Source organism: Numenius arquata, chromosome 7 (genome assembly GCF_964106895.1).
Source record: "Numenius arquata chromosome 7, bNumArq3.hap1.1, whole genome shotgun sequence".
Classification (NCBI taxonomy): Eukaryota; Metazoa; Chordata; class Aves; order Charadriiformes; family Scolopacidae; genus Numenius; species Numenius arquata.
In genome coordinates, this window is record NC_133582.1 from 22,846,797 (window position 1) to 22,990,975 (window position 144,179).

The following is a 144,179-nucleotide window of genomic DNA, read 5'->3' on the forward strand; positions in this document are numbered from 1 at the left end:
GAGCTTTTCTTGAGCAAGAACAGGAGCAGATCCTGGGGTAACGCACTGCGCTTGCAGGAAAACACCCTCTAACCAGGGCGGAGTTAAAAGAGGATAAATAGATTTAAGAGAGTTTCAGTTGGTTGGTTGGTTGGTTGAGTTTTTTACTCACCAGCAGTGCACACAAGTAAAGCAAGCAGTTCTCCAACATTAGGAGGGAAATCAATTGAAACGTTAGGAAAAACTTTTCAGTCTTTCGACAGCATAGCGGGTGAGGACAATGACAGAAATCACACTAATTTTAGTGGAGAAAAGGAACGTGTCCACCAACACGGCCCCTAAGAAGGAACACCCAAGCCACTCGGTTTTAATGCCAGACTCCTTACGTATTGCCTCGTAAATGACTTCCCGGTTCCAGGCGCGACCCGCGGGCGGCAAAACGCGGGAAACACACCTTTCTCCATCCCCCGCCCCCGCCCCCGCCCCCGCCCCGCAAAATTGTGATGGGCGGGGCTGGCCCCACGTGGGGCGCGCGCGTGCGCCCCCGCCCCGTGACGCCGGTTGCTATAGCGACGGGCGGGCGCGCCAACCGTCCCTGCCGCAGCAGCCCCGGCGATGGCGGCGGAGGAGGAGGAGGGCGACGTGGAGTGGGTGGTGGACACCATCGCCGGGTTCCTGCGGGGGCCCGCCTGGTCCATCCCCATCCTGGAGTTCATGGAGCAGAAATGCGAGGGTGAGCGGCAGGGCCGGGCCGCGCCGGGCTCTCTCAGGCCGCGTCGGGGGCTTCCCCGCCTCAGCCCACTGCCAGCCGGCCGTGGGGGGGGCCGGGCCGGGGATGCGGGGACACGCGAGGGGCCGGGGTGACACGCCAGGCTCCGCCAGCTCTGCGGGCCTGGCCCCGGGCTCCCTGCGCGGCGGCGGCACCGCCAGCGCCGTGCGGGCCTTCGGCACGTCGGGCCGGCGTTCGCGGCGGTCGCCGCTGAGGGCTCGGCAGGCCCTGCGCTGCCACAGTCTGGGAGGGGGCGCCTCGCCCTCGGAAAGCCGGTGTACCCTGAGCAAGGCATTTCCCAGGATGTGGCAATTTGCGCTCATTAGCCCGTACAGGGGATTATGGCACGAGCTTACAGTATGACACCCGAGTGAGTTCCTCGTTCTGCTGCACGTAATACCCAGAGGTGGCTAGAAATCAGTTGAAGGCCTTTAATACTGTTCGATAGCTAGGTGTTTTTCCTCAGGAAGCTGGACAGTATAATTGAAATTGCAATCTGGCCAGCAGAACAGAAGAGTAGAAGGCCCAAAATTAAATTCCTGCAACTTTGTGAACCTCAGCAGTTAAGAGATCAGAAACCCTAAGTTAGTACCTCTCAAAAAATGATAGCATGAAAAAGTCAATGGTTATCAGATATGTTTTGTAGTCAGCTCTGTGCATGAGCTTAGCTCGGAAGCAACTCTAGTTAAACTTCCTTTCTTTTTCCTCAGGAAAGACCTTAGGGAGTCATGCAATAATTTGGGGAATGGCCTGGGTAAACTGGAAGTACAACCAGTGATGGTGCGGGGACGTGCCTGGGATAGACCTGTAGCTGTGTGTAAAGGTGCCTGAGGAGACCCAGATAAGTGTACGTATGTAGTGAGGGAAGAAGGAAATAGACTTTCTGCAGTAGAGGTTTGGCTAAATTAGTTCTGCTGCTTACAGAACAAATTTTCTGCTGCCAAATAATACCTGGGTCCTTATGGTAGCAAAATAATTACAATTTGGGCAAGTCTGAGAGCATCGCCTAAGTCCTTTAGAAAAAGGAAGCTTTCTTTTGTGATTGGGGAAAAAAAAAGTGTGTTTGAGAACATGATGGCCTGTGATCCTGCCTAGCCTGCAGACATTCACACATGAGAAGTGTTAAGGCATATTGAAGCATATTGCCATGGACTAATTTAGGATAACTTTCTGTGGCTATTATGAATAAGCTCTGTTCCTTTAGTATCACCTGACAGGATGTAGGATGCAGTAATAATTTTAACTTTAAAATCCTGAAGTAATGAGACTAACGGTTCCAAATACATTTTATTTCTAGGGACTTAGTAACATCAAGCTTGAAGTAGAATGGTTCTTACTATTATTCTACCTGCTTGCACTTACTCCTTCCTCCCCTCAATCCTGCTGTGGGCTCCGGGGCAGCTTCTGTAATGGTTGGCCTCAGTGGGCCCGGCCGTGGCTTTTGTTGTGCAGTTATTCTTCTTAGGGTCCGTTAAGAATTTTTATTTCATAGTTGGTGAAACAGATGCACCTCTGATTCAGATCACAGCTTCTAAACAAGCTGCTTCTCAGTTATCCTGAATCGTTTCTACCCTTCCCAAGCTTTGCATGAGGCAAGACCAGTGTGAGTACGTACACCTTTTCCCCGGTATACTGGAAAACGAGAAAGGTAAAGCTGCTAGGCTCTTTACAGCTAGAAAGCAATAGAGAAATCTAGGCTAGAAGTTTTCTCTCCAGAAGTCTGCCTAAACTTGAGGTTGGTCAAGCATTTTGATTATCATGCAAAGGGTCTAGGTTTAGGGATCGGGGGAATTGATTGTCGTTCTCTGGAGCAATGATCTCTCTTTAGAAGGTTGAGGGGAATTTACTGGCAGTAAGAAGATTTATGGAACCTCTGTAAATTTCCATGTAGTGCAAGGCAAGCTTATATAATGGTCACTTCCTGCTGGTTTGTTTCTACGTAGGAAATTGGAGGAACAAAGTAGAGAAATCCCTTACGGTAAATGATATTCCAAGGTGTTGTTTGTGCTACAGAGTGCTGTTGGACAACTCAGGAGCTACTGAGAAAAAAGAAAAGACTAAAGCGTTACTGCAGTGCTAGGGTTGCTAAGAAGCACAGCTAAAGAAATCTGAAGTTTTAGTTGCTGATATCTGCGCTGTTTGCTTTTCATTTCTATAAATGTACTTCACTGATCCCTGGGTTTTTTTGGTTTGGTTTTTTTTCTGAGATATTTTGTCAGGACAGAATTCTTTAATTCTTAAAACACTTAGTCTTTGGTCAGAACAAGCAAATTAGCAACATTTAGATTAACTGTCAATAATTTGTGATTCCTCAAAAATAGAGTTTGAGTTTTCATAATTGGTATGTAAGGATTTTATTTTGGAACTGTAGCCCAAGTCCTTGCACTTCAACTTATAAATGATCCTAATGGTATTCTATCTGTTGATAACTGTTTGCTTTCTCTCTCTCTCCCTCTTTCTGGGGACTTGATTAATTTCTCATGGCTTGACTAATTCCCTTTTATGTGGCTGTGAAACCGAAGTTAAATCCCTGGGTATGTATTTAAGGTGAGAGGGCTTTTCAGTTTCATTCAGATGTTCCCAGCTATTAATTAAAACATAATTTGGACATAGATAACCTTGATAATGGTTCTGAGCACCAGAAGATAAAGACAAGGTACAAGAGAAATAAACAGATATTGCTGCCTGTGACTCCCTTCCCTCCCGGCACAGAGCTGCCTCACCAGGCAGTGGGGATTGGGGAGAGAAAGAGGAGTTCCCTCAGGTTTGCTTACTGGCTTTTGCCCGAGAGGTGAAATAAGTCAGTGGCTCAGTCTAGCAGGGAGAACTCAAACTTGACTGAACTCTCATCTCACTTGAGGGGTCCTAGCAAAGATTTTCCGTTTTAACAGGAAAATTATGAGTTTGTCTCCCAGGATATCTGGGTCTCCTGACTTATCTTGATAAGGTGGTTCTTCAGATCTTTGTTCCTGTTGGGAACCAAAAAGTCTGTGCCAAAATCTTAAGGAAAATAATGACTACATTATTTAGGAGTCCTGACTCAAGAAAATCCAAGGTCTCCATTCAAAGTACACTCTAATGCCACTTAACTCAGAGGAGATGCTGACTTCAGCTTGCTTTACTTGGCACTTAACTTCATCCCCTTTTTGTTCAGAGCCTGAGAACAGAGGGCAGTTTGCACAGGCTTTCCACTCTGCTTTCCATGTTGTCCTGCAGCTGTGGGAGGAAGAGGAGGAGGACTTGGAAGCATCCCTTTGGCAGCGTGAGGCTAGCTGTTGGCACGGTCACTTCCTGAGGAGTGACATCCCTGTGTCACCCCTCCTTCTGGTGCCCAGGACAGAAGGAACAGTAGGAGGTAGAAGTGAACAGATAAGACAAAGGTTGGGGTCTGCAAGAGATGATTGCAGGACAATCCCCCTGGAGATGCAGAAGACAATAGAGGCAGTTAAGTGTCTTCACCCTCTTGGGTTGGGTAATATGGTAGTTGCCACAGGAGCTGAATTTTTTAGAGTACGATTTATAGTACTTTTTCTACCATTTGAATTTATTCCTAGATATTTTTAAAGCTTTTATTTTTTTTTCCAATCCCTTCATTAAAAATATTTCCCCTGTGCAAAAATGAAACAAAAGCAAATGTTGTTTTTCCAGATTATGTCACTTAAAAGTTTCCCTTGCTTATTTCGAGGGCCTGAACTGTTTGATTAGATTTCTATCATTGCATTGCTTTAAGTTGTTAGAAAGTGGTGGAAGTACTTTCTGTTTTAGGAACAGCATCTTGCATCACACCTTGTGAAGGTTCAGTGTGACATTGCCTCGGGGCTGTCACAGCTGGGAAATGATGCTTTCTGAAGTCACTCTAAGTTTCTGTCAAAGATACACTAATTCTATGTGCATCAGAGATATCTTATACGTATGAAGAATAAATCACACTCATTCACCAATTTAAAAATGTCACATGGAAAGTGACTTGTCCAAAATGCAGTGGCTAATCTTGAAGGACATTGACGAAGTCTTATTTCTAAGTCTCTGCTTTAATTGTTAGGTTTTACATTACCTCTGATCATTGTTGACATGATAAAAATGTAAATTAAACCCCCCAAACTCTAAGTTTCTCTTATTTTCTGCTTCTTCTCTCTGTTCTGTAGTGTAGAGATCATTAGCCTGGTGCTTCCAGTCAAGAGTTGTTAATACAAACTTGTATGAATATGATTAATATGGCCTATACTATACAGATGCCTGTTTTGTCTGAATCAGGCTACATATTATTAAAAAAATAATTTACCTGCACCAGATTTTCTCTTTGGGATTATCTGTCTTTATGCAGGCAAGGACTCATTTTCCTGAATCACTGTGGCTTCTTGCTAAATGAATGGCATAAAAAAATTGGTTTAAGTCTTTAATAAATTCTCCATGTAAGTACATAGAGAGTGAGAGAAATTTTGTGCTTTATGTGTGTCATCTGCCATCTTAGAAGAACCTTACACAAGTTCATATGGTAGTTCTTATATTAAATCTTACTTTTTAGTGTATATATCTGCTGGGTCCTCAACTTGCTTAGAAATCTGCTTCTGTTATGAAGATACGTTTTCCCAATATTAAATTATGAAATTTAATTGCATTAAATTACCAAAAGTACATGCTTAGCCTGAATGTGTGGAAAAATGCATTATTATTATCTATCAAGGCCTATATTTTCATATGATTAAATATATTACCTTGTAAAGGTTAATCTTTCTCTATTAAGACATAAGTGTATTTAATGTGTTAGTCCTTAAATACTAAGTCCAAAATGTGTGTGTGTTTTGGTTTTTTTTTTTTTTTTTTACAGTTTTTGATGATGAAGAAGAAAGCAAACTGTCTTATACAGAAATTTATCAGGAATACCAAGCTCTGGTGAGCATTATTCACTATTTGTGGTAGATTTCAAAGAAATATAATTGGAAATGTTAGAGCAGTATTTAGATGAACTTAGATTGTGTTTAGAATTTTCTAATATTGCCTGTTAAAAGTGTTATTTAGAGATTCTTTGAGTCATAGTTATCATATGCATTTTTATGCTTAAACACCAGATAAGTAGAAAAGAAACTTTTAACATACAGTCATATCTCTTATGCTGTGTTACGTATTTTTTCATTAAAATTAATATATCCATACTTATAAGCTTGATATTGTTCATATTTTCTGTCAAGTTAAAATGACAAACAGCGTGATATCTGAGAATGTGTATAACTTGTATTTTGTTCACTAACGAGTCTGGTAAATTTTCTGAGTTATCTTGCAGTTATCAGAAAAAACTACAGGAGATTTTCTGGGCATGCTTAAAGTACCTATAAACCAGTGCATACAGATTTCTAAAATATTTTTTTGTAACAAGGCTTGGTAATGCTTGATGTTAAAAAGCATCAATTGAATAAATGCAGACCAATGTCTATTTTCGCTCTGAGCCTGAAGGGTTGCAGGCGCACAGACCGGTATAAAGCCTTTTACCTAAAGGGCAAAAAATGATGATGAATACTAGCCAGGAGTGTGGGGGAAAAGGTAGAGAAGTGAGATTCTTGGAAATTGGAGAAGGTAAATTAAGTAGTGATCAAATTTGTTCAAAATAAGCATTTTTATTGCTAGTTCATGAAAGTAAATAAAGCCTGACGTATCATAAAAAACAGTATACTATTGCAATGATTTTCCTTTTGAGTTCAAAAAATACATCAGCAGAAAAGAATATACAATTATGAAAAAATTCATATGATTCTTAATGATAAATCTCTTAAAAAGTAAGGTTTATACTTTCTTACAGGTTGAAAAATTATTAGAAGACTATCTTAAAGAAGTTGGAATTAATGAAGAGAAATTTCAAGAAGCTTTTTCATCTCCTCTTGCAAAGACACACACTTCACAGGTAAATTTTCCTTTGTTTAGGAACATATAGATTTAATTTTTAGCTTTACATTTTCATTAATATAGCAGAGTGGAGATGAAACTTTGAAAAGTTTGCTGTTAAAACGGTAATTGTCTAAAACATAGTGTGTTTGTTTATATTATGAACTTTAACCAGAAAAATGTGCATCTTGAAAATAATGACAGGTGTTTATGTGGTGTCAGACACCTTTTGAGATTCATCTTCTATGCTTTGTATTTTCTAAGCTCTCTTTGTCAGCTTTATGTTAGTCTTCAGTCTGTTTACAGTAGCAGACAAACATGAAGATCAAAACAATAGACATAATCCGTAAAATAAAAGATGTTTTTCTCTGATTTTATAATAAAACAGTCAAATTTGTAATAAAATCACTGGTCTTGAGAACACAAGGCATGGCTAGGCAGCCCTTCACCTGCTCAAAGATATCTTTCAGAATTGTCTCAGGAATACTGGGCAGAGGAGTGGGAGCTTCTGCTGCCAGTTTAAATTGGGCTTTGTTGGTATCTCCTCCTAGATGTGTAACAACCTTCTTCAGAGCTCACATTCCTCAGTCAAGCTCACACATTTGTTCAGGAAGTCAAGTCGATTGCAGTTGTAAACTTACACTGTGAAACCCTCCAGTTTTTGTGATAATATTATTGTAGACATGTTGATCTAAAGACAGAAACCATCAAATTCTTTTCTTTGCTATTAGCCTAACTTGTATGTTTGGAAAAACAGACAGGAGAATTAAACATAATTATTAAAAACATGCTCCATAGAATTTAAATCTTAATATAATTTCAAGCAGAATGAGATGGTTATGATTTCTCCCAGATTTTTAATGTTGTTCATATCTTCCCTCCCACAGGCCATTTTGCAAACAGTGTTGGCAGCAGAAGATTTTAGACTATTTAAAAAGATGATGGTACAGAAAAATATTGAAATGCAATTGCAAGCTATTAGAATCATTAAAGAAAGAAATGGTAAGAAGTGGTAAATGTGTGTTCCACTTCTCTTCATCTTTTTAGTGTTCTTTTGATGGCTATGTAATCCGTTCATAAACGAGTGTAGCATATGGTTCAGTTCCAATTCAAGTTAATGGAAAACATTCAGTTATTTTCCTGGGACTAGGATTTCAGTACTTAGTCCTTGGTTTGTATTCTCCGTGACAGCTGCCTATGTTCCTTTTTAAATTAACAGATTTGTTCAGTTCTGTGTGTCTAAATCTTTCTGTGAAACTTGACTTAATTTTTTTTTAAAGAATGTTGGAGGTAATTTTGAGTGTTAAAGCAATTATATCAGTTCACCAACAATGTCCACGCTGATAGTTTGAATTATGCTACTTGCATAGCAATGATGATGTACTGTCTGCCGTGCTTACTTCGCAATTCACACTGTAGGGTCCCTTATGAAAAATCCATATAGAAAGCAGAAGTTATGGCTTTCATCATGCTAATACATGCATGCTTTTAAAGAAGAGAGAATTAATTTATACCCAACTTTCATATAACCACTGAATTTGAAAATGGTTCAAATTAGCCATGGCTGAATTGCAGAGTATAGGAAACGCCATATAATGGTCAATGCAGAGTATGGCTTATGCTTTACCCTTAGATGTCAAAACTTTCATACTTCAGAAACCTTTGCCTTTTTGCTACTAGCAACTTGATGCCAAGGATCTAGAATCTCTTTGGAAACAGTTACAGAGAGGAATAATTAGATGTTTTGTGCTTTCTTTTTTTGCCTTTTTTTTTTTTTCCTCTCTACCTGAAGAATGATGCCAAATGGAGTACAAAGTAATTTTCTTTAGAGTAATGCATAACTTTTGGCATGTTTTTTTTTATAGGTGTGTTGCCCGACTGTTTGACAGAGGGTTCTGATGTATTCAGTGAAATTGAAGAAGAAGAAATGAAAATACTGAGGGAGGTTCTAAGGTAAAAAATGAATGGGCCCTACTCCCATACTTTATTTTAAAATAAAAAATAAATGCATATAGGACCAAGCTCTTCTAGCCTTTTCCAGAAAACTGCCTTCATCTTAGAGATGACCTGAATGTTCTTTTCAAAATCCTACCTAAGAGAAAATGAATGGTGCTAGACAGTGTGTGTGATGTGCAACTTTAAGAGCCCCATCATTTCCGTTCTCCCCTGAATCTCCATGTAGACCTGAACTTAGATCTGGGTTAGATGTCTCTGGACACTAGGAGGATACTAGCTGTAATCCATTCGGGGAACACTCTAAACATTATGGCCTCGGAAAGGCGAATTCTGCTTTTGCAGTAGGCTTTATTCCTTTCTACAGCTTCCTTCTTAGTTGTGTCCAATGACTGTTGCTGTGGTCTAAGAAGACGTGTGATACAATGTCTATAGATTCTCCTCCACTCCCAGTTCACATATATAAGCATAATCTTAAACAAATAATAGCAGATGAATCCATACATGTTGTATTAAGTTATGCCAGCTTCCCTCTGTGTTCTGGAAATACTTCCCTTCCTGTCTTTAAATGCGCAAATGAAACAAGGGATAGATAAGCCCTGGAAATTCTTACACAATTACCTTTGCACAGGGAAAGATAGAGTGAGGACGGTGGGTTCTGTGTGTTTATTTATTTCTCTTAGGAGTGCATTTTCATTTAAGTCATGGAAGTATTTTGGATACTAACAAATTCATATTGTAATTGCTTTGATAGTCCTTAAATATTTAAGTAGTGCTAAATTTGCCTAAAATGACTACTACTAAAGAAGTTTTGAGTATTTACTGGTATTTTGTGTTACAGAAAATCTAAGGAAGAATATGAAATAGAGCAAGAAAGAAAGAGGACTGAACAAGTGAGTATCTTGCCTTTCCAGCAGAGCTGTGTTGATGATTAAGAAATACTCTGATAATCCTGTCCTGGGTGTCACTTTAAGGCAATGTGTACCATCCTAAGCAAATAAAAGGTCTGTCAGAAAGTGTCCTACTGACACTTCTTTTTGAAAGGTCTGTTCTGTTGTTTACATTTTTTCTTGATGGCATCATTGACGCTAGTGCTATATGTGATACCATTAACCACCAGTCATTTGGTGGAGCTCATATGATAAGCATATTCCCTCTTCAGTATCTGAATTCTAAAATCCTGGTAACGGATGTCAACCTTTCAGATCCAGAGAATATTTGAACTACTAATATTGTCAAGATCAAAGAGACTTCAAAGTATAAGCTGCTTAGAGATTACAGCATTCATAATCCTTTAGGAATTTTAAGGATCACTTCATAGACAGTATAGCTGTTCATTAAGTCTGCACAATACTGCCAGAACCTAATCACAAGGAACCAGAAATCCTCTCCATGTTAGACCATCACTTGGTCTCCATCAGAGGAAACTATGTAGTAAGGGAACTGAATGTAAACATGGATTGGCTAAATTGCTATTCATTCAGCAACTGAGAAACAAATTGAAATTGAAATCAACTGCAGTAGAAATTAAACCTCCTCTTTGCTGGGAAAACATAAAAATTGCTGGAATTGTAGGCTGTTTCAAAAGGGAGCAGAATTGCTCTTCTATTTTTTTTTTTTTCTGTCATTATGAAATTTGGAAAAAAAAAAAAAAGGCACTGTTTCTTCAGCCTGAACTGACAAAGGAGACAAGGAACAGCCTGGAGACCAAATGTAGCTACTACAAGAGGTCAACGCACTATTTCCAATCCTACTTCTCAATTCAAACCCATGATAGGTGCAGATGATAGCTATGCTACTTAGTGCAAGTCCTGAACAGAGGGGATATTCTGCCAAATTAAACCTTTCTCCCAGTGTCTGACACTGCAGAAAAATGGTGACAAAACTCTTCTTTCCCATATTACAATGACAGATTCCAGGAAACGAGTCACCTGTTCTACTGGGTTTCTTACAGAACAACTGGGAAACTCAAGCTTTGGCTCATTATAAGAGTTCAAGTTGTATTGAGATGCAGGTTTATCCAAATTTTGTAGGCCAGTCAAGAATATCAACATTGTTGATTAAAAAAGCCAGATTACAGAGGTTCCAGTCAAGTTCACATAGACAGAGAAGGTGATAGTTATTGTTCAATAATATGTTTTTGTTAGAGAATGTTTTAATACAAAATAATTTAATATTTTGATGAATGCTGGGGGGGGGCTCTGACATGAATTAGATGGTTGATGGACAGTGTAGATGTTTTCTGGGCAAATCCCAGCTGGCTTTACTATTTTGAGAGGTGGGTTGCGTTGTCAAGATTTCCCATACAAGTGTGGCAGTGAAACAATAGTGTCAGAGATGATCCAGACCTGTTGTTTCCATTCAGCTGATTATTCCTCAATTTCTGTGGTAACTTCGGTATACATTCCTGGTTCTCGTATTGTATTTTTCCGGTAGACGGGTCTGCTTAAAAGTCACAGGCAAAGTGTGGCAAAAAAACCCAACCCTACATTATCTATTTGTAGCTGGGAAACTAAAGCCCAATTTACCTAATATTCTAAATTCTGATTGTCGATTAGGGAACAGGTTTTGAACTAAAAAAAAAAAAGCTGTCTTATGACTTTAAGCCAGAAAGAACCTTTCTATTAGTAAAACAGAACAAGTAGTTTGCTTTTGTTGACTTTGACTGTGCAGTATGTAGTGTAAACAACACAATTTTAACTGAAAGTTCTTGTGGGAGATTTCTTTGTATTGACAGTTTAATGCCTGAAGTACAGTGCCAGGAAATGTAATGCTTGGTTTTGTTTGTTTGCTTCTGAAATTAAGGCACGTGATAAACTTACATCACCAGATGTTACCAGTCTTCCAGGAGATTCAAAAGAAGCTGTGAAAATTAAGGAATCCACTGAGGAAGCTGATGATTCTGAAAAAACTACAAAATTTCCATTAGGTAATTTTGTGGGAAAGCGCAATGCTGAGTGTACAGTATGGTACTACTTTCAAAGTATTGAAGAGTCCACTTGCATCAAGCTCTTAAGAACTTGCCTGGATAAGCTGCGTGTGAACCATCCTAGCTTTGAAGTGAGCCCTGCGTTGAGCAGGGTATTTGCACTAAGTGGCTGCAGAAGTGCCTTCCAACCTGAGTTGTTTTATTATTCAGTGATGTTATAAGTCATCTCCAGCAGGAGGAGAAATACAGGAGGCTAACAGTTTTCATCTTTCAATTTACTGTGCATATGCTGCCATTAGTGTTAAGAGCAATATGTTCCCTGTAAGTAACTGAATCATTGACTTAAATTATGATTTCTCTCCCTGTGTGTGGCCATTCTAGATTTAATTTGTAATTATACAACATTTCTTGATAGCAGTCAAATATTTCTGAAGTAACTGCTAAGATTCATTCAAACTGAATTGTTAGACCACCAAACTGAACCTTTTTGCCTTTGGTTCAGATTTTTGTTACTCATTTTAATCTTTTCAATCTTATATTTTTGGTTTTAAGTGGGATTGTGACACTTAACCAACTTACAATACCAAGGAGAGCTGTTTTAAGTAGTCTTGAACTTTACCCGAGTTATGTAGGGAAAATTGCCTGTTTTGTAGATGATTATTTACTGGAGAGCTTGACCAAGCCAGTGCTTTTACAGGGAGGAGGAAAAAAAGGGAAACACTGGTTGTGATGGAGGCGCTCTTGGTATTTTTGTGTTGCAGGTAAAGCACAAGGGTGCTGACCTTTTCAGGAAAACACTGGAAAATTCTTAGGTGAAAAGAAGCATATATATGTGTGTATGTAGATGTGTGTACACATATGCACACACATAAAGGCAGGTACATATATACACACATGTATGTATATAGGTATACATAGGTGATCTTCAAAAACAGATTACATCTCAGTGGGATTTGCTGTCTTATGAATTTGTGAAAAAATTGTAACTTAATATTCTAAGGTCGCTTCCAAGAATATAATTAGAACTTTGGGAAATAATAGTCTGCGCTGTCTTTAGTTACATTTTTCCTGTGTCTTGTGCTTGTCTTTGTATGCATTCACACTGGAAATTTTCATATCACAGACACTTGAGCTGGATACTTCTAGCCTTGGTAGTACCTTTGGGGCATACTTACTCCTTGCTTTTTCATTTGATGGCCGTTAACAGATGAAGTGGTTGTAGGACCCTCTGTTCTTTTAAACTGAGTGTCTTTTACATTAGGAAACTTAAAGAATAAATTGTGTTACTGACTTTTAAAGTTCCCCCCCTTTTATCCTTCTGTCCTTCTGCTGAGGTTTTGTCACATTTATTTGAACCGTTTTTCTCTCCTCTTCCACCCTCAGAAGTATGCAGAAGGCCTGCAGGTATACTTGCATTCTTCTCTTCTCCCAGCCTGCTTTTACTCCTCTTACTTTTGCATAGTTGTGCCACCTTGCAGTGGTGCCACTAAGCCACGTCTATGCTGTTGTCTTCCTGTTTCAGGAGGAAGGCATATTCCTAGCAAATATTCTGTCTGCAGAACTTAATCCTCTGCTTGGGAGACAGGAGATCTTTGAGCTCAGGAGTCGAGACTTCTCAGCACTGAGTGCAGCCCTTCTTCTGTGCTCTTCAAACACCTGCTTAGCTGGTGCTGAGCGTTCCCATGATCTTGAAATGCCAAAGGAGAGACAGGCCTACAAAAGGTTTCAGCTGCTTGGAAACCATCTTCATCCTTGTAGAACTGGCATCTTGTAGCAGCATAGCAGTCTAAAGAGGCTACTGAAAAAGTTTGTCACAGCTTATCCTCCAGTATCACCTTTTGGAAAAGTGGTTTTGGGTAGTGGTGGCAAAAATCAAGAAGAATCTGTACCGGCAATCTTCTTCCAGACCCCTTTCTCACACAGAACTGAGGACCAGCCTCCAGACCAGTCTGTTATTGCCTGCTTCCAATACACGGGCTCCCAGCTACAGGTTCGTCTCGGATAATGGGATCATAATCTCTGCTTGACTTGCTTCCTCTTGCTATCAGATACAACCCTGGGAATGCAAACAGCAAGAACCTTTTACTAAGTTTGTGCCTTTCTAGGGTGGCAGAAAAGCTGCTCTCCTGTCACCTGGGTCCGTCCCAGACCCTCATAGCCCACCAGACCTGTGCTCGCGTCCTGTCTCCATCTTTTCGCTTGTAGGGTCGCGTTACCGAGGAACAGGACAGCTCGTCTTTCTTGACCTGAGCACGGGAAGGAATCCCGTACCTAGGGAGTATCGGCTGCCTTGGCAGCCCTTGCATGAACCAGTTCTTGTAGTCAGGAAAAGGAAGAACTTTTTTTTCCTTTTTCGTTTTTTATTCCCTCCAGTCTGCCATACATTTTGTTCAGATACACAGTTTTTTTATTATCTTTTGCTGTTTCCCCTTCACCTCGAGACCCAAGATTGTAGTTCGTGGGCGCCTTAAAGTTTTCCACTGTATAATGAATTAAAATTTTAATGGTAGTTGCCTTAATCATCTTAATTTCATTTTGATGAGCTCCTTACAAGTAGTTTACAGATTAGAGCTTGCAAAACCATTCGTCCTGTACTTTTGACCACCCAACTTGTTGCACTACAGAGAGATCGGAAGGGTGAATTTCATGGTCAAGGTCATGCTCAATACTTTGGAGTGCAGGTGACCTTTCCAGCGTTCTTGGACAACGCTTCCCATTCCGGGTACCTGCAGGGCAGCTGCTTCAAAAGCTGCACTCATGTTGGCACTGAGCTGCCTGTGTCACACAGATAAGAAGGATACAGCATCTGCTGCAGTGGTCCTGGGTGCTTGTATTTTGAGAAGATTCTGAATCGTCCACATGGAAAAGGGTGCTGCTGAGTCACCCATAGTGTGAATGTACATATAGACAAGTTCTCAAAGGAAAACGATGTTACGTACCAGTAACTGTAACTCTTTGAGATGCGCTGTCTATTTGTACGTTCACTATCCACCCTCCTTCCCTTCTCAGTGTCTTTTCAGGTTCGTGTGTTAAGTGACACTGAGGGTCCTGTGATCACATCCTACAGGTACTGCTAAGACACAAACATCTCCAGCTCGAGTGTTTGCGATACGGACAGCAGCAGTGTACGTTTACATACACACAACACATTTCAAAGAATTGCTTTCTGGTAAGTAGCTTCCCTTAATCGTAATGTTGGTGAGGGAGTAGGAAATCGGCATGCAGCGTGTGGATTTTTTGTTGGTTTTTTTGTTTTTTTTCCCTCTGTTTTTTAATCACACAGCTATAGTCTGAGGACTTTTTCTAGCAATTTTATCTCTGAACTCTCACAGTGCCTCTAAGAGCTTGTGTCCGTCATTTTTGTCCTGGTTTGTTTTCTGTACTTTGAATAACAACTTGGATATTATGGATAGACTCAAACTGACTGAACACAGGAAAACTTGTATTTCACTACCTGTACTCTTGCATCTATATGGATATTTTCAGGCATATTTTAAAGCAGTCAAAAGCCTCTTCATTTTTAATAGAAGTATAGTAGGAGCAGCGACTTACCTCTCTTGGGAGTAGCCATAGGTCAGGTCAAGAGAAGTCATAGTAAAGTTGTGAAAACCTACCCTGCTCTGCAGTCTGGTGACTGGAGAGGCTTTGACTCGGAGGTCAGTAACCATGATGCCATGTTGGACACCATGCGGTTCAGTGGGATGCGAGGCAAACCCATCTGGTACCTGCAGAGATATGAAGGGCATGGCTGGAATCAGCACAGGGTTACTTCTCTTTGTCAGCAGGGGCTGCATTTGTCCAAGAAAAAAGCAAGAGGCGACCAGGGTATTGTGCAGGACTGCTCTCTTGCACAAGGTGAGGAACTTGATAGGGGGTTGAAGACACCAGAAGTTGCCTGAGCCTTGTTTGTGCTGTGGCTGCCCAGAGCTCCCCTGGCACCCATCGGCCACCCCCTCTGGGGCTCTAAACCCACCCAGTGTGGGAAACAGGGTGGGTTCCCACTGTATCCTCAGGCTGGGGCAGGGTTAGCTCTGAAGAGGAGTAGCTGAGCTGAGTCGGTGCAATGCTTTAGACCTCTTGAGCTACACTTCCCCCGGCTCCCGTACAAGTTCACTTAAATATGTTCTTTTCTGATTCCTTTCTCTGAACCTGAAAGCTGAACCAGTATGCTTTTACGGTTGGCTAAAGCGAACCAGTACACTCGTACTTAGAGTTGGTTAAAGTGAACCTTATAAGCTGCTGACTGCTGGGCTTGCCAAGACAGAAATTGAAGGTACAATCTCAATATGAACTGACTATTGGAACGCTGAATATGAAATTACATTCCAAGCATTTGACTAATTTATAATTCATTGCAGTAGGGGTACTTACGATGTAAAGCACTATTTAATTGCTTTCATAGTGCAAATACAATATCTGTTGGTTTTGAAAGAGAGTTTTATTAATAAAAAGTGGAAGAATGTGGGGTTTTTTTAAGTTTCCTGTTTCATCAGAAGAGACATCTGGATATTGGAAGAAAAACCAATTTATTTTTTATTTGATATATTTCTATTCTTTCTAATTGTTTTCTGTGTAAAATTGCCGTTTAGAGGAATCTCAGAAACCTGCAAAGGAAGATTTAAAGCCAGTACGCCCATTACAAAAAGGACCTCAGCCCTCTTGTACCAAAGGGAAAGAAGACATTAAGAAAAAGTCAGCTGGAAAATGTTCAGAAAATGCAGCACAAAAAGCTGGGATGAAAGGACCTGTAAGTTTAAAACAAACAAACAAGAAAAAAACCCAAATGTAGAACTAGAATGCAAAAAGACAGGATTACATTTAGAATACACATTTAAGACAGTATTACATTTAAATATATATTTTCTGTTATTGTAATCAGGTGGGTTTTTTTTAGGTTGGGTTGTTTTTTTTTTTTTTAACCCAGCATGCAAACACTGTTATGGTATTTACCAGTTTAATTTGCATAAAGTTCAGATCATGATTCTAGATTTAGAATAGAACTCGGCGCTCAGCCTTTGACCCACAATAATTTCTTAGTGGACAGCTCTGGCTTGAAACTTAAGCTTGGATTTTTTTCAGCTAGTAATCTTGGAGACAAATAAGATATAAATGCTTTTATCTCACAAATACATAACATTCATACCAAAAATTAATTTCAAAATGTGTTCTAAAAAACCTCAATAATTTCAGGATTTATCAGAACTGGAAGAACAGCAGCTGAAGCAACGAGAGGACTACCTAAAGAAAAAACGAGATTTGCTGATGGCTACAAAGAAGGAGTCGAGAAATAACGTACTGTTACCAGCAAACACTGACCAGAAGGAGGAGGAATCGCCTCCTAAAGAGGTGAGGGATTCACATGTTTTAATCATCCTGACCGCTTTATAAAAAAACACAGATGATTTCAGTGAAGATGTAAATATTGTTGCTGAATAACGCAGCAGGATTAAAAAAAACCCAAACAAGTGGTAGAAGTAGAGAGGAATTATTTTCAAGTTACTGTTTTTGGAGACGCTTATAGGCTAAAAAGTTTTAGTGATTAAGTTAGCATTCTTTTGCTTTAGTACCACCAAGTCCTTATTATTAGTTTATGTGTTTGAATGGCTAAAATGCTGGTTTTCTCCTAATTTGTGAGCTACTCTTTGGGCTGCCTTAAATCCCTGGTTTTTGGGGTCTTTTTTCCAGCTGAAATGGGAAAAGCATTTTTCTTTTGCAAAGTCTTATTTTACAGAGGTAATGGATTTCCTCTGTTTTATCTCTTTTGGGAGTTTTGTGCCTATTTCAAATGAAGAAATGCTTGATTTCTGTCCCTCAGCTGCTGGGATAGAAGGGACGTGGTGAGGATGCAGGGTAGGAAGCCAAGGTTCTCTGAGGGGTGGGCAGCTGTTGGTGGGAGGGCTGTAGTCTCGGGACAGGAGGAGAGTGTGCTACAGGCAGAGGCACAGCTGGCAGTTTGCCCTGCTCTTCAGGGTGCTTTTTTGGTCCGAAGGCTGTTCTCTGTTCAGAGATGGGCATGAAGTTACTTAGTGAATTAACTGCTGCCTTCCCCGACTTAAAACAAGTGCTAAATTGCAAAAATCCTTGCACCGTGGGGATGACAGAAAATGTTGTTTGGGGAAAAAGGTAGTAGTTTCTTTCCCTGTTGGGAAAGAGTACAGCCATAAAAAACTCCGAATCCTATGACAGGATAAAGCTCTACCAAACGGAGGTCTTCATCAGACAAAAAAAAAAAACAACCAAAAAAAAACCCAACCAAACAAACCAAAAGCCCAAACTTTTTTTGTTAATCATTGTTATGGCTAATATGACTTGCGCGTTTGCTACAAATAGGTCTAATCCACATTTATGTGAGAAGAAATGCTTGAAAACTTGCAATATAAATGAGGAAACTTGTAGAAGACCTTAAAACCCCCCACAAAACAATGTGGGTAACAGTTATATTTAAAAAAAAAAAAACCTGAAAAAATCACTACTCTTCTTTACAGAGCATCTACTTAAGCCCAGAGATCTTGTATTGCCTCAGGTATTTTTCAGAGTTGCTCAGCTTTTTATTATGCTCAGAACACGCCTAAAGTATTGTTGATTGGGGAACTGCCAAAACAGCTAAGCAGCACCATAGTCCTTTCAAAAAGATTGGTACCGTGCAGTGGGGAAGAAAGGCAGATTGATGTAAAGAGCCAGTCGTCCACATCCTAGGATCCACTTCTCAAGAAATGGAATAATAATTTTTTTTTTTTTTTTTAAGTCATTCTGGAGAGCACGCGAGCTTGAAGGGCTGCGGCTGCAGCCCTGGGTGTGCAAGTGACGTTACGTGGCTGGCGCTGGCAGAGCAAGCGTGTGGCAGGAGCCGGCCCGGCTCGCCTTGGGCAGCCGTTGGCGCCAGAAGTCGGGGTTCTGACGAGGAAAGCCACGCGCTTTGTTGCAGTGTTTTTTTCATTTTTATTTTGGTTTGTTTTTTTTTTTTTTTCCCTTAGGAAATGTCAGAAGAGAAGCAAAGACTACTACAGAAGAGGAAAATGCTTGCAGAAAAACTCAAAGAAGAAGTTATTAATAAGCGGTAATTTTAAGTAGCTCATTGCAGAACCCAAGTACATATAAGGATGTTTTTAGAATAAATTATGTAACTAATTGAATGGATTTGTTTTCCAGTATTACACTTAGTTTTATAGGACTTTCAGGCAAGCAACTTGGTACTTACATATAAATATTTAAAATTACACTGAAATACACTAAAAACACTTATTTTCCAGAATGCTGGAAACTCAGTGACTTTGACTGGAAAGTGCTCAACAGTGAGGCCATTTAACACCAACCGCAGCGCCCAGATTGTCTGAAGCACTGGCCTCAGCCACTTGCTGTTGTATAGAACAAAAGCAGAGATTGAGAGCTGTCAAAGTAACTCCGCTGTGAACAGTTGAGTCAGAAATTTAAGCTTTTTTATTTTTAAATTTATAGAACTTTGGTTCCTCTTATTAGAATATTACAAGCAAATTACTATTTTTCAGCTGTGCAATGTAATAAAGTCTAATTTCACAAGGAAATGCAACTATGACGGTATTATTTTTCAGAAAGATAATGCAGCTTGGAGTCCAGACATTTACATACTCATTTTGCATACTTTTGGGGCAATTTACCAGTCCTCAGCTCCACTATCTCTAGAAATGCAACTTTAAGTAAAAAATAATTGCTTTAGTTACAAAGTAAAAGCTCGGGATGTCAGGAGCAATTCTGTTTCAAAGCAGAAATATTATAAGATCTCGTTTACTGTTTTGGCTGTGACAGAGTTAAAAGGAAGCGGGGAAGAGTTTGCTCAGTGTCCTTACACAGCTGCCTGCGACAGTAACCCGCGTTCAAAGAAAACAACCCAACCGATTCCAGTTTCATGTAACTTTTTATTAAAATAGCATTTATAACTGATACATGTTGGCAGATGTTCTTTTCTTTTGCAAAAAAAGTGGTAGCGGAAGGACCCCAGACAGGGGAACAGGCAGAACCCACCAGGTCAGACGGGGAAACGGGGCAACAACCCCAGACAAAAGCCAGTTAAAAAGAATACTGTGTGTCACCTTCTACAGGGATATTATTTTTTATTTTTTTTTTTAAACGGGACATCTAATGCCACTTTACACAGTCTTTTTCTAGTAACTATAAAAATCCATGACATTCTTGGTTTTGCTGAAAAAAAAAAAAAAAAAAACCAACACAAAAAAAACCCAAAAAACCCAACAAAACAACCCTCATGTTGGTCTGAACGTATTTTTTTTTTTTTTTTTTTTTTTTTTTTTAAAGCTCCTGACAGTACTTCAGGGAAGAGCTGGGGCGGTAGGGAACAGTCAGGACTAATACGCTTCGGTCGGAGACTCTCAGAGAACTTCTTTCAGGTGGCTGATAAAGAGAATCAGGACAACTCAGGTCCACAGACCAGGTGACACAATTTTTCAGCCTCAGGTTAGTAAAGGCATATACTGCGTGACTGTTGCTGGAGTAGCACGTGTAGTGCTGGAGGAAGCTAATCATCGTTACCAGTGGAGAGAAAAGACCCATCACACAGAAAACCAGATGATGGTCAGCAGGAGAGCAAGCACAGGGCCATGACGCTGCATCTGTGCTTTACCAGCAAACGCTTCCTCGGATCCTGTGTTGGGAGCTGATGGGGCGTTCCATGGCACAGGTGGAAGATGAGGAGTCCCGTTCTTGGTCGTCTGGAGCCCGCAAGGGGCAATGCCATTGTCCCAAGGTCCACACGCAGGAACTGCCGTCCATCAGAGTGCTGTGTCCGACACGTCGGTAAGAACTCACGCCTTCCCTTTGGGATTTCATCTAGTGGTATAGAGTTACTTTCAAAACTGCATGGATAACTAATCTAAAAAATACTCTAAAATGGCCACATTTAAAATTCTGAGTTAACTTACCATTTACAACAAACCAAACAAAAGCAATAGTTATGGAATTACAGGGTCACATTTTAATTCCTGAATTTTACAGTTCAGCATTAATATCACCACATGTATACAAATGGTGTAAAACAAGTACAGTGGTATTTTTAATACAAAATAAACTTCTGTTTTATGGAAAAAAACTATACTTCATATCTACACAGACAGCCCATCTTTTTCCAAACAATAGCTAAAATTAAAATTAACTACAAAAATCTCCAAAACAGAGAAACTGCTTCAGTTTAAACTATTCCAGGAGAAATGGACCCATAACACATATTACAAGAGTGATCTCTCTGGTGGATTGCAGCTGGTTTCATATTTTAACATTTCTGACACATTAATTGTTGTCGGGAAATTTCTTCTCACGTCGTCATGATCTCAGATCACATACGGGCAAACTAACATTAAAATATTTACAGTTCACTTGCTGCTCTTGAAAATAAAACCTGGACTGTTTGCCTCTACCACCTCACCATCAACTCGCCGACTTTTGTTGCGGTTTGCTCACCTACTCCGTGGAATGTGCTTTTATTTTTTTAAAAAAGCAGCTTTCATATTAACACCCAGACTCAGGTGCCGCTTGTTGATTCTGCCTCAAAGACGGGTGTTCTCCTGGTGATCGTTCCAGCTTGGTCCAAAGTGACCGGTGTTAAAACGCTGCTAAATTAATCGCTATGAAAAACCCGTTAGTGTTTCTCATTACCACCTCAGTTACGCAATTGAAACTTGCGAACAGGAGAAGGGCTCGCTGCTCTGAGAAGAGACAGCTCATTTAACCACACAGAAAGCCACTCAAATTCGGGATCTTCCGCAAGGGGAAGCCGACAGCTCCTCAGGTGGGCCGGGTACAGCACCACTTTGACACAAGCAGCTCCTGGAGGTATTTTGGAAGCGATCATTCCTTGGCATAAATATTACTGGATGTCTAATCGAAAAAATAAGGAAAACCATCCATTTTGAATCCAGCCTCCATTTTCTCCTCTTGAAAAATAAAAATTAAAACTTTAACTGTTTTAAACAACTCAACATGCACTGTAACGGCAGCGTCCCTCCCTCCAACCATGAGAAATGAGATTTAATTGGTAATAAATGGTCCCCAAATCTGGATTGTTCTTATGCAAACAGAGTTAGTTTTCCCTTAAAATTTTTTCTAAAAGAGGCATTGCTAAAAGAACACAACTGACAGCACCATTACAAAATTAAGATTACTGGGTTCAAAATTTAAGCTTGAATTTTTTTTTCCTAGTTCTGTTAAACACTGGGGAAACCCTGCAATATTTTAAAAAAAGTTTTACCGTATCTTTCCCTCCCCCTGCCCTCCCAACACCTGAGACTTTCCTTGCTGAGAAGCCATCATCCAGGTTCTGTGAATACTAACCCACTTTTTTTTTTTAATTTTTCATTTTTTTGACAGCCTGAATGGCAGACTCCTTACTTACTAGAAAGATATTAAGTTCCTGGGAAGCTTTGTGTTTACAGAACTAACCCTTTCTAGCTGATACACTGAGTTTCTTTTGCTACTCCTTGTATTATCTTATATACTCATGGGAGAAAGCTTTCTGAATCAGATTCTTTTTAGCTCTTAGAACAGTTGCAGCATTTGAAACCCCATAATAAAAGTTCTTATTCCAAAGTTTTGGTTTCATTTATGAACCCAGACGAGGTCTTTTCCTTGGAGACGTCTCCTCCTCTTCATCATCATCTTCATCATCAGGATAATCCACTAGGCCAACTAGACTTCCCTGCCAATTAAAAAAGGAAAAAAAAAAGAAAAAATAAAAAAGAAAGTCTCACATTGAAAAAAATACCCAGAAATGCGCAACTTTGCTACACAACCCCCAGCCAACCTGCCCGGGACACATGAGGCTGCAGAAGGTTTTTGGTGATGCCTTTTCCATTCAAAGACCTATTTGTCTTAAGAATGTTTTTGAACCTCAAAGTTACAAAAGTACTGGAACTTCCTTACATCTCTGGATCTGGTCTCAGAATTACTTAAAAATCACTTTTCAAGCTCCCAACCAGAGAGTCAGAGAATCTAACGTGTGTAACTGCACATCCATTTTGCTGGTAAGTCTTAGGTGCGTGCGATAAAATTTTTGCCACACTTTCCTGTAGCCTCTCAGGAACTTGCAGACTAAAGATTAAAATAATGCACGACTGGGTAAGACAAAACGGAGTATCACTTACGGTATTTCCTCTGCTTAAAAACACTTACTAATCCCCCAACAGGGGGCCCACTAACACAATTGAGAAAAAAAACCGATCTCATGTGTGTCACACACACAGCAGCAACTGGACAGTTAAAAAAGCTGAGGAGTGGGAAGAGTTAAATTATGCAGAAGATGTGAGATCAAACTGTGCCCACCCGGTTACCAACAGACTCCTGTCCCACCTAGTACTTTCTTAAACCTTCCCCCAAACTAGTAAGGGCTTAACTAGACAGGGCTTTGGATGAGTTTATACGTAAATAAGATGCCCTGCCCAGAGGCTAACGCTGACCATGCCACGTTACAACCGACAAAGTCTCATGACACTGCTCCGCTGTCCTCAGTGAGGAACAGCAGCTTTTGTACAAGTTCACCCACCTTCGAGGCTGTCACCGCTGTGGTCAGGGTTGCGTTCTTTGAAGAGGAGCCGTTGGAGCTTGCTGGTGACGTCTGAGCTGCCACGGATTTACTGTTTGCACCGTTTGCACCATTGGCTGCGCTGGCTGAGTGGGAAAAAGTGAATTTGAATCCCCCAGCTGAAGTCCTTTTTGGAAGATTCTCTTTGTCCTCGCTCTCCTTAGCTGAGGGACAAACATTTTCATACTTAAGTATCGGCTGTACACCATGGAGCACAATCCACATCACAGCATAATCACAGGGCAAAAGCCACCCTACTGCTTTTTTTTAAATTCAGTTTAAATTCACAGCTCACCTCCTGACCTCACCCAGGCATGCGCCAGCATGCAAATGGAGAACGGTCAGGTGCTGGGGACGTGGGGACATTGCTCTCTCAGCGCACACAAGTACATGTAAAATTTTGCTACTGAATGGCATTTTAATCTAGATGCACGCTTAGAGCAATTTAACTCATTATTTTAATCCTAAACTATCTTGCAAAGACATGTAAGGAATTCATTAGTTAATTACATGGAATACCCTGACTCCTGATGACACAGAGCACAAGCAACTGGTTTGTTTACATGATACTCCAGGTATCTGCCACAGAGCACTTCTAGTGCTGACAAGCTGAAATTGAGTAAATACCTTTTTTAGTTTCCATAAATTTTTCATAGCTATCTGGAAAATCGTCCTCCTGTTTTGACTTCTCAACTGGAGGTACAACAGCTTCACCTTCTTCGTCTTCGTCTTCATTGAACCACATTTCTTCATCCTCCTCTAAGGCTCTTGCATCTCTGCGAAATCTATTGCTACGCAATATAGATGGAACACTGTAAGAGACACATGACAAGTGATTCAAATTTTGCCCGCTGGTTCAGACTCAGCCAGGATCCGAAACGGCTTCTGAGGCTGGAGTGTGAATTCCGTGCATTTGGGAAGGCAGCCCAGCTCCGTCTCCGATTCTGCAGTCAACATGAGCTTCAGCAAAAGTCCAGGTGACAGCAAGGCAGATTGAATCCTAACTCTGAATGACAGAAGAAGATTCTGCTCTTCATAAGCTGAGAGCTTTCCGAATATAACATTTCATATCCTGACAAACATGAGCGGTAACTACAGTAGGCCACAAGGAAAGCCAGATGGAGGTTTACTCTAACTGAAGAAGTTTTCGTCAAGAATGAAAAAAAAACCCCAGCCTTCTGCTTTTTCTGCCTTCTAGGAAAGGAAAAAACCAACCAGCAGGAAGAAGATAACACACAAGGGCATTCAGTAAGAGTCTCAGAATACATAAACTGTGTTGTACCTGTTCAGTTTCTGGTTTTGTCGGTCTTTTTCTTGCTCATATTTTGTCTTCAATCCCTTGAATGTCTGAACATATTCGATAGATTCAAGTGCATTATAAAAGTTTTCAACTATATGTGCAATAAGGGACTTAATATCTTCCTGCATAAGAACAAAACAGGGTTTCAGTCTCAAGTATTAACATGCAGAAGTTCTGAAAGCTTTAGAGTTTAGTTTTAAAAGTAACTGATTCATTGTCCAGAGTAAAAATATTAAAGAGTAAGTGTGAAGTCATCAGAATTTTTTTTTTTTTTTTAATAAAAAGCTGAAATCTGGAAATAATTATTGCATTTCCCATATAAATGGACAATATAGTCAGTACTGTCCCAGTTCTATTTGTGATAGCTTGATTACACGGACACATTGTTCCCACAAACGCTGCCGGTGGAAAATCTACTGATTCAAAGCTGACACTGGCTAAGAAAGCATGTGTGTAGGATTTTAAAAGACAACGATAATCCAAATTTGTAGCCAAATTAGTCTCATTTAGACTGAATAATACCCAGATTTACTCACATATAACATATTTCACTTAATTCCTCACTTCAAAGCTCGGTCTAGAAACAACACATTCACTCACTTAGATGAATTTCATCTGCGGGACACTTTTACACAGACTTATATGTAAATAGGAGCGACACATACTCTGTGATGGGACAATCAAGTAAAACAAGCACGAAGCAGCTCGCTGCCTCCTTTCCATTGCAGTATTTATCTATGGGGTTTTTAGCTTGTCATTTTAAGTAGTAACACACTATTTCAAGAGAAAGATTTCGCGCTTTGTATTTCTACCCGAGATGCCACATACACGTAAGAGCTGAAGAAGCTGCTGAACTTACCACTCTGATGAATTCAAACAGCTCAATCACAGCAGAGTTGAGTAGATTGTACCTAGTTCCATTATCCAACAGAGCATTTATAACCGGTTCAAACAGGTTTCCCTTGGTGATATAACGGTTATAAAATTCATCTTTCAGGCCAATTATCCTCCTCATAAAGCGCAGGGCACCTACGTGAAGAAAGAGATTCCAGAATTTAGTAACTACATGCCAGGGTTCCAACCTGCTGTTCTTGAAAAGAACTGAAAAAACATGGTATTTACTGAGAGGAAGATGCCCCCCTCCCCGCCCCAACCCAGAGCCTTAAAAAGCACTTTCTGGAAGTTCAGAAGAAACATTTGCTGAGAGGTAACCTTTCTTTCATTCTTTGACTTTCCCGGGTATTTGAGTGTGAACAGGGTCCATTATTTTTGAAATCCAGCAGCAATAAACTTTAGCACACGTGAAGTTAAAGTATTAGCTCATTCCTGTGCTTCTCTGTGTTCACCTCCCAGAACCAGCCCCTATTCTTTAAATACCACAGTCACCAAATTTCATTTGCTCTCCACAAGGAGCACTAGATTTATGATGTTGTTAAGAAATGACAGTTTCTCCATTTAAATGAACTAAGACAGCTGATCACAAATCCTCCTTTCTGTCCTAAAGACCTGAAAGGATCATTGTGGGCTTCAAAAGATCCAATTCCCCTTCCACCACAAACTGCACTGGTCCACATGAACAGGCATCTGCTACCTTTTTTTCAAAATTACTTAACAGCTAGGCAGTAACAAATAGGAAATTAACAAGAATTTTGAATTTAAGTAAACACTTTTACTCCTATACATTCCCCACAGTAGATGCAAAGCCTTGAAGAAGGAAATCACAACAGCTCCATACTCACACAAGGCCAGAAACGTGTGTTTTGAATTCATCAAGACCAGTACTCTTCTTAGCAAATCTTTGTTCATAATGTAATTTTTGATGTGATACGTGTGGTGTTCCACACAAAAAGTAAGCAGCTCCAAAATTAAGGCAAGTAGTTGTGCCGTTTGATAATTATCTACAAGAAAAAGTAATGCCTTAAGTTATACTAAAAAACCACAAAGTACTGTCATGCACCAAATTGTCACCAAGCTCAGCTGCAATTACAGTTCCTGACACATTTCTAGTGACAAACTGCATTGCTTTGGGAAGCGGGACTTTGGGTCAGAACAAACCAACACGTACAAATTTGGGTTGTGTTTTTTTTTTAAGTCACAAAAACCATGCTGAATTGGCAGTGGGATTTCTTCCAGCCAGTTACTGGTTAAGGCAATCCAGACTAATGGTATGGAGTTAAAAAAAAAGCCAGTCCGATCTCTATTCACGTGAACCGAATTAGCAATGCCTTTTCATAGTGGTCAAAAAAGAAGCCCACAGAGATAAAAATCCAAACTGTAAAAGCTCAGCTCTGTCTCTTTAGTACATATTTTACTAACATTGATTTAAACTTTCAGTAGCAAAGTAGACTAGGAAAAAAAAAAGTGAAACCCAGTAACTCAAAAGCAGATGAAAATGTTCTTTCAGCTTCCTGTTGTCTCAAATGAAGCAAAGCACCTACATCTATTTAAAGAAAAAGTATTTAAAAAAAATAAAGTATGGACATATCTAACTTTTTTTTTTTTTTTTAAATAAAAACACCATACCCAGCACACAAGACAACTTTCAAAACTCAAGGTCAATTAAAACTTACCAGGACAAATTGTGTTACTCTTAGTGGACCCAACTACTGCATCAGATAAACAGAAAACAGAAACAAAAATCAGGAAGTTTTTCAAAGCACTGTAAATATTTAAACGATGGGGATAAACAATCAATTCTAGCAGCTGTTCAAACTTTTTGTCAAATCTGAAGTTCCTGTAAGCTATAGAGAAATAGACATACAGCAAGAATGCATGCCAGCTCAGATTATATATTCAAATTACATTACAAAGTTTCAAATTCAACTAGGTGAAAATATGTAATCTAATACTTAGGAATAGTATACCTAGAATAAAAGCAAGTGCCTGTTGCAAATTTTTCAAATAATATTATAAAATTAGTATTACTAGTTGTATTTTTGTATAAAATGCATAAAACATTTATTTTTTTAACACTTAATATGAGAAGATGGGTCAGATGAAACCAAATACGTGTTGGTTTGATTTAATCTCTTGAAAGAGTACTCAGAAAAAAAGTCTGACTCAAGAGGCTGTAATGATGTTAAATTTCTGTTTGTGAAGCGCTAATGGCAAACTAGCGAGTGTTATTTGTGTGTGCCAAACAGAGATTTCCAATCCCTTTACTGTTACTAGGAAAAATTAAAAAATAAACAAGATAAAGGAGTTCCAAGTTGTATTTCTTTGAATAGATTTCTTTCAGCATTTCTATACTACAGCCAAGTGAAAACCAGTCTTTGCAGGTAATCATCTGAGCACACCTGTAACCACTGATGGATGTCACATTTTTGTAAACTTTTAGAAAAAAGTACTTGTGAACTAAAAACACTCTCTGCTTTACAGTAAATATTCTTTAAAGTTATACTAGTGAGATGTATACAACTAATAATACACATCAAGCAGATACAGAGTATACAAGGCACAGCATAAAGATACGTTATCATTCAAAGCTGGGATAAAGGGCTATTAAAACTTCTGCCTACAGAACCCCCGTCACTGGGGAAACAACAGTTCTCAGCAAGTGTATTCCCAGCTTGGACCACAGGCGTATCGCTGTTCCCAGGATTGCAAGTCACTGGAAAACATTACAAGGGGGTGGTGGTGGTGGGCAAGTAACATTACCTTTTTCACATTTATCTTCTGATGTATTAGCCAGAAGCGGTGCGGTAAGAACATGCATACAATGGTTGTAGAAGAAATTGAGAAATTCACTTTTTTCCGTTTTCTAAAACAAATATAACTTTATTAAATACTCGCATTTGTGTACTTCCTTTTAAATAAGAAAGAGTAGAAACATAAAAGACACCTTACAAATAATTCTGTCAACTCCCTCAGGTCTGCCTGTATCTTTTTGGTTGGTCCAGCAACATTACCTTCACTCAAATAAGATACATTTCTTTATTTTAGGGGAAGATCTGAGACACACCAAACCAACCCAGCTATCACCAGGAAAGCCCCACCATGGATGCAAATATGCTATTTCACTGAAGCACGGGACTGCTTAGTTTATTAAACACTTGTACAATACCACAGACAGATTCCTTTTATCAAAAGTTAATGGCAATTTTAGCTTATTTTTCAGCTTGTTTAAATTCCGTACCAGACCATACATAACACTGTCAAAAAAGAATAAAAACCTCTTTTTATTTTTATCCTCCACCAAACTAACAGCAATAAACATCAGGCTTTTCGTTGTGCTGAGACAGTAAAGGTCTTTACCCCTTTGTGTTTTCTTACATTAGCTGTGGCCAACATGTTCTCTGGGTCTATCAGGGTGCGCAAGAGCCCCATCAGCTGAACAGCTCCCCCAAGCTCAGGGTCAGTATCGCAGATCATCTGCTCAATGACCACATTGATGAGCAGGATGTCCTGCAAAAAAAAAACAAAACCCAAAAACAAACCAACCACAAAATAATCAGACACAGTTTCAATAGTGGAATGATTTCCCCAGTAAAACCTAAGTGAAACTGAAAAACTAGAAGAGTTGCATTCAGACACTGCAGTTCCGTGAAGCACAACCCTCCTCACCTAAACTCACTGTCTGGCAGAGCTACAATTTTATTCCCGTAAACACACAACACCAACATGCTCAGAAATTTCTGCATCTTCAATCTACTTTTTCCTGCATTTCCACTGTCTAGGTTTTTGGGCTAACTGTATTCCAAACGCTGGAAAGGTTTGTTTTGCTGTTTTTCTTCCTGTTTGCCCTAAATCTAGTATGTTCAGCAAACACCAGAACGCTTTTACTTACATCATCACTCTGCTGGGCCTCTTGCATTACAAACTCTCGCACCATGGATGGACTAAATTCTACTAGATAAGAAAATATATCTGTAGCAGCAGATCTAACTTGCAGATCATCCATTCCCTAGTAAAAAAAGAGATCAATTCATTTGAGTAAATCAAGTTTGGTGTTTATTATGAAGTAAAGCTTCAAAGAATAGAGAGTTGAAAGTTTTGAGAACATTTTATTACAAAAGTTTCTGAGAGACACAGAAATAGCTACAGGAGAAGAAAACCCCAAACCAGCAAACCGTTTTCCCCACTATTTCACTCCTCTAGAAAGCATGCAAGGATTTCTGTGAATTTGATAGCCCTGACTTAGGCAGGAAACATTTATACTGTGCTACTTGCTAGAGTATCTAAAATTCTCATGTTCTGTACCTGTCATCCACAGTTTACTGATTTCGTACAGAAGGAACAACTATACAAATCAGTCTGTAGAAAAGTTTCTGTACTCATTTACAGGCAACAAGAATTAATAATTTTCCTTAAGGTAAGCTATTTTCTCTGATAACTGTACTATTTCTAAGCCTAAAATATTAATGTAACAGGAAACACTTGGGCTGGTCTAGCCCTGGAAAAGAATAACAAGATTAGGGTTCATCTAATCACTGAACATCTACATGACTTTTCTGTTGTCATAACAGTCAATGTCCTTCGGTAACTTCACAGGCTGTCACTCTAGAATACAAAAACCACTGAATTGATAGTTTCTGAGTAACAACAGCACCGACGTATGAATTGCAATGGTCAGGCAGCAATAGCTGCTTCAACCAAAGGAGGGGAAAAAAAAAATAATAATGTTTTCACATTGCTGATTAAGATAGATTAATCCGCTTCGTACTTCTGAAAAGACAGGATTACAAGATCTTTGGGATAGCAACAAGCCAACAGTTCAAGATTATCTAAAAATACTTCTTTGGCGCTGTTCCAACAACAAGAGAAGAAAACCCCAAGCTGCCCCATGAATAAGAGTATCTTTCATTTTTTACACTCCGTTGTCAAAAGGGCTGCATCTACCACAGACTTCTCCATCGTGCAAAAGTAAAAATGATCATAGTGACAAAGTCAGGCTACTTCAGAACACTGAGGACATCTTTTGGACTCTGAACGTTATGATAAACTTCAACTTTCAGCAGGGCAATCAAACTTACACAAAGGTGCTTCGCAGATCTGAAAAACTACTTAAATGTCTGTGGGTTTTTAAAATTTTATTAAAATCAGCTTTAAGTTTTCACTTACCATTACAATTTCAAGCGCTGGAAGAATTCCCAGCTTTGCCAATGTTTTGAAAAATGCATCTCTGTTCTGAGGTTGTAATGTCTGAGAAAATGCGCAGAATTCCTTGAAAAAGTTGACCTATTGAATAGGAAAAAATAATTTAAAGTGTGTTTGATTCAGAAAACTCTCTGAAAATAAGAAACTGTTACAATTTGTCTCAAGAGTTTGTGTACTCGCCGGTATGTGCCTTCCTAGCAAATGGTATTATTCTAGTCCTTTCTCCTCAAACTTTCAACAACATCAACAAAGGAAAGGGAAAGACAGTAAAAACAAACAGATATTTCAGAGGTTGAAATTTACCTCGGAAAGAGATACAGTCACTTTGTAGCTATTTTATCACACCTGTGTATGAAGGATTTATACTTCTGTCTGATGTGGCTTTTGTTTGAAAAAAATAGATGCTTCCCTCACTTAAAGGAAGATTTTAATGAGGCGATTTCAGCTGATAAACATATTCAAGGCTAAACAGTGTTTGTAATATATCTATATATTAAGGGACTACTGGTAATCCTTGGTCATAGGACATAAAAGATCTTTTTGAATGAGTACAGTACAGTGAAAAAAGCAGTGTTTAAATGACAAACAGAAGTGATACGGTATGTTAAAGAGTACTTAGAAGAAAGTATACCTTTAGGTCTAGGATGTCAGCTTAATGCTAGTACTTTCTCAACAATAATTATTTAGAACAAATAAACCAGAGCTTACCTCACAAGAAATATTTTTCTAGTGAATCCAAAAATGAAGGTTCAGCTACATTAGAAATTATTCTAGGGTTACAGAAATACCTCAATGATTGCAGAACCAGAAGAACAGTTTCAATATTTCTACTTAGTATCTGTGGTTTAAGCATTCAAAGAGCTACCAAGACCACTGACTTACCAATTCACATCGTTTGTCATCATCTGTAGCTTCATCTGTTAATTGTGCAAAAACTTCAGACAAAAATTTCTCATCTTCCTGCGTAACACAAGAAGAATATGACTTACATGATGCCTCTTCAAAGTTAAAACATTAATCTTTATTGGATCCCACACTGTAGGAAGTCGAATTTAGTTTAAGCTTAACTATGATGCCTAATTACAAACAAAAAAAAGCATGCAGTAGTAGATTTGGTAGATAATGGGTTTTTTCCTTTTTTTCTCCACACCTACATTTTACCACAAAATAGGGAAATCCAAGAGTACCCGTTTGGAAGGATCATTTCCAGGGCATTGTTTCGGTGCTGGTTCTGTGCAGCGGGAGCAGGTCCAGGAGACCAGAACCACAGGTGACACTAAGCACAGGTAATAATTACTAAAACTGCCTTCTAAATGACCAAAGAACGTGTCATTTCCTTTCCTCCTCTGCCATGCACCCCCCCCCCCCCATTTTACAGCTCTGCCCTAACCCCACACACTCCCATTCATCAAAATTACAGAAAATGACAGTCTTTGTTCCAGGCCCTCTCCCTGCTCCTTGCGTGTCACCTTCCAGGGAGGAACACTTCTACACTGGAAACTGCCACCCAAGACAATTTTTACCATGTTGCATCTATGCCGTTGACGCTATGGGGCTAACATCACACGCGTATCAGTTAACCTATTTCGGATCTGCAGCGTTCCAAACCTTTTTTCAGACCACCCATGCAAGGGTGAGTAGATCAATACATTATGAGTTTGCTGCAGCCATGCCCCCGTTAACCTTGTTCTCAAAATAAGCTCTCTGCTTGAAGGAAGTTCAGCTTTTTCAATCTGGAAAACTTTTTTGAGAATTATTTGCTTTTCACATGCAGATCCTCTACTAAGAGATATTTATTTTTAAGTATATATAGGACAACACTTCTTGTTAAGCGTTTCAGTTACACCATTGCTTAAAACTCAAGAGGTACAAGAAAACCAGCGCGATCATCATCATCTCTCAACTGTTTGGGCACTTCCTGTCCTCTCTGTACATCGATTTCTCTACACTCCTTCACATGGAAAGTAGTGTTGGCATTCTCTCAAATCAAATGACACTTTTACCTTTAAATATAATACAGATTTTAAAGCAAACAGTAATATTATGCTACAGCATTACAAAATTATGCATCACTGATTCAACTCTATAAAATTACTTATCCATTGAACAAACATGAAGGGAACAGCAGCATTCCAATAAATATATATAAACATCACATTGCATAATGTAAAGGGCGCTTACTTCTCTGTTTTTCTGTGTGCTGTGACTAAAATCTGTGTGCTTTATTAGGCTAATATAATACAGAATTTTGACAGTTACAGGAATGCCAGCCAAAGGGTTACAATTTTTTCCTGAAAATTTTAAGATGTGGAAAAAGAAGTGCTTTACAAACAAACGATACCTGGAATCAACACCAGAAAGAGTGCAACGTACAGAGACTTAGTAGCTTATTCTAAGCTTTGCTGGCTTTAACAGCTTAATTAAGCCTATTGAAAAAAATAACCGTACCACAATCAGCAACAGATAGGCTAGAAAATCCCTACGACAGAACACTTGGCACCAGAAAGAACCCTTGCTTGTCTAAGGCTGCCGCACAGTGTACCGCTGATGTTCTAGAGCACAGGAGGGACGTAGGTTTGTTTTCCACGCTCGGTCAGTTTCCCAGGTGGCTGCCCTTCATCGACAGCAGCACTGGGATCTACAGCTTCGCAGCACGTACAAAGGAGCTTTACTGCCGTAGCAAACACAATCTGTTACTCCTATAAACTGCATTCTCCTAGGGAGCTTTGCTGGTGTATTTAGGGTAACGAGACTTCTAATGTGTTCACCAAACCCAAAGGAGCTTTAGAGTTCTTGTGCCACAACAAAAAGCTGATTTACACCAGGGGACTGTGAAAACAGTCGTTAACCTGAGGTCCATACAACTCTGTAATTTTCCTCAAGCGTACTATCAATAACATCTCTTCCGTGTGTGCTTTCTTCTTTGTTTGTAATTCATAAGGCAGCTCAAATGATGTACAGCATCAACATTATTTGTAAATCAACATGCATGTCTCAATTACGGTCAACCCTGTAGGTGCCATGCACTTTCTCTACTGAGGCAAAGACAGCAGTGACTGAGAGCAGCAAAAAAGCAAGTAACAGGAAATCGTATTTTTCTGTTAAGGCACAATTAAACGTTCAGTATAGTAAAACTTACATGAAAAATAAGTAAGTTTACAGAGTTAAAAATCTCTAAATGGAAGTGGGACTGTGGCCCCGCTTCAGAAGCATGATATTGAATTTATTTTAGTTTTAGAAAACTAATATATGGAATGGAATAAAAAGGGGAAGATTTATTTAATACAAACCCATTAACTTTGCAAATGGGATTTACTTTTTAGCTTCTTAACCGGGACATTCTGCTATCAAACCAAAGTAGAGAGAGAAGTCCAAAAGCTTATTCATGAAATTCTGTAGTTTTGATTTTTTTTCAGTTCTCTATTGCATTCTTTAGAAATATTCCTTATGGCAATGTTATCTCTCCAGTGCCTCTCTCCTTCCACAACTTTACTGCTCTCTTCTTCTCCTGGATACATCTTCATATTTCACAGAGACTATCCACGCTCAAAACAAAACTGACAGGTTTGTGATGTTCTGTTTTACACAAACATATAATTATTTCTAAGGACATGGATCAGAAACAGAATAAAACCACTTTGGTACCCATTAGTTTGCACAACAAAATACGAACTGAAAATACCCTAAATGTCATGAAGTTCAAATGCAGCTCTTTACCTAGGCTCCTTCCACAGTCCAGCTTAGTTGTCACACCCAAATACTTTTAAGCCTGCTTCTGACTACAAAGTATTCAGTAAGTTTTTTGATATAGTAACATATTGGTTAATTATCACTTTTGTATATCAGTATGAAGAGAAAAAAAAAGTAATTAATTACTTTACACTACAACATGAACATCTGAAATTAGTACCATAAAATAATAGCAGTATAACAGGAATGGTTCTGAACATGCTCTTTTGAACCACAGATTCAGAATTCGTTATAAAGATGTCACAGATGTCACTGATATATATTGTTCCCTCAATTACATAAACAAAACCAGCTCAAAATGTGTATGTTTACAACCCATTAAAAAATACTAATATATACACCTGAAATCTATAATTTTAAAAATAAAAGGTATCAGAAATAAGGGCAAGCATTCAAAACATCATGCAAATGAAAGCATGTATGATTAACTTACATAGTGATAAAGAGCTGTAATCAATTTCGAAACTACAGCTAGAGGTATCTATACACAATCCGTCTATATAGTATTAAAAATCACTTACCTGCAACATACTGACAATCTCAACTTTGTTGAAGAAAATAAAGGAAGTGAGTGTAGAAAGAAAATTCTCTTCAAAAACAGATGGTGTCGGCAAGATGATGTCCTGAATATACTGTACCCTGTAAGTCTGGTGGATTTTTTGCCTGAGTTCAGAGTCTGTTATAGGAATAACCTCCTTAAATTTTGCTGTTTTGGTCAAGAACTCCCTGTGCCGTTTTGGCTGAGCCAAAGAAGGATCATACTCAAGGCATCCAACAACATCCATAATACACTCATCAGAAAACATCACCTCAAACAGAGTTGCTTTGTTGAGGAACAAAATTCCTCTAATAATTTCATACAAATGATGTAAGCCTTCGGTGTTCTCTAAATTCTCACAGACTTGGAAAAGCTGTAATAGTTTTTTAATATAGCCTTCATTCTCCAAGGCCAGCGCTAGCTTTTCTCTACGGATGGGTGAGGAGAGGACAGAGGTAACTAGGTCAGCAATCTCTTCAAGTTTGTTGAGTTCACAAGTAGGAAGGTCGATCAAAGGACTAGTTTCGGGCATTTCTTCTATGTGTTCCTCTTCTGACTCAATGAGGTCCTGTGTGACTTCCACTGAAGGATCCTTACCTTGAACCTAAGAAGAGAGTGTACACAATTATTGTCTCATCCCAAAACATACATCAAAATAATCAAGACAGTAACTGCAATAACATGTACTGTAGTAAGCACTTTTATACCTTCAGTTGCCTGGAAAACTTCTAGCCATGCAGAGATCTACGTTTGCTGCCTCTAAGCTCTACATTCACTACCATTACCCCCAACAGTACACTTGTCAAAAAAATCAAATCAAACCAAACCCTAAGAGCATCACAAAGGATCACACGTTACACAGGAGTCTCAAAGGACGAAGCGGGAAGAGTTTTGGGATTTGATGACAGAGCTTAAGGCTAACGGTTTACATGGTCTGATCACATGAAGGCCTCCCTTTCAGACTGGTCATCAGCTCAACCCCGATTCAGAACCAATTTAAAACCTGGTCTAATTATTAGACGCATATACTTGCAGTTACTAGCATTGGTTCCTTTCAACAACAGTACTTCAGAACTGGCTGAGAAGACATTATACCGCAACACATGCTAAGATTAAGAACGCATCTAAATTGCCTAGTTTGTTCAAAGAGAACTGCTAGGAAACCTGACTTCTATGTTTCTTTAGTTAATAGCTTTATATTGCATCATTTCAAAATCTGAGAAAGTTATGATAAATTCCAAATATGAAACCCCAGGTTTCTTCTTGTAAGTACACATAGGTGCAACTCCATTGATTTATTACTTCCAGAGTTTAAAGTATAAAATCTAAACTGTTCTGTAATAAAACAATGAAGATTAAAATATCCGTAAGACACAGCCAATAACATTTTTTTCATCAAGACCAAAATCTATCACTGACATTTTTGAGCTTATACAGCAATGCCACCTCTTTGTCTCTCACAGTGAAATATCTCGCTCCTTATGCATTACAACATGTTTTCAGTTCCACCACACTCGAACAAGCCAGCTTCCTAAGGCCACCTGGGAGGACAATTAAAACGTGGTACTCCGCTATTGCCCTTTTTAATACAAACTCACTCCTAAAATGCTTATTCACCTGAGTTTCATCATTACATTCATTTTTCAAAAGCATGGGATTCAATTATGAAAACAACAACTAGCATTCTAAACAGTGGCAACTTAAGATATTACACAGAAAAGCCACAGAAAACAATGACCAACATGTGCTTATTTTACAAGTAGGTTTAAAAATTACAGCACAAAGGCAGGAAGTCACAGAAGACACAAAAACATCTGGAAGAAACAGAGTATTTAAAGTTAACTGTACCTGGCAGATTTTTTCCCAAATTTCATCACAGCCAGCTTTTTCTTGAAAACTCAGTGCTAAGTCATAGTTTTCTGCTTCTGACCAAACAATCAGGGTGTCCTGTTTAAGACAAAACCAGAAAAATATTGTTTCTGAAACAGGTCTGCACTGCATATTAATTTGTATTCCATTAAGTCATGTCTAAAGAAAAAATAATTTTTATTAAAATTACACTTGTCACAAAAGAACATAAGACCCTAAAATATTAGATCACCTGTTCTGCCATAAGAGATATCACCTTTTTTTTTTTGCTATTTTATGACCATTACCTTACATATTATATATTTAAATATACTGGTTTTCGTATCCAAAACACTTAGAATGGTATTTTTCTGCAACATACTTCTGAACCAACAGTCTTGAAAAGGGAATGCACACATTATAGGAGATTAAGAAAACCTGCAGTATAACAATTTAAGTCTTTTCCTATTTAATGAAGTAGAAACAAAACCCCCAAGATTACAGTGATTCCTCCTCAGAAAGAGTTTAATACAGCCTTATCACTGTGAGAAATAATGCCTAACTAAAGTTAAAATACTCTTTTCTGAATTAAAAGACATACAGCCTGAATAAAACTCCTAAGTTCTTACTAAAGTTACAAACATCTTGCCAAAAGGTACTTTCATTTGAGCAGATTTTTTTTCTCTGTCATATTGCCTCTACCAATCCAATTTGTGCACTTGCACATTATAACTGGAAGATTCGCTGGAATTTCTGGACAGACTGAACAGGTGTTTTTACGAGGTTTTATTAGGAGACTTGAGGCAGTACTGTAAGGAATGTAAGCCTCTGCTTCCACATTCAAATACATAGTTCAGCATCCTACAGTAACCTCATCTTCATGTTAAAATGAACAGTTCTCTGCTAACTTTGCAGTACGTTTGATGAGCTCCAGCAAAACAGTTCAACATTCTGCCAAGTTTGTTGACCTCCTGAACTATTACTGCACATTTTACTTTTTTTTTTTAAACCACCAACAAGCCCTTGCTTAATGGTCAATAAGGTAATTTACTTCCTGCATTTACAAAGGTCAATATTCACTGCACAGATTATCAAGGTTTGTAAGTCTTCATCTTATGCATCACTTTTATGGTAAACAAAACATTCAAAGTGACATCTTTAAGCTTAGCAACCAAACCCAAACAAACATCTGACTGGCTTACAGATGCCCAACATACTTGAGGAAACTTCAGGGGCAGCAGGAACCAGACACTGCCATTACCCAACATCTTTACCCCCAAAGTAGTTCTTGGTTCCCTTTGTGCACCAAGCAACAGGAAATGATGAGGCTGATTGATTACTATCTGTACGGCATTCACTATGCTAAAAGGCCAAAACATGGCATGGTATCATACAACTATCCATACACCATCCCTCATGTATCCACTAAAGACAGAGGGACAAAACCATAATTAATACCAAGTGATCATTGCTATTCTTGAACCTACCGTCAGTCAGCATTCGTTAATCGTTTTTGATCAAAATCAGGTTAGTTGAGATGATTTAAACAGACCTTTGTTAATGCAGTTATCTGGGATTACATAGGTCAGGGAGCACTCGTAAATATTTCCACTGGCAGATGTGAAGGGACTAACATTTAGGACAGGACTGCTGACAAGCAGCTGGCATGGGACAGTAGGTAAACTCTTCCATCAGCACAGCTACCTGAAAAGCACACACCCCTCTCAACAAACACAACTTACCAGCTGCTACAATTATTACTCTGGAACATGAATGAAAATCAGCATCGCTGATATGGCATTAATTCTTCAGTTAATTTCTACGGCCATCTTAATCTCTCAATATCCATACATAGTTGTGTGTTTTGAGGGTTTTGCCTTTTTTCTTCTTTTTTTCAAAAAGCCTAGCTTAACATCCTTTTCTTACAGCAACACTATTGACAAATACCTACCAATAGATCAGCTTCCTTCTCCCAAAACATCATCACAGGCCACACTAAAAACAACAGCATTTGCACAAGCTCAGGCTTTTTTTCTTTCTCATTTTTACACATTCCTTAAAAAAACAAAATTTCCTCATTCCGAAAAGAACTAAGCTCACTGCACTATGGTTTTAATGCTGTTCATGAGAGTTGTTTGTTTATACTACGGTGCCCTATATTACACTTGCACTTTTGTCCTGCAGTCACAAATATTAATAGGTAGTCTCCCTGCTTTCGGGCTCCGATTCATGTGCACAAGCAGTACAGCTTCCTACAGCTGACAGGGTCTTTGTTTACAGCTGCCCACCCTCAGCTCCAGCTCACAGACAGCTGAATCTCTGTGTTTACAGCATGCCATTTGAGAGTGAGCAGTTGAACTGGGCTTCAAGGAAAAAATAATAATTGTCAGCTGCAGGCACTGAAAAGCCTGATCAGCTCCCTGATCTGGTTCTCTTTTAGAGATTAATAAAAAAATAAGAATTCTTGTACAATGTTATGGGCGTTACAGAACTGAAAATCTGAAATGTTTAGCTTGAGATGTTGAGAGGTTGGTCTCTTCTCCCAAGTAACAGGCGATAGGACAAGAGGAAATGGCCTCAAGTTGCGCCAGGGGAGGTTTAGATTGGATATTAGGAAAAATTTCTTCACCAAAAGGGTTATCAAACATTGGAACAGGCTGCCCAAGGAAGTGGTGGAATCGCTATCCCTGGAGGGATTTAAAAGCCGCGCAGACGTCGTGCTGAGGAACATGTTTAGCGTTCCTGTAAGCAAACTGTAAGCAAAACATGGTTTAGTGGTGGTTTTGTCAGTGTTAGGTTGATGGATGGACTCAATGATCTGAAAGGTCCCTTCCAACCCAGGCAATTCTATGATTCATGTTCTGTTAACTTAAAGATTCCTGACACTCAAAATCAACACACTTACAGGTGATCTGAGATTCAGAGGTGCTCAATGAATAAAGAAGGACACATTCATGAAAAGGTTCTACTCATAGTCCAGAATGATTCAAATAAGATATACTGTGCAGTGACTTCGATGACTGCAAAAGACTGCACTCAAAAATTCTGTGAGAATTCTTGAGTTACTGAACAGTACTCATTTCAATCTCTACCGCCCACACAAAGAAGTTATGTAAGTTTCTCCAAAAATATTGCTGAAAGACTAAAACATAGTTTCATCAGAACATAATTGTCCAATACCAATATAAAATCTACTCATCTGGTGTACACTTCCCACTTCCTGCATGACCTAAGACAACCCCTGAAGAGCACACACAGACATCTTCCAGGCCTAGCTGCTGCGAGACTACCACTCCCACCCACAATGCTGCTCCTTCGACAAGCAACAGCAATGTTCCTTCATTCACTTAAGCACAACATAAAGACAAAACCAAGACAGTAGTTCTAACCACTCTTCAGTGCTGGTACTGGTTTGTACAATGTATGCTACTCCACCTCTCCTTGTTCCTACACTGGCCCCTCACACCCCCCACACGCCAGCAGAAGTGTGATGTACAGTGAACCAGGCAGGGGAACACATGCTGATAAAAATTAATCCAGTGAAAAGGGGTATTTCAACTAAATCAGTTCCTACATCTAACCTGTCACACAGCAACACAAATACTCATGGTGGCGTGGAAGAGGAGTGAAGAAGCCCCCTGGCAACCGCTCAGGTTGGCTTTAACAGCACCCCTGGAAGTGTGTTAAATCCCAACCTCAGCCAACTCCCATCCTGCCTGAAGCAAATTGCTCTGTTCTCACGAGCGACGGCAACTCTGTGCAAAAGACAGTATTTGCACACATTTTTCAGGTCAGATCTGAAAATGGGTAGAGCACACCTAAAGGAGAGTTAAAATCAGAAGGCAGTGCTCACAGTGAGGATTTCTGTAGCAGTTTAAAGTTGTACAGCCACGCAAATGAAAATTACCGCCTTCGTAACAGAGCTGGAGCGAAAAAGCACAGGAACAGATCCATCTGATTTCTCACTGAAGACATGCTCTTCCGCCAGTTTTGCCAGGGAACAGTAACCTCAAGCAGACAGTGGAACAGCACATGGGTGTGGTAACAACTTTTTAAACTGCTCCTGCTAGAGCCTCCACAACACATCTGACCCTGCCCTTTGGCCAATATGGGCTTTCCAGTAGAGGTATGTAACTCTCAAAGCCTATGCCCCAAAATCCAGGAGCATCTAAAGCTCTTCAGGCTCTCGTGGTCTTTGCATACATGGAATTAGAGATTCTTTCATGTTGTATGCTGAGCAGCCTGGCCCCTATGTCCAATCCAAGTTCTCTTTCTTTTGAGAAAGAGGTCATGATTATAGTATGCTTAAGACCTTCACAGAATTCAGTTCTGCCCGAAAGCTTGTGACCACAAACACAGTTTAGAGAAGGCAGATAACAGGCCTGCCCTGTTTACAGTTAGTCAATAGTTATAGTACTACTTAGCACAAACAGTGTAATATTGGGAATCACAGACTGATGCACAGCAACTAAATATCAGAGTGGGTTTTTTTCTGCAGAATGATGCTATGCAAGCCACAACTTAAGTGACTGCTGTTCTGTAAGTCCATTCAAGTAACTTCTATGAAGACAGATGTGTAAGCAGGGCATGTTTCCTTTCCATCAAGCTACACCATCTCGCGGCTTTCTCCAAACCCAAGGTGATCAACACCTTAATGAAAATCTGCAACTGAACTCTGGCAAGTGGAAAAGAGTGCTCTCCTCTGTGCTGCCATCCACCTACAAGCACCTGCCCTGAGCAGATCAGCATGGTCTCACAGTCTTCAGGCTACCTACGTAACAGACTTCAACACTCAAGCAGGGACACTGAGGAAAGCCCACCTCCCTTCATCTCTGGTTAACCAAAGAATATGTTGCCTAAATCTTTCCATCATTTTAAAAAATGATCTGCTCCTGAGATGCTCGGGTTTGAATACAACAATCTTTTTGAGGTGAGACTGAAATCTCACAAACTGAGAAGCATGGGAATGCTATGTTGAAGCCTGCTTTTTGCTACTCAGAAAGATACATGTAAAACTTGAGGACAAAACTCTCTCAACTAAAAGCTGCATGATTTCAGAGGTTAGACAAACCTAGAACCTATCTCTGGAAATCATCAATCTTTATTCCTCTTCAAAAACAAAAAGAACAACTCAAACCCAAACTTCTTTGAAAGAGTGAACAACTTAACACTTCCAGCCACAAGGACACAAAAGCATTAGAATCAGTAATAAAAGTCAACCAAAATAAACCCCATCATGAGTTTTTCAGAACTACAACCTACAAAGACTCCCACAAGAAAAATGGCAACAAAGGCTACTTAAGTCACTTGAAATTTTGCTACCAATTAAGTAAAGAAGGCTTTCAAATAATCAGTTGTTTGAAGTTTCAGAAAACAGGCTGCAAAAGGAAGCAATTTAAAACTTTGCAGCAACATAATCTGCATTTGTATTTCATTATGTATTAATTTCCTCTGCTAAACAGGAAGCAGTTCAAGGCTCTTAACTTTCAGAACCCTGCAGAGCTCCATAAAGACTGTCCCCCTTCCTCAGTATGGCCCGCCCAAGGAAAGCCTACCACCATCACCCACCTAACTAAACCCACCAATATTTAATAAGCCTTCTGAAAATGAAAAGCTAGGTCCAACATTGACTCGCTCCTAAGCTCAAGTCAGCCACCCTGTGCTCAAAAGTATCTTTCCTCAAATTCTCATAACATAACTTGTCACCTTTCCATTGGAAAAAAAAAAAAAAAAATCAAACCCACAAAATCCTTAAAGATTTGTCTCCATGATTTAGGTAGAATTACTGAAATACTTCTGGATACCATAATGATGAAGAACAGTATAAAACACTGAACAAAAAGGAACAGAGAATCTACTGCAGAACAAAGTAACAGACAGAAAAAAAACAGTAATAACCATTAGAACAATGTAGGCAGAGACACCAAAAATTAATGCAGAAAAAGAGAAAAGCAATAAAAGCAATAAAAGCAAAAGAGATTTAGTAAGCTAATTTTTTTAGTAGATTAAACAAAAATGACCTATTAACATAGCTCCCAACTGTTTTACTTCTTTGTTTTGCAGAAGGCTTACTCCCAGGAAATGCAACTGTGCAAATAAGTCTCACCATGGCTAGTCCCTTTACTTAGGAGAGAAGTTTTCAAGGCTTAAAACAAAAACTAAACAGCAACAATGAAAGAAGTCCCACAAAGACAAATTCTTTCGTGTTATTTTCAGAGAAAGAACTCAAGAAGTAAATAAGCTGTAACAGAGCTGGCCAAAGTTCTGCCTTCCTAATTCAGTAATTATTTCATGCAGCCTGGCATGGGAGACAAAAGTTACACATATATGTTTTTTTAACTATTTGTCCTGTACCGAGTTCAATATTTACCCCAATTGTGTATATTCTCTTCAAAACCTGAAGTCCAAAAGGGTTTTTTAGGAGACCCATGTTTTAATTTCTAGATGTGAAGTACTATAGCACCTATTGGCTTCTAAGCAAGTTTTTTCCCCTCTATGAAAAACACCACTGACAATTCCATGTCATGCTGCTTTGCTTTTTTTTCTGAAAAACGCAGTTTGAGCATAAAACAATTCCTCAGTAATCAGAAAAAAATAAAGCCTAGCAATAATACTTGCCTGCTGTTTTTGATATGCAGTATTTGGATTTATCTTCGATTCTAACAGCAGTGAACCTGAAAAAGGTACGAACATATATTTACTGAGTTTAACAAAACAAACATCTCCACACATCTTACAACAACCACCCATGTACCAGCCACCATATATCCTCAACTTACTCCACATCTTACAGAAAGACCAGAACCATCTTCTTTAAACATAATTCCCTAAAATAAGCCAGCTAAGACAAAATTTAACAGAAATGTCCACATTAAAATATATTTTTCTTTTCCAATTTAGAAATTCTCTGTAACACTGTTTTTTCCCCTGAAACCTGGTGTGACAATTAGCTTGTTTAAAGGCCGTTTAGGAAACCTATACAAATTTGCATCAGGTAACTGTGCTGCCCAGTGTAAAAATGTTTTTCCCCACAGAAGCCACGTGGGCCATTTGCTTTTATTTCCTTCAACTGTCCTTCAGAAGTGAGTCATCTAGATACTATAAACCCAGGGACTTTATCTTGTGTATGCAAGTAGTGTATGTATCCTGGCAACAGCTCAGAGTCATTTATACCAGACTTAGGTGGTTTATTTAGCACATTAGCACCTGTCGACTGACAAAGTGGTGAGCGTGTACCCTCCCCCCTCCAAAAGAGACCCTTAAGGTGACTTTAAAGTGCAGTAAAACACGAGGAACACCACGCAACGCGATCACTTCAGAATACGACCAGAGAATTTCTAAGGGAAAAAACCTCAAAGTCAAAGAAAAACCCAATCAACTTCTTATAGTAACGCGAAGGGGGGGGGGGCGAGGGGGAGCACTTCAAAAGCGAACAAAATTATTCTGAAAGCGAACAAGATGTCGTCTAACATGACAACTTCATCTCTATTCAGTCAAACGAGACGCAGCCGGCCAGGGTGACTGGCAGGGGGAAAGCCTAGGACCAGGGCGGTAAACACTGCTGCGGCTTATCGGGGGAAGGAAATTTTGAACGGGGCCGCGAGCTAAAGGAAAGGCAGGGGAAAACATAATCACAACAATTCTCCGGGGTCTTCCCTGATAAAGGCGGGGGGGTGGGGAGGGGGACGAGCCCAGCAGCCAGGCCCGGCGGCGGCGGGTGTCAGCGCTGGCCGGCGCGGCGGGGAGCGAGGGGAGGAGGCCCGGGCCCGGGCGGCGGCGGGCGGCCTAGGCCTCCGCGCAGCCCCGGCCACGCTCTCACCGTCCGACTCGGCGCGCACCAGCAGCGACATCCCCTTCAGCCGCTCCACGTAGGTGCAGGAGACGTGCCCGGTGCCCCTGTCGTCCCATTGCCGATCCTCGTTGAGGGTGTAGACCTTCACCCGCCGACGGGTGTCCGACATGGTGCAGCTCCGGTCTCGGGCCTCCGCGCCGGCCCCGGGCCCAGGCCCGGGCCCGCTCCGCCTCCTGGGGGCGATGGAGCGAGGGCGGGGGGGGGGGAGGAAGCGGGGCCGCCGGGCCGCTCAGGGGCACGGCGGGGCCGTTAAGGCGCCGGTTCTCATGGCTCCCCAACGGCGAGAGAGCGACGCCGCGCCCCGGCTCGTGCCCTCGCTGGCGCCGCTCCGCCGCCTCAGCAGCTACCGCAGCGCCGCCGCCATCTTGTAACCCGACTCTCGCCGCCTTTCTCTTCCTCCCAGCCCGGCCACGGGCTCCCCTCGCAGGGGCTACGGCGGCCGGCAGCTGCCGCGGGGCCGCCGAAGGGACGGCGGCGGGCGGGGCGGGCCGGGCCCGGACGAAGCGAGGCGAGGGGCGGGCAGGGCCGGCCCGCACCCCCACACCGCCCGCGGGGGCGTTCCGGCGGGAAGAGGAGGAAGAGAAGAGTGGCTTCTGTCAGGCAGACGTGCGTCCCCCGTGTAAGGCCGGCAGCTTCAGGTCCACGTGAGAACAAGTTCACTTTACAGAAAAAGCTTAAAAAAAAAATACATATCTTGAAGTCTATGGTAACAGCCGGTACCGGCACATACAAAGTATGCCCAAGAAGGCCGCCGCTATGACACAAATGATGGGCGAGATCCCCAGCCCAGCCCCTGCTCTAACAACAGAGCCTGGAGCACACACACAGCCCAGGGCTGAAGTTTTGGAAGAGAAGGTTCCCTTTGCATCGCAAAATAGCAGTGAGACCATTCCCTGGCATCGCTCGTAGCCACTCGCAGCCTTTCCCACAGCAGGGCCTGTACCATAACGTGCCTTGTACAGCTGTAGAGAAAGCTCAAGAAGCTAAACTCAAGTTGAAGCTGTTCTGTGAAGCTTCTCAATGAGAGAAACATGCTTAACTAGTCCTTGCTGTACAATTCAGAACAGGCCACTCGCCAGGCATTGTGGAGTCTGGAGATCTCAGTTTTCCATACTAAAAACTAGCTACACATTTCCTCTGTAGTACTACTGCTACTAAAAAATAATTATATTTCACCGTTTGCATGGGAATAGGACAAAAAGCGTGCAAGAAGTCAAGCTGTGTGAAACAGCGGGGACTTTGGGGAGGAGGGAAAGCTTCAAAGTGTCTCAGAACAAAACCTTTCAGGCTGGGAAGGGGAAGGGAGATGGGAGGGCAAGTGCTCCCCAGGCCAGGGTGTGTCTCATTCCCAGACACAGCAAGACTTTTCTAGCTCTTGCCTAATGGCGAAAGCAGTTACACCGGTATAGCTCTTAGTTACAAGACAGGCATTTCTCTGGTGTAAGTTCAATCTCGTTCCAGACGAAGGGAAAGAAAAAGCTTACTACAGAATACACCACTATAAATAACTATGTGCAGCTTTTCCATATGTTAGAGAAACATTCTCTAGGCAGATTTAGGAAATTTACATCTATGTAACACTTAAGGCTCAGCTTTTGCTCTGACATTGACTGCAACAGGCCTCCTTAAGATTTGCTGCCATTCAGCACACCGAGTATGTGACAGCCACTGGTCATTGCTTGGTGCAGCTTCTGATCAGCTGCAGGTGTAGCTGAAGAGCTGAAAAGCCTTCTACATTCCTTAGGAGGCAGCCCCATGCGCCTGAGGACCAGTCAGTCTGCTTATTTAACATCTGCAAAACAACTCACCTCTAAGAAAGATTAAGAGAAGCACCCTTAATGGGGTTCTGCAGAACTAGGGTTCAACCCCAATCGAGCCCTTATTTTAAACATGGGCCACTGAAGACACAATCATGAGTTTTCTTTGCAGAAGATGACAACTGTAAGATACACCTCTGAGAACTATCATATACACTTATCTTTAGCTGTATACAGTATAAGAACATACTTCAGGACATGTGCATCATATCGTTAAGGATAAGTAAGTCAGTAACTGTACAAAAGGCCATGTTAACGTTACTGGTTTCACCAACTATGGTTTGAGCCACATTAAGCAGTTTACAATTGGGTTCCACGTACGCCTTCCTGGCTACATGTTGGTGGCCTTTTCTGCATTACACGGCCAGATCCCCTCAAGGTTTTACACACTGGGCATATTTCTGCCTCAGTGAAAGCTCAGTAAAAACGCATGAAAAGAAACATGAAAACCAATGGCCGCAGCATATTGCTGCTTCAGGACACCTGCTACTCACAAACTCTCCCCTGTGACAGACTTCTATGCATGCTCTTTAGCTCTTCAAACCAAGTGCATGATACTAATTATGACCTCTCCTACTCAAGAGTAAATGGAGTACTTCTCCAGATGTGCAGAATAGCAAGAAACCACAGCAGAATATTCTAGAACAAATTCTTATCTATCATGGTGAACAGCTACAGAAGGAATAGGAGATACACAAGCCAGAATTGCCATGAAAAAAATATTTCTCTCCTTAACCTGTGAAATAAATCCGTGACCTCTCCAGGCATGAAATCAGTGACCTCTGTGGAAAAATGCCACCCCAGAACACAATGGGACTGCATTCCCTTTGCGCAGAACAGTGTCCAGGACTCCGCAGCCTGGGCTCTTAGAAACAGCAGCATGATCTTGTCATCGATACCAATAAAAAGCAAATCAATTCTGGGAGGCTTTGCCTGAAGACGTGCAAGACTTGCCCCAACAGCTCTTACATACCAGATTTAAAACTAGGGTAAATACAAGACCAGGAGAGAAATACACCTGAATCCCTGCATTGTAAGATTGAGAGAAAGCAAACTTTTTCATTGTAGCATTGCACCTGCCAGTAGCTCATCTCTCCCCATTATCACAAGGTGACAAGCTATAGCTGTTCAGAGTTCTCTGTTCTTCCACAAAACAAAGAATTTTGGTAGGGTAGGCTGCAGACGGAGCAAGTCAAGTGTCACAACATGGAGCAGCAGGGAGCTCTAATTTTTTTGTGGTTTTCAGAAGCAAGACAGACAGCTTTTTCCTAAATCACTTCAAATTTCTTGGACTGAAACTAAGAGAATGTACCATTCTCTCTGTCATGTAACCCCAGAAGTACAATTAGGTCAGCTCTTATGCTTTTATTATAATACTTGTAATATTTATTGCTGGCATTTAAAGATACCCCAGCTCCCGACGTGTGTTTGCACACTGTCGTTTGCACCTGTGTGAAGGTGTCAGCTTTGTCAGATAAACGCATTTCTGGCACTCTTGACCTGCCTTAATGCTGCAACTGCCCAGCTTCACTTTCCATAGCAATTCCTCTCAGTGGCTCCATTTAAGATGAGTCATTACAGAAGCTTATTATCTGGGGCAGCAGAGACAAAAATCACTATTTTAAACATGAAAAAACAGCTACAGCAATAGGGCTGAGCTCGCTCTCTCAAGCGCTATTAACCTACCTGCTCTCTGATCATAGCTGATATCACCTGAGAGTCAAGTATCTCCTGCCACCGTCCAACCTGCCACTCCTGACGGCTCTCGGGTGAACCCGGAATGTCTGAAGCCAGCCTGCCCTCCCTCCAGGAAGGTTCAGACTAGCACATGCTTACTTAATTCTTGGCTCCCATCAAGCTTCTCTCCTCAGGTAGGAGCAGCTGGGGTGTGCTCCTCCCAGACAATTCCCAAGCGTATTTTTTTTCCCACCCCTTCCCATAGGGCCTAAAACTCGTTACAAGTGCAGAAAGTCAGGCTTACTCTACAGGTTCTACCACAGGAACATAAAAGTCTTTTTCCCACTTTATCATCTAACAAACAGAAAATCCCCCCTCAGTTGATTTACTCCCCAACCGAGTAAATCAATCTCAGTTGACTTACTGAGACCACCACCTACCACATAAATCATTAATACTCCTGTCACTGCAGGTAAGAAGATACCTTTACAGGAAAGAATGGGATTATTCTGGCTCCTAAATTACGATTTTCACAGATTCAAATGCAAGCAGCCTACTAGTAATGTGCTAGCTAAAAAAAAAAGCTTCTAAAGTTAGTATTTTACTAACTAGAGCATCCATCTGTTCGACAAAAAGGAGCCTTAGAGAAACTGTTCTACAATAAAAGAACCTAAACCTCAGAAAACCACTTTAGATTGGAGAGGTCAGTTCCTGAGAATCATTATGAGAAATGGAAACATCTAAGCTTCTGTTTAGGGACTTTTAACATTTGCTTACATAACTTCAATAACACTATCCAGGAGAGGTAACCAACGATATATCAGTCGATTAAGTTAAGTCACAGAAAGCATCAGAATTAAAAACATAATAAACATTGGAATTCTTACTGAGAAATAACAGACTAGAGTCCTCAAAGAAGAGGAAAAGATTGCTAAGGAAAACTTTTTCAATCTTACACGATGAAAGACAGACAACACAACTACAAAGAAACGAGCCAGTCATTTCTTTCTCCTTTAATATTTTAACTTAGAATAATAATAATAGAAAAGAGCAATTTTTACTGTACATTCACATTTCTCCTCTCCCCAGTGATTCTTCTTTTCTTTCAGGAGGTTCTGAGCCCACTTGCCATCAGGTGGGAAGTTGATTTTCTTATTAGGTCTATATACAAATTGGTGAACATCAGAAGGGACATCTCTTTGATTTTCAAAGTCTGTACCTCACAAGTAGAAAAACAAGTAGTTCTTGTGAGTCCGTGGGAAATGTTTTGAAGTCTAAAAGAGACCAGTGAATTCACTGATGGAACATAATCAATAGAGGAATTCTGACACTCTTAATGAGGGTGTTTTAAGGGGAAGATTTATCACATCAATTGTTCATTCCAAAACAATTATTTTAATCTTAAATGTTTTAATTATCTACTTAAGTCAGTGTTAACAAACCCAGATACTAAATGATGTTTCAGCCAGGTTCTTTGTTTTGTCCTCCTGCTCAGATACTTCAGCAAGTCTGAAACCTATGATGGCTATTGACGTGCTTATCTGACACTGCAATCATGTTAAAGGTGATACTTTTAAGTCTTTATGTTTTGCTCAACATTTCAATCTTGTACATTGAAAAACCAGTAAAACGTTGGCCAAGTGTGTTTTCAACCAAGTATACGGAATAATTCCTTCTTTCAGGAAATAACTGTCAAATACTTGCTTCTCATCTTTACTTTTTTTTTTTTGATATGTTAGTGAGAAGAATCTTAAGCACTGAAACGTAATCTGTTCTTCAGTCTGTAAAATTCCATGTTCTTAGATTATCATCTCACCCTTTCTACACAAGGTAGGAGCACTGCTTTTATTTTAAAAGGGTTTTTAATAAGTTTGAAGACTTCAATTTGAAGTTCTACATCACCTTTAAGCATAAATAGTGTCTATTTTAAAAATATGGTTCACTACCATCCACCTGCAGATTCTTGTGAAGACATCTACAGATTCTAGCAAAGGTCACTTGTATTTCCACGAACTATCACGCCTTCTTTCCTGAAAAGAGATAGAAAATATTCTATAACCAACTAATTACATCAGGGCATGAAATTCAACAACACTTCTTAAAAAAACATTATCAGTGAATCTTAATTTCTTCTAGTGTTGTGAATCATTCCTAGAAGACTGCCACAGATTGCCTTAAATTATCACTGGTGCATTGCATTTCCATTTGCCCATCCCACTGTGCAACTGCTCTTGATTTTACAAACTGACACCTTCCCGTTATAGTAGCTTCCTAAGAGAAAAATCCATACACAATAGTTTTGGGAAAAGTTTAGGCATAGGTCTATTGACAGTTAAATACATGCTGGGAAACTAGTTCTAGAGAAGAGCTTTAGGCATTCTATTAATTGCCTGAGATTGACCAAGAAGTCTCCACTGATTGACTCAGAACTTTCAAGAAAGCAGCTTCCCCCTCTCCACCACCCCCTTTAAAAAAATGGTGGCGAGGTAGAGAAGAGGGAATGCTTATAGAGATATTGTAGATTAACAAGTTAAGTTTGTTTTGGAGAAAGTAGGCTGTCTAGGATGGCTGAAACTTTCAAGGCATTTGAAACAATTTTACAGTATCAAGCTCTTTACAACTTGCAGATGAAAGGGCAGTTGCTAACTTAAGAGGTTCTGCAAGCTAACTGGCAAATAGTATTTGCACATCACTGAAGGGCAACTGTACAATGTGAAAAACAGATTGATACAATTCTTTACAATAGTTCTAAAGAAGGTGCAGTACTGAGTTATCTTAAGTTGTTCCCATGCCCTTACCTGTCACTGGGATGAGGTAGATGACTGTGGAACAGTACCTCCCAGGACAATACTGTTTTTGTCAGTGAGGGTTTTAAGCACAGTTGTGGCTGGTGACTGTAGAATTTTACGTGAAAGCCTCATTCTACCATCAGTTGGATCACGTCCAAAGTATTTAACCTGTTAAGAAAACAAACCGCTTTAAGACTGATCAACTCAAAGAGCTGGAAATAGCATTTTCCTGAAAAGGTGGTGGAGTGTTTTTTTTTTTGTTTGGTTCCCAACTGCCCCGCTGCAATTTGATGCTAGAAAAGTCATAAGCAATAGGCACTGTTTCGTCTATATTACTCGTCTATATTACCCTAGATAGCAAGAGTATGACACTAAATAGACCTAATTGGAAACCATCAGGCCTTTAACCAGCTCGGAAAGGGAATATGATACGGCAAAATATTTTCTTCATAAACACACACACACACAAAAAATTCACTAAAATTCTAAAATTTTAAAGTTAAAAAAATTACCTGAATTTCTTGTCCAACTTCTAATCCCAGGGCACTAGGATGTTTAATCTAGAACACAGTGTTTTTCAGAAAAAAAATTATTTCAGTGTGATTAATTTTGTAAGGTTAGTTATAAAAGAGTCTAGTTCACAGTTGTTTAAGTGTTTATTACCTTTCTTTGATCAAGTTGGGAATTATGAAGTAACACTGGTGTCATGTTTGGATACAATTTTACCATCACTCCAGAATCTCTGCAACAGAAAACAGCACGGTTATTTCAAAATACATTGAAAGCAGTCTGTATGCATTTTCCTCTGCATATTGACCTCAAAGCAAGCATTAGTAAACTTTTCGTAAGCAAGATTTTACTCTTCCCTTTTTCAAAAAATCTTCTATCAACCATAACATGTCCAGTCATTTTTCCTTAATTGAAAGTGGATAGAAATGACTTCTTTCAGGACCGCATATTTCAGTAATAAGTACATCCAAAAAGTGCATGTAATTTCAATCCAATGTTTGTCTTGCAAAAAAGTAAAAAGCAAATTCCTGACACCTCTCTCAGATGAAAAAAGGCCTTAAGTTTTACAATTTATAGAGACATTCTAATAACTGAACAAGTGGCAAAAATAAACAGCCTTATTAAGAAACAGAAGAATATTTTCAACAGAAAATATCAGGAATGATGCAGGTGCCAATGTCACCTGCAGAAGTTTGGCATCCTTTAAAAAAAAAAAAAAAAATCAATTCTTTTACATTGTATTTAGGTATCAGGAATATATCTATGCAAAACTAATTTCTACTTTGACTCCACAGCACTTTTCATACCTTATTTCAGTTATCGTGGCTGTATAAACAGCACCAAATTCCAAGTTAACTTCCTGCTATAGGGGGAGAAAAGAAAACAGTAAGACATAAATTTACAAAATGCAAATTGAAAAAGCCAGCAACAAAAGTCTGTCCTTACATCATCCTTGCAGATTTCACGGATAAATTCCCTTGCTTCGTGCATAGCACTAGGTGTGGGGGCAAACACAGAGTACGTCTCTTCATCCAACTGACTCACAGTTACGCCTTAGAAACAGAATTTAATGAGAGGATTTAGGTGAACATTGCTGCTGTTTCAGCAAGGAGAAAAGTTACATTCAGTAAAGACTTGCCTAGAGCAAATTGATTTTGCACAGACTCATTACGATCTCAGAGTCCTAATAATTTCAACTATTCTTCAGATTAGGCACTGGACAGCTTTACATGCAACTGAATGGAAACTGAGTTATAGGTATGCTTGCCGAAGACTTGGACAAACTTGTGTTCCATGTAAGCACACAAAATTATTACTATAAACCTTTTATGACAGGAAAAAACTCTTGAAAGAATTTTGGTTTTATGAAGGCATCTCCGCTTCTATTAATTTCGCAGAGTTTCAACAAAACTATAGCTTTCATTAATAGCTGATGGAAATTCAAGTGTTTCAGAGACAGAACATAGCAAGATTACATGGTAAAATTCTTTGCACCTCTGGAAAAGTTTTCTGGACAACAGAATGCATAGGCTTGCAACCAAAGGGAAATAAGACTTTTTTCCCCCCTTTTCTCCAACCCAGTCCCCTAAGAAGCACTAATCAAGCTAGCCAGAACATTAAGAGTTTCAAGTCCAAAACAACTGAAGCAGAACATCCATTTGATACGCTGTAGACATGAGCCTTTTTTAATTTTTAGCTTTCTAAAAGTAGGGAACAAGTGAAAAAGTTTTACTATATTAAGCAATAACGGAAAGAATATGCATTTACAAAGAAGTGCTCAGAAAAGAAATCTGATTAATTTCATAATATCACAGCAGAAACTCACCTGTGCTACCATGGCTGACTATTGGTTGCACAATACCTTCATCATGTTGGAGAGATGGTAAGGGTGGGCTATGTCTAGTTTCACTTCTTGAGTAATTTGCACAAAGGGTTTTAATGGTGTAACCTCTCAGAAACGCTTAACACTGCAAATTCTGTTCCTTCACTTCCAAGGGCAACCACAATGTCAAGCTATAGGCCTAATTCTAAGTGACCTGTCAGTCTGCATTTATCTCAACCAAAGCATCAATTGCCCTGTTTAGGAAACTGTAGTGCAAAAGGCATAAACTTTGAATTTGGCACTTAAGGCCAGGCAGGACAAACCACTGTGTAAACAAATAAAGTTAATTTATTCCAAGAAATATAACAAGGTCAGGAAACTTTTCTCACACTACTTGCTCCCAGTTTAAGCCCCAGTACAGGTCACTCCTACAATGTGATAGTGAGCTGGATTTCTAACATATGCCAGCATGCTCTCAGTGTATACAAGCTCTTCACAGAACCCTAGGAAAACAGTTGATGAGCACTGTAGGGAAGAGCTCAGTGTCCCCTCTAAACCACAGCAAAAAAGCTATTGTTTATAGGAAGACAAGCTGCAGAGATCTGATCAACACTTAGGCATATTCACGATGAGATTTGCTTGACTTCACATCTTTCATTCAACACTATCTGCAATACTGTCCCTAAAGGAACCTTTAATTGGCTCTCCTGTAAGCCCTGATAAACACCATCACATGTACACCAGGCAAACTGCAAGCACTTCTACAGAGAGAATCTACACAGCCAAGGGCAGCTGAAGTGAGCTTCCCCTAGCTCTTCGAAACACATGCATCTCTTACCAAGATGTAGTACAGACTCAGTTTGTACTGAGCATTGGAACAGCTAAATGTCTAAGTCTGAAAACAACGGCAAATACTGTTTTACAGTCTGCATCATAAATCACAAAAAATGCCCTATTCTCTTAATACTTCTTTGTATCTACTTACTAGGTTGCTGCTGCTGAGGCACAAATGCCAGTTCTATGGAGGTGGTCTACAGAACAATTTGGGAAGTGTAGCTACTTAAAATATGTAAGGGCTTAAAGATAGCATTAAGATTCAGCAATAGCTGTGCTAGTAATACCTGTACTACCAAGATCCACTAATTAAAAACTCTACACTCGTAATTTTCATTTAGAGAGAAGTTAATAACACATTAGGATAATTTAATCACAGGAAGCAAGAATGACTTACCAGTCTGTGCCTGAAGTTTTTTCAGATTATAGGCCCCAGGACCAACGAATCTTAACCTTTTGGATAATGGAACATGGATAGTTTCTGAAAGAACATTGAAAATTACTTCAAAATACTAAAATATAATAATCTTGAAAGCTATCACAAAAAACAAGTCACATTCACTTAGGTTTTAATGTTCTATAGCTACTTGTATTATTACTAAACATTGATGTAATTACATTTAAGAACTGAAATAAATGAAAACAGGATACAAATACTTTGATGAGTGTAAGCCACCTTGAGCCATACCAATGCTGACATTCTATACACATTCTGATTTTTTGAGAGTTTCACATCAGTTTAATTCTATTTGCTTGTTTTCAGTGAAATAGTACAGTGCTGCCCCACATAGCAGTAAGAAACCCCCAAAAAATCCAAAGAAAAAAATAACCCCGAGGGGCAGAAACATATAACAAACATTCATTAACAAAAGCTGTTTTAAGCAGCAGCTTATTGTTAAAAAGTTAATTGTAAGAGATGAATTCCAATCAACACACAATTAACATTACCTACAACTGGTCCACTTTCTTTTCTGTTAGGTCTGGGTTTTGCCAGCGTTTGGTTCATAATTTGTAAAATCTCCCTCTTTGCAGCTGTGGGGTTTAGCCAGGGGGGTGGAGGGGGAGAAGAGGGAAGGAGGAAGAAAGAAAAAGAAAGAGTTTTGTATGAGATTAAAATAAATTTATGCAGTTTTTATTCTAAAGTAGATAAAAATCCATTCATAAGATCTGCCTCCTGCCTGGCTTGAGAATTTATCACGGTAACATTTCAGGTAGCAGAAGGTTGTTGCAGTGTAACTTCCTGCTCTGTGTATACAAAAGCTAAGCCTTCAGCACATTTATTGATTTTATGCAGCCTAGAACATTACACACAGTTCTGTTTCAGTGTATTATTTAAATAAATCAGAGTGCTGATAATAGCAACAGGGTGCAGCTTTGGTTAGTTAAGTTATGATACATTGGCCTGAACTTCAGCTGAGCTGCTTGAAGTGGTAACACCATTGAAAAGGAATTACTAGTTCTTACATTTTAATAAGGGTTTTCTCATTAAAATCTTGCTTTTACCATCAAGTTGAAAATTTTCTCTTACAACTAGTTAAATCCTTATTAAAGCTTGCAGCTTCATTTTTTTTATACAGCTCAATAAAACTTTAGCTGCACATGTCAGAATACAGGCAGCAGTAAATCTCTATAGTAGATGTAGCTGAATTTATGGTAAATGAAAAATAGTTTCCTGTTCTTTTTTATAACATTATTCTGTTAGACTCAAAAAAAAGTCATGTAGTAGGATGTTTGTGCCTTAGTCCGAATCCACTTTGGTGTTATGGTAACCCTTTACATACTTAACTAGCAACAGATTCCTCCTCCCTCTTGCAACTTTCACCATTCAAATCAATAAATTCAAATGTTAAATTATTTTTAACAATGCTTTTTACTGATCTATTGCAGAGCAAAGAGCAAACCTTTTTTCCTCAACCCACCATGTATGGTTTGAATACAGCAGGGCAAAAAATTTATAAACCGACTGGTTTAGTAATATTGTATTTGTATCAGTCAAATCCAAAATACTGTGTGTAAATATTTCCATAATATATTCCTCTACCATGATGTTGCTCTTTTGTATAAGTTTCCAACTGCCCTGCCCCAGTTTGCTACACCACTAACTTTGTTGTATTTTTCAAAATAAGTTACCCCTTGTACTAAGTGGTGACCATAAGTATCACACCATTTGCAGGGAGTATTATTTTGTTCTTTTTTAATAAAAAGTAACCTCCACGAGTAGCCGACAATTTCACTGACACAATGTACAATCATATGAATCTTAAGTGTGGTCGGAAGCACCTGGCTTTTTGGAGACTGAATGCTCTTCTCTGACACACAAAGCTATTTATTTTGTATGAAGTACCTGTATTGAAGCATAACAGACAACACCCAAACAAGACCACAAGACCAGTTTTTTTTGAAGGGAGCGACTTTTTTCCACAATAACAAAAAAAAAAGTAATAATCTGTTTTTTAGTTTCCTAAAACTTAGACTTTAATGCAATTTATCATTTAATATGATAAAATGGGTGCAGATACAAATATGGACCTACCTGTAGCTTGCTGAATAGCTTCCATTACAATTTTTATTGGTATTCCTGGCAGTTTTAGATCAACCTAATACAAAGAGAGTTAAGTCGTATCAACACGCAAGGAAAGCTTTTTTAGACACATTCTCAGAGTTCCATTTTGGGAATATTGAATGTTACAATACCTGCAAGGCAGTTATTCCTTTATTAGTACCCGCCATCTTGAAATCCATATCGCCATAATAATCTTCAATTCCCTACCAGCACAGACAGAAGGAAAGCAAATTGGAGTAACTTTATCCCAAAGTCAAGTCTCATTATACTAAAAGTACATTCTGTGTTTCAATAAGCCCCAAAGTAGTTCTGCAGACTTGGAATTACTTTTGAGACTCGCATGTTTTTCTTCAGCCTTATTTTGCTGTTCATGATTAACACTGCTCCTTTCTCACCTTATAAATTAAGAGCTTTTGTGGACTAGTTTCTGAACAACAAATCCACTAGCAGTGGGTGCCACAGGAAAAAGCTGCAGCAGCACAATAATGTGCGTTTTTCTCTCCCAGCAACTTTGCCAAGTGCTCATTCTTCATCCAATATATTACGTTTTTCAGTAAAGTATTCAAGAATTATTGATCTCATTCTCCCAAGAGAAAAGACAATTGAGAGCTTAAAAGAAATAACTGAGTAATTACAAAAAACGAGGAAACATGACTAGATACTTCAAAGAGATTTTCTGAAATAAGAGAGGAGTCTGGGAGACAAACCAGAGAAGATAGAACTATTCAGTATTTCCAGTAGCATATGTTCCAGAGTTAACTGGGTAAATTGTTACAGAAAGCGGCCATAGAGGGTATTTTACAGAATTAAGCAGCAATGAAGACAAGAGTGCTAGAAACACTCACCAGGATGTCTGTCAGCAAACGATAGTCCTCAATATCTCCTTTTTCCAGACTGCATTTGGTAATGAGACCTATTGCTACACCTGCCACTGCACTTGATACTGGAACTCCTAATAGTGGTAAATAAGAATATATTCTTATAACCTTTGGTCATTTCCAAATCCTATAACACATTATCATATGCAGTTTTTCCTTTTAAGTGCCATATTTTGTACCTGCATCCATTAATGCCAAACTTCCACCACATGCAGAAGCCATTGAAGATGACCCTACAGAGTTAGATTACAGGAAGGAAAAAAAGTATTAAACATTGGTCAGACGTACCAGAAACAAAACTTGCTAGTGATATTCTTCAATGCCAGCTTGACAAATTAACTTGCTGCTAGCTAGAAAATACTGTGCAGCAACACATACACTACAATAAATAATTGCAATTAGAAATTTTATGTAGTAGAAGTATTTTTAACAATAAACAGGTAGTATAGCTTGAATCTTCCATGATACCAATACCAAAAAAGCTCAAACATCACCATTAATGTTAAATATTCTAGAGAGGCAATCTGTGGGCTTCACAGGAAGCTGCAAATGGGACTCCTTCCCCTTCTCCACTAACCCCTTCTCCCACCCACCTAATCTCACTACAGTGCTAGGAAATAGGAGGTGGACCTCATGGAGTTTCTTGCCACCCAGGAGAACCTGTAAGAAGGCAAAATGGATAGCTCTTTCCCAAACTTTCTGATGGGAAAGATCAAACACAGACAGCCAAGGTAAGTTAAGTTATCTCTAAGTCAGTGAGGGTACCAGCTGTGATTAAACACTGAAGAATGGGTCTCAATACATGCTAATTTATTTTCCCTCACTCTGTAGCATAAAAATGCCCCCAAATACCATTTTATTAAACTCAGAATTTATGTTTGTATCTTATACTAATACTGTGCTTTTAGGCAAATGGAAAGTAAGGTCCATTGTTCATGACCATATAGATCTTGTTTTAAGTATTTCAGGTAATAGAGCTATCAAGATTACAAAGGTTAAAAATGAAATCTATTTCCTGAAATGCCTACAAATCAAGTTTGTCAAACTCAAGCTTTTTTTAAGAACCAAATTTAGTCTCTAAAAATGAAATAAGTTAAAAATAAGAAAATGGTAATACCATTTGACTCTAAGACTTCAGAAGTAACTCGTATTGTGAATGGGAAATCCTGGGGAATAATTGGTTTCAAAGCTCTTTCTGCTAGTGCACCTGTTAAAAAAAAAACAAACCAAACAACGAAACAAAACACGAAGCAATCCATAAATAAAAAGAATCAGACAAAATATTAAAACTTAGAGTATGGGACTTCTCTAGTTTGAACTTACCATGTCCAAGTTCTCTTCTGTTCATACCAGTAACTTTGCCAATCTCATTAGTTGCATAAGGAGGAAACTTTGAAGTAAAAAAGTGCATATATAGAAAATCAATGAATACTTTTTCTCCATTTTAAAACATACACTTAGAAAAAAAATATCTTTTAAGTTTTGATGCATCTCAAGATAAAAAAAAAAAAAAAAAAAAAAAATCAAACCACCACATGTCACTTAGTCTGCAAACCAGGACCAGTTTAGGTAGTGTTTAGTACATGTTTTACTTCCACAGAACAAGAGAATAAAGCAGTTGCAAAGTAGTTGAAAAACAACACAATAAGCTCACTCCAATTAAACTTGTCAAGCAACATATCAGAAATCTTGTTTGTCATACAGATAATGGAACAAGGTATGTCTGTTGCCTGTACGAAATACTTTGGGGAAGTTCCAAAGGCTGAGAGAGATCCAAGATGTAAAAGCACTTATTTACTATTGGTGTAGTATGTCAGCTGAACATATTAGTAAAGTTTGCTAAAAATAATAGAACAGGTTAATCCTCCTTTCAGTAATAACCCATTCTTATGGAGCTAACCTAATTTTAAGATATTAAAAAGGCTGTATAAAATGGCAATTTACATATTGAGTTATTATTACAGATTATTATTCCTTTTTAGGAAACCAGCACTTTTGTTCATGAACAGCAGTATAAATTCACATATGAATTAGAAATTTTAGCAAATTTAGACATAATTTGTGTCCTTGGAAGTGAACAATTTCACTTTTAAAAGCAAGTGTCAATCTCACTTTTTAAAGCAAGACATGAAGCCCTTCTGTGAATCATGCAGAAAGCCGTGACACAGTAAAACTCTCACCTCGTAATGCAGCATGAAGTTTTTATCTTTTATTCCGCTATTAATCAAAAATAAGACCATGTCAAAAAAGAGCAACCAAACATGCAGAAGATTATGTTCAGTTACGCTTACAAATAGACCCAGCAAAAACAACGTATCAATAGATCTGCTTATCAACCACATTTTTCCTAAGGTTTTCTAGGTAGTAAACAAATTTAAAAGCACAGTTGACAAAGAAAAAACCTTATGTCTTAATCACCATTAAGACAGTTTCCCTAGCTGTTTAGAATAGAATAGGCCCTTATCAGCTCCTTATGCTGGTTTTAGTGTGTTTGAAGGAAAAAAAAAAAAAACAAACAACAACAACAAAATAATCAAACTTCAAGAACACCAGCATCTTACTGGTCCAGTAAGGACTCAGAAATGTAAGCACTCAGAAGGAAAACTGAAAAATCCCTGTAACCACAAAATAGTTCTTGATTAAATAAAAAAAAATCTGCACTCAAAAAAGTTACCTAAGTACCACAAAGACTTGACTCTTAGCAATAAATACAAAAAAGCTAATCTATAAAGAAAATTGCTTCAAGTCAAGACTTGCCTGTAGTTTCATACAGAGGCAATCTCTCATTCATGAAGCAACCTAATGACTTAATTAAAACTAATTAAGTAATAACACAAACTGATTTCCAAGAATACTAAAGTTACAGAACATGGACAAACACCTCTAGGCCAAAAAATTTAACCAAAACAAAGCTGACACACTAAAATATGAAAGCTCCCACACTGGTGGGATGAGATCACTGAACTGCAGCTGCTTTAAAGCGGAAAGGTTTTCTCTCCCCAACAAGTTAGAGCTCAGCAATAAAATATTAACGGCACAAGGATTTGCTTGCTACATCTTAAGTCAAATTTTCTTTACTCCATTAAAAAAGAACACAAATATTTCCACCCTCTGAACATTTTTGAGTCAAAATGAGACCATTTAGTTAGGCTGATTCCGTTATCTCTCCTCCTCTCCTGTTATCTGCCTTTTTTTTTTTTCCCCTCTCCATTTGAGCCAAACTTGACAAATAGAACAGCACTTCATGGGCTACGTGCATCCAACATACTGAGCAAAACTTCAAAACTTGTGAGAAACTGATTAAATGAGTAGAATACATATCAAGTTCCAAGTGTGATGATGAATACTTGGAACAAAGAGAGAGAATCAACTTTCAATCGTTTTATTAAAGACTTGATAAATGGACATAGTTTTACAGTTTCAAGAATAACCGGCTGTTTTCTTTCTCTCAAAACCAGCCTGGATGTTACTTGTAATACTCTGAAATCTCACATGCATGCCTATAGAATTAATGTCATCTTAAAAAACAACTGCCAAGATCTCTTGAAAACAGGCCACTTCAAAGTCTGATTTTACACATTTTTTAGTCCTAATGAATACATATATATCTATGTCGAAGTTCAAGGAACTTTTATCAAATGTGCTTAAATGCTCACTCTCTTTTATTGCCACTGATAAAACACCAAAACATATACATACCTCACTGCTGTTGAGATCAGATCTGATTTTACACTTGATTCTATAGAGTCAAATGTAACTGTACAGAGAACCTAGAATAAGACGACAGAGGGTAAATACTTCCATAGATTCATAGATTGGTCCAGGCCGGAAGGGACCTCCAAAGGTCATCTAGTCCGACCTCCCCGCAGTCAGCAGGGACACCCCCAACTAGACCAGGTTGCCCAGGGCCTCGTCGAGCCTCACCTTGAATATCTCAAGGGAAGGGGCCTCAACCACCTCCCTGGGCAACCATGTTCCACAGCTTTTACTGGTTATGAAGAATCAAAAAGAATGATTTCAGCAACGTGATGCCATCACCCACCACTTCTGCAAACTTTTTTTTCCCTTCATTGCACAAACATTCAGAGTCTGTAAAGACTGTATGATCTTACAAGGAATCACATTTAAAAATCTTAATTTAATGCTTCTTAAGCTGGTAGGAGCCTAGAACAGTTTGTTTACTAAGAAACAGAACTCCTTCATGTAAAAGCCAGGGCCAGATGCAGCCAGTGTTGTGCAAAAGAGCAAGCCTGTTTATCACATGCACTTGCAGAATGTGTTATTTTTAGTGGGATAAGAGGGGACAACGCTGAGGAGTAAATCACTGCAACTACCCATGTACCCTGTAATAAATCAGCTCAACGGCTGACAGTCTTCTAGGAAAATGAACTATAAAAATATAGGAGGCCAAATCTTGTGTACAATCTTAGTTCAAGCCACCCAACATCTGACACTTTCAGCAAAGAAGGGGGGGGGGGGAATCTCTTCTTAATGTGATTCTTTTTTTTTTTTTTGTACAATTTCCCTATTTAGCCCAGGTTACATATGAAGTTCCTTTTAAAAGATTTCTCATGACCTATACAATTTAGCACTGCCCTACATACCAATGACCCATTAACTGAGTCACCTGTTTTTCTAAAAGCAAACAGGATTATGTTTTACATGAAAAGCTTCTGTTTCAGATATCTTTAACATAAATGTCTACGTAGAGGGACGAAAAAGATATGACAACTTTAAGTCATCCTGAATTGGAAAGCTTTCTTCTCAAATCGCCTCCCCACAATACAAGAACTCAGCCAACCGAAACCGCCCAAAATCTGCCAACCTGAACAAGGAGAATCCTTACAGCATCTAACTTTGGTTACTAGACATTATTCAGAAAGTCTGAAGACGCAACAATGCTTACCGGACTCTTTCTGGGCACATACGCTTACAGTGTTATCCTAACATCAGTACTGTTCATGTAGCAAGGAGGCAAGCTTTGTTTACTGCCTTAATGGACTCAGATATATTTTAATTAAATCTAAACTGTTTTCTAGTTATTACTATTTGAATGTGAAGAAAAAGGAAACTTTGCATTTAAACAAAAGACACAAATCTTTCAGCTTTTGATAAATTATCATTTCTGACATTTAAAGATACTACCTGTGTTTGACCTCTCTGAAATAGGGCTGATCCATGAAGCATTTTAAACATGTCCACTTCACATTTAATATCTCTGAGGGAAGTCAAATCTCTCCCATCACACCTAAAGTTAAAAGCATAAATTATGAGATCAGTGAAACTGTAGTCTTGGACAAAAAGTTGACAGAAATATTATTCACTAGAAGTTTGATATGCTTACCTTCTATATTCAGTCAGAACAAGATTTCTAAAAATATCCTTTGAAACCACATTGAAAGATTCCATGATTTCATAAGGCTCGGCCTCTGGAAACTTTTCTGAGTATAAAAAAGAAATTCCATCTGAAGTTGGAAAACAAATTTTATAGAACTTTTACAAGAATAGAGCACACTGTAACTCTAAGTAGGGCTAGCTCCATTTAAGCATTCTCTACATATTAAGAAAGCAGAAAATAATACCTTTCAGCTGTTCTTCTGTTTCAAGCCTTATTTTGTTAATTGCTTCATCTCTAGAAATCTAGAACACAGGAATTGCAACCAGTTAACTCTACAGGGCAGAATAACAAAAGAGGTGTGGGTTGTTGGGATTTTGTTTGCTTTAAAATTCTGTAAAACTCAAGGGATAAGGAATAGGACTGTAACACAAATTCAAAGATCAATAACGTGCTGCAAGCAAATATTCTCGTAGATAATTTACAGAACAATTTATTATTACTATTGCAAATATATGCAGAGGTTTATTAACATTAGTGCACAGAACTAAGTCTTACTACAGTTTCATTGTGATATTAATTAAAAAGTTATTATATCATGTTTGAACTCATTACTTACTTTATCATGGCTAGAGTCTGTGAACACCGCATAGATCTTGTTAAAAGCAAGTCTTTCGGAAGAGAAAAAAGAATTTTTGAAAACACAGCTTTAAAAAAAAACCTTATGTAATTAATTTCTTTTAAGGACTAAATGTTTGTTTTCATTAGCAGTATGAAAGCACCAGACTGACATTTATAAACATTACTAGCTCCAGCTGTCCTTCCTCTTCCTCCAGCTCTCCTGCCACCTCTCTTAAATTAGTTATCGCTTCCACAGCAAAGCTCGTACAAGCCAACACATCCTGACTCCTCTTATCACCGTTTCTCTAGAGCGGCACAGGAACTTAGAATACTTTCACTGGGCTTTCCGGGTATTTGTTTTGCCCTGTCCTTCTCACTAAGGTGTAAAACAAGAAAGCTGAAGGCCATATTCCTAAGTTTCTATGGGAAAACACAGCAAGTAACATTCAAAACATGATATTTTGTTAAACAAAAACCCCAAACTATCTTATCCGAGCTCATCAAATTAATTGTTAAATAAGCATTTTGAGTCACTTAACAGAATTTAGATCAAAGTTATTTGTTCTGAACTTACCTCTTTGCACATTCCACAATGTCTTCAGAAGCAACAAATAACTTCTGAACAGTTCTCTTGACAACACCTCGTTCTTTCACTAGTTGCTGAATTCCCTGAATTATTTGCTGTGCGTGCTTCACCCCTACTTTGATGGCATGACAGAAGTCTTGTTGCAGTATATTCTCAGCAGTCGCTTCCAACATAACTATCAATGGAAAGTTAAAAAAACAAACAACACTGCTATTTATTGTTCAATAGCAATCTAACTCAATTGAGGAAATACAGATTAACATTAAACTGCATAAATATAATGGAATTTACTTTAGCTAACCAATAGTTACCTAACCTATCACTGTTATTTACTCCTACTATTGGATAAAAACATGAATTTCAAAGATTAGGAAAATGCCTGCAAAGAGGCTTCTACTTGATTTTCAAACACTCAACAGATATTAATAAGTAACCTACTTACCAACTTGATTTTGAGGAGCTGCAGCAACAACTAAATTTAAAGCACTAGAAGACATCTGTTTTCGAGTTGGATTGATAATAGTTTCCCCATCAACCAGTCCTACCCTTACCGCACCTACAAAGAAACTCCAGAAAATTATTATTACTCTAATAAGAAGTTCTTTAAGGCATCACATCATTTTACTTTGAAAATTATATATCTAAAAACAATAATCAAAGCTATGGATTTGTTTTAAAATATTAGCATGTTAGCTACATATTAAGAATGAATCTGTAAGGCAAAATTATCTATTCTTTAATTTCTTTTGAGTGGTATTACTGGGTAGGGAATATAATGGCAAGTAGTATTATACATAAGGCTGTAAGTACATTGGGGTTTTTTTTCAGTCATTTGAGCACGTGTTTTCTAGAAAAGAGGCAGGTAAAAGGAAAATACAGCCAAATATTTGTTCTTGACTAGAACATTTCTCTTCCCATAAAATATCCACAATGATGTAAAGCTCTTCTGGAGAAAAAGTATTCTTATCCATCTATTTTCAATGCTTTTCAGGACTAAGTTTCTCTAAATAAAAAAATTTAGGTTTTGGTCTCTATACTATACTATTTCTGATTATAAATCCTTCCAGAAGTATATTTAGTCCAGGAAAAATAATGTTTTGAAGTGCAATAATTCTATCCATTGTAAATTTATTTTCAATAATTCAACTTGAAACAAAAGACAGTGGACTTTAAATTCAGATTCTTGTTAAAGAAAAAAAAAAAAGCATGAACCGTGGTTTAAGTCTTTCGTTATGTTCAAATCACCCATCATTTCAAAATATTTACTTACCAATAGGACCATTCCATGGAATATCAGATAACGCAAGCGCTGCAGAAGCTAGAACGCAGAGATAAAAATCTGTATTAGAAAAACTGGATCATATTAAATCACACACTAGCAGTATTTTTTATTGGTGCTCTTACCTCCATTAATTGCTAGAACATCAGGATCATTGACACCATCTACTGCTAAAAGATTACAAAGGATCTGGCATAAGATAAAAGACAATGAATAGTTTTGACCTATACCTTTTTAATAGCTGTCAATACAAAGCTAAGGACAACAAAATAAAACATTCCATGTATTTATCCAAGCCTATATTACAAATGAAAATTTGTTCAGGTATTTAAACAAGAAAGCTCACAAAAAACCCACTAATGTATAATATTGTATCGTATCATGTAACATATGCTATTAGCCTTTCTTTCCTCTGTTGTCCAGAGTATATTTGAGTTTTGTTGATGTATCTTTACAACAAAATTTGGAAACTAGCATGTAATAAACATCATGTAAGACAAGGAGACGACAAACTAAAAAGCAGCACTACACTATTAGACTGTTCTTCAAAGTGTAGACCCCTCCTGGCTGCTAATGAAAATTGCTTTTCTTCAAACAGTGCCTATATCATATGAAATTTTCATTGGCTGTACCTATGTTTTCCATTGTGAAGGTAGCTATAGCTAAGGACAGTGAGCGTGACCTACCTGTGTATCATAAAAGTAGCCTACGGGAAAGAGTGGTCTGATTGACCGATCTGCAAAAGAAATATTCAAAATCTAAGTAGTAACTGGTTTTCAGTAGTCAGTATTCAGTTTGTCTTGTAATAACCCCACAAGAAACTGGCAAAATGGTTTAAATGAAAGACCCAAACAAACAAAAAAGAAAAGGCAGAGAACTCAGAAGGAAATTCAGCATAAAATGTAATCAACTCTAAAATTTCAATAGGACTCAGAGTAATGTAAGAGGTGTTTCAGTGAGTATACTCACTGTCAGGTAACACAAGGTAAAAACACCGAAAAAGTCACTTTAGAATAAAAATATTCTATTCAATAGTATTTCACTAGAAATATTTTCAATGAAGGGACATAGTCTTCAAACAGAGAAAAGCAACAAAAGCAGGTATGTTCAAATTGCTGCATTATTTCCATGATGTATAGTTTTCTTGCTAACTTTATTTTTTTTATTTCAGTTTGAAGTGTATAGGACTGTGTGACAGCCAAGGCCTTATAGGCTGTTCCCTCTCCTAATTCTTTTCATTGCTGTCTTAAGATGCCAATGTATTTGACTCAAGTTTTATATAAATGTTGCATTTCAAGGTATTATTCACAAGTGCAGATAGCCATGATAGAGATGACTTTTCAAGCAGAATCGAGAGAGAGAATGAGTAGGTACCAATCAGTAAGTCTGCCACTTTGAATTTCAGAGTTTAGCTTGGTTGTCTCTTCCACCTATGCAGAGACGTGTGACTGCAGAGGTAACATCTCTGCAGTTAGGATGAGATCGTAGATACAATAACATCAACAAAACTGACAAGAAGATTTCACAACATGCAGGCTTGCACACAGCCTTGCACACAAGGGATATGCACACAGCCCCAGTTGATATAGTATTTTAAAAATCCGTACTAATAAACAAGAAACTACAAGTTTGTTTTCTTCTTACATTACTGCAGAAACAATCAAGTCTGCAAACAGCAGTTAGAAATTACTATCTTTTCAAACATTCATGAGGATATTACAAAATATTTACAATACATTGCAAATAAAATGTTTCAGCCCACCTATTACTCTGCTCGTAAGAATTTCTTTATCAGTAGAACCAAGTTCTCTCCTTAGATAGTTCGTAGGAATTCTTCCTGCTGCTGCAGCTTTCTGACGATAGTCAACCTTTTAAAAACAAAATGGGGATTCCTAAAGACAACAGGTTACTGGTTTCAGAGTCACAGGATCATTCGGGTTAGTAGGGACACCCCATAAAGTCTATAGTCCAATTTCCTGAGCATGGTCAACTCTGAATTCAGATTATTGACTTAAGGCTCTGTCCTGATGCCCAAATGGACCCCCCCTCCTATACGGACTGCCCAGCCAGTCAGTCCCCAGCCTGAACTGTTGCAAGGCACTAGTGCACCCCAAGCTCAGGACTTTGTGCTGTCCTCATAGAATTTCATATGGTTCCTGTCGGCCCATTCCTCCAAGCCCTAGACGCTCCCCTCCAGATGGCAACCCGGCTTCTGAGCCTATCATCTGCACCCTTGAGTTTGGCATCATCTGCAAATTTGATGAGCAGGAATTCCAGGTCACCGATATAAGCATGAAACGGGCTATCACCCAAAATAGCCCCTCGAGGAACTCACTATTATTCAGCCTCAGGGTAGAACATGAATCATTTACCCTTAATAACCACAACACTTCAAGTCTCATAATCCAACCAGTTTCCCACACATCTAAAATATAACGCCTGAACGTGGATGTTGTGGCAAAGTTCACAAGGCTTTTGTGGAAAGCCTTGCTAAAGTCAAGCTGTACACCATCCAGTGCTCATCCCTCATCCACGGGTCTAGGCATTTTACTCTGAAGTTCAGGGTCTGTTGTCTACTACTTGCATTCCCCATTCCCCCGAGCATCTTGAACTCCACTATTTAATGACTACTGCTGCTAAGGCTACCACTGATGATCACAAAACTAATTTTGTCATTAGTACTTACCACTAATGGCATAAACTGAGATGCAGAAGGCTTAGTTTTACTGACTGCTGTGACCATCACTGCTGTGTCGCCTAGCTGAATTAAGAAAAAAAACAAAACTGAAATTACCAGCAACCAAAATATTGTCTGAAATCCCAAACTTATTCACAAATTAAAACTCCAGAATATTCTTTGCAGAAAACTACATAAATCCATGCTTCACTCCATTATTTTTGCTTGCCAATTTTTTTTCCTACAAAACAGACAGCTGTACATTCACCGGGGATTAAATTGCCACTTGAGGCTCTATATCCTTTTAATAGACTTTTGTCATAATAATGAATGTTCAGATCCAGAAATTTTGAAGTTGCACTAGTTTTAACTTTTTTTTTTTTACCTGAACAACAGCAGATCCATCAGCAAACCTAGCAAGTTTTCCAGAAGACAGTTCCATCTTTCTATTGGAAAGAAATAGCTTGTTACTCATGGTGAATTCAAATAATTTTTTCCAGCAGCTTCTGCATCCATCTACAGCACCGACTACACCGAATGCAGGCTACATTTCACATTAGACATAAATATCCTCATTAGCTATGGAAATTAAAACTCTTTAACCAGAAGTGACCAAATCCCCTTAACTTTAACTTGCTTTTGCCTCCAACGCCCTGCGTCTTTCCCCCTGCAGCAAAGACTTGCAGCCGTGTCAGGGGAAGGAAAAGCCCCTGCTCTTCCCCTGCACCGTGCCTGAGGAAGGACTGGCAGGAACACCAGCCGCCATTTCTCCTCACGTCTGTTTAACCCACCGCCCCCCCCGGACAGTGCTTTCCACTGAGCCGGCGGCCTCGGGGAACCCCCTGCCCGCAGCCCCGGCGGGGGCAGCCTCTCACCTGCCCCCTACATCCACCGTCACCGTCCGGCCGGGACCAGCCTCCGCGGCAGCTCGGCGGACAGGCGGCAGCCGCAAGGTGCAGCCATCCGACGGCACCAGTAGCAGCCGTCGCCGCCACGACGCCACGGCCCAAGCACCGAGCACCGCGCGGCCGCAGCCTCCGGCAGCGGCCATGGCACCCGTGGGGAGGAAGGGGGCAACCCCACCAGCAGCTGCCACCCCATTGGCTGCCGCAGCGGAGGGGGGCGGGGCATGGCGCAGTAAGCTGGAAGCGGATTGGCTTCCGTACTGGCGGTCGAGTTTCGATTCCGCGGCGCGAGCCCTTCCCTGCGCCCCCTGGCGGAGCCGCGCCGGCTACGGCAGCCGAGGAGGGTCAGGCTGCGCGGAGCCTGCGAAGGTGGTGGCTGCGCGGCCCTGCCGACAAGCCTGAGGTAAAAAGAGGCAGAAAAAGCTCCGTGGCGGCCCCTGGATTGGATACGGCCTTGGAGCCAGCTCAGACTCAAATTTGGGGGCTACCAGCACAAAGAGGGGCCCACACTGAGGGAGAGGACACCAACACCGGGGCTGCTGCCGCCCTCCCGACCTTGTGAGGCCTTGTCTGGCCGTCCCGGGCTCCTCAGCCCCGGGTTGGGTATCGCTGGTGGGCGAGAGCAGCCGCAGGGCCTGGTGCGGGGCAGTTACCACACGTCACACAGCCAGCCAAAGTTCAGGGCCCTTCCTTTAGGAGCATGGCTGAATGAGTCCATGCCGGCTTAAACTCGTACTTGAAAGTAAAAATGCATATATTGGGAATTTTTGTGCCTGAAAGACCTTGTTCCGTGCTTCTTATTTTCAAAACTAAAAAACTGTGTGCCCCCCCCCCCCCCAAAAAAGCCCCACATTTCAAAATAAATAATTGTAGTTAAGTTCCCTGAATCTTTTTAGTAATTAAAGCTGTATTAACCATTGATCCCGTAGCAGGGTCTGGCAATTGGAGCATGGCAACAGCATCCAGAGATTTGTGCCAAACTTCAAGGTTATGCTCATCTTGAGTGACTGAAGGGGTCACATCACACTGTTCCTCACTTTTGTCCTCGGTAAGGCAAGAATAGTTAATGATCCTTAGAACTCTTTTAAGCCAGGAATGTCAAAATATTTTTCAAAGTGCAAGAGGGTTACAACAGTTGTTATTGCTTATCACAAAGGCTTGCCAGTTAAAATATTTGTTGTGCTGTTACATGCTCAGAGTGCAACAGAATGTTACACTTATGGGACAGTGTTTTTGTTCGTGTATTAATTATTCCTCAGACAGATTATTGCTTAGTTGTATAATTCAAGAGAGATTAGTAATTACTTTATTATTTACGTCTGTGACCATGAATGAACAGAATGTGATCATGAAGGTCTGATCACCCCAACAGTGAGGTCTATGTAGGATTAAATTAATTAAGAACTCATCTGTCATCTGGAGTTAACAATTTAGATTTGGAGGATATTTAATAAAAAGATAATGCCATTTATTACTAGTTTGGTTCTAAAGATATTTTGATATTGCTTGTTGTTTACAAGTCCTTTCTGTTTACTTAACCGGATTTTTCTTTTAAAGCTGCATTTATAGAAAACAGATTCATTGGCTGGGACAACAGTCCGAGTAATAATTTTTCTTCTGTGCCAACATGTTTCTTATCTTTTTGGCAAGACACAGAAGAAAGAAATGAGATGAGTGATCCAGAAACTTAGGATTTGGCCTGGGCAAAAGGATCGTTAACTTTATCCAGATTCAGAATTCACTGGTGCAGTTTTATTTGGTACAAAAATATATTAGGTGGCAAAGCAAGAATGTGCACCCTGTTTGCCTGAATTGACATTTGCTTTGCTGCTGACAAACAGAGAATTGTTTGGAAAGATTTTTCTGTCATTATTACTCATTAAAAATTGCTATTCTCTAGCTCATAGCAAATAAGTGTTCAAAGCTCTGTTATAAAAATGTGTTTCATCTTGTAAGAGTGATAGAGGAGTGGTTGGAAGTATTTGTAGAATGCAAGAGACAGGAGCAACACAAATCTTGTCTTCTGTTAAGCGCAGAAGGTGGGTATTTAGGGCTTTTAAAGCTTTAAATTCAAGTGGGGAAGCCAACATACTTAAAGCAGAGAATTACATGATACAAGTGACAAGCAAAGAAGAGGCAGCAGGGTAGCATTTCATGGAGAATGAACACAAAGAGACATATATGTGTTAAGGTTGAACAGACTGATGTTGCAGAATTTAAAAAGAAGCATAACAAGGGTGTAGAGGAATATGTAAGGATGACTTAGAAGTGAAGATCTTTCTAACGGGCACTGTCCATTCACCACAAAGAACAAAACCACGCAGAATCAGTGTGAAAAGTGTTTTTCTTGAACACTTTTGCTCTTAAGAGTAACCAGCATACAACAAACACTTCTGCATTAGCTCCAAATGTTGGACACTGTCTTGATAGCTTGTATGTATAAGACACAGTGACATTGTCCTCCTAACTTCTGTCATCAGCAGTATTGCAGAGTCATAATTTGTGTGCTGACATTGTTCTCTTACAGAAATGCCATAACTTTTAAGCTCAGAGAAACAACCATGCCAAATATATGCTTCGACTTTAAAAAAAGTCATTCATCCACATTACTTGTACCAAAGAATTAATTCTATAGCTTGAGATTATGTATGGCTGTAGGAAAAGTCCAGAATAAACATTAAAAGAATATTTTTCAGATGATGATTTTAAAAATAATGATTAACCTTGGTATTTTTTCCATTTGAACATGCATTAGAAGAGTTAAACAGTTCACAAACAGCAGCAAGCATTGAAAATAGATCTTTTGACTTAAACCAAAATTATTAGATAGCTTTTTCCACACTCACCAAAATGAGAAGCCTTAAGTGTATGTGCTTCATAACTGTCATGGGCTAACATGTTATGGCCATACCACTGTAACTGAAAAAGGATACAAGAATTCAGATGTAGTTCAAGATACTAGGCAGCAAACAAAATTCATGTTTAACCTCATGAAAAAGCAAAAGTATTAATCATTTATTCAGCAAGATTTTCACTTTATCTCTCCATTAAATATTTCCTCCAGTATTTTATCCTCCCAGATCCATATTCAGTTTAATGATATATAATAATAATAAACACCACCCAAGAACACATGTCACTTTAATTTCCTCATTCACATCTCCCGCATCTAGTTTGGAATTAGGATAAGAGACATGTTTTTCTTCCAAACTTCTGCTTATGTGTACCAGACGCCAGTAAACTGGGAATAAACCTGTTTTGCAGTGGAACTTCAAAACTATGGCTCGTGAACCACCCACCAACATTTCAATAGGCAAAAAATACTGAAAAGGTGTTTTTGCAGTCTTAAGACATACACTTGATCTTTCCATACTATACAACTCTGCACTCTGCACACAGGACAGCACGCTGACAAGATCGCTTTCTAAAATTAACCTCCACAAATACTCTTGTTCAGGTCTCACCTGGGGAGATCACACTTTACTGGTTATATTTCCCATTACTGTCTTCCTAAAGCAAGACCAAATGTGGTAAATAGACGGCCCATGCACCATGCTCTGAAGACCAGCACATTTGGACTCCTCATCAAGAGAAATAACAAGCTCCAGAGCCAGGGGACCTCTGCTGTGAACGCCCTACCCACAGATGTTCAGCAATCATAAATAAGGGCTAATCTCAGCTCTGGTGACAGCACATGTGGAGATAGATTTCTCTTTGCTATTTTATTGAAAATGTATCCATCCAAAGTCCTAAGGGCACACTGAAAATGCTAATTAAAGTTTGTATGCATACTCCTTGGAACAATGTCTAAGACTAAAACCCCTCCCGAAATCTTTCTCCACCCAGAAATCAGAGATCACCCAAGTAGGCTTTTCTTTCCCAGTAGCCTTTTGGTTGGGTTAGCCAGGCTACCCTCGTAGCAAATCGCAGTGAGAGGGAGCCTGGAGATCAAAATCTCTTTTGGGGGGCGGGGTGTGTGTGTTTTTCCCATCATGCTGCAATATGAGGCATGTCCCTTCCCAGAACAGCTCCCCCCGACTGCCACCAGACCCTTTCCTACATTTCAGTCCCAGTAGCTGTGACTGCCACCATTTACCCCATTTCTTGCCCTGTTTGGAACTGCACCCATGGTATGCGTTCTGCTTCCACGGGCTATGGCTTTGTGCTTACCTGGCAAAGTTTGAAAGCAAGAGGAAATTCAAACAAGCAACAACAAAAAAGTCAAGACCAGTGTAGATACCTGCAGCTATTTAGCATAAAAACCTTGAGCCTGCCAAGAATTTTGAGAGTCCGTCCTCAGTACCTCTTTCTATGTAAGTGTTATGTAAAAGGATAAAGATTGCTTTATTGTATTTGAAAATTTAACCTCCGTAGTAATGTACAAATGCAAATTTCTTAAAGAATATTACATTGCTTCTTTAGAAAGCTCTGTTATAACTATTTCAAAGCCTCCCAAGTCATACAAAGCCTGCAAGTTTCTCCTAGGAGACATTTACTCAGAGGAGCTGTATTAAGAAAAATGCTGAATTCACCAGTTGCTTTCTGCTCTTTGAAACACCCAAACAACTTGGATGTGTATGTATAAGCATCTGTGGAAAGCATTGAGTAAATATATCTACTTGACTTCAATAGTTTTAATATGCTTTGGATCATTAGTCAGGCTTGCAGGAGACCAGTAGTAGTTTTTGAGCCTTTTCTAACAGCCCTTGCCACATTGAAATAAAGCCTTTAACATCTGTAATGACACTGCTCCATCTTCTCATGCTATATGAGTTTATTTATCCCATGACAGTTAATAAAAGCAGGCATTTCTTTCAGCAGCAGCTTAAGCAACTCCCTTTTGGCCTGTGTGTCTCTGCCCCATACTCTTCAGCTTAATGGGTGTACTGGTCTGACTTGTGGGACAGTGGCAGAAAACTCATCTAACATTAAAGTTCCTCAAGTTGCGGGGGGACGGAATTAGTTATGATCTACTTAGTCTTAAGCCATTTATTTGTTTTGGACAGGATACATCTGCTGTTGATCACACAATTCTATCCATAGCCCACTCCCCATCCTGCAGCTAAATAAACATCTCATTTAGAGTGTTGCCTCCCTAGTAGAAAGAAAAACATTTTTTTTTAAAAAATAAAAATAAAAAATCCACATACAGGTGTAAAAGAATGACGTGTATATTTTTGAGTGAACAGTGAGCGTACAACCAACTTCTGTGGCAAGAGGTAGCTACCATTTTGCATACAGTCTTCCACTGGACAGCTTCTTGGAGCTCTGCTTTCTCCTGGGCTTAAGCTTATATACTACTTTATGCTCCTTCAATAGTTTTGGCATGAAGCTATACGCACTTGCTTTTTTTTTAAGGAGAACCCATTGTACAAATCTAGATACATGAAAGCAACTTTTAGGGAATGACAAAGAGAGCACCTACCTTAAAATAACAATAAAAAACCCCAAAACCCAACAGTGATTTATTTCCTGCTTTTTTGTCCTTATCGCAGAAAACAACAACGCTGATAAGAAATTGTGCCTGTTACCGTTCCAGTGAAGTTTCCCAGTAGCGCTCCAGACATACCATGATGCTCAGGTAGAACACCTCAATCTGCTAATTTCATTATAAGCTATAAAAAACAATTATAGAACGGGAGTGGGACGAGCATTAAATAGCCCTTGGAGCCCGATTTTATGCCACAACAGAGCAAGTAGCTTTTTTTGAACTGGTAAACTTGTTTTAGCAAGATAGATAGCTCTCATCCTAACTTTTTAAAGAAGCCTCTATTGAAATAGAGATTTGATTTTAGAGCAACTTCTTTTCTCTTTTTCTTCTCCCTCTATTCTTGTCATGGTTAGCTCTACTTTGATTCCCTGCTGTATCTCTTGTGATAGCTTTCAGATGCTGACAGATTTCCTTAGCTTGCATTAGCTGTAACGATTACTTGAGTAAATATCCCTATTTTCTCCAGAAAACTCATTTGGATTAACTTAGTAATCAAACCTTCTGGGGCAGGTGGATGTAATCTTTTATTTGAATGAGGGATTTTGGAGCAAAAGTAAGAAAGTATGCTGATTGTATTAAACAAACTATGCAGCCACACCCACCTGACTCCTTGTATTGTCTTGGTGGGGCACCTGTGTCTCATTCTGGTTTGGGCAGCCCCAGTCTTGCTTCCTTCTTCTTCTGGGTACCTGTGGGTTACATGCTGTTCTACCCTCTAAGTGGGAAGGAGGCACTATGTAGCAGCACTGCATGTCCCTTATTTATGGGAACATAGATTAGATTGGGATCTAATCTATCTAGAACATAGATGTTCCCATTAGTATGGGAACATTAGATTAAAGCAGAGGATGCAGGCAGCTAAATCCAAGTTTGTGATCCTCTGAAGTGTCGCTGGCCTGCTGAGTGAGTTAGAGGTACCTACAATGAGGCATCTCTCTTAGGTGAGTGCTTGAACCATAAGAAACACTTGCAAATTCCCCTTTACCAAACTAGTTATATAATTTCTGAAGTAAGTTAGGCCTTTTTTTTTTTTCTCCTTTTTTAAATTGAGTCCTGAAGACCCTCTAAGTGTAAGCAAGGCAGAGGATTGAATGATTGTCAGAGAAAATCTTCTTTTGTTTTTCCTTTTTTCCTTCAGGAAAGCTATTTGGATATTACAGTAATCCAACTGTGTGTGTATATATATATAGCACCTGTATGTTTGCATACTGTACAGTCTATCATACCCACAGTGTAACAGAAACACAATAGATACTTTTTTACCTTTTGAGTGATAAGGTTCTAAGACATGTGGGTTATGACTTTTCTTGCTGTGAAATCTAAAATTAGTGAAAGACCTCAGGAAAACAGTTGCTATGTTTTTCTAGATATGGTAGAAAACAAACCAGACAAAACAACAAAGAGAAGGTAGGCTCCTCACTTGAACAAGTGGAGTGGAACTACATGTTTTCCTGTGCTCTCCTTTTTCCTATTGATTTTATTAAGTTGTGAATAAAACCATCTTAGGTTCAGCAACCTGTTTTCAACCAAGATCTGCTGGTGTATGTAATGTGATGTTTTCGACGGGACAGCTTTAATTTGTGCTGTATGTGAAAAAACATCAACAACTGGGTCTTTAGCAGTCTGCTGGCAGGTTAAAAACAGTCTCAGATGCAGAGGGTGAGAGCAATCTTTAAAACTGAGTGTCTCTTGTGAAAACTTGTATATTCAGATGCAGGGACTTTGTAGCTATGTACAAGCTTTGACTAAAACATGTTAACATGAGCTCACAAGAGCAGTTCTGCAGGGTGATGGGGGATGCCTGTCTGCTGCTAATAGAAATGGTTACATAAGCTGATAGAAACCCCTCTATATTACTCTAATAAAGACATGGTTTGTAATTCTTCTTTCAAGAAACTTTAAGATCCTTGGCCACATAACAAAGTAGAGCTGTAATGGTTTCTGGGAGTTATGGATTTGAGTCCTTTGGCAGTTGAGGGCACCTCAGTTCATTTAATCTAATGCTTTAAGTCCAGGTTCTTCTAAAATCATTATCTGCACAAGCTGCAAGATTGTATTAATGTGTATTTCCATCCGCTACAGAAATGAAAATTATTCCCTGAAACAAAGTCTGTCCTCTCAAAAGAGTTACCTTCGTATTTTATGCCACTTCCTATTGATCTGCTTTCTCCTTCACCAACATCCCTGGAAACAGAAATATTTCAGGTCAGTGTCTGGGACAGGCAATGGTACCACATCATGGGGTCCTGTTTGTATACATATATATTTGCTTACTAAATACATTAGGCCTGTTTGGTGTAACATTTGAGATTCCGCAAATATTTCTTTTAAGTATTTGTATAATGTTTTTGAAGTAAATGTAGGGCTTTGGGGTTTTTTGTTGTTGTTTGGTTTTTTTAATGCTTTGGAGGTGGATATCAAGCTGGGGCTGAGGCTTCTGCTGGGGAGCTGGGGGATGCTCATGGGGCTGGATAGAGGAAAGGAGTGAGTAGGTGGACCTGAAACACTTGTTCCTTGTTTGTTGTGTTGTCATAAATGAGGGCACTTGGGTTGGAAAAAGGAGGAATGTTGTAAAGTGAGGGGAAATTCATAAATGTAACTTCTAAAAGCTGGGTGAGTACCACTAGGTGTAAATGTGTGAGGGAGAGCGGTCCCCTTTAGGTGAGGTAGCAGCTGGTGAGGTTGGAGAAACAATTTTGAGAGAAAAAGTAATTTCTTAAAGAAATCCCTGCAAGCAGGAGTAGAGAGCACCTACCAAAGCAGCACAGCTGTGGCCCTGTAGGTCTCAGGCAGTGCTATTGTTTGTGCCTAGAAGTCACCTTGTTATGCCAAATCCTAGCTGAGAGGATGCCTTGCAGAGCTCAGTAAAAGGCTTTAAAAGCTACCTCTTCTGACAACAAAGTTTCTCTTTCCTTAAGATGTATCACTTAATCATCTTTGGCTTCACCAGAAAATCAGAGGGATGAGCAGCTGCAGTGAGAGTTATTTTGTTTTTAAACAGTTCACTGGATAACAACGTGTTTCTTTCAGAGCAGTTTTCATTATGGAGACTATTCCTTGTGCTATATGCCATCGCTGGAGTCTTTGTGGGAGACCCTTGGAGGGGTCTCATTGTGCCCTGACCTTTCCGTAATGAAGAAATTGAGGCTACCCTGCCCACATTTGCAGCAAGCTCCCTGGACAGAGGAAGACCCTAAAATGAGTTATTTCGTGCATCTTTCTCTATTTAATCTTCTGCCATACGATGGCACTGGTTAGCTGACCAAGGGAGATGCTTCCCCTGTTGCACTCCAGGCTGGGTTCCTGCTATCTTATGGTGATACCCACAGAGTGCAGCTTCTGCCCACAGCTTGCTTGGAAACTTCAGGAGATAGACTGAATATTTGTGGAATAATAGAAAACAACACTTTGTTTTTCGTGACATATTACTTTGTAGTTCTGTAATCCTTGAGAGAAATCTCCAGCTTGGATTTTCAGTGCTATCAAATAAAATATTCATGGGCAAATTTTAACTTACAGGGATAAATGAGTGCCACAGAAAAGGAAAAAACAATTACTTGAAGAGGAAAATCTACACAAATGGTGAATTTTACAAATTTACAAGAGACACTGCTCCCTCCTTTCTGTGTGTGCAATGAGAGTGAAGAGTGGCTGAAGAGCCATTAAGTCCATAGTTTTAAAAATGAGGACCTAGAGGTGTGACTTTAAGCCTTTTCAGGCATTTATGCCAACTCTGAATGTTCAATGCTGTATTCTTAACAAAACAGACAAAGTTTAAAAAAAATAAACACAAAAGTGCTCTGGCTGTATGGCATGACTTTTAGATACCTGTTTTCAAAACTGAACTAGCCCCACTTCTAACTCCACAAATGACTTCTGTGACCTTTATCTTCAGTTAGTTTAAAAAGAAATGTAGGCAAACACCACATGTAATGCACAAAGCTTCCAGCTGCATGTGCTCGTTTACTGTCAATTCAGTTTTTTGGGTGCCCGAGTTAAAATTATTTGTACTCTTGTAAACTCTCCCCAGAAATCCCATCTGAGGGCTGAGCACTGCTCAAGGCCCCTCTCTACCAATCTATGAGGCCATGCAGACCTGTGGCTGTGAAGAGCTGACGGTCTAATTTGAAATGATTATGATAGGATAATATTCTATCACCAAGGAATACAAATAGGTCTGAAATGACCTGAGGCCCTGAATTACTTGCCTAGTGCTGAAAACTGAGCAAATGGCAGTAGCAGACTGAGGGTGGGCATCCTTTGGGGAAGGGGGTTTCTAAAAGAAAGCAAAGATCCTTGTTTGATGGGCAAGTAGCTGTATGATCCAGCATGTAATGCAAAGAAAATGCATGTAAAATAAGATAAATACATTTTTATGCATTTTAAAAGAACAAAACCAGTATTGTCTGGGATTTTCCTGTGTGGTAACCCATAAGCTAGTGCGACTGCACTCACTGTTGCCTTAAATCTTTGACAAATGTTAAAGGAATTATAACTTTAAAGCCTGATCTATGTCCTTTACTGCTTTCCTATTTCTGTTAGGGAGAAACGTGAGCTGTCTCTTGCTGTCATGTGAGGATCATTTGCCTGAGTAAGGTCCCTTTGACCGCTAATTTGCCTGGGAGTGTGGCTGTGGGTTCGGGGTCTGCCCCTGTCCTGCAGCACCTTGCAGGGCTGTTGCCTATTTTGGGGCAAGGCAATGGTGGAAGGCTTTGTTTCAGGGGTTAGTGCACTGAATGGATGAGTAAGAGAGGTGATAATTAAACAAGATGAAGAGATGAAGGAAGGCAGCAATAAGGATTGACGACATGGCTCAAATTGGCAATGGAGCATGGGGTAAAGATGAGTGATTTGAAGGCAAAGTGTAATTGATATGTGTTGCATCAGGTGATGGCACAAAAATAATCAAAAAGCTAAATTTGGAACTTTTCAAATGTATTGTTGAAAAGCTAGTCATTATTTAGCTGTGGATATGACATTTTGAAATAGCTATTGGACATCCTTTCTTTTTACTTGGTGTTTTAATTTTAAAAAGCATTTTCAAGTAAGAGAATAAAAAGACAAGACAGTGATTAATTGGGCCTCTCTAACCAAGAGCAAAGAAAGCTCTGTAAGCCTCAAAGTTGCCGGTCGTGCCGTGCAGAAAGGCCCCGGTAGTCTCCAAGGAGGTTTTGAGGATGCAATGTAAAAATGGAAAAAAGAACAGGAGATGATCACTTGCTTACAACTTGCCAGTAATTAAAACATCTTAGCCATTTTATTTTTGCTGTCTAAAACTCAAGGAAAAATTCTTTGAAACTTTGCCAAAAGTTGGACATTACTGCAAGTTTAGGTTCAGATTTTGTCAATGCTGCAAGTGTGGTAGACAGCACACTTGAAATAAAGCAGCAGCCTTAAAGCTCACAGTCCTATGGATTGTATCCATTCCCTTGCTTTCTCCCTTGGCACAATGATTTGCATTTTTCTCTTTAATTTCAAAGTAAAACTATAAATAGGAGTTGGGAACTGTGTGGATGTGGTGATTGATACGGGTTTGTTTGCTGTTCTCACTCACTTGCCTTATAAAGGAGGTCTAAGCTTAAATTAAGAGCTAATGATCGAGCATTTTGTCAACCCATGCCATGTCCTTCATCTGTTTCCAGTGTGTTGGCTCCATCATCTTGCTGTGACAGGTGTCATAGATTTTGGTAGGGCTGGGTCAAGCCCTTTGTATGGAGCTTTCAAATTTTACCATGAGCACAAATACGATAGACTCAAACTTATTTCTTCAAAATGACTCCTTGGAATCCCTAAATGTTTACATTAATTTTTGGGGTTTTGCTTAGGAGCAAAGAACAAAACCTGTATTCTTTTGGAGGATGTAATAAGAGCTACACCTTGACATAGGTCCTGCTGATCAGAGGAGATAGCACATATTCCTATAAAATAAAGGATGAAAAAAAGCAATAAAAAGTTTCTAAGGCTGCTAAAAATATGATTTATAGTCAGGACCCAGTTATAAATCCTATCAACACTTACTATAGTTATACTTCCATGTTGCATTGTTGAAAGAAAGGTTAGCAAAGGAATTAGGTATGTGGCATTTAATTTCTATGGTTACTTACACAAGTTGCAACTAGCTTGAAAAATGCCAGCATTGTTAGTAAAAGTAGTAATACAATAGTGATGTATGTTAATAGTCATAAGGGTATCTGCTATCTAAAACTAAGTTGTCAACTGTGTTTTGGGACCTGAAATGCATAGAAGTACATCTAAAATTTTTAGTAGGGTAATACCAGCTGCAGAAGTCAAAGTAGCAGAGGAAAGGGAAATATTTCAGCTCGTGGTGGAAGGCATTGGTTCCTTAGCTGATATCAGTTCTGTGATTCAGCTTCTACCTTTGAATTTATCTCTGTTAACTTTGTACTGTGTATTTGGGCCCTGAGCTTTTTTCAGTTGTTGCCCTGTCCGAAGAGCATCCCACACCCCAAAATTTAACCTTTATAAGTTATTTGTAATGCTTTGTGTAGTGGGTGTAAAGAGCATGTAAAGGAAAACCAGGAATTTCTCGTTAGTATGCTCTGACTTTTAACTCTGCGTCACTGGACTATCTTTATCAACAATTCTCAGCATATTATTCCCAGGATGGGTGATACTCTATCCCTCTGCCTTTGGCTTCAGAGGTTACACCCTAATTCTGAAAAAAAAAAACCCCCACTTATTAAATGATTTTTAATTGTAACTGCTGTTTTCAAGATACTAAAATGATTGTGGGTGTGCAGGCATGTATAAACACACAATATCAGGGCAGGAGCATCCAGTGTATTGTGTTAGCTATGCACTCTTGTTTACTTAATCTTCTCAGTGATTTTTTTTCCTTTAGGATTACGCCTATTTTTTCCAATTCCAAGCAGTTGTCGGGTAGTCTCTACTTGCAAAATCCTGAAACAGATGTAATTCTGCCCCTGCCATGATCGACAAACAAGCTGTCATCTGGAAGCCTCTTATATTTTCTTCCTGAACGTGCTTTAGTCTGATACTTTTACTTTTGAGAGGAGTAGTTGTAGAAGTATGCTAATAAAAACTTTATCCTGCGTTATTAAAAGCTCATGCCATGTAGACCCATCTCGTGTTGTTACCATTACCCATTCACATCACCCACATGTGCATGTGAGCTTCCTTCCAAGAGTGACACTGGGAGCTTTGGGTTTTGTGGCCAAGTGTGCAAAAAGAAATGTAAAAAAATCCAAGTTACCTCTGTAGTCTTGCCTTGCGGGTGTATGTTGTGTTATAGGCTTTAATTGCACAGCTGCAAAATGTTTCTCAAATGCACTATAATCAGCATTTTCTGAAGCCTTAGTTGCATGAGTTTTAGCTCTTCTTTGAGCTGTTTTACTTTCTGCAGACTGTGCTGGGGCTATGACGCCTGCCTGGCAGTGGCATGTAGTCAGCTGTACTTGCATAGCAATTTCTACATATAACAGTGGTACAGTGAAAGATGCTGATGGGCACCAGCAAGCACACAGCCTCTGAGGAGGCTGTGCAGATAAAATGATGCAAACAAAATCCTCTCCTTTCCCTGCTTTGTGCTCTGAAAAGGAGTTTGGCTTGCCATGCCACAAGATTTTGAGGCTAGGGCTGATTTTTTTGACCCTGGGAAGGGTCCGTGAGGTTGTGAGCCTCTCGCCTTGAGCGGCTGAGCTGGAATAAAACTGAATTTCTTGGCTGACTCTGCAAGGCTTGGGGATTGTTGGCCTCTGCAGTGGGATCCCTGGCCAGGGCTGGCCCTGAACACTAGTGGCTCCTGTGCCTTACATGCAGGAAGGAATATGCTTTTGCAGATTGCGGTACAGTACTGCTAAGGATGTATTTGTGACAATTTGGGGTCTCTGTTCAGCATCTGCCTTTTACTGTATGGGTGTCAATTAATGCTTCCTGGAGGGGATTCCTCTTCTGTGATCAGGCAACAGGTGATGGCACCTCCTAGCCTTACCCTTGTAGCTTGGCAGGACACATGCTGCCATCCTGAAATGCTTGAGGGAAGCTCGAGGCTGGTGGGAGCCCACTTGTGTGTCCCCCGACTTGTGTTGCTGATGGCAGAAGGATGGGGCACCCTGTGTGCCTGGTGATGCTGGTTTTGGCTGGGATTAGAGTTTGGTCTCAATGCTGAGCAAGTGTCAGAGCAAAAGCTTGCACAGATTTATTTTTGTTCAGGGAAATATGCAAATCTTGGTTACAAAATTAGGAGCACAAATGTTTGAGAGAAGGGAAACAAAGTATTAGTGCACACACTTGCATCATAACTGTGCCTCCAAACTGAGTTAATTATGGATATGCTTCCTCAGCCCTCCTGTTCCCCACAGATTTTCCTGTACTAAATGAAAATGTGCATGTCGTTTCTCTTGTCTGAGTTAGGTGGAGTGAAACCTGCCCTAAATAATACTGTAAATGAAAACTTCAGTTGTGATGAGCTTCACTGTATAACATCATTAAACTCAGTTATCACAATTAAGTTTGCTTTAGATTCTTTGTGCTTTTATTGGTTATTTTATTGAGTTGATTTACTGTTGTTCCTTAATATGGGATTTTAATGTTCCTGGTTTTGCCAACCTTCTAAAAAAGCTTAAGCAGGTGTCTTGATTTCTGAGAGCTTCACAAATGCAAGAAACAGCTTTTTTTTTTTTTTTTTTTAATTTCATGATAAAACACTGGAGATGTTAGCGAGTAAACTAATGATCTGATAATTATAGTACAGGTTGACAGGCAAACATATTGCAAACTATTCCTCACCAGTTGCTGTAGAGGAGGTGCTTTCTGCTTTGGTGGTCCAGAGACCTTAGCATAGTCTCTTTTAAGGGAGGGCTTGATTACATTTGCAAAATTTTCATGTAAATTTTTTTCATTGTAAATATATTCTTTCCACAAATCCAGTGCTGATTCAGTTACAAATGTTTTTGCATTTAGAGAAAGGCTGTTGTCTACCCATAACACAGAAAAAGCTTTCTCGTGGGTCCCAGACCTGGTCTGATATAAACCGATTGTATAGGCAAAATCTGCGTATAACTGTTGCCATCTTCATGATTTCTGGTCTCCAATCTTTGTTGTCTCTGGATCATGGCAAACAGATGGTGTTTTATTTGAATATCTGACTACATTGGAAATGAGGCAAAATGAATTCAGCCATCACTAATAAGAATAATGCCAAACCCTCAGGAAGTTTCTTTCCTCCCCTGCTTTTCCATATTCTTGTTTATAATTTACTTTGTTACACAATCATGTTTCATCTGAATGGTTTAACCAATGGCTTTGGAAATGCCCCTGCAATTTTTTTTTTTTTTTTGTGAGCTGAATCACGATGATCATGGTTACTGTGCACACAAGTGTCCCTTTAGATCTGTCCATCTTGTTAGTGCTTACAGAAATTGGATATAATGCAGAAAGATACATCACCATAAAATAGAGTTACTGTTCTGGCTAGGTAAATGCAGCATTTTAATGTTATTTGGAGTTTGAGCCCAACCGGTTGTGTATTAGTAACAGTTCTCCTCACAGCAGTAACCAGAAACAACCACAGACATTGAGCTTTATGTTTTATTTAATTTTTGGAAAAATTGTTTAGCAATTAATGCTAATAGCTGGCTGATACTTGCATGGCATCCACGTTCAACTGTACATTTGCCTTTCACAGAGCAGACTTGCAAACAAGATCTGGCACCTCAACAGGCCTGTGCTAGACTGAAATTATTCATATGTAGTCGGATAAGTAAACAAATAAGGAATTTGGAGACTTTTTAGATTATTGAAATTTTTTTCACTTGGTATCTGCCTTTTTAACTTGGAACCGCCCAGGATGGTCTTGAAACTAAGCTTTTAGGCTTAAAAGCTCATTTATTTCTAGGATATGTTATTGGTACTTGTAATAAACTAATGGGATTTAATAAACCCGGAATGCCCTCAAAAGGGAGAAACTATTCTTTGGTGTGACGGACATGTCTAAGAAAACAGGTTCTATACGCTTTGCTATCAGGTTGATGCTCCTTCAGAATCGAGCTATATAGCACTGATGGCTCAGTTCTGCTCTTCAGTGAAATATTATTTCCTTGAATTATCCCTTTGATGTTTCAAAGTCCCAGAAAAGGTGTGTTACCACTTAAATGGGAAGGAACGCCTTTGCAAGGGTGACACGAGGTGAAAAGGGGAAGTGGCGGTACGTGGGCTGTGCCGGCTCCTGAGCTGCAGAGCATAGAAAATGCTCAAAATATCAGATGTGTAAGTTGAAATTGCCTCAAGGCAGCTTAATCTTATATGGGAGGAATTGGCATAGTGCATAAACCAAGCAGAAACGGGCCTTGGCAGCGGCAGAGGAGCAGCAGCGTCTCTGGGACAAGTTGTTCTGAACAGTTTATCACTCGTGTGAGCTCACGCTTGCTGCGTTGCTGACCTGGGGAACGTGTCTCCCGGTTTGATCTTGGCCTGATACCGCCTTCGGCAGAGCAATCCTGTGCTTTATTCAAAACTGAGCCCGCCTTTCAGGGAAATCCTCGACGGCTGCTTTTTGCCTGGGCTTTGTGGTGGTAGTGAGGGCTGTGGCACCACCCCCAGTGTGGTGGAAGCAGATGGCAGAAGTAGCGATAGAGCTGAAAGGGTAAAGAAAAGTTTAATGAAAGTAATGCTTTCTCAAATATAGGCCATCTCTTGCTTTTTGTCTCTTTTTTCCCCCCCTCCCTCCAAATTAGGATGGGGCAAGCAGGTTTTGCAGCAGCCTGCGCATCCCAATGTTCAAATCAACTTGGGCAGTTTGGCGCCTCAGGATTCATTTCTGCTTTGTGATTGCTTCATGCTGGGACATTGCAGTTGGGGTTATTTGGGGGAGAATTAAAAGCTTTTTTGTTGCTGTTCTGGATGGTTTTTGGCACTGACAAAACCTGTAGCTCTTGCAAAACGTTCAGCATCCCTGAACTTAAATACTATCGTAGCATCAGACCTCACTGGATTTTGGCTTGAGCCTTGCATCCGGAAGTATTAAAACGCTTGTGTTAGACAGGAATGTTACCCTCGATATAAATTTCCATATAAAAACCTCTACTTGTCGTTTCTCCATATATTCCTCCTGGTTGTCTCACCCTTATTTCTTTTTATTGCTGTTTCTGCTTGGCAAACACCACTGCAATCCTAGCTGTGTGTCAGCCTTCGAGGGAGCTTCCTATGGGCTCTGTGAGGCTCTTTGCCCCCTTGCCTATGCCTGGTGAGGGAAATGTGTGAGCAGTGGGATAGGGCTCTGAGTGTGGGGTGACATCTGGGGGGACCCCACAGACCTCTCCCAGTGCCTGGGTGGCCACAGCCGTGGCTTTTTCCTCTGCAGTGGGGCACCCTGTCCCTGCCTGGTCTCCCCTGTGCTCTCCTGGTCCTGCTGTTGCGGGCAGGATGGCATTTACACCTTTAAAACCTCCTTGGCTCTGCACTGGCGAAGGGCTGTGTGGTTGTTGGCTCCAGCCTCGGTGCTTCAGGGCATGATTTCAACCATGTCTATGGAGACCAATTTTCAACATCAAAACAAACCAGTGTAAGTGGAATTTATATTACCTTTTAAAAACGCAAGTCAACAGAGCTGAGGACTCTGCTTCGAGGAAGCCTCTTGGGTTTGTTTAGGGAATTACTACAAATATTTTACAACCTTTTTGAGACTCCAGGCAACCTCAGGAAGCGTCTGCTGAGGACAACTGTTGAAATACCCCAGGCTGCATAGCTGATCGGGGGACTTTCGGGGCCGGTGGTGTGAGAAAGCATACCCCCTACCTCCCATCCCCAAATATCCCATGCTGCTTGAAAGCGCTGTCTAATTTTCAGAGTCAGGCTAATCTTTCTAAACATTTAGATAACTGTTTTTCTCCCAAATGCACAGTGTTTTTGGCTTGGGTGATGGTGGTCAAGAGCAATCAGAGCAAAAGCCTTGATCCCAAGTGTCTTGAGTGCGTGCAAATTTGGGTAAGCCCAAAGGTAAAGAAATACTCTACCACCCAGAGATGGATAATATCCCTGCGGCAATGTCACAGCAGTGAAAGGATTGAATTCTGATAAGGCTGCGGTGGAGGATGCATTGGGATGCTGCCCGAAGATCATTGAAGAGGGAGCTTAAAGATGGGTGAGAGTGGGCTGAGGGTGCTCCACGCCCTCCAAAATGTGCTTCGAGCACTTGGTTCTCAGACTGAATATCTTGGAGACTCAGTAATAGATGCTTAAAGCCAGACTGGAAATTTTACATATGTGTTTTTGTTTTTTCCCAAGGTGGTTAGAGCTTATGCCATTTCCCACAGTACAGGGAAGAGAAAGACCTACCAAGGTACTGGATCTAACATTTGAAAATAGCCTGGTTTAGGGATTCTGGCTAGGTACAAGCACCAAATTATGTCAAGATGAATAGTGACTTAAATGCTAATTTTATGACAGGAGAAGGCTGTGCCAACAAGCTGCCAGTGTAGAGATGTGTTTTAATTATCTTGGTACCTTGCAGGCAGGTGGATTTGAGTCGAATGTTGGCACTGGCTGGATGCTCGTTTCTTAACATATCAGCACTGCATGTATGTATCATACATCTGTAATGTGTTTGTAAGCATAATTTTTCAGGAGGGTTTTATTTTCATCTTTGCCATGATGTGAATGTGGTGCCTCCCTAGCTGTTCTTTACACTTGTATGCAAACAGCCTTTGTGGAAAGCGTAAGTTGAGGCTTCACAAGAAAGTCACTCTGGCCTCTTAATTTCTGCCAACTCCAGAAATGGGGGGAAAAAATTCTTAAACTGAGCAAGGAAACATATTCCTGAACATGCTGAATATCTTTACATGCTCTGGGCAATCCTGCTTCAGCAGGGGAGTTGGACTACATGATCTCTATGGTCCCTTCCAACTCTAAAAATCCAGTGAAATTCAGTGGAATTCAGTGATGGAACGGGGCAGCTTTCCACCTGGTATGATGGAAATTGTAACAACCAGCAATGCCTCTACTGTATAGCAGGGGGAAAAAAGAGTGGTTGGATAGGGGGCAGCTTCCTGATAAAAGCAGGAAGCTGAACCCTAGCCAGCTTGCTTAGAGATGGAGTGGGCTCTCAAAATGTGATGCTCTTGCAAAGGTTTCACTGCGGGTTCACTCTGATGTTTCCCAGCGCTAGTGGGGAAAATGATGTACCAGTCTGGCTTGCAGTAAGACATATGCACACATCAGCTTGATCTGCTCTGTTTGCAGAAAACAGAAGAAACTGTGGCCTTTTGTGATATATTAGAAGAAACTACTGCTTGATTGTCCATGAAATTTTAGCACATTATTGGAGTTGCTCGCTGTATAATTTAGGTCTTCCCTCTTTAGCATACCAGAGCAAAGGCAGAAATCTTCTGACCCCATTAAAGTTTCATGTTACTATTTTGATCCTCGTGATTTGGTTTTTAGTATAAAATCACCAGCCTCACAGTGAGCACACAGCGTGTTGCTTCATGTTTTCCACTGCCTACCTACCTTTGCCAGTTTTTAAAGCTCTTATGAAACAAAACAGCCCTACTAAATATTGGGGGGTAGTCTTTAGACTGACCCTGGGTTGTAAAATTGTCTGGAACCTGGTTCATTATGGGAAGAGAAAGCAGCAAATGCAAACTTCAGCCTCAGGCTTTGAATCATTTCAAAGATCAATTCACATCTAATAAGTGTCCAGAAATGGCTTTCCTAGAAATGCCATTATTTGCAATGATCTAGTTTCTGCTACCTTCCCCCAGGCAGTGCCTTTATACCAGGCAGAAGTTACATTTTTCTCCATGGAACCTAATTTTTTGTGCAAGCGTTTGCTGCTCACAGAGTTTGCTTTAATGCTTTTGTGACAACTGCTGAGCTGGGTGTGACGGATGATCACCAAACCCAGTGCCGGCAGTTCACCGTGGACTAACTATGGCAACCACACAAAAAAAGTCACTAATGCAAATGATGGATGTAGCATTAAAATGCTTTGTGCAGGCTACCTCCCTTTTCCTCTTTGGTATACTTTCTGGAGCTGTGGTTTCCTTTGAATGGTGTGTCATAACCTTGATGCTATTCTCCTGAGAGGTGAGGGTAAGTTCAGAGGCCTTCACTGTTCAAATGAAGCTGGGATAACTTTTCCCCCACGTGCATTGCTTTACATTTATCCCCTTTGGTTTTATTTGGCATTTTTTTCTCAATATTCAGAGCACTGTAAAGGCCCTGTTTTCAAGAGGATGCTAATCTTTACCCGAAGAACTGGGTATCATTAGCAAAATTTGCCGTTCCCCCCACTTCGAGCCACTTCTCACTTTGAGGCAGGTCCTTTGATATGTTGCTTGTAAGGACAGCTCTGGCATGGTGGTATTGCCAAATTTCCCACCCAGGAACGTGATAGAAAGCTTCACTCTATTTTTCTGCCACGGCATTATCTTTGCTGCTCTTTCCCCTAATGTGTGGGTCATGCCTTGGCCCCATCATCCTCCTGGGAGATTGCTTCTGCTGTGATTGGAAGAGGCTTCATTTGCTAGTCGGCGTTTGCGAGTTGCTCCTTTGGCCTGCCTTGTTTGTTTTTACGTGTGACCTTCCAGATCTCAGGAACATTTCTATTTTCCTCATTCGTATACAACCTCAGCTTCTCAGAGGATGACTTATTGATTTTAATAATGCCTTTTACCCTGCTGTTTTGGTATGTTGGCTTCCCCTCTGCAGCCCTTACTCTGAGCTTCCAAAATCTGTTTGTTTTTCTAGTTTCCATGCCGCCTGCAAGAATTTAGCTCTTTTGACTTCCCACTTGGGTGTTTGTTGTATATATTCTGTATAGGAAACATTCCTATATATTGCACATAGATACTCCAGAAACACTCAAAGTGCAAGAAGAAAATGTGACCCTCAAGAGGAGGTGGTCACAGGTTCAGATGTTTCTGGAGTGGTATTGGTAGGATTTAGACCTTGAGGTGTCTGTGTAACTGTCATGATCGTGGTTTCAGATTTTAACAGCATAAATATGTTACTTTTGTCAACCCAGCTGGCAGGCTGCTAAATTTGAAAGCCTTTCTGTATGTTTGGGTGTACAGATGGGGACGGTGCATGCCTTTGCATGTGGAGTTTTTGTAGAACAGAACTCCAGAAGCTTTAGGGGGTATCTTCTTAGGAGAGGGGTGGAAGAATGTTTCATTAAAGCTATGTAATAAAGTGCAGCAGAGTGTGTGTTTGCAGGGCAGGAGCTGCTGAAGTGCTTAGCTGAGAGCCGCACCTTTCACTTTCAATGGTCTGATCCGAAGCATGTTAGTGGGAATGTTTCCCATGTTTGAATATATATATAAACTGTGTGGTTATGTAGAAATTACAAAAATATGATATCAAAATTAAGAAACGTTAGTTATCCAGACATTTTTCTAGGAGGGAACAGAGATGCAGAGTGCTCCTGTCCCTTTTGGGACTGCTGGGATTCTGGATCAGGAAGTGAATTAATTTCTCTCTCAAGTGAGAGCAGGAATAACATGTGACTGACACAGCATGACTGTGTTTACAAACAAAACCTGGAGGTCACCTAAGTCCAGTATTTTGATCTGCAGGAAGCATTGCTGTGTGTCTTGGCCACACAGCCCCTAATCCAGTAGCACAGAGTTTTCTGATATACCAGAGAATAAGTCAGGGGAAGCCTTTAATACTACTTTGTCATATTGTTGTGACACAATGTTTGCAGGTTTTTCTGCTGAGCAAATATACAATAAATTGGAGGCTTTAAAAAGAGTTAACTTTGAGATCACTTACTGTAAAAAAAATAAAAATTACTTGTTCAGTGTACATAATCTATATCAATATAAAATTGGACTGTATTTTTTCCCATGCAAAAATGACAAAAGCTGTTGTACTGTCCTTCAAATTTGCTTTGGCAACTATAAGCCAGCTCCATTTTATTAAACAGCTCTCTTTCCTCCTAATATATACAGAAATGTTTGCAGTATAAACATCTTAACTAGACATCTGCTTTTCCCCAGATATAAAACATAGTTAACTTTTTGCCCTGTTTCTGTTCACTGGGGCTGATAACTTTTTCTGCTGGCCAGATGAAATCAAATTGGTTTTCGTACCAGATGCAGCACAGTTCAGTTTTGCATTATGCAGGTGTTCCCCCAGCTGGGAAGTGTGGAAACGTGCCATTTTGCTGGGATGATGGTGAGGTTTAGATATGTGAGGGCGTTAAAAATAATTCTCCATGTTAACAGTGGGCTTTGTCCCTGGTGGGCTCCATATGCTGAACAGCTGACTGGGGCAGCAGCTGTTCTATATTTTAATAGGAGAGTTATAAAGTTAGAAACATGGATGATCATTCAAAACATAAGCAACTCTTTGCAGTCATGGAAACGGATTCAACAATAAACTTGCATTTGTGAGCTTTCCAAACAAAATAATCCCACTGCACTCTGTTCAGGTGGTCTCGGGAAAGTGAATGAACTTGAATTTCTATTTCCTTAAATTCTGTATACTCGAGGTCCTATTTTTTTTTCTTTTTAATTTTTTCTCCCTGTTTTCTATTTCTGAGAAGATATTAAACTTTACATGTGATCCTGATTTAGATTCTTTTCCAACAGTGACAGAGATTTATATGAGAATCTTTCATGAAGCATGTTATTGATAATGGTCATGCTGGTAGGATATAGCAAAGGCTGAGCAAACACTTTGCTCTCATATAATTTCTTGGGATTTTAGCGTCCCTTTTAACTCAAGTAGCTAGTCAAATGCTTGTTTGCTGCAGCTCCGTATCCTTTGCAAGGAACATATGAAGTCCTGCTTTCCTGGAGAATCAGGTGAACATGTGGGTTTCCCTTACAGCAACACGCAGGTTTTCTGGCACAGTGCAGCATACAAAAGCTCTCCTTGTTCAGGCTCTGAACCATTTTCTCATTTTGATTATGGGCTTTTTTCGGACACTCTCACACTTGATCATGTACCGCACCCCTATCCCAAACAATACCAACCACCCCCTTCCAATTTCTGTGCAGCCCTGCTGTAGTCCCTGGCTTGCTCTGCTCGCTTGCTTGTGTTTTGGTTTGGAGGGGCTGCTGTTATTTCAGCTCCCCGCTTCCATAAAAGTGCTGTGATTCATGTTGTGCGTGGAGAGTGGTGCCCACACCCAGTGCCTACATTCAGGTCTCAACCAACCCATAGCAATATCATGGCAAGCAGCTGGATCTATGCTTCTGAGCTGCGTGATAACCTCTGACTTAGCTAGTTTGGGCCATAAGTGCTCTTATATAGACCTGAATATTGCAAACAGACGGGGAGAAGCAGGGTGGTTGGCAGGACAGTTTGTGCAAAAAGAAAATGGGTTAAGCCAAGACTATGAGCATGATGAGATGTGGAGGAATGAGAAAGCTGAATATGGGTTGGGCACGTATATGAGCCACAACTGCCTTGGCTGTTCATGCCATTTGATAAGTACATGAATGTTATTTTTTCTCTCTATATATATAATGATTAATTTTGGGTCACTGTCAGATAAGCAGAGAATTAAAAGGAAGATTTAAAAGTGCTGGTGACGAAACGTGTACGTATTGGCAAAGCATGAAGGTAAAGTAAATCCTTGGGTCAAAGTCTGTCAGCTTGGGGATGTTTGGGATGATTTGTGGCTGCTTAATTCACTGTGGAAACGGCCTGGTGCCCTGCAAGTCCCAGGACTGAAGGAAGCAAAACCACTTCAGCCTCCTCTGGGCACTTATTGAGAGAAAACTGTCCATTTAAAACCTAGAAACAACAACAAAATCAATTATTTCTTGGAATGGGCAATGCTGAATTACACAATTTGGGAAGTTAAAGGTTGGTGTAAAAGAACAGCGCCGATGCTGGAGGTAGAGTAAGTGGGATGCTTGGGGGCCAGCACAGCTTGTTTGTGAGGACAGACTACATGGAGAGAATGCTAGTTGACAAACTAAGTATGGAGGTGAGCGTGTGCTGCTTGCCACAAGAATTACAGGGAGGTCGGAGGCATTTTGCTCAGTACATGTGTGGGATGAGGAGCTGCCTTTCAGACCAAGTGGATTTGTGGTGACGATGAACGGGGAGGAATCCCTCTGGGGAGAGGAAGGAGCCAAACTCTCTATATCAGTTTTCACCATGGAAAACAGCAATTAAATCCCTCTACAAAGCAACTGGGTTTGTATTGGTGAGCTCCTCTCTGCAGAGAGGGATGATGGCTACCTGGGGTCTCACCCCACAGCTCTGGGGCCCCAGGCAAAGAAAATGTGACCAAGTGCCAGCAGTATTTTGGCCTACGCCACAACCATGTGCTCTGACCCTTTTGGCAGATGAAGTATTTGTTTAAAGCCACAAATGACTGCCTGAAGGAACGATCATTGGATAATGGGGTCTTGCTCTGCAATTTGTCTGAGTGTGGGGGATGTGTCACCCTAAACCAGAGCGGTTGTGGCCTATTCTAAGTTATATTCTGGAGTGAATTTTTGCTGTCTTGCCATGCAGAACCTCTGGATGCCAAGTTCTGCAGCCATGCTCATTGCTTCTCTTTGAGCACATCCGTTGAAAGCAATCACTGAGGGTGACTGACAATACTCAATATACTCAATAAATATTAATCTGTTGGTCTGCACCACAAGAGGGTTTTTTTTGTGACTAATGTATTCACTATTCACAAATATTTTCTATAGAAAATGAATTTTAAGTAGGAAAGAGGCTCCTTCCTGTGAATCAGCAACTAACTAGCACTGTGCATATATTGGTATATTTTTTCTTTTTGAACGGTCAGTAAAAACTAAAACTCAGTAGGTAATACATTTGTCTTTCTACAAAGGAATTATGTTTCAGTCTTCCATGAACTAATACTGTATGGACTGAGATCTGGGTCATTCTGACTCTACAGAACTCGATGTGCTAGTCCCACAGTAGCTGACAATTTGACCATCTAAAGTGGCTAATAAACTACCTGAAAAAAGACTAAATACAATATGGTAAGAGATCTTTATTAAAAATTTTGTACATCAAAAGATTAACTACTACATTCTAAACAAGAAATAAGATTTTACATATTACAAAAGATGTTATTAGTTCTTGAATTAGAAATAAATTTTATGAACACTGTACATGATACATCTGAGTTGTAAGAACAGGAATAGGACCGAGTGCCTAAAAATGATACAACTTAATAAGCAAATGCACTCAATTCTTAGTATATAACATAATATTTCGGGAAAAATAACATGTTAACTTCTGTCTGAAGATGTTGTATCCCTCTAACTAGTAACTACCGACAGTGTTCTCGGGAGAAAGCAGAGACATATGTGCCCTGCACAGTGATTTTCCCATTTGGAGTTTCTTTCATAGTTGGAGAAATTTTCTTCCTATGGTCTATTTTTCTTGGAGAGAAGAGAATGTTATTCCATGGTATGGTTAACACAATCTGCATATAAAAATCCAATGCAAAACATTTTTCACAATGGAACTTTGCCTCCAACCCAGATTAGAAAAATCAACTGATGGTACATAAATGTCTACAGAAATAGATTTTTATTGACTGTTATCTTTTGTTACAAAGTAGTTAAAAGAAGTATATTTTAGCTTATCAGATAACCATTACTGTGTATAATTTATACTATTTTTTTTTCTTTTTGTGAGTGTAGCTGCATTAGAATTTAAAATAAAAACAACACAGAAGATCATCTTTTAATTGCATGACCTAGTTGGCTAGGAAGGGTGTGTGAAGTTTTACAGGATAGTATAAACATACAGTTCTCATACAAAAGCGTAGTATGTATCTAGTCCAAGAAAGGTAATAAAAAAAGATTTAAATCTTTATACAGAAAGTGACAATGCCCATGTTATACTATGGAACACATCTACTAATTTTGAATTACAGGTGTAATGTGTGGATTAAAGATATCAACTTACTAAACAAATCTTAAAAAAAAAAAAAGAGAGAGCAAAATCTATAAATAAAATAGTAAGTGCTTTCTTTAAGATAATATTCTTTGGCTGCTTTAAGTGCCAGTGAAGGGGTATCGAAAACCACTAAAATGCGTAAGGTCCCACTATTATTGTTAATCTTAACACCGAGCTTGTACGATAATTCAAACTGTTGACTGTTAGCATCTCCAGATCCACAATGTGTTCTCTTGGTCCTGATAGTGATTTCACCAGTACAAGCATTGCACTTACGGCGCTTGTTTGCTGAAAGAACAACAACAAAAAAAGTTTAATTCAGTCAAATCTAAAATGATTCCCTAGTTGCATCAAGAGAGTGCTTGTGTGTTACCACACTGTAAAAATGCTCTGCCTCAGCACAGAGATACACAATGCAAGTATTCTTTTAACATTTTTAAATGGCCATGACTAATCTCACACCTGGCTTTGCTGCAGGGGAAACTTTACCTGACTAGGGCTCAGAGGAATAAACTGCACCGCAAAATCTGTTCCCGGTTATGTTGACTCTCCTAAAGGACATAAAAAGTGGTAATCTATCCCAGGATGGCCTTTGTTTTTTATCCCCATCTATCAGCTTTTAAAATATATAGAGAATAAGTAAAAGAAGGAATACCTAATGTCTTTAACAGTGATGTAGCTTGTTCAGTGGAGGGAAACTCTATCTCATGGCTCATACTCCAGAAGAAGTTGTGCTCCCCGTTGTAAACACAGGGAATTTTTGCAAGTGGTGTGCCCATTGCCATCCCCCTCTTGTACTGCTCTGAAGTTCTTTTCCTGGTCTGGGATCATGCTGCTGGGGAACACTGATGGGCCTTTTCTGTGGCATGCTGCTAGTTTGTTAAACAGCTTCATAATTTCCAGATGATAATAAAAAGGTAAAGTCCATCCCTCCCTTCACCTACTACAAATATTTTCTCACCACGTCAAATGAGTAGGGTATACAGATGAATCCAATCCATCTGCTCTGTCTGAGACCCAGCTCAGACTTGTACTAAAACAATAGGAATAACTTCTAAGTAAGCCTTTGTTTACTGCAGTCTCTTGGTAGGAATAAACACGTGCTTCCTTACTTAAGGCCTGTGATTCCTTGTTGGGAGGCAACAGAAAACTGGAATTGTTAGTCCAAAGAAAATCAGTCTGAAGACGAGGTTGGGATCTAACCCAAACTAGAGCTGGAGTGATCTTGTTCTTTTATGCAAACAACAGTTTGTGTTTTGGTGGTAGGTGTGGATTTTTGATGTGAATCCAGGGGAAAGCACTGGATTTTAGGTTATACCAGAACAAATCAGATGCAGATGAGTAGTTCCTTGTTCCCATCTTGGAGAAACATGGTGTAAATAGGCAATGCCATATCTTGGTACGCTTTTTGGATGTATTATCAAACCCTCCTAATCTTCAAATTTGAAGAAAAATAAACAAAAATGAAAACTTTCCAATTAATATATTTCTGATTTAAAGTTTTTTGTGCTGATTCTGTTTTACTGAGTGTAAAGCCACATATGAAGCAAAAGGATTTCCCAGGAATTTAAATATTACAAGTGTCCAAGAAAATTGGATTTCTTCCAAAAAAAAAAAATCTTAAAAAGCAGATGTTACAGACACTTTCATTCATGTGTATCTACTTCAATTAATTATACCAACAGGAAATACTGCTATCGTAAGTCATTTGAACTTTTGTGGTTTTCTGAAATACTTGCATCTCTTTAGGAAAATTAAGGTTTAAGTATGTCTCAACATAAAACCTTTGCAAGTTGGCCTGAACTTAGCACTTTAGAAATGCGTGCTCCAGCCCAAGCTATTATTCTTTACTTTTTCACAAAAATGAGAAATTTAATAGCAGTAATTGTACAAGGAATCTTTCTATAATGCTCTCCTAAGTCCATGTATATGGGGTGTTGGTACAGAGAGTGAAAAGCATAGAGGTATCTCATTTGAATCTGACATAAGTGTCACAGGATTGCTAAATATTCATGATTGCTACTAGTGTTGTAGTGTTCTTTCATTGAAAGAAATAGTTTGATTCTCAGTTTAGAGTTTTCAGGTAGAGAAGTAAAAGGCTTTTACTTCCAAGTAAAAGCTTGGAACCCAAGCACGTTTAATAAGAAAGTATTAAAAAGTTGATAAACTTGGGGATGCTGTGATACTCTTGTGGGAACTTTTGATGGTTTTGTCAAAATGGCAAGGCATTAGAACACCTTGGTAGTACCAGCATTTTTTATATCTTGCCCAGGGTTCAACTCCCACCAGTACTCACTCTCAGGTAAAATTCTCCATTTTCATTTCCAGACTTGATCCGGAATGTGTTAATAGTATTAGGGTAAATAGTGGTTGCCTGAATCTGGAAGATATCAGAGGGCACTGTTCTGTCTGAACGGATGCTCATGTATTTGTACACAACAGAGTAAGGCAGTTCTCGGCAAATGGCGTTTGAAACAGGGCAGACACAGCGGCTGAAAAACAAAAGTGGATGAAACTGTGATAGCTGCAAACAAATGGTACTTGCTTTCTGTTGTTGAGGATGATCCTAAAAAAAAGAAAAAGAAAAGACTATTCTCTTACTTCTCAGATGTAAGGACATAGGGCTCTTGACAAGGATTTCTTGGGTAACAACGAAATCCTCCATGGTAATTCCAGCAAATTTCATCCTCTCTGCATTCATTAGTAGTCTCACACTCATTTATATCTAGGAGGAAGGAAAAGGGACTGTGTCAAAGCAGATGGAAATGAGTTCGCTACAAAAACAAACACAATGCCTTCAGAACAACAACAACAAAAAGCCACCTCCTTGTCTGTTGAAACTCAACAGGTTTCCATGTCCTTTACCTGCTTTTCTGGGGCCTGGCTATAAAGGATTTCTCTATGCAAAAATGCAATAAATTTGTTGATTGCGTGTTAATTAAGTCTAAATATTTTTTCAGTTGACTAAAGATACATATTAATCATACTTAATACAACTGTAGAAATACTGGAAAGTTTCTAATTAGCAAAGATTTTGTAGCAGAAGATATCTTGTTGACAGAGGGAAAGGGTTTTGACGAAGAATTGTGATTTCCTGCCTTTTGCAGGTTCTCATTTTCAATTGCCTGAGTTTCATGGTCTAACTAAAATGCTTACTTAATTTCTACATTTTAACTAAAATAGGTTTGAAAGGAATAATGAAAATTTGTTTATTGTGCAAAGCAGAGCTTCCTTTTTTTTTTTTTTTGCCTGGGAAAATAACCCTGAGGGGAGGGGAGGACTGTCAGACTTATGCTGTATTAATGCTCTACTATCCTGCCAGTGCCAGAACCCCATTACTGTGTACCTATATGGTCTCCTGATATTAACAGGGTCACAGAAAGGGTTTATTCAAATATAATCTCTTGAAAGGCACAAACAGGTTTTGTTTTTTTTTTTTTTAGATGGTCTAACTAACTACCCCACAATGTTCAGGATCAGCTGCTGTTCTTAAGAAGGGAAAGAAATTAATCTGAATCTTAGAAAAAGTATTAACAAAAATTGAGTTATTTCCTCATGTCTTCTGCCAGAAATTAGCACTCCTATTTATTTCTAAAAATAATGACTGTTACACCAGTTTCTGGATTACATAAGCAATGGTTCTTGCACTTAATATGTTGTTCTGCAATATTATCTAATAAGATGCAGAGACATTTAACACCAGTGAGTAAAACCCACAAACTTTAAAATTCTGGCATCCAATGGCATCTGACCAGAACATTTATTTTCTTAACACAAATTATATAGATGCTCAAGTCCTGCATTTTTTTCTCCTGTTATCAGAAGAAGCATATCTTTCTTTTCTACTGTGGTTGGACTTAGGAACCTCTATAAAATGAAACATGATATAAAGCCATGTTTAGCATCTGCAAAAAACAGCCTGATCTTTTTTTTCAGAGATATTTATCTCTGAAACTTAGACTCGCTACCTAGACATCTAAGACAAGTTTTACCTGAGGGCTGCAAAAACTGAAATTTTGTCCTAGGAATCTGAAGGACTTAAGAGTTTGAGCTGAAGGATTCAAATAATAATTAATATAAAAGATGCGATTAATCATCAAATGCTTTACCAACATATCTTTTGCTAACATAATGGTAATCCTGTCATGAAATATAAACATTTAGACAGCATGCATTTTTAGTCTTGCTTGAAATGGTGTTATTAATGATGCAGTATTGAGACTGCTAAGGTGAGGGCACTTACCTTGACATGTTCTGCCTCCTACTACCTGATATCCTTCAGGGCAGACACATGAGAATTTTCCTGGTTCATTGACACACTGATACTGACATATATAACTTGAGGTTCTGCATTCATCAGTGTCTGCAGAGAACCAAAGAGCTTAAAGTTATTATTTTTTAACATCTACCTTGTTAGAGAACTAAACATAATAGCTAAATAAATGCTGGTTCTAACAGGAAAAAAACCCCAAAATCTGTCTAAAAAGAATAAGTTATCAAAAAACTGAAATGTACCTCTTAAAGCCTCAAAGTTGCAAACAGAAAGGCTAGTTCTACTTGTGGTTTATCAATAATCTTCCAAAATGAGAATTTTGGATTTGAGGAAGCAAAACCTAAATCGGACTTCAGAACAGGTTTGGGAAAACATCTCTTGAATGAATTTATACTTTTAGTATTCCTAAATGTGATTATTTTCACAAAAAACCACACATGAGATTAGTTAGTAAGGCAAAAATTTGTCTTTGTGCTTATGCCCTATTGTAATGGAGTAGCTCCATAGGAAAGAGGAGAAGGCCTTTTTTTTTTTTTTTTTTTATCTTCAAATAATGTTCAGTGTATACCCTTCTCTTTTGCTTTTTTTATTCTTGTGTAACCATCAATCCCTTGCCAGAGAAGTGGAGCATGAAATAGAATTTAACAATATATGCCATTAACCAGAAATTAAATGAAACCTATCAAAACTAGGGAATGTCTTGGAGAACAGCATAGCTCCCTCCTACTACCTCTGAGGCTTGGGCTTAGTTCTTGATTTGATGTCAGGGTTGTCCTTGGAGGCTGCATACTTGCTGCTCCCTGTTCTGTTCACTTGCAAGTAGGATTAACTTAAGAAGCTTGGGGAGGGAGCATCTGTAATAGCTTTGCTGGCTTGTTTAGAAGGGCAGTGGTAAACCAAAAAGATGTCTTTGGCTCAAAGAGTGGTAGAAAGGATATGGGCTTTAAGGGTGAGATCATTATGTGTCCAAAAGGAGATTAGAGGACCCCTGTGGAGACTCTGGCAGAGGAAATAAAGTGTTGATTGTATAATCATCAGGAGACGTGCTGTTTGTATACACAGGCTTGAAAGCCCCTCAAAAGCACAATTGTCGCTTCCTTAAAATCAAAAATTTGATGTTTTATTTTCAGAGGAGCCTAACACCACACAAAATTACACTTGTTTTTGGTTTGCATTCCTTTCTGATTCATTTAATGGTCATCAGCATTAGACCACACACAATTCAAGTGAGTTTGTGAAATAAGTATTCAGAAGCCTTATTCTTCCCAGCTGTGATCTGAAATGTAGCAATGTCTGTCCTGTTTTGCATTTACTATTAAAGAGAGAGACACATCTACATGTACCTGAATGCAGCTGCAGCTACTAATGTGTGTATCAGCACTTTGCAACATAAAAAAAATAACGTCTTGAGGGTTTTGGGTACAAATTGTACCCACAGTGTGGCTCCACTTGAATTATATCCCTTAGTTCACAGAAGGACTTCTGGGAAAATAATTTAAAAAAAAAAAAGAAAAGAAAGCAGTCTTCCAAGACAAAAAAAAATAAATGCTTACCTTCACAGTTGATTCTGTCACTGCTTAACTCAAATCCTGGATTACACTGACAGATGAAAGAACCCAGTATATTGTAACACTGTTGTGCACATGGGTTATTGGCATCACATTCGTTTATGTCTGAAAGGAAAAATTACAGATTTTTATCTTGTGTAGCTAGTAATTAGGCCGATTAAGTGGATTAGTCCTTAGTCTGGGTCTATTGCTTAGCAGAAGCTCAGTTGACTGTATCAATATAGATCTGCAGTCACTGGAACAATGTCAGATCTATGCTTTACGTTCCATGTAGAAAAAGAGTATTTTTCCAGGAATGAGAGTTATTCTAATGTGTGATGAATTCTTCCAAAAATGTTTAGTGTGGCTATCAAACTGCACATTCCAGCGTCTTTTTTCAGGTATGAAATGCCAAGTCTCTATAAATAATTGATATAAGGAACACATACTGATAAGACCTCTCAGCATGCAGTGGTTAAGATTTATTTGAACTATTTATTACTCCTAAAATTTGTTCTTTTAAATTCCATTACAATTATAACATGAGCCTTTGAGGCCAGTAGAGTTTTGCAACGCTCTAAGGCCTAGACCATATTGGGGGAAGGTATGTTTCTATGCTAGATTTTTCCATGATGTGCCCATCCTAAGAACATATGTGAGAACACTGTGGTATGAGAAGCGAAGCAATTTTTAATGGGAGGTTTATATAACTGTAATCACTTCTGGAATCTAGAACACTTGTTTTTTCACAGGCTGTTGACTAACTGCTGCTCCTCTGTCATTCACTCTGTAGATTTTAGTGCATTTTCCCTTGTATTCCTGCCCTGCATGTATTCCATTCATATTTGTGTTTGTCAGATACAACCATTAGTAAAGAGCTGCATTTGGAAAAAAATATCTTGAGTTCATGGCTTTTGCAAATGCTTATAAATGTCAGCAACACTCAGTCATATACAGATAGAACTAAAAACTGACAAAGATGACTAAGATTAGGCATTCACAAAAACTAAACCAATGAGGAAGATATTAATTCTCTCTCTGTGATGAACCTCCTAGTCCTGAAAATGAATGGTAATAGGGGAAAACTGAGTACAGACCTTTTTTTCCTCCTTTTACTTAATTTCTGGCAACAGTGCAAAGAACGTACATCATGACGATGCTACCAGCAGGGATAAATAAGCTAGCCAATACCACAATTCTGTTTGTTTTCCTTCCAAGAAATACTGACCCACTTTCAATATATGCAAAATTTGTAATGCAAATGTAATTGGTACAGCTGTCAAGTGTCACTTCTGCCAGATGACTGTTGTAGATGTGAAAGTCTGCCTTGATGCAGCAACCGTTAATTTACAAATTTTCTTCTTAAGATTTACTTTACCTAAGTATGTCTTATTAGGCTGGGAGGCCAACAAGAGTCAGAGAAAGGGGTGTTCTGGTGAAGCACCTGGCAAACTTGGAGCTGTCATATGGATTTGTAAGTGTAATTGAAAGAATACACCTTGCATTTGAGCCATGGAAAGGGTCAAATAACTAACAATTTGTCACGTGGTTATGTTGTGCTCATGTGCAATTTTTTTATCCTATCACCTGGTGAGAACCAAGAAACGCCTTTGTCATTTCAGTGCTCTGCAGTGTGTCAGGATACTTGATAAGATATGGCAATGCTTGGAATTAATGGTAGAAGCTGGAAAACCTAGTCTTATTTTTCTATATATAAAACCTATATTATATACAGCTATATATTATAGCCATAAAGAACTTCTGACCATCTCCATCACCCATCTCTTGATTTTAATTTTATTTTTTTTTTAATGGCAATTCTCTCTGCACTTCAGCAGACATAGCTGAAGTTATGCTATTATGTTATTATTGCTCTAATTCTTCTGGAACAGATCTTCTGATTTCTAACTTAGCAGCAGCCTTAAAGTTTTACTGCAAGGCTTCCCTTAGTGTTTAACTTCTAAAGGGAGGATCGCTTCTAAAGGCTTAGTCTTCCTTAGTGACTTTCTTTCATCACTACATTTATCACATGCTGAGGATAATTACACTTAACTGCAGAGGTATAGTATTGCTTCCTCCGGTCTCCAGTTCCAGCCTTTGTGTTGCATGAACTGGCAATAAAAGCCAATGATAATGCAAAGCTATCCACCAGAACAGAAACAATAATTAAATCTAAGCTTATTAAATAATTAATATAAACCTCCAGGCTTCTAGTTACCAAACTAGATGCCCCTCAGAAACCTGCTATGCCAACAAAATAACAGGTTTTCAGTAAGGCTCTAATTTTCTCTTTAAGCCTCTTCTGCTTCTCAGATCCCTTGCAGGAGAGTCTCTCAATATAGCAACTGGTAGGTCTTACGGGTTGGTATTTATTTCCTTTAAGTTGGGATGAAGATACTTAAATTTCAAGTGTGGCAAGTCATGTGTCAATATTTGCCTCTCTCCCAAGCAAGCTCATGTGTAAGTACATGCAGTGAAGTTCTTACCTACACAGGTGTGGTTGTTGGATGCTAACTGGAAACCAGCATTGCACTGGCAATAATAGGAACCAGGAGTGTTGACGCACCGATGGTGACAATACGGAGGCAGGGTGCATTCGTCGATGTCTGAGTTACAAAAAAGAGAAAATAGTTCAAATGGAATCATGGCAGTTCACTGTTGCTGTCTTGTGTCCAAAGAAACGATAAAGTTAATTGCACTTGATTAAAAGCTGAAAAACGGCTTATGTGAGCTAGGTACTTCTTCCATGGATATTAATGGGAACACTATTTTACACGTGTGGTTTTTTTCTTTCAGTGACTTCTGTAAAATCTGTTTTATGCTGATTGTCTTCCAGCTACTAAGATCAATACACATTCCAACTTCATTTTTTATTCACTTCCAAAATACTTAGTTACATTATATAGGTAGAACCTAGGATGTTTTGTTCTAGTTTTTCAACCAAGATTTCTCCTGATCAGACATAATGCCAACCACACAGTGAATGTGGCTTGTAGCTCTTTTTCCCAAAAATTCACACACAGCACACTGAGCATGTACTAAATCTTTTCATCTCCATTAGAAAAAGTCTGTTTTCTGTGCCAGTACAGGGGAATGGCGAGGATAGCAAATTAATGGGCCTGAAAAGGGGATAGGTGGTTGTGTTTCTGGAGGGATCCCCCAGAAACAGGCTTGCTCCCCCAAGGGCCTACCATTTCTCCTGTTCTCCTCCCTGCTCCTTCTGCATGGCTTTCTGTACAGCAGCACCAGCACCTTCTGGCTGTGCTCTCTGGTACCGAGCAAGGTGATCGGATTGGCTGAAGCTGGTGCTACCTCAGGTAGCATTAACTTTGCCCAGACTCTCTCTGCAGATTAGCCCTGGGTCTGAGGTGGTGCAGGCTGCCTTTCCAAGTTCCAGCATTCCTAATGTGCATTGGAGCAGGGTTTTCACCTGCAAACCATACAAAATGTGCAACAGCCCATTCTTTCTCTCTTCCTTTTAAAAAAGGTTTCCTTGCATTCTGGAGGAGATACTGCCTCTCTTTTTATCTGAGAAACATTTTATTATGCCACAGTGGTGATTGTGCATGTATGTGCAGCAGCCGTCTCTAGTTGTGGCCTGCTTGAGCTTGGTGAAGAAATTCATGCCATGTTCTGTACATGTACACAATGTGAGATTTCAAAAGGCTCAACGCTCAGACAAATAAGACCAGTTTTCACTAGAACAAAGAAAGGCACTTCCCATATCCATGCCAGATCTTGAGTTTCCTACCTCCAGCTGTTTCCACCATAGATGTGTTTAAAAAGAGGCCAAGACTTTTTTTATAATGAGGAAAGTGTTTGTTTTATTATCAAGTGAAAAAATAATCTTTAGAAGTTAACCCTTTCTTTGTCAAATTTACAGTCACTGTTTGGGACTAAACTTAGAATTGGAGTGTTTTGGATGGTTCTGAATGAAAAGGCTTACGCTGGAAAATTCCTGGCTATCCGTACAGCAGCAATTGTTGCTGTAACTCTTTCGTTGCAGAGAGAAATTTGGAAGCAGAAATGGAATAAATTAGGAGGCATGGTAGATCTCTTCCATCCTCGACTTTTACAGGACTAAGCTCTTACAAATTGCTGTTTAAAGATCTGATTATACAATATAAGCATATGAGCAATGCTCTGCTGCTTAGGCACTGCATTTATGCAAATAAATGCTTCCAGGATTCAATTCTAATTCAGCAGTTTTCCTTGTGGTATTAGGCACATCAGCTCTATGCAGATCTAAGAGCTAAGCATCATTTAATCAATTTGGCCAAATCTTCTGTTTGAAGTAATGCTGGAAAACAATTCATTCTATCTGCAGTCCCATGTTTCAGAAAAGACTTATTTTGCAATATGTGAACAAGCAAATTAAAAAAAAAATATATAAAAAAGACAGAAATGATTAGTGAATTTAGATTAAAATCTATCAATTGTTAGAAATGAGTCCTTTTCTCCCTCTACCTTGAAGCCAAAATAGTCTGGAAAAATTTCTTTCAAATTCGAGAAACATTTCCTCCCATATGGAGAACCTCTATCAAGATCTGGCCCCAAGAACATTTTCTGGCTAAGTTGTTATAAAATCCCCAAAGACAGGCTTTATTCTGAAATGCTGACCGTACTAAGTGTAGGGTTGTACTTATAATTTAGGTCAGTGTGTAATATGTAACACAGGTGTTATTCTTGGTGTTGACCTAAATAGGAGAAGGGAAATTTCACTTTACAGACATCTTCATGTATAGATTTAGATGCATAAATGTATTCACATGTAGATATGAGGCTGTATCACTCTCCTCCTCCTGAGTGCTATAATGTGTCCCCTTAGAGTTAGTACCATGACTCTTGACATTAAAAGTGCTATTGCATAGCAGTAATATACCTTACCTGCTCTCAAAAATCTAGATAAACCCCAGTTATTAAAAAAAAATAAAAATCAATGACCTATCAAAACTATTCGTCTACCTACATTCCAAACTATTCATCCTACACTTGCACAGAAAACTGAGAAAAATCAGATACATCTGTGTTTACACCAATTTGACAGTTCAGGGCCTGATCCACATTTCTTAGAAAAGAGATAAAAACTTTTGGGTTGATTTCTACAGCCTTTGGCTCAGAACCCAAAAGAAAGAGTCATGCCTGGAAATTTAAGTTAGTCTAGATGTGTACTGAAACTTCCCCAGTTTCCTTCCTGCAGCTCTTGTTAGGCAGTGACTATCTATAGCCTTTTCAAGGCTCTTTGAAAGAGATTAAAAAGAAAAATTAAAAAATTCTTAAACATTTTCAAATACAGGATACCTAACACAAAGAAAAAGGGGAGAATCTGAAGTTCTGTTATTCCTATTCTGCTGAGGACAAAAAGAAGTGTTTCTTCTAGGCTGCATAAAACCAGTCTTGTGTCTTAAAAGAGATGGTCTTAAATATATACATCATGAGGTGATATTTGACTCTCTTGTTTCATAGTTGTTTTTATTATCTCTGACAAACATAAAGCTTAAGGTTGGAGTGCCTATAAAAGCAATTCATCCATAGAAATCATGATTGAAGAGGTGTTAAAGGCTAAAGGAGGACTGAAGAAACATAGTAATGGCACTTTTGCATAACTTCCCCAAATGAGGATGGAATAGGAAAGATGCAGTGTTTACACTGCACTTGGATTTAATTTAATGCTATACTTGTATAGGTCCCAAGGGTGCTGATAGTTTATTCTGGCACAAAGAATAAAGCATAGTGGTTTATAAGTTGCAAATATCCTATACCTGCATTCAGAGTTTCCATGTCTTTCATTTATACTCATAAAACTGAGTACTGAAACAAAATGTGCAAGGGGGCCCTGCAGAGCAGGGATTAGGTCTGTGTGAAGGTAGTGCTTTGTCCTACAGATCTGGAGGCAAGTCTCACTGAGGTCAGTGGAAAGACGTGCTTTAGTTTGCCGCTCTAGTAGACTTATGGCTATATCTGGAACACTAGCCAATACCCCAGTACAAATAATAAACACAATGATAACTATTAGGAAAATTAATCTTGTGAAGTTCAACCCCAAGTGTTGATTATACTTAAAACGTTGTTTCTAGTTCCATGTTTTAGTGATTACTTATCGTGATGAAGTGATTATTCCATTTCATTTCAAAGTTATATAGCTATTTTACAGTACACGTACCTATACACTTTATAATCAATATAAAGATTGCAACTGTAGGTAACGAAAGAATATTTAGTTGAAAGCAATACTTACCAACACATTGGTCCCCTCGTTTCTGATAGCCTGGAGGACACTGGCAGCTGAAGGACCCTCTTAAATTCACACATACTTGGTCAGCTCTACAATTATGCGTTCCAGTTGCACATTCATCTATATCTTTTTAATAAAAAAGTACATGCAATCTTAGTCATATAGTTTACTTAAAATATTTAGCCTGTTGAAATGCTTTATGCATCTTCGAGCTACCTATGAGTGAAGGCAGCAAAGTTCAAATATACTCTAAAGATGTCATCTCAGTGCTTACTCCCTTTGCAGGACATAAAATGTTATCAGATTTCTAATAGCTTTTAATTCTGATATACTGCATTTGGAAATATTTTTAGATATGGTTATTTTAAACAATCAGATATTTTATTTGTCAAATGTTATTAATATTTTGTACTATCACTATAAAACTTTCTGTAAACTTCTTGCAACTTTATCATATTTTAATCATTTGCCTTTTTTGGTTTTGTTTTTTTTTTTCCCCCATGCTGGTTGGTTGTTGCATGCTGAATTACTCTGGAAAATTTCAGCAGATGTAGTTCAGCCCTTTTTCAAGAATGAGATGAGTTAAAATATGTTGTTTTGCTGATACTAAAAAGAGTCTAGAGATCTTTTGCATGGTTCCTGTGCTCCACACTTTGTACAGGGACTTGGAACTTGGTGACCTTTTCATCAGGAAGAGATCTGCCTCTTGTCATTCCCATGAAAATTCCCTTAATTTGGTCAATCTGTTAAAGTCTTTGGAAACGGTTTGTATTTGAACAGTACAGCTAAAAATGCAAATATTAGACCAATACTCTTCAGTGTAATTCAGGCAGCTTTTTTAGTTCACACTAAACGCAGGTTTATACAAGTATTAAAACAACATTTTGATTTTGTCTATTCATTATAACTGCTGGAGGTACTTAATTATAATTAAACTGCATGTGCTGACAAATAGGTTGCTTATAAAGGAATTACAATTTGCTTTCTCATCTGAACATCCAAAAAGTTGGAGAGATTTTATTGTAATCTGATACAGAACAGTGAAAGGACTTTTTAATTTTGGCATTGTACACAATTTGGAGACTCTAGGCTGAATAAACAAATTCCTTAAAACTTATGATCTCTAGTTTACAAATCTCAGCTGACCTCTCTATTTGTATAGGCACTGGGGATGTTAGAACATCACCAGTGGCAGATTCTGGGTGGTGCTTTGGAAAAAATGATGGATTCTTTCTTGTAGCAAACGAAAACAATTTTGACCACAAGATTCAATAGAAAATAAACCATCAACAGTTTGAATTAATTCTCAATGTTTGCCCTTTCCCCAAATGTCCAAATATTTTACATATATTTTCTCTTTATCTGACAGGAAAAATAAAGTCCTTTTATGTTAACCTGCTCTTTGCATTTCTGCATACCATCAGTCCTAAAGCTGCTGTGTCGATGCAGGACTTGCTGACTGCATTGTTCTGTACTAGCAGCTGAAAAGCACATTCTCAGGTGTAAAGTTTGTCAGGGACTGTAGCTGGCTGCCTTGTACCAACCTGACACATCATTAAACACTTGAGCCAAAGCGTGGTGGAGTTCAATGCAAGTCTATGCAGGGATTTCACTGGGCTTTGCATGTACTCCTAGTATCTAAAGAAGCTGAAAATAAAATGGCTATAGTACTCAGACAGTTTAAATCTTTTTTGTTGCAGAGTGTACTGGAACAAAGAAAGTTTACTTGATCTTTGAGAACTTAATATATGAGTAAACTTAACATTAGTTACCTTTTAAGATGGATAAGTTGAAATGCATTAAGTCCTTATGTTGCTATTTGCATCCATGGCTTGATTTCTGTTTAGCTTAATTTCTATGGAACAGTAAGCTACCCCAGATAAAATGAAGCAACCTAGATTGACTTAAGCACTCAAGATCTTTGATTTTTCCAATGGTAAGTTCTAAAGAAAAACAATTATTCAAAGTAGTGTTTGACTGCTAGCTGGTGCCTCATTTGAAAACTCTTGGAAGATTTCCTGTTATGACTACAAAGATTTGTGTTTATAAGAACAACCTTTTCTTGAGACTTGTTTCAAGGAATCCTTTAGATCTCTCCTAAGCTTCTTTCTCAAGTAAGGATCCTGAACTGGGTTGCATATTAGCTGTGACTGTATGCCCTGTCTGTCTTACACATGCCATGAAAATACATATTGGTATGCAGTGTATTCTTGGTGGACTTCAGAAGAGCTTTATCAGTGTTGTTGCTCTGCATCATCATGGTACGTTTTGCTATCATGGCTGGTTTTGCTGGATGGCTTTTGTTGATGCGTGAGTCCCTAGGCAAGCTAGGGAAACAGATACATGGAATGAAGTATTGATGGGAGTTCTTTGAACTCCAATCCTCTTTTTTTTGTTTGTGTGGACTTTACTGAACTGTCTAAGGCGGGAAGTGAAGGTGGACAGGAGAGCAGCCCCTAGCCTTCACTGGGAAAGGGCAGTAGTTTTCTATGCCTGGAGCAGTTCTGCTCACATCTGTGTAAAGAAATTGGTAATGCTAGAGTAAGGCTGGTGGCCTGAAGATCAAGTTTCAAGGAAACTTCAAGGAAAATATTGTGGGAGGAGAATAACAGGCAGCTAGAAAGGTTTCAGTGCTGGAACATTCAGTTCTGAAATCTCTAGTATTGCAATAATTACAGATATGTCTACTGTTGTGACTGATACAAGGGCGAGGAAGTAACTGGAAGATTTCAGTGCTAAAAGCAGTGCCAAATGTGAATTGTATTAGTGTGATACCAGAAGCAGCCCAGCCCTTGTGGAGTATGGAAAGGAGCACTGGTGGATTTATCAATGTGACGTTGCTGCACAGATCTCTGCATCTATGCTTTTGATAAGTGAGGCCCAAAGAGAAGTCTTAAGCTTCTTGGCACTCAACATGACCTGAATCACCCTCCATTAGAGAAACACTGTTTTGTTTTGTTTTTTTTTCTAACTGTCCTGAGAATTCTTGGAGCACTAGAGGAGTGGAAGTCATGGGAAGGAAGTAACATTGATGCTGGAGGTCTCCTTGGGATAAGGCAGATCAGGTCCATTTTTCTCTGAGGTGGCAGGGGTAGAGTTATCTACTAATGAACACGCATGCTTCTCTCCCAATACAAAATAGTATAATCTTACACTGGCATTGGCAGTATTAATTTGGGATTCCCACTTATGTGTTTGTTCATGGTTCTTGGATGGACGGACTGTCCATTTGCAGTTGTTTAGGGTCTGACTGATCTGAAGCTTCCAGATTGTTTTCCCAGTTACGTCGCCTCTGTATGGATATTGGTAACTTCCAGGTCTTTACTCCATTATTCTAAGAACTTTTTCCAGGTTAAATCAGGCTTTTCTAATCCATTAGATTCCTAGCTTCTTTATCATAACTTGCACAGTGCCCCCTGATTCTGTGACGGTGATCTGGAAACTGAATTAACTCCTGATTTTAGTCTGTATCAAATGCAGTAATACTGGGATGAGATGGTGCTTATACAAAGCATGGGTTTTCCTTACACCTTACCATCTCATTCCATTTGATCTTTATTGACAAAATCCTTGGACTTAAGTGTGAACAGTGGATGAGGGTGTTGGGAATCCATACTTTTGGTTTCTGCCTACTGCAGACACCTGTGACCAGACTGATTTGGTATCTGTGAAGAGATAACAATCTAGGGCAAGAGTGTGATAGAAACTCCTATGGGAACATCACAGAGCTCACCAGCTTTAATCCTCGGAGCAAGATAAATTTGTCTGACCTTTCCTCTTGAGCATGAATGTTTAATAATGTGTGTTACGTGCATGTGTATTTATAATAATTAAAAAAAATTAAATCAAGACACTCTACTGCACACACTTGTCTCTCTGGGGAGAGGGTGAGAGAACAAACATGTGACAGATGTTTGTCATGTTGCTTAATGCACTACTGGAAAGCACTCAAGATACCACAGTGATGACCGCAGTATAAGAAACAGATCTAGAAAGAAAATAATGGGTTTTTACAAGCTCATTCTTGAGCATCTTTCCTCTGCATCCTCTTTTCCAAATTTAGTGTCATCATGATAAAGTTTGTTTCCATAAGTGTTTCAGCAACTGATGCCACAGCTGAAGCTTCTACTTTAAGCCAGTATTCTGTAGGCTATACCCAAAACCACCCTCAACTCATTCCTCACCAACTTTGTTTAAATTTCATTTCTAGATGTTACATGTACATTTGTTTGCTCAGGTTGACAATTTAAATTACATTGGTAACCAGTAATGAAAATTTTTTAACATTACCCTTTCTTCATTTCTTTGTATTTTCTAATCTCAGCTAACATTTTGAAGGTTGTGCTGTTCACTACAGGTAAGCTGTAAGTTTGTATTGAATTGTTAAACAACTTGAATGGGTTTTGATTATTGATGCATGCAACCTGTGAAATATAGATTAATTTTTAAACTCACTGTGTATCTGAGTGATCTAAGATGTTGCTCAGATTTTCAATCTCATTCTCTGGCCAGTTTCAGCCTGTGTAGTTGGAAAATTTCCCTTGAAATAGCCTGGGTGTCTCTAAATCCTTTTGCAGATCAATCTTACTTGAAAACAGAGCTGGGTTACCTTCAGTGTCTTGATCACTGAAATAGTAGTTGCTTATAGATCACTGTAATATACAGCATTGGGCAACTCCCTTCTGAGGGGAACAGAAGGTCCAATATGCTGGCCAGACGCTCCTCTTAGGGTACTGCCTCCCTGGGGACCAGGTTAAGGACATCACTAGGAAACTTCCTAGCCTGGTACGGCCCTCAGAATATGTCCCGTTACTGCTCTTTGTGGGTGGCGATGAAGCCACATGTAGTCCAAGGGCAATCAAAAGAGATGGCTGGTAAGGGAATCTGGAGCACAGGTTATTTTTCCCTCTTTCCTTCCAGTTGCAGGCAGTCACATTGGAAGAAACAGATGGGCCCAATCTCTCCTGTGAGTACAGGCTAAGAGAGTTGGAGTTGTTCAGCCTGGAGAAGAGAAGACTCTGGGGACACCTTATTGCAGCCTTCCAGTATCTAAAAGGGGCCTACAGGAAAGATGGAGAAGGGACTCTTTACCAGAGTGTGGAGCCGTAGGACAAGGGGGTAATGTTTTTAAACTGAAAGAGAGTAGATTTAGGTGTCAAATGGGATTCACCTTTCTCAAAGTGGGAAGGGGGCCTTTGCTCACAAACTAGCAGGGCTCATTGACAGACTTTAAACTAGGCTTGACAGGGGAGAGGGACAATGTCAGGCTTGTCTGTGACAAGTTATGGCATGACCTGCCAAGGTTAGAGGGCTGGGGTGCTAGCAAGGCACCACAGCCTATCGCTCTGAGATGTGCTGACTACACTGTACCACACTTGAAGTCTTATGAAGATGAGCCAAAGGTTCCTGAGATAGGAGGAGCCAAGAGGGAAACACCAGTGAAATACCTCAAAGGAATTAAGAGATGTTCCCCTAAGAAGGCAACACGGCCGACAGCTCAAGTGCCTCTACAACGGTGCATGCAGCATGGGCAACAAACAGGAGGAATTGGAAACCACTATGTAGCTAGAAAGCTATGACCTAGTTGCCATTACTGAAACTTGATGGGATGAATCCCATGACTGGAGTGTGGCTACTGATGGCTACAGTGTCTTCAGAAGGGACAGGTGCGGAAGGAGGGGTGGAGGCATCAAGAAATGGATAGTGTGAAGAGCAGTCTCTGAGGAATAGCCACAAGCAGGTTGAAAGTCTACGGGTAAGAATTAGAGATCAAGGCACCATAGGGAGCCTTGTGGTTGGCGTTCACTACAGGTTACCCAATCAAGGGGAACCTATTGACCTTCTTACTCCAGCTACAGGAGGCATTGCACTCACAGGCTCTTTTCCTGCTGGGGGAATTCAACCACCCCAACATCTGCTGGCAAAGTAGCATGGTGAGCTGTAAGCAATCCAGGAGACTCCTGGAATGCACTGAAGATAATTTAAGACAGGTAATAGACAGCCCCACCAGAGGGGATGCATTACTGGACCTGTTGGTCACCAACACAAATGAGCTAATTGGTGATGTCAAGATTGGAGGCAGCCTGGGCTGCAGTGAGCATGCAGTGGTGGAGTTTGCAATCCTGAGGGATATAGGTCAGGGGAAGAGTAAAGTCAGAACCCTGAATTTTAGGAAAGCAAACTTCTAGCTCTTCAAGGAGTTAGTCAGTAGGACACCCTGGGAAACTGCCCTCAGGGGCAAGGGAGCAGAACAGAGCTGGCAGATCATAAAGGATGCTTTCCACACAGTGTAAGAGCTCTTGATCCCCAGGTGTAAGAAATCAGGAAAGAAGGGCAAGGATCAGTCGACCTGCTGGTCAAACTAAAGAGCAAGAAAGAGATGCAGAGGCAGTGGAAGCAGGGACAAGTATCCTGGAAAGAATACAGGGACACTGCCTGGTTGTGTAGGGATGGGGTCAGAAAGGCCAAGGCACAGCTGGAGCTGAACTTGGCAAGGGATGCAAAGAATAATAATAAGGGTTTCTACAGGTATGTCAGCCAGAAAAGGAAGGCCAAAGAAAGCTTATCATCCTCTCCTACGAGTACAGGCTGAGAGATTTGGGGTTGTTCAGCCTGGAGAAGAGAAGGCTCTGGGGAAACTTTATTGTGGCCTTTCAGTACTTAAAGAGGGCTTATGAGAAAGATGAGGACAAAATTTTTAGTAGGGCCTGTTGCACTAGGACAAGGAGAAATGGCTTTACACTGAAATAGAGTAGATTTAGAATAGAGATAAGGCAGAAATTTTTTACAAAGAGGGTGGTGAAACAGTCGCCTAGGTTGCCCAGAGAGGCAGCAGATGCCCCGTCCCTGGAAACATTCAAGGTCAGGTTGGACAAAGCTCTGAGCAACCTGATCTAGTCAAAGATGTCCCTGCTCATGGCACAGGTGGTTGCACTAGATGACCTTTAAAGGTCCCTTCCAACCCAAACTATTCTATGACTCTATTCTATGATAATTGAACTCAGATAATTTTGTAGTCTTTCAGTAGGCCACTCAAAAGCAAACTTATAGGGTTTATTTGTACTTTCAATAATTATAAACATTTAACAAAATTTGTGTTTGCATTGAGTATTTTAACTTCCATATATATTTTTTTATAGGTGTTACATCCAGAATACTACACTGAAAGAATGTGACAATTTCAAAGTCAAGTACTTGGGGGATTGCTAATCACAGAATTCAGATTCTCTGAACAGTCTGAATGCAGATCCTTTAAGCATCATGACAGAGTCTTTAATTATATGACCCTCATAGTCTGAGCTCAGTCAAACCTTACCATTCCCAAAATGGGTTAGGTGGTATGGTTCTCTATCAAGTTGCAATGATTATTGCTATATAAAAACCTTAAATTAATGAAAAGAGTCAGAGTCAATAGAGAAGTAGGGGTAGGAACATTGCAATTAAGGACACTGGTCTCCCAATTAAATTACCTGTCAGCCACACTGCTCTTTCAGAAATGTTTATAGAAGTCCTCAACTGTACTATGGTAAATGTGGCCATCAGACCCCCAATGAGTCATCCCAATATAAATACTGCCTTTTGCCACAAACGCCAGGGCTATTCTAGAAAGTTCATTTTAGAAGACTTTCATATTGATAACTCTTTGTAGGTTAAGATAAAGCTCTGATTTCCATAGGCTTCTGTTTGAAGTTTGCAGGGTGCTACAGAAATAATGTCAGAACCATGGAGGGCAGCAGAGCTTGCTCCTGTATTCCTTCAAAATATAAATCAATTTTCATTTCATAGTTTTAATTCCATAAGCCTCACTAATATCTATACCCAGTGATTCCCTCATTTTCCAAAAATGTACCCACACTCCCTCTTGCAGTGATTTACACTATTATGTCTTTCCATTGCTGACTTTGGCAGCCTGCGCTGTATTTCAACCACCAGTTGTGTACAAAAATTTTGCCTGACCTGCTTTTTAGCTATAGCTTTCTCTAAATCTAGTGTATCGTTCCCTGTTTTAGAACTAGTTAGTTTTTCTACTTCTGTACTCCAATCCATTCTGTTAGGCTCTTATCTACATCCATAAAATTCTTTCCTTGTCTCTTTCTGAGCTACAAACCTGGCTCCGTTCCCTTCATGCTGTGACTCATTTTTCCCAAACCCCCTGACTCATGCTGCTTGCTCACTTATGCAACAGCTTAATCTCTGTAATTTTCTTCATATCATTAGGAGAAGCACATAAATTCATGAGATGCATTTCACCAGTGCTTCAAGCTTTTGTAGGAAAAAAATAAATACAATCCTTCATCTCACTTAAGCCACTCAAATCTTTTCTCCTCTAGCTCATACCTGTATGTTGTGCTCAGAGCTGGAGAACTGTATTCTGAACGCAAGTATTTCACACTCCTGGGACTGAAGTGCTCAGCTTCTTGCTGCTCACTGGCTCTCAACATACTGCAATTAACTACAGCATCTTCATGCCCTCCTTGTTTGTGTATATATTCATCTATTTAAACAAGTCATAAAATGTTTGTAGGTTGCTTTCTCTATTCTGGTCTGTAGCAATCTTGTAAGTAGAATACTCCACCAGATCAAAAAGAGGGTTCTTAAAATGACCTTATGGGATTCAAATTCTTATTTCTGCCCCCACTGAGCAGTGTCAATGGACCAGCTTCTGAATGGTTTATACAAATCTAAACGCAGAATTATTCCACCAATGTCAGTGTTGCACTTGTCATTGACTCCAGTGAAGCTGTTCTCCATTTGTTTTGAATGTAAACAATACATATTTTAGTTAATCAGTTTAAATTTTTTGAGTTCTCAGTGTGAGTGAGACCAGAAAATGACTTGGTCTGTTTTTCTAATAGATTCATCTGAACTGAAAACACTGCCTCCCACGTAACCAATGGCACCAGTGAGTCTGATATCAGACATACAGTGATCTCTACAGTACTGCAGGTATTGTAGACTATTTACTTAACTTCAGGATTCTGTAAAACTTTTCACTTTCTGCCCACTTCATTAGCTTTCTTTCTGTCTGTAAGACATTTTATATTAGTATTTTTCAGAAATAGCCAGTTGACGGTAAAATACTTGAAGAAATTAGACCACTATAGTTCTTCCATGAGTATGGGTTTACTTTATTTTATAAAATATGTATTCTGTCTCTTATTTATGTTTCTTATATTGTTCTTGCAACTGAAGCCAAGCTCACTGCTATGTCGTTTCCTGGATCCTCCCTGATCCTTTCTTACACATAGGAACAACATTAGCAACCTCCAAATTCCCTGGTTCCCTCCCCAGCCTTAGCAAGCTATCAACAATTTCTGTCAAAGGCTTTTCTATTTCCCTTGCTACTTCCTTCAACATTTGGGATGTTATTCATCTGGGCTGGATGCCCAGACAACTTTTAACTCATTGGTGTTGGGAGGCTGTGCTTTATGGTGGTAAATACCAGCAGAAAATCTATTACATAACATCAGGCCAGTAGGTACCAAAACACTAAATTTCTCACTTCTGGAGTGGCAAAACCTGTTAAGAAAGAGAGCTACACTCTGACAGTGCAGTCACTATCCAGTAGTGTCATGAGGTAGCATCTATAATTCTGTACAACTCTGTAGCAGCCCATAAACTCCCTCTTTATTGCTGTTTTTTCTCTTTCCCTTTTAAATTTTCCTGCGGCCCTTTCATGTTAAGTATATTGGACTGATTGCCCTGGTAACAAGTTTTCACAGTTGAGTGAAGGTAACCTGCACAAATACTTGTTTGCACAGGAAAAATATATGTAAGAGCCAAGACCTACATTTAAGCAAATATGTGAGGTAGAATGTTTAAATTAATGAGATTTTCATGAAAAACAGCACGACTCCTTTTGGTGTGCCGAAACATTTCCCCTCTCAAATTTGAGAGTACAGCAAAGCAAGCCCCTTGTAGATTTGTCCTTTAGTACTCCTGGACATCATGGCACAACAAAATAAAAAAGTAATGCAAGTATCAATGTAGAAAACGTACAAATCCCCCTACACCCTAATGCAGTGCAACTTATACTTTCTTGTGTGGTTTCTGTATTTGGACTGCAAAAGTGTTAGCAACTATCATGAATTTGGGAAAGTTACCCAGCCTCAGTGACTTCATGAATATGAAGGTACAGGAAAAGCATCCTTCTTCTATTTACTCAACAGAGTCAACAAGGGATCAAGCTGTAATAATCAAGTCTGGACTGCAGTACTTTGTCACAATTATGTATTGTCTTTGGTATGTCCAAACTGAATTGACTTATCACATAGAATAGCTAAATAAAGGAGTGAGCCATAGCTTTCAGCACTAGAACATCTCCCACATGTTTGTTTGGGAGTGGCAGGCAGCTGAAAAGGAAAAAAAATGAATGAAGCTTTGAATTGATGCATTACTTCCTTTCTTCTCCACTTTGCCTCCATCTGTGATGCTACCTTCCTTCTCTAGTGTATGCCATGCAGTCTTTAAATTGCACTGCAAAAGGTAAATGGCTTTTAGTTCTGAGACTTTTTTTTTTCACTTCGAAAACTGAGATGCCATATGCAACTGAACACGGCTTTTTTCTGTATGTTAACATGAGACAACACTTATAATCATTACATTCAGGACAGTGTTTCAGTGGTGACAAGGTAAGGATGCTTAACCTGAATCAGCACCCAAACATGTATTCTGCTTCTGTGCCTTCTGCACAGTAGCTGTTCCTGCTGGAAATAGTGTGGTAAGTTAAAAAGCCTAATGCTGTATTACAATTTTCTCTATGTTGTGCTCTGTACTTTTCCAGGCCCCTACCAGTAGAAACCATGGCTTAACACAGCTTGTAGGAATGTGCTCTGATAAAAAGATATACTTCATTATCCACTCACAACCACAGTGAATTAAATGAATGTGGCACATAAACCACTATTCAAGTAATACAGTAATGAAAGTGATTATTACAAATAAAAGTGGTATGGCTAATAAGAAAACAATGTTACTCTGATACAAGGCCACAAAAACTATTCCCAGAAGACATTTAACAATAGTATTTCCTATGCAACGTTACTTCAACATGTATTCTTAAAACAAGAACACGAGTATTAATATATATCATCTTTGTGTTTAAATTTTCTCAAAGGGAAGAGTACTTTTTTCCCCAACAGAAGACCACAATGTCTTCCTGCTCATCAAAACCAAAAATATTCCATGTTTTTGACCGATCTATATTAATTTAAATTTTGTATTTTTGGCTTTATTTCTGCTGGGACCACAAATGGAGCCATACTTGCTTTCAAGTTACATTGCACTGAATTATTGGATTATATCTGCAAGTCTCAGAGTGCTTCAAAATGTGAGTTGTCATAATGGTAAACTTTTTGATTTACATTGCAATAGCTTATTTTTACTTTCAGTAGAGTATTTGCTGCTGTTGGTTTTTTGTGACTTTATGCTAGAGGTCTAACAACTTGTGCTTTTTGGTTCATGCCTGCCTAAGTGAGGATCACCCACCCATGATGACCAATACACTTGGACTATACTCAAAAACAACAAGGGTGGATTAAACTATTTCATTATTGCAGATGAAAGAGTTCTCCCCGACATCTGGCATATCATCTTCAAAACTGATATGGAACACTTCCATAAATTCAGCTTAACATTGTTTTTGTGAGTGTTCCAAAGTATTTTTAACATGAAGAAATAGCATGCAAACTAATTTCCTATTAGAAAGTAAATGTCTTGTTCTTATTTCTAATTCACTCAGTTATTAAAAAAGAAAAAAAAAAAAGAGATGTTCACTTAACTTGAAGCATACTGTTTTGTTTATTTAAGTTAATGGAAAAGCTAGTCAGTGTTTGATGTAAAGCTGCCCCCTTGCTTGAAAGAAAACCAAACAACTGGTTATGAATTATGAATATCTCCTAATAGTTTCCAGAATTATCTGAAGGATGTATTTTTTTTTCTTAATTACGTACACTTAAAAGTTCCAAGTTCCCTATTCATTTCCATTTTGTTTATTTCTCTCCTTGGAAACCTCATAAGCATTTTCCTTCAGCTAGGCTTGACTGAACAAAATAGTACAGCTACAACCTGTAATATTAGGGAAATAAAGGCCTGAAAGCTCTTTGTGGTTTTTAATTAGGAAGTTGAAGAATCACTCGTTAAATCTTTGCGAGCCTTTTCACAGCACTTACACTGGCAGCTGCTGGGTCCCTGCAAAGGAATACATGGACTTCCACCTAAAAAGTGTGCTTCACAGCACGCTTTAAAAATCAGCTTTTATTCTGAGACAACACAGAAAACAGTTCCTGCAAAAAATACTGCTTTTTCTTGTACGTTGGCATGTCTTCAACTGTTTTAGTCCTAATCAGACCATTCCTCTTGTGAGGAAGCACAGTGTCTCCTTACACTGAGGGAGGCATCTCCATGTAGGAGTTTCTGGCAAAGGTACTGCAATGGGGGCTGCAGTCTAGTGAAAACCTGGTCTGCCTTTGTGGCACTACCAGAGCCTGCATGTCCTTCTGAACAGTCAAGGCAGCTAGTTATTGATTGAACAAAATTTCCACAGCAAGCAAACTGATGCACTGGGCATAAACTAGGTGATACCCAACCCTAGCCTGAAATACAGTAGCCCGATTTATTATTTTTCTTGGTAGTGAATGCATAGCTTATCAGCGCACGCATTGCTCGTTTAAGAGACAACGTTAAGATCTAAGAGACTTCAGATATAAGACCAGGGACTTAAAATTGGTCCCTATATCAAATATTTTAATCAATTAAATCTAACTCTCTTTCAGCCTTTGTAGGCTGAATGAACTGTTTTAGGAATTACAACTGTCGTTCCCAAGCTGAGAACATTTAAGTTCAAGTCGAGTTCAAAAGCAACTATCAGAAGGAGAAGGCTTATCTAAACGATAGTATTGTTTTTAGCACTAATCATCCTATCTGTTGGCAGTACCAACATGCTGCAATCTCCACAGTTCCCTACGTAAATAAGCAGATTCCTGATGCTGTTCCAACTTCAGAAATGCCTTTGAAGGCATTATTTAGTTATGAATTTTTCTTACATGGTTATGTGATACTTTTAGCGTGTTGCTGTATGTAACCAGAGAAGCCTTGTTTTGAAGAAATGTATCTAAAACTTATTTACTTTCAAAGTATAATTGGCTGGAGCTCCTCTGTATTTTATCTTCTTGTGAAATAAAAAATGAAATGGTTAAAAGAAATTCACTTTCACGCCCTCTACAACTTTTGAATGATAGAACAATAAAAGCAAATTATGGAAATAGTACTTAAAAAAGACACATCAGTTGATTTGGTCCAAAATATACTCTAGGGATGGGAGGGGATTGGAAGAGCTGGGATAGAAAAACACAATGTTCAGGTTGCACAGTTCAAGCAAAGTGAAGTGAAATGGATGTGCAGAAGTTAAGATTCCTGTGGCAATATCAATTTGACTGTGCTACAAACAAGCTGTGTTATATGGTACTAATTTAAGAAAGCCATCAGGAACAGCATCTTGTAAATTTTTGTTTGTCTATCTTGCCTTAAGAATTCACATTAGCTGGCTCTCCTTTTAAACTTAAATGGAAAATCCAATTTCCTATGTAATTCTTAACATGAAGAGGGCTTAAAATTAAGTTTTAAAAATGCTTTGCTTTAGACACAAGAGGTGAAGCCAGGCAAGATCGGAAGAGAGGCAGAGGCACCAGGGAAAAGGATATCTATTCTTTGAAGGTAAACGAAAAAAAAACAAAGGCAGTATGAATATTTATGAAGGCAGAAAAATGAACATCAAAATTAAAAAGGCAGAGGTGACTAAATGGAGGCTAAAGAAACAAGAGAGTGGAAAAAAGCAAGGCACATACATAAGATACCTGCTTTTCATTTACAGAAGTAGTTTATTAAACACTTTAGTATAATTCAAGACTAGCAGTATGATTTGGTTAGATCACCAAGGTGTTTTTGATGCTCACTTTTTGACTGCAGAGCTGGTAAGTACTTGCCAATGTCTTTATTTTGCTGCTGTTTTTCTGATTCAAAGTATAATTGGAGCTGCTATAAGAATGTCTGAATAGTAAGTGCTGAGGTGGTACTGTGCACCCTGCGTAGGACTGGAGAACATGTCCTGCTGTGGTTGCGTGTGCCTGGGACATGGCGAGAGCAAGACCTGAGCCTGACAGAGGCTATGATGGGCTGTGGGCAAAGTCGGGATGGACAACAAGGATAGCTGAAATAAGCTGAGGGCGTGCAGTCTACTGAAGATTGTAAGTTGGAGTGGTGCTTGGGAAGTATTTGTTGTTCTTTCAAAAACCTGACAAAAAAATCTTAAAACTGAAAATTATTATTATTTTTGGCCCCAAACTAAGATTTTTCTGGGATTTAGCCACATTTTTTTTCTGTGTTTGGGAACAAAAAAGAAAAAAGACACCAAAAAAATACTTTGTTCTTCAATGAGCCAGTAATAAATAAAACCTAACATTTTAAAAAACAGAAGTTTCCTTGGGAAGAGAGAGCTATTTTTTCTTCCAAAATTACTTTGCCTTAAAATTGGGATCGACTCTGCTCTCAGGCTAAGGATCTGACTTCCCAGCTGCCTTTAAGCAATCAAATAGAAGTAGCAATTGGGACGGCTTTTCTCTATTTTTTTTTTTTTTCCTAGTCTTTGGCTGGGAAGTTACATGAGTTTGCCTCAGAATAGATGCTGTGCTACCATAATCCTGGCACTTTTCACTGAAAATGAGATTTCGGCAGTGTTTCCTAGAGTAAGTAGAGTACTCCTGCAGTCTGCTTGCAGGGCTGTCGGGACGGTGAGATGCAGTAACCTGCTTTTGTTTGCCTCAGCATGTGGGGGTTTGGGTTTTTTTTTATACCTTGTGATCTTCGCAGACTTTTGGCGAAGCTTAAAAGGTTAGTTTGAGAAGGGAGTGGCTATGATTTGTTTAGAAAATAAATAGAAAAATGTAGGCCAAATACCAGTAAAGTTCCAGTTTTTAAATATTAAACTAACACACAACGTTGCTGGCCTAAAAAGGTCACATGAAGTGGGAGAAAGGATGTATTTAGACTGATTGCCAGGCAGGACGTGGGATCTCTCACTGACTTGGCAGTCGGTACTTCAGCTCTATTTGCTATTAGTGCTGTTTCTAATGCTCCTTATTTGCTAAGTTCTTATGTTTGACAAGATCCATGCTTTATTTTCCAGTATTTACACTTTATTTATCCAGTATTAAGCAGTGTGTAAATCCATTCAGAGGGTAACCAAGGCCTACCCCACCCCCTTTTTTCTGCTTCATCTTTGGTTAGTAGACGAGATGCTCAGAAACCTGGGAAAATTGAAGTTTTGAGGGGTTTTCCTTTGGGGTGTGCTATCAGATAACAAGGTTATTTGTAACACGTTTAAACTTGCTAAATATGGTGGAATAAGGTCCTCTGCTTCCAAATTTGTCAGTGAAGAAAGAAATGACTACTTAAACTACAATAGAGCTGTTAAAATTTTTTTGGAAGAAATCATAAGATTTAATAAAATGTAAGCATCCCTTTCTATGATCTGACTTTAGGGTACTTGGCTAGCATAAAGCAGAAAACCTAACACAGCAGCTAAATAATTGCTGCCACATCATCTAAGCACATCATTATCACTGCTGGATGAGATGAAAGGTATTTACAAATGAGAGTCTGCCAGGAGAACACAGTCAGCACAAGCTTGATCCAGCTCCAGCTGTAATCAATAGGAGCCTTCAACTAAACGAGAGCTTAAAGAACAAACTAACTTCTTTTGGAAATGCATTACACTTCAAATTTTGCAAAATTAAACCCGGAGCTTGTCAGAAGTGAGATGCAAAGGGCTTCAGTACCTAACAAAGCCCCTTGTTTTACTCAGTGTATTGTTTGATGGTTGTTAAAATTATACTTTCCACTCTGACAAGCTGACATATTTTTTTTCCTCCCCCTTAAATTTCCCACTTTTCTTTTCCTCCTGTTTTTCTTTTCCTATTCCTCTGGGTTCTGCCCTTCTAATTTTTCAAGGCAGAGAATGTGCCTTTGTTTGTGAAGAGCAAAGCAAGTTTATGGCACTCTATTCATTATATTTATGAATCATATCTAACTGAATTTTTCCCATAGCCCAAAGGTGGCTGTTTGCCCAAAGGCACTGCTCTCAGTGCCTGTATTTTCTATTTGTAAGGTGTATTTTAGTTTACATCAGAAGCTGAGGGAAAGACTTCTGCTTGTTATCACTTCTGCCAAATGAAACCCACAGAGAAGCTGTGGCCAAAGGAACTCTGTACAAAAGTTGTCTGGGCTCTGTAATTTTGTTCACGTGGGTGCATGGTAGTATACATTAGTTGCCAATAAAAACAATCTAAAATAGATACAGCACTGTGCAAGTCTCGAGATGATCTTCAAATGTACAGAACACAGGTAAGTGAGCACTGGAAGAGAAACACTGTCAAAACACAGTTTGGTGAGAAAATCAGCATTTGCAAGATGGTCATGAAAGGACAAGGAGCTCCTCTGACAATCCTTTTTACTCAGTGCAAGTTGATTAAATTCCTGAAAGAGTAGTTTATAACCAAATTGAAGAAAATGGTTGTTTTTCAAGCTATTTGTGGTTGTGACAAAGTGTGGGCGCTCCCCAGAACATGATGTTGTTAAGTAGACAGTATAGCCAAGGACATTGAGGAATAAACCATTTCAGCCCTCAAAAGGGTATACTGGTTTTAGCAATTGCTCCATGTCAGGCGAGTCGTTTGGCTCTGGCTCACTGGCAGGCATTGAACAGCACCAGCAGCACGGAGCCTAAGATGCATGTGGGAGATCTACTGTGGGACAACTGCTAGTACAGGTGCCTTTCCAAACCAGGCTTTTTGCCCCCAAAGACCTGCAGGAATAAATAGGAATCGGCTTTGTAGCTACCATGGGGAAGGGAAGGAACAGGCCTTGATGGATTCACTGGACAAGTTTTTGAATACCTTGTGACATGAGTTGTTTCTCTTGCTCCTGGCTCCAGGAAGAAAGAGGAGTGGGAAGCTTTAGCCATCCTTCCTGAAGAAGTAGCATTGAGGGCCGCCCCTCTCTTCATCTTTTTTTTTTTTTTTTTTTTTCAGAAGGTATTTTGCTTGGTTTTCAGTCTATTCCATTCCCTCTTTGAAAGATACAGGGTCCCAGATTTTGATTTTCTTGCAAATTGAGTGTATGAGCTTATTGCCAAGGATATGTAGCCTGTCTGCATCTCGGAATTTCTGAGGGATGCCCAGAACATTATCAGTACATTGCTCAGTATAACTGTTTCATTGCCGGGTTGTCTCTAGCTCTAAATAGACGGTCATAAATGTTTGATTAAAATCTAATCTAGCCTTGCCATGACCATTGTAGAGGTCAACTAATGAGCACAGGCCTACAGAGGAACATAATGGCCTCATACACTGTTGAATAGAGGCCAATATTGGTTGGTCAAAATAAATTTTGCTCATAAATTCTTGCAGGATGGGAGAAGAGATTTCTCAATTTAGACTTCCATCAAAGTTATTGGAAAAAGCTGTCAGTCACACTCAAGGTTTTCATAGATGTCTTGCTGCCTCAAATACCTTCCAGACAGATTTAATTCCAGTATGATTGATTGTCCACTCGGCTCTGCAGCTGTGCCCTTCAGGGGGAAAGTCCATGCCATGCTCATTTATTTGCTGGATGGCAAAAAAAATGACTAGAGGCTCGTTCATCATGAAGTGCTATCTTCTAATAATGGATGAGGCAAGAGATGAACTGATAAAAGATGAATCTTGGGAAAATTAATTAAATCAAATTAATTAATGCCAAGAGCAAAGAATAGAACTCAAGAGTAAAGCAAGGAGGTATGTACGTAAGTATTAGTGAGATGGTCCATTTACAGTGGAGGAAAAGTAAACATCTACAAGGACATAAATTTCTTACCAATAGGATAAGGGGGAGAATTGCTTACAATTCTGAAGCAAAAGTGTTTTAAAAGAAGTTTTTTGATAATTTTACCAATCCTATTATTATTTATGCTACTATGATTTTTGTTAGCTTGAATAACCCATACCACTGCAACATTAAGCCTTCTCCTAGGCTAACCAACTTCGAATTTATTGTGAAAGCTTAAGAGGTGTAACATGGTACTTGTATTTCTCTGTGCTGTTTAGCTTAACAGAAGCCCTCATCATGGATAAGAATTCCACTGTTCTGCTGATGTGCAAACTCTGAACCAAAGAACAGTGCCACTTTAAAACAACTTACAGTCTAAGAGAGGAGAGAACGGAGGATTTCAAAGGATAGCAAGAGCCAGCCTGGTAGGTAATGATATTTGTGGCCTGTAAAGATTTTAAAAGCTTTTGCAAAATACAGGGTTTCCAGAAAGGGCTACTGAAGAGGAGGGGAAGTTTTTTAACAGACTGTAAACATGTAGGCTTAAGTAACTTGAAAACTTTCATATATAGAACCTAACCAATTCCATTGATTTAGAGGCAAGTTTTGATTAATCACATGCTACCAATAAAAATGCAAAACACTGGTGGAAGACCAATGACAAGATTGGTTTCTAGCAGTTAGCTGAGCATCCTCTGTAGCTACATCTGTATCTAAACTTATTCAGGATCTAACAGACTATTAGTATGCTTTGGAGATTTCACAGGCAGATCAATAAGATCAATATGAAAGAAAAGAAATAAGACATCTCAGATAATAACAAGATAGGATCTTCTGAACCGCTCTCAAAGTTTCAAAAACACCTCAGAGAAATGAAAACTAAAGTAATGAAATTTCTTATATTCTATTATTTTCAAAAGGACTGGGAAGTGTTCAGTATGTTTTAGGATCAAGTCCAAATGATTTTTAAGGAGTTAGGTCTCATTTTCAATGAAAGGAAAATAAAAAGGAAGCAAAGCATAATAGATAAGTAATGGCTGAATACATATTAAACCCAGAAATCTTTTCAAAGCAAAGAACAATGATCTCTTATCTAGAGAACATTCAGTAAATAGGTTAATTCTGCATATTGACCTAAAACTCTTGGGCTTGATTTATTATGTCTTATTTGTGCAGTAATTTTTATCTACTCCATAAGGCTTCATACTTAGTACATGTACGTGTGCTTGCCTGAAATGTCCAGTAGTAGAGGGTAAAACCTCTCGAGGCAGAAAATTAATCTGTGAAGTTCATGGAAAGAACTCTCTGTGACCATAGAGCTACGTGTTATCCTATCCCAATCTAGTCATGTCTACTGCGTCATTCTGCTCCTCATAATAAAGAACATGTATTTTCAGATCATAACAATTTTTCAATTCAGCTTCTAGAAGGGATATGGTTTTACAGAGAGGATACTGAGGAGATAATTGTTTTAGTCAAGCCAGGAATCGCTTCCTACAGAAGTGGCACGAAGTATATAATTAGTAAAAGTGACAATATTTTTTCATTTGGCACTGTAAACTGTTCACAATCCTATGTAGAGTCACAATAAATCATAAAGTGTATTTAGTTGCCAAAAGTAACAGCTTTATTTCATTAACATTTTGAAACTCACATTGTGATGTTGCTAATTGTATAGTAATTTATCCAGGATCACAGTGTGAATTGCTGTTTTCAGCCAGGTTTTGGCACTTGTTGCCAGTTTAAGTGAAGAAAAGAGGAAAAGAGAATAAAGAATTAAATAGACACAAAAATGATGTGAAGGGTATCTAAAAGGGACAGTGCTGCTAGATGTGAGACAAGCTGGGATACTTAGCAGAATTACCTGAAAACTACGTCCCAGCAAAGTAACTGCAAGCTGAGCAAACAGCACCGTTCCTCCAGATCCAGGCTACTCTCTCCGATACTTTAAAGTATTTCCTACCCATCTGGGAATAGGCTCGGTCTGTGCTTGGTACTGCAGGCTTGCTCTGGCAAGCTTTTCAGAGAGGGTTTTTAAAATAAAAGATCCTAGCAACAAGGTGAAGGACTAATTCAGGACAGAATGAATTAATTGCGTAAATTGAGGCATGTGCAAAGATGTTAGTGAAATTGCTGGGATCCAAGCATGTGCTTTAAATGCTGGAACTGAACTAAATGTGTCTTAATACGATACCTCAAAGTATAAGCAGTGGGTTTGTCTATTAAAATCAGTCTTGATATACTTTCAATACTTTATTCATAGCTAGCACCCACCAAACTTCTTAAAGCTTTGCATTTATTCAGAGCTTTGCGCGCTAAGTAGCATAGACTCTGATCTGTGAAACAGTACATTTTTTTCTTGGTTTGTGGATACACATCGATATTCCTTTTTGGTTTTTTGTTTGTTTGTTACACTTTGAAACTGAAAAAGCTGCAGAGATTCGCTTGTAGCAAGAGCTGGGCCACGGGAGGCTGGGAATGACATTTGGGTTCTGACGACCTAGTCTGCTTTCCATGAAAATGTTTGTGCTACTCAGGGCTGCCCCAGAATTGTGTTACTTTCCCTTATGGAAAGCACTTCCTCACTTTCACTCTTAGTAAGAAAACCAGACTTTTACAGAAATAGAACAAAGTTTTATAAAAATTTCAGTTCTGAAAAGTACAGTAGGAAATAGTCTTAGTGGTAGGTAAAACCCAAGAAGGTGTATTTTTTAATTTTGTTGAAGAAAGTAGAGAAGGAATGAAACCCAAATGTTTGAAAGTATGAAGATGGAAGGCTTTCTCAGGTGAGTGCTTTTGCTGCATCTGTGCATACAATGCTTTCCAGAAGGAAATGTTCACTGGTGACTGGTACCCTCTCTGTGCTACAGCCAAATGAAATAATAAATAATTCCAAATAGTTTGATAAGTAAAACTGAGGGAACAATGCAAATGAGCTTGAAAAATGAAGGGGAGAAAAAAAAAAAAAGAGAAAGTCTGCATCTTAAGCCCATCTCTTTTAAAGTCTGTCTCTATCAATCCAGGGTGAATTGAAAAGAGTTCTGACTTGGATACAAGGAAAAATCTTTTTCACCATTAGGTTAGTCAAGGGTTCTAGGAACAGGTTGCCCAGAAAGGTTGTGCCCTCTCCATCCACAGGGGTTTTCAAGATCTGACTGTACAGATCTCCCTGGTCTCTGAGGGTCTGATGAACCTGGTCTGATCTCAGAGCTGACCCTGTTTTAAGCAGGGCATTGGACTAGAGACTTCCTGAGATCCCTTCTCATTGGAATTATTCTATGATGCTGTAAATAAGCTATTAACCAGAATGGCAAACCGAACCACCTCTCCTTCCTCTGACTTTTTACAGATAGTGTTCTTCAGGCAGTAGTTGAGTCAAGTGAGGTTTCTGATTAAAACATTTATGGAGGCTTCACAAAACTTTTTTTTATGCAACCTAAGCAGCAAACTAAATAAATTCAGGACAGCTGTGAACTGAGAGGAAAAAAAAAAACCTGTAAGGAAGCCATTTGGTCATCATTGGGCTAAACTGTGAAATTAGTGCTAAGAATAGTTAACAATGGAACATAAGCATTTAATTTTTCAAATTAAGGACAAATGATAGGAATGGAAAAACCTGCATATTATCATTCCAGTTTTTAAGTGCTGTTGTCTACCCAGCCCATCCCAATTGCATCCCAATGGGACAGTAATGCTGTCTTGAATCTGAATTTGTGTGACAGAGACGGTTCTGTAACTTTATGCCATAAAGCTGGAGTGCGTGTTAGTTGGTGCATTGCGTGAGCTTCTATGGTGTTATGCAAAGACGGTCTCGAGCTGATCTCGGCAGATCCCACGGCTGTACCGCTTGGAATGTTATGGCCAAATTAAAAAAACATTTTTGTGTCGCCTTCTCACTATTTTTCATATTTTTAGGCACTTAGGATCGTTCTTTCTGCCTGAACCCCCTGAGTGGCCATTCAGTCTGTGAAAATCCCAATTGGTCCCTTTGGTCTCTTTAATATTTTGCTTTCAGCCTACTGATCATAGCTGTCGTAGGAGTGTGACTCCACCCTGAGGACAAGGCGCTGTGAAATGGCAGCTTAGCCCCTGTTTGGTCACAGATGAGGCATGTGTATGGAGCCCCCGGGGCTCCCACAGCATCTACGAGCCAGAATACGCTGAGGCCAGTTTTTGGCTAGGTTGGACATGACAGATACTAAAACAAAGAATCAAATGCAAAGAATGATATAATCTGCTGCTGCTTTTGTCCCAAATACAACACTAAACACAGCAAGTGTTGTGTAAAGTGTGTGCTTGTTACGGTTGCCACTAAGCTGTTCAAAGCAGGACAGATTTCCTTCTACATGCATGTGTTGTCCAGAAGAATGGAGCCTAATTAAGGCTCCTGAAAGCTGTGGAAGTACAAAATGATGTCACTGAATTTCAGTATTGCATGCTTCTCCCCATAATAGCAAAGTGTGATCCCTATGGTGAAAATGTTCTGATACTAATATCCGATTTATTTTCAATATAGAAATGCTTAAAGTTGCATTTGACAGCTAACAATCAGATCAGATTATTTATACATCACTTTTTCAGAATTACAGAAATTTTTGTCTGAATTTCCCAATGGTTTTAATTCTCAAAAAAAAGTCTCAACCTTCTGCAGCTTGTAGGGCAGGGAATAGTTCCATCACAATACTGAACATCTGATGTCCACCAGACCAATTAGTCAAAGCTTTGGGGAATAGGCTTTTATGCTCAATCAACAGGTAGCAGTCACTGAATGCAAAAAGATGGAAAATTTAACACACTGTGCTTTTTCAAATTGGGCAGCATGAGATACCTCAGAAGGGTACAGATACTGCCAATCTACTTTCCAACAATTAACCTCATCCTGACAGTCTTTAATAATTAAAGATCGCCTCAAACATAGATTTGTTATCCCTTTCAAAAGTTGCTCTTTTTAAATTTCTGATCTTGCTGTACAAAACGTCCAGACCTTTGTTTAATTTCTTAAATTGTTGGCCTCACTCATATCCTATAGCAGTGAGTTCAGGAAGCGTTTCCTTTTCTGGGGTCCTCCAACTATACCACCTTTCAGCATCATAAATGAAATTTTGAATTGTTGTGTTTCAAAGTGGGAGACAGCAGTTGCAAGTCAGCTTTCTCCAACCCCTTCATTATTCCTGTACGGTTTTGCCATGCTTATCTCTTTTCTCAGTTGTTAAAATCTCTCCTCATCCCCTAACTTTTGCTTTCTCCTGCTGTGAGCTGCTCCTGTTGCGCAATGTTCCCCTTGCAATGGGCTAAGCAATATTGCAAACAGCCGCACTCCACTCCTTATCAGCTGTTTGACAGGTAAGAAAATCAAGCAAGCGAACTGTTTCTGCATCAGGCACAGCCACTCGCGGAGCTCCGGCTTCTCTGCTAGCTGGGGAATCCCCCAGGAAGCTTTCACCAGGGTGGAGAAAGCAGAGACAAGATCAAGACTAGTGCTCTAAAACTGTGCTTAGGAGAAGAGGCTGAGGGTGTTCGAGGGTGTTGCTGGGTGGATCTCCTTGGCTAGTTTCTGGTTTTGGCTTTATTACATGGCTGTGCTTTCAATTTATTTCAAAGGTGCCTGGAGCCTTATAAATCTGCATACATAGTAAGGAAGAGATTCTTTTAACGGTGAACGTTGAAATTTGAGTGTAATCATAATGGAGAGAACATTTTGATTTAAATGCATAGTGAAAAACCCTTTTCATAAAAATATCTTCTAGAAATGGGGAATTTTCCCATTTATAGGCATATAGAGCCACAGTTTCTGATACAGGAATACTTTATGTTGGAATACACGCACAAAAGCAGCCTGCTCCCCAAAATCATCATTTTCTGCATGCTGAATAATAGATTAAAACTTATAATTGTATTTTCTGGATTGTTTAAATAATGGTCAAACAGTGTTTATGGTGGGAAAAACATGTGGTTTTCTCCCACACCCAACTTTTGTAGTGTACAAACCGTTATCAGGAGGATGGCTGTAACTCTGTTCCAACTCAGGCTCATTGGAGCTGTAATGCTCTCCTGCTTCTGCAAACCCCAGAAGCCCAAGAGATGCTCAGTCAGTACAATGTTGTTGACTTATGCCTATAATTTTTATTTGCTTGTACAGTGCTTTCTCCATGTGGTAAAAAATACTGGCCCTAGAATTGTCAGCAATATCTTAGGGTCTTGAAACCATCCTGAACTTCTTTTCTACTCAAATAACATACAAGGAGCAAGCTCAAAAGAAAATCTGTCTTGATCCGGCAAATTAAGCCAGATCAGAACGAGAAAGATCAAGATGCAGAGTAAATACAAGCAGGATGACTTCAGAGACAAATGTGTTTTTTCTTTAACCCTGGGAAACGGGAATGACTTTTGCATTCTGCACACTTTCCTGATTTAGTCTCCAACAACTTCTGGGAGGAATAAAGCAAGGTATCTTCCACAGCCTACGGGGGCAGATCAGTGGGTGCTCCAAAACACTGCTTATTACTGATGTGACTGCACTAACTGCAACACTACCTATTGAAACATTACTGCTTTTAAATAGCCCTAAATGTGACAGGCAATAAACTGTCTTATCTGGTGCACCTTTATCACCTAAATGCTACGTGGAGAACTTGTTCCTGATAAGAAAGTCCCTTGAGAACAAATTCATCTACAGAGAAAGTGCTCTAAATACTACAAGATATAAAAATACAAGTAAAATCTGGTAACGCAGGTGCAAAACAAAGTGGCTTCAAAATTGATGTAGAACTCAGTAACTATTTTTTAAGGCACTTGACAAAGATACCTATTTCTTGAAATGATGCTATCTTTATCAACTTCGATGAACCTTCTCCAAATACTGAACTGTGTTTGTTGCTTCTAAATGTGTACTTAATTCCAGCTCTTTTCTAATGCAGCCCAGATACCCAAAACTCTCCACGGAGTAAGTCTAGACAAGAAAGAGATTGCTTTTTCCATCTTTCTGATCAAGATAGTTTTATAAGCTAGTCAGCTAAAATTACACTTAAATTTCTGCTCACTTTGCCATGTTTTATTCCCATCCCCTGTGCAAGTCTGTTATTAAATGTTAGCTTATTGGCAACCTCTTTAAAACCATACAGAAAATTGTTACCTGTCAGAAGTCTGTGGATTTTCCATATCTAACTACTTCTGTTAGAACAGCCACCTGTTACAGTATTGATAAGGATTTCTTTTTCAATTGTTAATGCTAAGAAACATGCAGTAATTGATTGCCCATATTACTGTTTTTTTCTGGCATCATTGTATTTTCTTGTCCTGTAAGATGTCTCATTTTTTTCCCTGGCTTTCTTTAACTCTTGTGAATTTTAATTAGTGAAAAAAACCCCTTCTAAATATTTGTATAAACACCAGTTTTACATAGCAGTTTGACTTATCTCTTTAATATCTTCATCAATGACATAGATAAGGCGATCAAATGCACCCTCAGCAAGACTGCAGAAAACACCAAGCTGTGTGGGGCAGTTGACACACCTGAGGGACAGGATGCCATCTAGAGGGACCTGGAAAAGTGGGCCTGTGTGAAGCTCATCAGGTTCAGCAAGGCCAAGTGCAGGGTCCCACGCATGGGTCAGGGCAACCTCTGGTATCAATACAGGCTGGGGATGAAGGGATTGAGAGCAGCCCTGCTGAGAAGGACTTGGGGTACTGGTGGATGAAAAGCTGGACATGAGCCAGCAATGAGTGCTCACAACCCATAAGGCCAACGGTACCCTGGGCTGCATCCAAAGAAGCGTGGCCAGCAGGCTGAGGGAGGTGATTTTGCCCCTCTGCTTTGCTCTGCTGAGATCCCACCTGAGTGCTGCGTCCAGCTCTGGGGCCCTCAGCACAGGAAAGACATGGACCTGTTGGAGCGTGTCCAGAGGTGGGCCACAAAAATGATCAAAGGACTGGAACACCTCTCCTCTGAGGACAGGCTGAGAGAGTTGGTGTTGTTCAGCCTGGAGAAGAGAAGGCTCTGGGGAAACCTTATTGTGGCCTTTCAGTACTTAAAGAGGGCTTGTAAGAAAGATGGGGACAAACTTTTTAGTGGGGCCTGTTGCAACAGGACAAGAGCTAATGGCTTTAGACTGAAATAGGGTAGATTTAGAATAGAGATAAGGCAGAAATTTTTTATAAAGAGAGTGGGGAAACACTGGCCCAGGTTGCCCAGAGAGGCAGCAGATGCCCCATCCCTGGAAACATTCAAGCTCAGGTTGGATGGGGCTCTGAGCAACCTGATCGAGTTGATGTCCCTGCTCATGGCAGGGGTGGGTGGACTAGATGACCTTTAAAGGTTCCTTCCAATCCAAACTATACTATGATTGCCAGAGTTTTTCCTTTGGTGCAAATTACAGCTGGTAGCATAATTTAGGTGTCAATAATATCAAAGTGGATGAGATAATTATTTACTTGGAGGCCAGCAGAAGGCCAGTTCTCTTTTATAAAGACAATCTTTTAAAAATAAAAGATTAATGGGTAGACAGTGACCAATTACTCAGGCTAAAGATTTTACTGGTGTTGACGGACAAAAAAAACCCTTTCTGAAGCCATTCAGGCTTGAAACTTTAAAATCATTGTACTCTCCGTTGCTTTCATTATCCATTGAAGTTTGATTGCACACATTATGACCAGTTACCTGTTAACAGACATCCCACCCATGCAGGCATATGCCTATGAAAATCCTTGAACAAGTTCTGTTTGTACTCAGGAAACTACATAGAACATCTGTTCAGGCATGGACTAAACCCGCTCAAGTGCAATGTCAGATTTGCTTATATCATACTGGGTCATGCATTAGACTAGAAGTTTACTTCAGATTAAATTCATCTTGTAAAAGAAAGCTCAGTCATGTTTTCTGTTTTTCAGAACTGATTTAAATAGGCTTAAATGACACCTAGATATGTCCACTCAAAAGCATGAATTTTTTAATCAAGTGTTAATAAGGACAGATTCAGAGCTTTCCCAAAGTAAGTACCTCTTCCCAGGAGATACGCCTTCATACACTGAATCCTTTATCATCCTGTTTAAGAATTTTACTTAATTCTGTGGTTAGCCATCTATGGTCATCGCCACTATCCTTGACCAAACAAGTACTGTTTTTCCTACCTCCTGGAAACTAGCATTTTGACAGTTAAGAAATGAAAATAAGAAAGCTGTGTAAAAAAAACAAACCCAAAACTCAACATCAAAACAAAAACACTACAAAAAACCCCCAAACCAAAACCAAACAAAAAACCCAAAATGATGAACAACCCCCATCTTCTAACTGCAGAAGAGCTGCGGGGGGCAGTTTTCAGGTAATAGCAATAGATAAGGGTCTACTGAGTATCTAGTTCTAAAAATGCCTAATTAAGAGATAGGTTATGCCAGAAAAGGTCTAATTCATTTCTGGTCCTCGTGAACTTTATCTTAGCACTGTAGCTTACAAAAGTTGTGTAACACATGCTGTTTTCTTATAACGTTTTTTCAGCTTCAAAGCTACGGGTTTTACCATATAATTATACATAACAAAGATTAGACGTTTCTCCACTATTCTTAAAACAGAACCAACTTTTAACATGATCTCAGATCAACAAATAAAACACAAATGTGAATGAGCATAAAAGGTACTTTATAATAACTACATGTATGCTAAACTCCTTCATAGCTCTATAATTTCCAAATCCCTCTTGTATTTTTAGTAAAGTTAAAATGTAAATGAAAAAAGGTACAAGCAGGATTCTTGTGCATTTAATATGTTCTTTCAGGTTAAATTTTGCTTTATATTTAATTATGGCAAAGAGCTTTCTCTCTAGAACTATTGCTTTCTGGCCGCTATGAAAATAAAACATAGAAAATTAAAGATGAAAACAGATATAATCTTTGTGAAATTCCATGCTTTTTATCCCTGAACCTTACATGGCTGATTACCTATTCCATATATTCTTGTCACATACAGAGAGAAGAGATCTTATCAGCCAAGTTCAGATCTTTCGATGTTGTGGATAGAAGCGATTGAACTTTATGACAGGTATGTGGCAAACTTCCCTTTGATATCAGCTGAAAGGATGCTTAAATCTTGTATGAAGTATTATAGAACATGCATAAATGATGATAGTCCAGAAAAAAACAGCTCAAAAAGCATCATAGAGGGGAAAATGAGAATACATATTCGTACAGTATAATGAAAGGAGATGGCTAAGCTCAACTTATATGAAGACCATGAACAAAAAGTAAAAGTTCTTACTCAGTTAACACACACACACACAGTGGACAAAGGGGTTGTCATGACAAAGTGCTGTACAGGAACAGTTGACTATACCACAAAATATGCAGACTGTTTAAGATGCAACCTGGTAAGGTGAACTCAAAAATTAACTCTCTCATTGTGGTTTCCACCAGACCAAAAATATCTCACTACTATGGGGTCCTATTACATTATGTTCTCATTGTCCTTAAGGATAGGAAAATGGCAAAATAGCAAGCCTAAACAACATGCTAAATTAATTCAAGTAATGGTGGAGACTGGTTTGCTTGGCTGTAGTTCAGCAGATACTCTTCCTCAGTAAAGGATATGCAAAGGAACATAGGCATCACTAGGTGATAAAGTGAAGAATCAAACAGACCACTTCTGTATTTGTGGGAAGCTTTGTTCTTCCTGTAGGACTGTTTTGGCACACACAGAAAGACAAATACAAACAGTAGCTACCACCTTCCTTTGACAGCATGAGAAATAAATGGAGAAAACCACTTGGAAAGAGAATAAAATAAGGAAAATAACAGTTTTGAACTTCAGCTCTTGAACTAGTTTTCCAGCTTGCTAAATTAGCGTCCCATCATTGGAGATGCTCAAGAAATGTCTTGAAAAGTGTGTGTCTGTAATGCTGAGATCCTTTAGAACTGTTCTAGGGTTAGAAAAGGCAACTCCGTAACCCAGACTTCAAAAATGAAAATAAAACACAGATAAGAGCATTTTCATCATATACTAAGTAATCTGAAGCAGGAATCATGTTTGAAAACAGAGAAAAAAAGTGTTTTTTAAGAGAAAATTACCTTGAGCAAACAATTGGAGAAAGGAGGAGCACACAACCTTTCTCAGCAGGCTAAAGAACTATAATGTAGTACTCTGGGATGAAATAACTGCAGATCTGATCAAAGCAAACACATTGAGAACATTGCTGTAATTCTGTCATGCACGTATGGCAGAAAGAATCTAACCACAAAGTGGCAATGGTGTCACTGCAAAATTATCTGAGAAGGGTGCTAAAAGTAGCTGCCAGGATGCTCTCACACCCCTGTTACTGCTAGGGAAACTGCTGTATCACTGCAACCCTATAGACAACAGTTCATTGACAGCAGGTACTGAAACAGGGAACAAATGCAAGCCCATGCTCTCACAAATCATGTTTATGTTAAACGCTGCTATTGAATGCGACAGATGACAGCTATCATTCCTTGTAGGGTTTACTGACTGTTAGGGTGCTTGTGTTTGCAACAGATACAGGGAATTCCTTGAAGGGATAAATAAATACTCTTTTAATGGGGTGCCAAGTATACTGGGGTACCCAGTCAGGATCAGACATAAGCACATTCTTCCCCTTTGCTATCTGGTGTTATTCCTGCTTGCATTATGAAAAAGACCTCCAGCTTAGAGAATGAAATTCTGAAGGAGGACAGATGGCCGGAGGTTTGGACTTCCTTCAGGCCTTGTGCCTTCTGAATACATTTGCTATGTTTTGTCTGTCAAAACATTAGCCTCCTCAGAGCTACTAAGCAAACAGGCATTACAGTCAACAAACTAAACCTGAAAGTATGACAGTTGATGTGACTACTGTGTGATCCCATTTTTCTTGAACAAGAAGCCGTGAGAACCGCTAATGAGTTTACTTAAACGCGAAGTCTAGTGTTTGCCTACATAATCACAATTCAAGAAGCTAAGGTAAATACAGCTTTCGGAAGCTTGCCTGAATCTAGGACACTTAGTGTGATTAGCATATGGTATGAATCTTTAGCTGCAACGTACTGAGCATACTCCTACAGAGGTCAGAATAATGGAAAAGCAGTAACTAACTAAAGGAAGTGAAGCAGCTGCTAGTATTTACGCTTGTGATGGATGTTCACAGTAAAATGGTCAGACAGAACAGAGAATATCTATCCAAGGTCTTGACATGACACTCACAGCTGTGCAAATAGCACAGATGGGAAGATGATTCAGAATAGCCAAATTCTGAAAATGCCCAAAACTAGGCCCTCAAAACAAGATGGTTTTTTGTGACGTCCCCTCTGGTCCCTCAAGGCTATTAAAGAGATGCTCCAGAAAGGGCTCTTTGCAGCAAAACACAGCGGTTTCACAAATTAACAGCTTGAACAATTGGTTCAGGATGGGCTGATGAAAGATGATCTCTGCATGATGTGCCCAAATGTACAAGAAATTAATTGGCATCAATGAACACTCAGTACAAAGAGCTGTGAAAATATCAGCTTGTATCCTTCTGCGGATTCTCTTAGACCTGCAAGAGTCTTATGGCTTTTCCAAGTAATTAACATTCCAAATGGCATGTGGAACCAGGTCAGTCTCTTAGGGTGGCTGCTGCTGGCAATGTGAGTATTCTCCACTTGCTGAAGTACTGCAGCAAACACAGGTACATATGAACGGTGCCTGAGTTAAGCACTTTGATGAACTAATGGCATCCTAAATCAGATTAACTAGACCTTATTTTTCCTTCCACAGCCTCTCTCTTCACGCTAAACAGGTCTTGTGTTGTTGAGAGGAACAGCTCTGGAACTAAACTTGTTACAACCCAGGCTCTTTTAAAAGTAGTCCTGAAAGCATTACTCTTTAAATACAAGAAGCGGGAAAACTTGGGATGCTGCACTCTTCTAACTGCAGGCAATATTTTACAAAAGGGTCTCCAAAACATTTCTGGGGACAGCCTAAGAAACTATTATAGGCGTATTTTAGGTTATGTCCATATTGGCAAATAGCAGGGACCCAAAAGAGCAGATCAGACACATTGGTGCAGAGGCTCCAATGTCCCCGTACATGTATTTCTGAGGGTTCCTGAGCTCTGCCTAGTGTGGTCCTGGAGCCTGAATGCTTGTTAGTGGTTGTGGCGTATTAGCAGTGCTCCTGCAGTGCACTTCAGGTTTAGTTTCATCTAAACAGGATCTGGTTTGCATGTTCCAAGACCGCTCAGTGAGGCAAATCAAAGTGTGTTAAGTGGAGCTCATTAGGAGGTGCATTTCAGACATGCAGTTTGCACCCCAGCCAAAACGGCAATGAAGAGTGCTCTGCCTGAGGCACAACCCAGACTCATCTACAAAGGGCCAGCCTGAGTGCACCTGCACTTACACAATTTTTATGTCCTTTATATGCTAGCTGCACATCCCTGCTATATATACTTATATAATATTAAGTGATTTCCATATAGAAAACAAAACATCATGAACTGCTCTCCCTTGTCCCTCTCTCCTTAAAAAAAAAAAAAAAGGTAGAAAAAAGAAGAGAGGAATCTAGAGATGCAAAATTTAGTCTTGTTTGACTTATTTACACTAAGTTAATTTCTTGAGGTAAAAGCCTAGATTGAGTATGGTAAATTACTTTGAAAAGTACTGGAAAACTCAACAAAAAACCCTGCCAATGAAGAGATCCCTAAAATGATTTTGTGGGGGAAAAATAACCACAGCACAGAAAACAAGTTCAAGTTTTTGGTATCTTCTATTACAATCTCCCCCGCCCCGTATTTTACAGTCACAGAGACTGGAGAAATATAGGAAGCTAATCTAGCTGAGGAGCAAAAAACTGCTTACTTTATTGCCAGCGCAATAGGAAGGGGGGAAAAAACCAAAGTTCTTTTCCTTTTTCAAGTTTACAGGTTATTTGGTACCTTTGCTTGGCCTTTTTTTCATTCAAGTGTCATTAACATTTTAGGAAAAGCTAGTAGTTTCTTGCAGACTAGATTTGACAAAATTGAATTAATTGGATGATTTACTTTTGACTTCAATAGGAGCAGACTCAAATCACAGAGCACCTAACAGAGTAGAAATACAATTCAGTCTTGTATGTAGGCAACAGAGTGCAGCTGTTTGTGTTTTTCTTTTTTATAAGGCAAAAAGTGTCTGTGAATATTAGCTAACAGCGATTTGCTTAAAAATATTTCTTACTCTTTCACTCTTCCCAATTTGAGTGATACTCTCACATGGAGAAGTGAGAACATTTGAGTGGCTTCCCAAAAGTAGTGGCAAGTGCCATATACGGGAATCTACCTTAGTGACTAATTCAGCAACCGTTTGAGTTAAAGGCACATTTAGAAGTGGCAGTGAAGTATGAACAGAGACAGCGAGAGGTGGGATTAGTTAAGGTCATAAAGTCAGAATTTAAGATAGAGTTAAAGTGTTTACATTGAAGCACAAGACTCAGTGCTCTGTATGTATTCTACAGAAGTGATCTTCCTCCAGGATAACCTCCCTTCATATTTTCATCAGTTTGAGGGTTCCTGGCACTTACTGCTCACATTCAGTATCTTAAGAATGTCCCAGGAAATTTTTGCTACCCACACTTCTAACATTAACACAGTTATTCAAGAACAGGTTTCTAATCACTAGTAATTGTAAAAGCGATGTACATCATAGCAAACGGCAGTCATTTCCACAGAGTTGTCTTCTGCAAGGTGGCGTGCTTTGCTGTCAACCTGTGTTACCTGGTGTGTAATAAATAACAGCATGTATTGCAGACAGAAAGCTCTCAAAACTGATAAATACCATAGTTGTCACTGGTTTTCTTCAGGTCAGAAGTTAAGAAAGTCTTAAGTATCTCTTATAACTCAGGCATATGGCCATGTTTTGGTAGATTAAGAAGTGCAGAGAATCATGCCCCTCAATTTTTCTCATTTCTGTCACTAGAAATAGTATGTGGCCACGTTGCATCATGCCTTACCTAACGGTGAAGCTGAGCACGTCACTGAAGCCTCTTAAAGTCCAACAGGACTAGTGTCATTTATGCATGTTTATTCCAAGCACAAAACCCAACATAAGAGTGTTTGGCCTATCATACCCTCACTATTTAACATTTAAAAAGGGAGTGGACGCTTCTGTCAAAACAGAAGGCCCCTCATACTCTAGTGTGATGTCAATAATACAGCTCCTCAGAGTATGTTTTTGTTTTAAACAGAGGTCTCCACACTTTCACATTGGTTATAAAATACTTACTGCTGCTGGACTGGAAGGAAAATGTCATACATCTGCAAACAATTAGAAGGAGCTGGACTTCATATTTGATTTACTAAACAATAAAACAAGCTTAAGTGTGACTATATGTGTAAGTTACGCTCCCTAGGAGCCTCAAGCAGTTATCATAGCGAAGTCTTTTGACCATAATTAAATAAATCCACAGTGGGACCATTGCTGATCAAGATTATCTTTTATAAGATATTTTCAGCAGTGAAAAGCATGAAGATCATGAAGTTGAATGCATGCTTTAAGTGCTCCAGAAGTCTTTCATCCTTTCTTTCAAGCACACTGTCCACTACCCCTTTTCCAGCTGGAATTCATTCAGTACAATACATTTCAGCTTTTAAACACTAATATTTCCATGTTTTCTGCATTTAGACTGAAGTTTTGGCATGAGGAAATTAGTAGCAAAACTCGGATTCAGTAAAGCCCAAGACTTCACCATAGTTTGTGTGTCCGCTAGTTAAAAAGTTCTGATACTATAACAACAGTTAGTTGTTGTTGTAAATTCATCAAAGAATTGTGAATTGAATATAAATATTTACTTGCAAGTTTCAGGAAGCCAGAGCATGGAGTAAAACAACAGTAGTGTATGGCCACTAATCTTCTTCTCAACAAAAAAATCTCAGCTGCTTCTTGGCTTCTAAGTTAACCCTAATTCTCAACCTTTATTTGGAATATAAAGCATTGGTACTACATGCTGCTAACTTTCCTATGCTATTGCTGATTTATACACCTAAAGCCATTGGAGCAAAGATGTTCATGTTTAGAAATTTTCTAGCATTGCAATTTTTATAGAACAAAAGTGTTGTTGCATGCTAAAGTTGAAGCAGTTTATTGCAATTCACCAGTGAAGACAAGCGCCAGCGACAGTCACACAGCATCACCTGAAGGAAGGAATCCAGTATTCTGTTCCTGGTTCTGCTGTTTACTTTGCTAAGTTAAACTAAGGAAAAAACAACAACAACATCATTTGCCATCCTTGGCATTGATTTTTCCCTTGATAGCCCTAAGTGAACACTTAGGGTTAAGGGGATCACGGTACTGACCTCCTGCAGTAGGTTCTTTACTTGACATTCTTTAATTTGAGTGACAGAAATGTTGAACATTAGCAGATAAGCCAGAAATGCAACTCTGAGGCTTTGCCTACAAAAATAACTTATCTAGCCTCCATGATGATTACTATGCTTCAGAATGACAGGGAATTTACTTACGAGTGATAAATAATGTTCTGTATACATGAATACCAGGGAGAAAGGGACTACCGCTGTATATTACAGCTTGCCCTGATTATAGTCACTCAAGTACTATTTTATATGATTATACTGTTCTGGGCCACAAAGTGGAAAAGATGAACCATGGGGTCAAGTTTTGCCCTCTGTTTGCACGGGTATCCCACTAAAGTGCTTGAAAACCAAGTTTATGAACAAGGAATAGAATATATTTTTATGAAAGAAAACAAAACAGTAGATGAAACATTTGTTACTTCAGCAAGTATAAGAGTAAACTATTTATATAAAATAATAAATGAAACTGTCTTAGTTTACAGTAGTGCTTGTGAGTCTGGTTCCTGAATGCATACAATTAACATTGCTAATACTCTGAGAATTTTGGCACTGTGTGTGGTGTAAGTACACTCAGAAGAAAGCTCTTCATTGCCATAGTTTCAGAGACTGGCTAGACTATGACTGGAAGTAAGCTGGCAGGGTCTGCGTAGAGCTATTTCCACAGAGATCAGAAGAGCACAGGCTGTTCAGATGTTTGGTTCCTACTGCTTGATCATACATAACAAAAACACTGTATTGTTCTGCGCTACAAGCTGGTCTAAGCAAAAGTTCATATGGTGGTTATTTTTTGTTCCATTCAGCATTCACTTACTGGAAAATACATAGTTTTGCAAATCTTTAGAAGTCATCTATAACATGACTTGCTATATTACCTACTTTTTTCACAGCCTCTCCTGGACATACTTAATACAATACAAAATGTTTGATTAAAGTTGCTTACTTGCATTAAGGGTGGGTTTTTTTTTTTTTGGTTTGGTTTTTTTTTTTTTTTTTTGGATCTACAGACAACAGAATTAATTCTAGTCATTAGGCTGAAATAGATGGAACAGACTGTAAGGCTGCAACAAAGTGCAAGTTCTGTTACCTTGAACAATAATGACATGCATGTATTTTATTTACATATCTTAAGGAAGCGTGTACACATCCAGTTTAACGGTGCAAAAATATATGCTATTATATGCAAGAGTTACAGGCTGTCATTTTTCCAGACATTAGATTTGTTATCACATACACTCCAATTACACTGAGAGTAAGACATACGGCAGCTTGCTTACCTTGGCACACATTGTGATCACTTTGCTCATATCCAGCTGCACACTGAATTTGATGAGTTGGGTTTGGAGGGGCACGGTGAGGATCAGCTGGAGTCCGTCGAATGACATTGTTTCGACCACTAGTGGATTCAGCTGCTGCTTCTTCTCGCTCATTTACAATAATTTGTGCTGTTCTAGGTAGACAGAGGTATCCTCCATAGTGGTTAACACATTTCATCCCACCTTTGCATGCATCTGGGACTATTTCACATTCATCAATATCTGTGGTTAGCAACAACACAAGTCATGCTTTTAATATTTGAACCTTCTGCAACTGCCATTAACACAAATAACACAATGAGACATGCAAGCACACCTCCTTGTCCAGAACAGGGGTGTGTAATGATAATACTTAAAGAACACCAGTGGCAAGTCTGTCTTTGAAAATTATTTACTGTACCTTTGCACCGTTGCCTAACAGGATCCCATTCATAGCCATCCGTGCATTGCTATAGAGACAAAAACAAAAAAGAAGATTAGGCTACTCAGGATTCTTTATTTTGGAAAAATAGTCAAGCATGTTTCAATGAACTCAAGGTTTGAGATTAAAGGAAATGCAGTGCTTGCATACCTTGATAAGCTAGAAAAATGGCTGTGCAGGAACAACAAGCATATACAGAAAGAGCCTCTATCTCAGGAAGTTGCTAAGATATCGTTTGTTGTGAGTATGTAGGTTTTATTGGGGCTGGGGAAGAAAGTGAGAAAAGCATCACTTTCTCCTCGCCTTGTTCCTATACGCTGTTTTAAAGCATCTGTCATTGGCTGGATCCTAGTACAAAGAAACCTCTGGACTGACCCAGGTGACTAGTATGAAAATTTTCTTATGAAAAAGAAACAAGTTTTTCTGAATTTTGATCTTGTTCGCTGCCTTCCAACAGGTGAACAAATATCTTTCATTGCAGGGGCTGGTTTCCCGGAAGCACCAACGGGCCTGTAACACCCTGTACTTCATCCTCTCTCCCATGAGCACTCCAGCAATGGGGAAGGATCCCATGACAGCTGGAAATTCATTCACATGCTTTTTAATCACATGACTCCAGGAACTGCAGTCTAGGAAGAACAATTTATACTGTGAGACATACAATAAACGGCTAGACATTATAACGGTGGGACTACTTATATAAATAAGACTTTGCAAAATTCAAACAAGGCTATACTAAGCAACTATTCATATAAATGCAGACTAGTAACTGCAGGAAGAATTTTAAATATTCTGCCCTGCAGTTAGGTAGGCATCTTCATTATCCCTCTGCCCAAGAGCATTAAATTGTCTGGAGGGCAGTAATTTTAATCACAAGTGACAGTTACAGAAACTGATTAGCAAAGTATCACAGTGCTACCAACTGCAGCAGACACATTTAAAATATCAATGAATCAACTCAGCTGTACTATGTAGGTGCATATACATGCTATGCTGCTTAGGATATTACTTTAATGGCCCTATAGAAAAAAAGAATTGAGTCGGCTAATGTAATTAGTCACAGTCAAGCAAGCTAAATCTCATTGCAACTCCTCTGCTGCAGAGAAACTACAAGTGAAAATTTGACATTCAGATGCCAAGATCCGCTTGTTCCATGTACTATCCTAATGTTATTGTGAGGAACTTGTTACTAATGGACACTGACTCAGCATTAGGAGTGAAAATATTTTCTTCATTTGCAGGTGACACCAGCCATCTGCCAAATGCATCAGCGAGTTGTAACTTTGGAGGCTTTTTCATCCAAAGGGGTAAGTGGACAGCAAATTGTATTACACTTCTCAATCTCTAAAGGAATGACTACATGCTGAGTTGACAACACCAGTTACTGTAGCTATGAAAACGCAAACCCAAAGGAAAACAGCTAATTCATGCATTTACTGAATCACCCAATTCCTGTTAATGCACACCAGAAGTTCTGTCTGTTTAACTGTAAGGAGCCAAGTCCATCTATTACTGCAGCTGAAGGGACTTTTACAATAGAAAAGGATTTGGCCCTAAATGAATACAATGTACGCATGAGAAACAGTAGCATCCTAGGAGTAAAATTTCCAAAAGCTAAGCTTTTTTTATTAAGTAGTTTTACATTTTTAGAGTCTAATGATCACTGAAACACCTAAATGCTTAGACCTGCTTAGACCTTAGAAAATGTAGTATAGGAACTCAAGTCATATATGCATGCCAGAAATTTTCCATTGTATAAACAGAACTATGTAGGCTATCAGAAAATGCTACTTAATTTTTTAAAAGAACGTGTAATAAATGCAGAAAGATAGAGGGGTGGGATTCCTATGTTAGTCTAGATTTTCAAAAGGTACTTAGATCTTCAGTTTCCACTTATATATAGGGACTTAAAAAAAAAAAAAAAGTCACAGAAGCTTCTAAACAGAAGTACTTCTAACCTTCAAAAATCTATTGCTTCTAAAGCCCAGTGTTAAAGTATTTTATGACTGACTTCCTGATGCTCACTTGAGGCTTCTTTGAGCCCCGTCTTCTACAATAAGGTCCAAGTCTGCAATATTTACTTGCTTGAGCCATCCTACTGACTTCAGTGGGATTACTTGTATAAG

General features: G+C 39.3%; 4 protein-coding genes across 9 annotated transcripts in view; 1 reads left to right on the plus strand and 3 right to left on the minus strand.

Annotated features, from left to right (window-relative positions):
• The first annotated feature begins 542 nt into the window (after window positions 1-542).
• On the plus strand, window positions 543-19,416 carry CFAP36 (cilia and flagella associated protein 36). The gene is made up of 10 exons (XM_074150897.1): window positions 543-712; window positions 5,577-5,641; window positions 6,543-6,644; window positions 7,513-7,627; window positions 8,491-8,578; window positions 9,420-9,471; window positions 11,384-11,507; window positions 16,097-16,254; window positions 16,698-16,853; window positions 18,482-19,416. Exons 1-10 carry the CDS (start codon window positions 595-597, stop codon window positions 18,566-18,568), a joined length of 1,065 nt encoding a protein of 354 aa, XP_074006998.1. The 5' UTR covers window positions 543-594; the 3' UTR covers window positions 18,569-19,416.
• Window positions 19,417-20,451: 1,035 nt separating this feature from the next.
• On the minus strand, window positions 20,452-44,848 carry PPP4R3B (protein phosphatase 4 regulatory subunit 3B). Of its 5 annotated transcripts, XM_074150893.1 has the most exons (17): window positions 44,422-44,574; window positions 43,221-43,276; window positions 36,603-36,701; window positions 34,738-35,358; window positions 31,349-31,426; window positions 30,431-30,547; window positions 29,157-29,273; window positions 28,643-28,774; window positions 28,023-28,130; window position 27,735; window positions 26,941-26,976; window positions 26,110-26,268; window positions 25,230-25,399; window positions 24,353-24,492; window positions 23,698-23,882; window positions 23,032-23,234; window positions 21,700-22,188 (listed from the first exon to the last, which is right to left on the minus strand). In XM_074150893.1, the coding sequence occupies exons 1-17, from the start codon at window positions 44,561-44,563 to the stop codon at window positions 22,093-22,095; spliced, it is 2,460 nt and encodes an 819-aa protein (XP_074006994.1). In that variant the 5' UTR covers window positions 44,564-44,574; the 3' UTR covers window positions 21,700-22,092. The 5 variants fall into 5 exon arrangements, with proteins under 5 accessions (XP_074006995.1, XP_074006996.1, XP_074006994.1 ...); XM_074150894.1 differs by lacking the exon at window position 27,735 and having other exon boundaries at window positions 20,452-22,188; window positions 28,028-28,130; window positions 44,422-44,848; XM_074150895.1 differs by lacking the exon at window position 27,735 and having other exon boundaries at window positions 20,454-22,188; window positions 23,032-23,156; window positions 28,028-28,130; window positions 44,422-44,828.
• Window positions 44,849-48,956: 4,108 nt separating this feature from the next.
• On the minus strand, window positions 48,957-68,927 carry PNPT1 (polyribonucleotide nucleotidyltransferase 1). Its single transcript, XM_074150381.1, has 29 exons — window positions 68,718-68,927; window positions 68,228-68,288; window positions 67,852-67,926; window positions 66,928-67,033; window positions 65,852-65,901; window positions 65,291-65,354; window positions 65,157-65,204; window positions 64,329-64,442; window positions 63,875-64,061; window positions 63,299-63,350; window positions 62,927-62,984; window positions 62,689-62,785; window positions 62,490-62,592; window positions 61,044-61,114; window positions 59,525-59,561; window positions 58,668-58,734; window positions 58,462-58,551; window positions 57,524-57,577; window positions 57,312-57,418; window positions 56,598-56,669; window positions 56,437-56,500; window positions 54,852-54,935; window positions 54,301-54,384; window positions 52,193-52,299; window positions 52,054-52,109; window positions 51,401-51,479; window positions 51,250-51,297; window positions 50,747-50,905; window positions 48,957-49,978 (listed from the first exon to the last, which is right to left on the minus strand). Exons 1-28 carry the CDS (start codon window positions 68,891-68,893, stop codon window positions 50,750-50,752), a joined length of 2,367 nt encoding a protein of 788 aa, XP_074006482.1. The 5' UTR covers window positions 68,894-68,927; the 3' UTR covers window positions 48,957-49,978; window positions 50,747-50,749.
• Window positions 68,928-93,175: 24,248 nt separating this feature from the next.
• Window positions 93,176-144,179, minus strand: part of EFEMP1 (EGF containing fibulin extracellular matrix protein 1) — a 52,585-nt gene continuing 1,581 nt past the window's right edge. Inside the window, exons 4-12 of one of the 2 annotated variants that reach the window (XM_074150452.1) lie at window positions 142,033-142,081; window positions 141,594-141,854; window positions 106,169-106,291; window positions 102,417-102,536; window positions 99,937-100,056; window positions 98,354-98,473; window positions 96,712-96,835; window positions 96,407-96,602; window positions 93,176-94,398 (exon numbers count right to left, since the gene is read on the minus strand). In XM_074150452.1, the coding sequence (XP_074006553.1) occupies window positions 94,240-94,398; window positions 96,407-96,602; window positions 96,712-96,835; window positions 98,354-98,473; window positions 99,937-100,056; window positions 102,417-102,536; window positions 106,169-106,291; window positions 141,594-141,854; window positions 142,033-142,081 (1,272 nt within the window). In that variant the 3' untranslated portion in view covers window positions 93,176-94,239. The remainder of the gene's footprint in view (window positions 94,399-96,406; window positions 96,603-96,711; window positions 96,836-98,353; window positions 98,474-99,936; window positions 100,057-102,416; window positions 102,537-106,168; window positions 106,292-141,593; window positions 141,855-142,032; window positions 142,082-144,179) is intronic. The other variant, XM_074150453.1, reaches the window with a different exon arrangement.

Bases quoted from the DNA above. Each gene is read 5' to 3' on its own strand.
- CFAP36 (XM_074150897.1), top strand. From the start codon at position 595: ATGGCGGCGGAGGAGGAGGAGGGCGACGTGGAGTGGGTGGTGGACACC. The intron at 9,472-11,383 runs GTGAGTATCTTG...TCTGAAATTAAG, and splicing joins AAAGAAAGAGGACTGAACAA to GCACGTGATAAACTTACATC. The intron at 11,508-16,096 runs GTAATTTTGTGG...ATTGCCGTTTAG, and splicing joins AACTACAAAATTTCCATTAG to AGGAATCTCAGAAACCTGCA.
- PPP4R3B (XM_074150892.1), bottom strand. From the start codon at position 44,563: ATGTCGGACACCCGTCGGCGGGTGAAGGTCTACACCCTCAACGAGGAT. The intron at 35,359-36,602 runs GTACAGTTAACT...CTCTCTTCTTAG, and splicing joins TTTGGGAAAAAATCTGCCAG to GTTCAAGGTAAGGATCCTTC. The intron at 28,131-28,642 runs GTAAGAAAACAC...TATTTGTTTTAG, and splicing joins ACATGTTGGCCACAGCTAAT to AAAACGGAAAAAAGTGAATT.
- PNPT1 (XM_074150381.1), bottom strand. From the start codon at position 68,893: ATGGCCGCTGCCGGAGGCTGCGGCCGCGCGGTGCTCGGTGCTTGGGCC. The intron at 56,670-57,311 runs GTGAGTGTTTCT...CTGTGCTGGTAG, and splicing joins GTTTGCTGACAGACATCCTG to GGAATTGAAGATTATTATGG. The intron at 54,385-54,851 runs GTAATGTTAATT...ATGTTCTTTCAG, and splicing joins AGAAAGTGGACCAGTTGTAG to AAACTATCCATGTTCCATTA.